Source organism: Atractosteus spatula, chromosome 11 (genome assembly GCF_055471065.1).
Source record: "Atractosteus spatula isolate fAtrSpa1 chromosome 11, fAtrSpa1.hap1, whole genome shotgun sequence".
Classification (NCBI taxonomy): Eukaryota; Metazoa; Chordata; class Actinopteri; order Semionotiformes; family Lepisosteidae; genus Atractosteus; species Atractosteus spatula.
The window spans coordinates 47,707,776-47,851,954 of NC_142716.1; the positions used below are offsets into that span (position 1 = coordinate 47,707,776).

Sequence of the window (144,179 nt, forward strand, 5' to 3'; positions counted from 1 at the left end):
TTTCAGGCTTCATAATATGCCAGTGTATCTCTTCTCTTTCCTCGTGTGCAATGAGATATAGTCAGTATGTGCTTTCTTTAAATGATTATACTATATTAAGAATGATTTAAGAAGCTTAAATTGAGAGTGATATTCAGATTCATTAGCACCAAGTATATTCCCGAACCATTTATTTTATTTAGCTGAAACTGTGACTAGACATGTTGAAATATTTGTGGAATGTCATGATTGAAGTTTTAAGTGAACCCTTGTTATTGTTTAAAAGCTAAATCATTCTTGTCATTAGGTAATATATAACAAGATTTAACAAGATTAAGCAGAGTGAAACATGTCATTTGGCAGGAGAGGCACAAATCCTGAAAGTTTTCCATTATTAACAAAGAAAGCTTTTTTAAATAATAACAAATTTGAATTTACAACATAAAACCATTTAAACCACAATTAATTTGTTTTCAGAAGACTGTTGTTCTCACCGTCACTTTTCTAAAGAAATGTCTTGTACTGAAAGTTGCAGTTGACATTAACACCAAGCTACTGTACACAGTAAGCTTGCATTTCCTGTTTGCGACATGTATGTAAAACAGTAACCTCTAGTACAGCCAGAATAAACTATTCTCAGCTCGTATAAGGACTGTTTCTCTCTGCGTGTCCTTGTATCACAGCCCTCAAACGCATCATCTGGATACTCAAGCCTCGACTGTTTTACTTGGATTTTACCCAGTAAGTATAAATGATCCTGAAGATTAAAGACGCTCTGGAACACTGGACTGGAATGAACCATACAAGACTTTTTTTAAAAATAAAACCATTTAAAAACAACACTTTCCTGGCAGTGATTAAATGAAAGCTTTACAAAAGTGTTATCTTCCTTTGATGTCCTTGTCAAAATTTTCAGGTGTTCAAAAGCTTTATTACTTACCAGTAATGACTTTGTCTTCTGTTAATCCCTTCAAAGAATGACCAGGAATGTATTATCTGACAAGAGAGTGGCAAATACAGCAGAACTTAAAGCACAGCCAAGTTCATTTCACTCTTCACAATAACTGTTATTGCTTCTCCTAGGAAAGCTGCAAGCTCTTTACCATTAGCCTTTTTAACTGCCTCAGGAAGGGCTTCACATTGTGTTGAGAAATTAATGGCTTCCCGCAAAATGGCACTTTCAACTTTTTCAGGCACTGTGCTTACTAGCTTCCCATAAAACAATTCCCTCTTGCTTTGTTTTAATGCAGGCTGGGCTGCAGACGAAGGCCATGATTGGGCAGCTCAGATAAACTTGAAGATGATGGGTGTTTTGTTACTAATGCTTTACTGTAGTGCTGATTTGATTATTTTTTCATGAGGGCTTTGTTCTGCTTTTCTGAGCAGGTTATCTTAAAAGGAGGACATTCTCCAAGCTTTCAAGTGCATGGTGTACATTTTAAATGTGAACGTGTTGCAGTGTTAATCATTAAGAATCATTAAAGAAGGTGAAATCTTCACGAAGGACCCCCCTATGTAAAGGTAATGGTGAAGGGAGATGGATCGCTGCTTCCTCAATACTGTTCAGAAGGAAGGCGTTGCCTTGGTAACACAGAGCTAAATGAGAAGTTTGCAACACAGTACATGAGTATCTCTGGTCTTAACCCTCCTGTTCTACCTATTTACCTCCCTGAACCTGAACCTGGTGAAAAGAGCTTCTATACTATGAATCGGAGAGGCATTGCATCAGCTGCCTGAAACTTGGAACCTATTTAGTAACAAAGTAATTTAATGCACTTCTTGTCCATTAAAGTTTTTTTCCCCCTATATCATGTTGTACATAAGATAAGGTCACTTTATTGGCCATATATAATTTCTTGCATTAGGAATTTGTCTTTTTGCATACCCCAGCTTGCTCTCCCCAAGACACACAGACAGAGAGAGAAGCTTGGGGTCAGAGTGCATGGTCAACCATTTATATGGCACCCCTGGAGCAGCTGGGATTAAGGTCCTTGCTCAGGGGCCCAAAGGAGTAGGAGTCCTCTGCCGGCTTCGTGATTTGAACCTTCCAGCCACAGTCGCTGATCCTTAGCCACGGTGCCACCGCTCCGCCCTGTACACTTTTTGAAGACTTTATTTCTGCATTGTCGTCTGCTGGTTGTGGGAGCTCTGTGGAACAGTAACTAGCCGAAGAACTTCACTGAGACCTCAGCATTAGGGCTGCTCTGTGTTTTAAAGGAGCCACCGGACAAGCTATGCAATGTTACAATTTTGTGCTTGAGATGAAAACATTGAGCAAAATCTTTCTTAGGAGGCCGTCTAATCAAAAGAAGGGTTACATACAATTCTTCTCTGACAGATAAAATTCTTTCCTTGCATGCACTCATTTTCTAGATTGCTATGGACTCTCCAGGGTGGCTGTTGAGGTTTTACTTTACAAATGCGAATCTCATTATGCACAGTCTGTGTGACATTGGAAGGAGAACAGTGCTAGACTTGCTGCACAGAATCACTTCTGCTGGTTTTAGAGCTATACTGTACCTCCCGCTGTGACTCGATTACCATACAAGGTGGGTACGTTGTTAACATTGCGTTCTGTACCAGCCTTAATGTGATTGGCGGGGGTGCCTCTGAAACTCAATGGGCATGAATATTATATGAAAAAACTCCAAGCACATCTAAAACAGTGTAATTCAAGCAAAGCCTTTGCAGTCATGTCCGTGCAAATCTGTGCTCCAAATTGATTCTGAATGAACTGGCTTCAGTTGCTCAATGACTCTCATGGATGCCTGTCATCTCATGCTCAGCTGCAGCTGAGTGTGGATTCAGTTGAAAAGTGGAACATCAGTTAGGAGTGTGAAGTTTATGGCAGATTGACTTTGTAAGCAATTGGATTTCAGGGTAAAAAAAAAACTCTAAAATGGACTGTTCTTTCCACTATCATGTCTTTGGGACAGTAAGATGTCACAGAGATGAGGGAGAACCTTCATGTCTAAAACACTGGATTTTTTTAATCGCAGAAAAGAGCACTTTGTACTTTCTAACAGTATTCGGATGGCTTTCGTCATTGCATATAAGTGAACATGCTGCTATTTACCCTTGTTTCACGGCAGGAAGGTATTTTAAACGTAATTGTACGTCATCATTTGTTATAGCCCGTCGGAGATTGGATTGCTTTAAACATGCCAAGGTGCCCCCCACCGGGTCTGAGTGGAGGCGGGTGCTCTGCATGATGGCGGCGTGGCAGTGCTTCTCAGAGTTACTCAGCTGGAGAACTCGTGAGAGTTCTGGTTCCCCTCCCACCCCGGAGTGTGGGGTTTGTGAGAGGGGGAGATCAGGAGGGAGCTGGGCAGCGCGTTCGCGGTGGGAGTTTATAGTCTGCCTTTGCAGCGCTTTTCACCCCTCCACAAACTGAACAATCAATAATGTAAATCTTAAAAGCCTGCGGCTCTGTGCCGGAGTAATCATTCCCTCCATTATCCGACAGAATTCCTCATTATAAAGCAAGCAGCTTTCATTGGTTCCCGAGAGACAGGGAGTCTCCGCTCGCGTTGGCGAGAGAGTCCTGTTGACTTACTGTGACAGATATAGTAGATGTAGGACACAAACACTGACACAGCCTTGCCAACCAATAAGCAAAAGACAAAAACTCTTTTCACAAGAACAAGAGCTGCCAAGCCTACGCAAAAAATAAATAAATCCAGCTCTCCATCTGGCTAATGAACTGAATTAAACCATAGACTGTACATTAGCTGCTTCTATGTAATTGTGTTGTGAAGCACAGCCAGAGCAAATGTAAAGTGTTCTAGTTATGGAGTCAAAATCGATAGCTCTGGCATCAACAATTTCTCGTAATTAGCCCCTTTGCAATATTGCTATTATCATCTATAGTAGTAACAGAAAACATTAGAATGGTTGCAAACGAGATGGGGCCATATGGTTATTCAGTAGAAAACCAGCCCAAAGATCTCACCCAGCTATACATCAAACAGATTTTTCGTCCTTTGATACATTACAGGCTTTGTTTCCTGTTGCTATTCTTTTAGAATTTATCCTGGACCTACCAGTATTTTGATATCTATTACAAAATCCCTTTCCGGCAGTCATGTATTATTTGGTATATTGTGCCCTGTTCTCGCTGCAGCAAGACTGTTGGTTTGCAGATTAAGGTTTGACAGAGATGAATACCAGAGCAGCTCAGATGGGGATCTGAGCTGAAAATAAGGCTCCTGTGGTTAGAAATGAATGAGTCCGTAGAACTGCACTACAGGAGAATAAGCGATTGAGAATTGAAACCGGGCCCTCCTCTGACTGCCAGCATCCAAGTCATTATAGCAGTTGGAAGTCAGAAAAAAATCGTGATCGTTCTCTCTGTAGAAATATTGACATCACAGTGCCCACAGTCACAAGAACTCAGAAGCAAAGGAACGGAGGTCACTCCTGGGGGAATCATGCCAAAATGTGCCTTATGGGAGATCACAAGGATTTGTAAGGGAAAAAAAAAGATTCATAAAGGTGGCAGAGGACTTTGTGAAGTCCGTTTTAAAGGTTCTAAAGTTTCTGTGCCTGGCAAATCTCTCTCTCTTTTTCTGACCAGGGAGAGATCGTGCGTATTGTAATGAAATTATTTCGTTGATGTCTGCTGCCTTGCATTACAGGTAGTTTGATTAGGACAATTGCTATCCAACACAGTGCAGTTTTCTCACTTCAGAGTATTGCAGCTGTTCTTTAGGATTTTATTATCAATCTGCTCTGTCAGTGTCATTCTGAACCCTTCATCAGAAAGAATTAACGTTCCCTGTGGCTCTGTTGCCGATGGCCTCCACCAAAACCGTTCCTCACTGTAATTTGCATGCCATGTTCTGGAACGCAGAGTGAGAGCTGTTCTTGGATGAACTACGTTTCCTTTAACCCTCTTTCCATTGTATTTGTGAATCTGTGGATGAAAACTTAGATTCCTCCACTGACCTGCGTCTTCAGTCGATGGGCAACCCACCCAGCACAGTTACAGTGAACCTATTTTGCTGCAACCATGTGGATTCAATTGGTGTATTTACACTGGCCTTTCATGTGAAGTCTTTGAATATAAATGGTAAGCACCCTCAGTTGGATTCTAACAAATGTGTTGTGTTATTGCTGTCAAGTATATAAGCTCTGGCTGAGTTATTTATTCCTGCAGCAATGTTCCCACTGTTGTCTGTTGTATCTGGACATCATTTCCCCTGCCTCTGAGGATCACTTTTAGTGCTCTCACAACCTCAGATGCCAGAATGTATATGGCTTCTCATACATCTCAATGAAATTCATATACAGCAAGCCAGGGCCTTAACAAGAATAGCTGCTATGCTCCTTGTTGAAACAGTCTCTCTGCTTTTTAAATCCACTCCCCCCGGCTTCCCCCAGATGAGAAAAATAAGTCATTTGAGGAGGAAGATTGGACTAGGGATTAAATGTGACTGTTTATGTATCCTTGTAAACATTTCTTCTCAATGTCTCCTGTTTTATATCCTTAACAATGATGAGGAAACAATGTTATAGGAATTACAACCTCCACAGTGCTCCTGATCCTAGCATGGTGTACAATAACGCCAATTACAGAAGCCATTTGCTGATTGCATAATCCAAAGCAAAATAAATACGTTTTAAGAATTGGTTTATAAAAATTCTTTTGCACCACACGTCCCAATATAGTTCCATTACGGCATTTCAATAATGGACACTTAATAAATAGTTCCTAGAAAAAGACAGCCATTGCTTGCTTCTCCTCCAGAGATGTCACAGGGCCCCCTCTTTTCCACATGGTCACCTGGGTTCAGTTCATAGCAGTCAAATTTAACCAGACCACAACCATAAATGATACTTTAAAAGGGGCCCTTATTTATTTGCAAGGCAGCAAGAAAGGGAATAGTAGGAGCAAACAAACAAAATCTTTCCCAAACAACAATGGAGCCAGCCCACCGAAAAGCCTCCGCCTTTTATTGATGAAGTTCTCCCCCTATCCTCCCTCCCCTTTAACCTTCCACAATTCTCTTAAAGGCACCCTGCTCCTCCACTAACATTTTACACAATATGTCACATTATACAAAAACATAATACACACAAAATGAACATTATTCCCATACAAACATCATTTTGGACTTTTTTGTTTCATACAAGTATTGTAGGTTTTTGGATGATTGCTTTAAAGTTTTCTTAAATGGAGGTGAAGGCAGCTCCCCTCCAGTCCACAAGAGGGCACTGTGGAAACAGGCAGGCGGCCATCTGGTGACTGTTTCCTAGGCTTTAAATTGTGCCCTTACTCTGAATATGGTTTTGACTCTATTACCAAGCAAGTTCAACCCACCTGAGGAAAGAGATACATGGACAGGCTCTTCCAACACGCCCCTCTGCAGAGCAATTTGACATTTTACAAAAGCTTGGCAGAGACTGGGAGAGAAGCACATCTTTTGCTGACCTCACTGCAAGCCCACAGTCAGTCAGACAATCACAGGAGGTGAGAGGGCATAATCCTGACCTTACCTGATTCGTCTTAGCCAGCTGTGCTCCTCTGCTTTGGTAATCTCCAGGGGTTGGGCTGGTGAGAAGGTTCTCCCAGTTCTTGGTGGCTTGGAAATTTCAGCATTGCTGATCACAGGGCCCAACCAGATGGGTACAGTACCAACAGGTGATGCAAATGCAAAGAGCTAGAACCATTGGGCACTTTGGTAATGGGGAGCGTGAATCCTATTATATAACTAGTAACCAGTGCAGTGAGTGAAGGATAGCAAAGAAATATTGTGACTGCGATGATTTGGTGAGAACGTGTGAATAAGCGTGTCTTGTAAGGTATGCATTTGGCAGTAGAAGAAAATTGCAATGACAGTGACAAAACCTTCTAAGCTTGCTGTCAATAAAAGAAACTCCTAGTATGTCTGTCAGAAAGAACTAATGCATACAGTTTGCCTTATATTGTGAGCTTTTAAGCATTACCAAAAATGCTTGCTCTTACATTTCATCCCATTTCATTTCAGTTTTGTATGTGCTTATTTTTTTTTCCCTCTTGTGCTCTCTAATCGTTGTGCAGCAGTTTCATTCTGCCGTGTCTGTTTGCTCACTATTACATACTTGAGGTGCACCTCCTTAAACAATACACACAAAAGGCCTGGGGACTGGTATTGATATACCCTTTAAATACAGTAAGTTGTTGAAGAGGTGCTTTTAGCATCTCGTGCTACTTTTTTTTTTCAGTCCACCTGTATGGAACATGCATAGTTGTGCCTGATAGTTTTGAATAAGCCTGGCCTATTAAAGGGAACGTTTTTGTAATCTGTGGCCAGTCATCTGCATTCGCTCCAGCTACTCTCCCTGCGGTTATTCTATTAGATCCTATCAAACAAATGACAGTTGCTAATAATGTCGGCAGGCTTCAATTAGTTCAATGCTATGGCCCACTGCCCCGCGCTTCCTAAGAAAGGGCTTTACATTGTCGCAAATGCCAAAGCCATTAAGTAAGAATGTTTAATGGACCTTTTAAAAGTGTGCTGTGATGAACCAGGGGAGTGCAGGAAGATTTCTTCTCTGCAATCCAAAGTGCTACACATAATCCTTCAGGCTCAGGTCTAGGGAGGACACAGTCTCAAAGGAAACTTTGTAGATGTATTTGCATCCTCCTCCAGCAGTGTTGAACTGAAAGTGAGAAGACAGGCATCCATCTTTTTTGCTCACGGTCTCTCTGAATAGAAGCCTATGGAAGGAAAGGGTCAGAATGGCAGGATGGGTATGTCTTCATCAGTGAAAGCAGGAACTAAAAGATGTCACGATCCGGTTCTTTCCGGGCCCTATGCGGACGACACGATCCAGAATTGTGAAGACACAAGGGGAAAAATGGTCATGCAGGAGAAGGGTCTGGAGACGGGGGGCGTGTCCGGGGAGTGCTGGTGATCCGGGGAGGCGTGGCCGAGGCAAACAATCCATGGAAAGTCCAAACGGGGAATCCAACACAAAAGCAAGAGTCCTTAACCAGGCAATCCATCCGGGGGTTAAAACCATGAACCGGGTCGGGACCGGCAAAGGGAGGGGAATCAGGAACTGAAGGTTAAAAACATAACGGAGCCAGACGCAGCAGGACCCGGGCTCTCACGATACGGAAATCAATGAGAAGCCCCGGATGACGTCTGCATCTGGCTTATAAGGTGGAACAGAAGAGGGGCTGGAATAAGGAACAGGTGCGGGGAATGGGACAGAACGAGGAAGGGCTGGAGCGCCCTTAAGAGGAAGAGTAACGATCGTGACAAAAGAAAGAGGAGTTACTGTTTATCATAAAGATAAAATCGTATAAAATTCATCCTAAATTCATCCTATGTAAATAGACATTAAAGGAATAAGTAAAGGTTTATTCCAGGCTGAAAAGAGAAGAAAAACATGTTTCGGCTGTGGAGCCTTCTTTGAATAGACAATGATTTGCTTTTCATGTCACATATTTACAACTAACCTATAATGGTTACTACACTGTACATATAAAAGTGTATGCAACAAATAGTTTAACTAAAAGTAGTCTAACAGTTATAATTTTTTAAGTATTGCCTTCATAACAGGTATCACATTATCATAGAATCTCAAAACACAGTGTGACTGAATATTCAGTCACCAGCAATGTCACTAGTACACATTATACATTGCATATTAATGTAGTTTATATTGGTATTCTTATGCCCTTTTTGTCCCTATTTTCTAGAGAAAAAAGATCTTCATTTGCTGACTATTACATTAAAAATGCTTCTGGAGACTTTCATTTGCAAAATGGGCATCATGATCATTCGTCATTTTAGACACATGCCCTTTAAGTATATATGGACTTACTGCATCAATCAAAAATCAATCCTGCCTTTAATGACATCTGGAAATAATAGTAAAAAGGCATCAGACAAGTACAGTACATAGTTATACAGTTTCAGACATCTTAGATAAATTTGGCAGTTGCAATAAATATAATTTATGAGTGCTAACAATTTACTCAAAGGCATCACTAGTGCTCATTTCTAGTGGTGCCTTTTAGTTCAATTACTGTCTTTGAGTACAACAACTGTCTTTTACAAATACAGCTTAGTCTGATCAATCCCAGTCTGACCTTTAGCAACTTGAATTCACATTGATCAGAGTCTTCAAAAACCTGATCTGATGAAGTCTGGATAATCTGCACATGAGTGACCAATATGAAGCATTGCACTAGTTCATCCATCACATTTACCCCTCAAATCTCATTGACTCATCGTCAGGTGTTCCCCGTCATTAACATCATTTTTTTCCTTTCTACACATCCATCAAGAACATAAAGTTTACTGGACGGCCTGTTGGTAGTTAGAAGCTAATTGATCCAAGACTCTTGTCCAGCCTTTTCTTTAAAGGAACCAGGGTATCGGCTCTAATGACACGGCTGGGTAGCTTGTTTCGGACTCACACGGCCCTTTATGTAAAGAGTTGGCTGTACAAATGTACAATTTGTACACAGGTACAATTTTTGTAGACATAGAATTATATCCATATAAAAATAAAATAAAAAAACATTGTCTCTGTATTTCGCATAACAAAATTTTGTTTGTGGGAGTGCCGCATACAATAAGATTTCAAATCACTAGTGAATGAAAAACCCTGACAGTCTCTAAATAGTTGGCAAAGAGTACTGTATAGACTGTGCACTTAGAGCAGGCTCCAAAAATGTCAGAATTAGTTTTTTCTATAGCAGGAGCCTTGAAATATGTCTGCACAAGAGTTTGTCTTTGATACCGGCTTCAGCGACCTCACACAAGTGTATATACAGTATGCTTTGCCTTAAATCTTCTCTGATTTTCTAGCTCTCTCAAAGCTTTGTGACTTGTTCCTGTAGCATGCACTGCAGCTGCATGATTCCCCTCAATGGAAAGGATGCATTGAAGGCGGACCTTTTCTTCTGTCTGGTTATTTCGCTTAGTGTGTTGCGAGTGGCCTAAGGCACACAGTGGTGTTGGCCTGCTTGGAGATGATTCATTGTTTTAATCAAATCAAACTGTCAGAGGCTGGGGAGAGATTCAGCTCGGAAGGCCCTTACAGACTTGACACATCGCATTGCTGGGACCATTTATCCTTCTTAAAATGTTGTAATAAGATTGCAAGCTATTACCCCACAGTTACTATACAGTTCAGTTTTTCACTTTTACAAGGGAACTGACTGTGATATAAAACAGTGGTCCCCAGGTCCTGAGGATGCAGGAGGGGCAAACTGGTTTTTATTCTGGTCCACTGGCTTAATTGAAGCAATTGAAATGATCTTTGGCCACTACTGTGCTCGATAAACCTGAAGAGCTCTCCAAGGCTCTCCTTGGCCACCGGTGGAGATCTCTGTCATACTGTAGCTGTGTTCTCAAGTTAATAGCAGCTGTAGGTAAGTTTAACAGTTGGAACAAAGCTGACAGATCAGTGTGTGATGTACAGTATGATACACACACACATTGCAGTGTAATATAAAAGAGAGCTATCTCTTGAGTTCATTGGGAAGTTTGAAGAACACACTAGTGGCTATGTGGTAAAATGCTAATGCATAAGCAGATTCCCCCCCCCCCATCACCATCGCCCTGCTCAGATTGTTCTGGTTATCCCTCAGTTTTAATTGCATTGTATTATTGAGAACACCTGCCACCTGGAAAGCAAGTAATTGTGGCTGGGAACTGCGTGGGGAGGAGTACAGATGGGAAGGACTTGGCATGGGAGTCGTTGAACAGTGTACAGTAACTGAGTCGAAAGAACTGTGTATTATACAGATACTGTATCTGTGTAGAACCAAGACCTGCAAGTATAAACCATATTAGGTTGACCTTTGACTCTAGAGAACATGGTTGGTGTTATCCAGATGTGTGCCATTTCCATTGTTGATTTCCTCTCCAAAAATGCCAGCATTAGATTTTTAGGATATCGAGAGCATGTGTACTGTGTGTGAAAAAAATCATGCAGTTCATTTGCTGTGAGTCTGTTATTATTTCTTTTATGAAATATTATTCATAAAATATATATTTTACAAGACTGTAGATTGCTCTTTCATCTACGTTTCCTTACTGGGTCAGTGAAGCTAAAGAATTTGAATAATCACTTCAATTTTTCATTTTTTTCATCACATGATGAAGTCTGCAGAGCCCAACCTGCCCTACCAGAGTTAAAGAAAATAACATTGCAATCCTCTCTTAACAGATGGAGAATTTCAAGCCAGCGACTAATCTGAGGTGGGCTTAATCTTTAACAAAACAAGCACAGTACATGCGTGCTCTGTAGACCAATTGGGTGTACATCCTGTCAAAGTAGAGAACCTCATGTTAACTTCTAGTCTCTTTGGGTTCAAGATCATAGACATTTTTGTGTATCTGTATTAACTTTTACAGAAATCCATGAAACCGTATAAGAAACTTCAGATGTCAATCACACTCCAGCTCTTTCTTCATCAGAAAGTAGAAGATTTAAGTTCCCCGTTCAGTGTTGTGCAGGAACCCCATTTCGTGGTTTTGTAGACTCCTCTTTAAAGAAGAAATTGTGAAAAGGATTGAAGCAGTTCTGATTTCTGGGAGCTGAAGGCCACTGGGTCCAACAGGTTTTTCTGATGATTGATTCTTTTCAGGTGGCCTTGATCAATGCTGTAATTCATGGGCAGCATTGAAGATTTAACAGTCATAACACACACATACTGGAAGAAATACAAAAGATAAAGCAAGAAATTAAATGTGCATGCATACTGTTATACTAATGAGTTTCTTTATGGAGAGATGAAGATATCCATCCATCCATAATCAGACAGCTGCTTGCATGATGACAGCTGTGGCAATGCAGAGCCTAAGCTGCAGAGCTCAACATAGGACTGTCAACACATGGCCGCACTTGCCCTGCGCACCAGGCCATTCGAGGGAGAGAAGAACGTGAAAAAAAAATTATAATGCGCCTTCAAAGTAGCCTTCCAAGAGTGACTGGCAGAGTGATTTCTTGTTCTCTCACACACGTGTCACCATTTTGCTTTTTGTTAAAACTGACAGCCTGAACTTCACATTTAGAAATCGAAACGAATTTCACCAGGCCTGTAATTGTCTTCTCTGAATTGGCTGAAATTTAAATAAAATCAAAGCAGAACGCACTACTCACAAAGAATTGCAGCAGTCTGCTTGTGCCTTCCAGGTTGCCTGTGGCTGAAAAAACCTAATCAGGTACCCACAGAGTTTTACATAATTAAGATTTCTGTTTCGAATTTTGGATCATCGAATGAGCATGTGGAATTTCCACATGGCTTTTTTTCCTCCTCAGCAGGTGAGTGAATGTAGAGTGTTGAACAGTGCCCAGCTCCAGCAGTTTCCCAGTCTGACATCTGTAACCCGACAGCCTGAAGGCACAAAAGCTGCCCTCCTGCGGACAATGCAGATAGGGTCTCTAACCTTGTTCATTTTCTGCTCACCGTCACTCTGCTGCTCTGTGGACGCTTTAAGCCCTTTCATGCACGGCTGGGGGCTAGCTTTTCCCTTGTGAATTGATGATAGGCAGGCAGGGACAGCGTCAATTGAGAGCTGTCTGGTTTCACGTCAGAGAGCGCAAACCACAGTGCAAAGTCCTCATCTGGGCAGTGGGGACTCGCTGTAAGAAGCGGATCCACAGCAAGGGCAAAGAAGCAGTAAAAATAGAAACCCTTGGGTTTCTCTGGAAATGTGTCTCCTTTCTTGAACGTTGACAGGCTCAATAATACTAGGTGCATTATTTCTAGAAACTGAATTACTTTTGCGTGATAAATACAGCCACCACTGCCTGCTGCAGGGAATTAGTTTTTGAGGGCCTCATCATTTCAGTAAAAACTTCAAAAGCCTCTGCATTCCCTTGCTCTATGTCCTCAGCGGTCTGGGTTTGAATGGTGCTGGTGTTCGCTGGGCACACTCAATATAAAACTCTATTTCTGTGCTGCACCAAATCGGCGAAATGAATTCTGTCTCAGGTTCCTCATGCAGCCATCTCTTTATTCCTTATTAAATCCCCCCTCAGCGATTTCAAAGAGTGGATGGTGAGCATTTCTTCAGCACGTGCAAGTGGTCTGTAGAGGTTTGATTCTACCTAATAGACAAATCTTTTCTTGTATCGCCTTAGCAGCGCACATTGATGTAAGATCAACTTAACCAACAATCATCTACAGTGTCCTGCTGAGGCATCTGTTGACTGATCTGCTTCTTGGCTACCTGAGAACATTATGAAAATATCTCAGACTCTTCGTGTGTGATGCAAATGAATGTATCCTGTGAGCAATTGATTACCTAGATTTAATTGATTTTTATGTTAAACTGTTCAAGAGTCGCTTACATGAAGTTGAATATCAAATATACATTGTGCCCACTGTTGTTTGAATAAGTTCGGAATATGACCTTTGGTTTTCCTGCAGGCAAACCATGGGAAAACTGCCCTCTCCACAGTAATTGAATGAGATGGGCGATTTGCTCACAGCTGGCAGTTCGTATCTGGCCCACTGTGTTTTTGATATCTTGATTTCTAGAGTAATTTTATGTATTTATTTCATGTGTGGAAGAGTTAATGACTTAATGCTTATTAAATTTTTCATAGTGATCCACAAGAGCCCTTCTTACTCTACTTTTACAGTTTCTCATTTGACCTCAGCACTTCAGCATTTTAATTTGTTTCATTTTAGTTTTAAATTAATGTATCCGGAGCTGTTTCTTAATTAATATTCCTCCCTGTGGAAAAACCCCCATCCTAATTCATTTTTTTTATTGCACTAAGCTTTACATTGGTGTTAAGGGCTGTATCTTTAGTTTGTCTTGATTGTACTGTAAATTTTATCTGAGCTTTGATGTCAAAATCCATCCAATTTTTATATTTCACAGAAGAATTGCAGTGTTTTGGAATCGCTGGGATTTTTATGGACAATATGATACACAATTTGAATATTTACCAGAGATTTAAGTTTTTAAAACCGGATAGATGTTATTTTTGGATGTCTCATTCATCCTTTTTTTACAATTGAAGATGCCCATGTTATTCTAGAGTCTTATCCCCCTGAGAAAAAAAAAATCAACAGATGTTCTGCTGAACCATGATGTGATCAACCTTTTGATTTCAAATTGTGCTATCTGAATATTTTTTTTACAAAAATGTATGTATACTTTAATATAAATAAAAAGTCTACTCCATCCTATCATAGAAACCTCTAGTCATCTTAAAAATGCAAACACTCTGCTCGTGGCAATATTCTTCATGGTCTTGAACCCAGTACAGATCTCTGACCTTTGTTTTGCTAAGAGGCTTCTTTCACATATTGCCTAGACAAAGCTTACTGGATGTCATCCAGGTGCAGAGGGATGCTAACAAAGCATTGATGCACCAGACCATCATACCACCTCTCTTCAGAAACGCCGCCCTGTGGCATCACATGACCTCTTGAGTCTGCTGCTGCAAAGCAACTCATCTCTGCAGCAGGGGTGTCCACGCCTGGGCCTGCTGGGCCATGGTACAGTACAGCATATGCAGGTTTTCATTCCAGCTCTGCTCCTAACAAGCTAAACCAACTGGTTCCTGGCTTGACTGGACCGATTGTACAGCTTCTCCCATCTTCTCTTCAGGTGCTGTTGTTTTGGAGAGACCTCCAAAGCCTGCAGACACACTTGTCCTTCAGGACCAGGAATGCCTAGGAATACCCTGAGCTGCAGCTTACTTATCATTCTACTGCAATGCTGTGAGTATTTTCTTTTAAAAAAACCTGTCAGTTATCTTTATTTGCAACATGCTGGAATATAATCTTAAAAGGGAAATCTGTCATTAGCAGTCCTAGTACATACAGCAGAGATCCCATTAACCTTTCTTATTCTCTTCTTCGGACCACACAAAGGCTTAATGCACAAACTACAAAAAGCTGAAATTGAATGATAAAACTGCATTATTGCTTTGCACCTCTCACATGCTTTGTTAAAATTAAGCTTGACTTGCCTAAACCACAGCTATGGTGTGCAAATCAATTTGCTTTTCTCTTCAAAAGCCCCCAAACAGCATTGTTTTCAAAACAACTATATCGCACCTGTGCAGGAACCACATCCACAGACTGCTAATTCCACAGCTCCGACTGCCTGGGTAATTTCTTTTTGTGGATTTGTGGAGTCATGTAATCACTTTGCACAAAGGCCGCTATGTAAAACCCACTGTAAAGATTAGAAATTAGCCGTCTTCCTATTTCGTTCTTTTCAAAGGAACCCAAAGTGAGCACTTGGTCCCTAATCAATTGATAAGCTTTGAAAATACGAAAGAGGGAAAATGGAATGAAACTTCAAAAAAACACAATCCCTCAGTGGTCTCGACTCAGAAGAGATATTTTTCATTTTGTACAAGAAGGCAGCACTTTGTGAAGTGATGAATCTTGGTATTCTGCGTAATTAATGTCACAATTAAAAGAGCAGAGGGCCATCTGTCACGACACCTGTGTTTGGAAATCTTGCTCAGTAATTCCAGTAACAACTTCCTCAGAGCAAACAAGGACACAAACGCAAACATTAAAAGCTAGTGAGTAAAGTTCTTTTTTTTAAAAATTGATTAAAAGTTTGAAAATCAGCAGAGAGGCAGGGGAGAATTGAATCTTTATCTAAACACTTCCTAGTCTCAGAAAAGCTCCTTCTTTTGAAACAGGTTTCTTTATTGAGCAGCATGGTGGTGACTGCAAATGAGTTTTCCTTTGAAACAGAGATTGCAGGGTGCAGAATCAAGGTGTGATGTACAATGGAGAATCTGGGGAGTTAATAATATGAGGCTTAAGAAATCACCAGCCACTTCTAACAACAAATGGCTGAAATTAAATTTGGTTATGCATTCACACCCGGAGCACGACTCTGTGTTCTCCATTTTTCCCTGCAGAGAACCATCTAAAAGAATCTGTCCCGGTGACACCTTGATGGTTTGCAAATAACAAAAGTGGCAGATGTACTGTAAATATATCGCACACAATCAGACTTTTATCAGAGGGATGCAGATTCTGCATTTTCTACTCTTGTTGCACAGTATATGGATGTTGTTTTCAAGACATCTGAGCAAGCAGGCTTTGGCAAAGCTGATCTGACTGGTAGGCCTCTTCGTTCTGAGGCCGTATTTTTTCAATTACGCGTTATTCTCCACGCCGCTGCCTCACGAGGCGTGCAGTCAAGGTTTGCCTGGAATCACTCTTCCGATCCAAAATGTAGCGTGAAAGCGGTTGTCACAATACTGCGGTGCATGACCCTGCTTTCTGCTTTGGTGGAAAATGTAGAAATTGTGGAGAAAGCTTGGGAAGATTAGCGTGCTTTTCTGCTTATATGCGAGAGACCGTTTTCTCAAATTCCCCCTTTTTCAACATGCTGCCAGACTTAATCTGAGAAACACAAAAGAAATAAAGATTAAAGCAAAAGAACTGGACAGAATGTTAAATTTTTACTATCATGTGCAGACTGCCATTTATATTGATATTTATAGAGCCGGCAGCTATATCACCCTGGAACTCACCACTGGCAGCCCCCTGAAGCCCAGCAGGTGTGAGCCTGGCCAGTACCTGGATGGGAGACTCCTGGGAAAAACTAAGGCTTCTGCTGGAAGAGGTGTTAGCCTACTGGTCCCACTGGTCTGTGTGGGTCCTAAGCCACAGCACAGTGACGGGGACACTATACTGTAACAAGGCGCTGTCCTTCGCATGAGATGTAAAGCCAAGGTCCTGACTCTCTGTGGTTTTTAAAAATCCCAGGGCGTTTCTTGGAAAGGGTAGGGGTGTAACCCTAGTTTCCTGGCAAACTGTTGTAGTTTTGTAGGGAGGACAGAATCATGCAACGTTTTCACATCAGTTTTGTGAAAATGTACAAGAAATGTTTGTGCTACATTTGCCATTGTAATCTCCACTTCAAAAAGAGCCCAGTGTTGCTGGTTTACAGTCTGCCCTAGATTATCCGTAACTTTAAAAACTACGTATGACATCTTTTACTTTATTCTCGGTTTGTATTAAAGGGCCTTTTCATCAGAAAACTCCCTAACCCCCAGTCTCTCGCAATTACTGGACTCTGTTCTTAAACAAGGACCACGCCGGGAAAGTAAGCCGTTGATGACGGGGTTAATTGTGTACAGGTTTTGTGCGACTCCTTCATGTGACCGAGTGTAGACCCACCCGGGAACCGAGAGAGTTGTGGACGAGGCTCGAGTCCAGGTACAGTAAATCACGGGCGAAAACTCCGTGTGCACGTGCTTGTACGGCCTGCAACATCCACGCAAGATCACCCACCGCGGTGACCACGCAGTCCCCCGTCCTTCTGTCTTTTGTGCTGCACTAACAGCGCGCGAAGAGTGTCAATTCATCATCGTTATTACAGCACGCCGGGAGGGCGGGCGAGAAGTAAAAACGACCACCATAACGGTCACTCCCGGGCTCCAAGGAAAAGGCTGGCGGAGCTACAGTATAAAGCTCACTGAATATTGTTTCCTTTCTTTCAGCGTGCGAACCCGGCGCAAGGTGAAATGGTGATTCAGATGCAAACTCGAGCAATGTTTCGCCGGTGTTTTGTGAAATTCTGTGCTTCATTCATCTGAACACAACGCGACTCGGCATTTCCTGTACCTGTCGCTAAATAGTTGTACTAAGGCCATCTTACTTGTACTGCCGCGAGTAATGTCCTTGCCTGTGCTGCCTTTTACCTGGTGAAGTTGAGTTATCTCCCCTGCTAGCCTTACATCGTAATTAACCTTCTGCCAGTTACCCGCGCTTATCTTTTATTACCGTTCCTGCGCGGTATCCTTTACTCTGATGGTGCGCGATGACTTTGCTTTGTGACCTCTTTTATTCTTCTGCTTGCTGTGCCGATTTTTATTGAACTGTGTGTGTGATGGGCAGGCAGTACAACTACTACCACCCCACTGAAACAAACATCACTCGCGAGGGAACCGCGCTGATGAGTCGTGTGAAGCGGACCGTCTTGCGTGATGGATAGCGAAAGAAAAAAAGAAACCCAGGGCAGTTTGCGAAACGCCAGAAAGTACCGTTCCGGGGAGCTGTGCGCAGAACGCCTGCGAGCGCCCCTGCTGACCACTAGGCGTCGCTCCTGCGAGCCGGGCCAAGAGCGGCGTGACGCGGCTGCGGAGGGAACTGTCCCTGGTGCTGAATGCGATCACACCGCCGCGGCCGCCTGGTCCGCCGGTGCTTCCTCGAGTCGCCTGGTTGACGGTTGCTGTGCTGTATGCGCATCTGTCGAAGTGATCCTCGCGGCGTAATCGATAAGTTACATGTTTTTCTGTCCAGAGTTGCTTCCGGAAATATATCAATATATATATATATCAAAAAAAGTTGCAGTGCAGGATTAATAGGCATTCTGCATTATTGAACGCACCCACTCATTGAATTCCACTGCCACTAGTACGCAACCCTTTTAAAATGGCATGCAGAGTTCAATGCAATAGGTAATCTGAGCATTTTTCACTGCGCCTGATAAAAAGAGACTTCAGCTCTCCTGACACTTGATCAGACAGCGGTACTTAGAAAACAAAGGAACGTGTTGGTATATATTGTACAGTCTACGTAGTTCCCAGTCAGCACAATTTACTGAACAGCAGAGCCGAGCAGGAACGTAACAATGAATTCGGTGTAACAAACACGTCGAGCAGTAGATGGCGCTGCGGAGACGATTCAATACGAGCATCAATGAATTGGAAATACCTCGCAAGGAGCCGAAGCGGATGTATTTCATTGAAGAGACCGAAGCTTTCTGAACCGTGGCGAGACGGGGGTCGGACGCTCTCTGCGCTGCCTGGGCGCAAGACCGAGGGAGCCCGTGCTGCTACCTGACGCGGTCACAAGCTGGGAGAGAGCAGGGATGTCCTATCCCTTGGGAGTAACAAATGGATCCCGTTTCAACGTTCCCGCCTGGCATTCCCTCTTTTTTGCTGGGATAAGCCAGCCCGAGTTAGCGGTAGAGAGGAGCTCTGTCGTAATTACTGTAAAGTGAACTGCGGAGGGTTTCCTGGTGGTTCAAAAGCAGAGCGGCATGCCATCGTCTACCAGCGAGCGATTGTACACTTCAGCGATACCGCTGTGAACCTCAGGAAGCGCTGAGCTCTTCGCAAGGCTGGAAGAGTTGAGAGGGGGGGGGGAGAGGGGGCATTGCCGTCGAAGTCAAACTTGTGGATATAATTTCTCGCCCGGCTCTGGAGGTGCGTTGTAGTAGGATTTTCTTCCATCGCAGCCTGAACCAGCCCACTTCAGCTAGAAGCTCCGTGCGTCTTAGTCTCCCCGGCGAAGGACTGAGATCTGGGTGTACGATGTCCGAGCTCGGCTGCACGCTCGGCTTTTTGGGAAAATGATTGCTGTGAACGCGGACGGTAAAATAATGGTGAGAAGATGCCTGGTGACGTTCAAGCCGTTCAGGTAAGGAAGCCTCACACAGTTCGCCCACCGCTTGATCGCGTTCGTCGTGCTCGGGGAAAGTTAAATGTTAATAGTTGGAATGAAAGCGAAATAGCAAATATCGAGTCTAAATGGCAGTGAATAATTTATCCTGAGCAAAGAGGCAGCCTGGTTCGTCCCTTCGCTTTGACTTTCTTAAGCCCTTGTCATACATCTTTACATATTTAAGAACTGATTCTCGTTAAGGTGGTATTCATCCCTCACCTTCATTGAAAGCGTTAAATATTTCCGATAATTGTTACTATTCAGTGTAATTCGTGGCGCTCTTGGTATAGGACCCGTGCCTGTGGCAGCACTAAATAGCCCGCTGTGTTATTCGCCAGGTAATTCCCCACCATGAACCTGTTTCCAGATGAGAACTGTCCAGACCCGAGGCTCAGGGTGCAGGCTGGAGCCAGCACATTGCCCTATTCTAGGCGTCCAGTGGAACCAGACATTCGGTGAAGTTCGGCGCCTCTCCTCGCTTTTCCGCTTGCGTCTGCTTGTTAACTGATAGCTCGTTCGGAGACACAGTATGAAACACGCTTTTGCGCGAAACTAAGGTATAAAACCGGCTGATGTTAAAAAAAACCCACCATCGAAATTCAAACTCGAATTTGCAAATCACTGTCGTATTAAACAAGAATGTAGGCACCCCGTACTACAGAGTTTGGTGGGTTTTTTTTTTTTAGTTTATTAATTGTTACGAACCTTTGTTTCATAAGCTAACCCCGGTCCAAGTACCCAGCGTCTTCGCCGGTTCAATCTGCCAGTAATACTGATCTCGGGTTTTCATCGAGCATTACACGAAACTAACTTGGTAACGAGAAGACAGGGAGAATGCACGACATTTCACTTGTATCGTGCGCCCCCCAGTCGGTCTAAGGTATTTTAGAGTAATAATTGAATGGATCGTTTGAAATCCGATTACATCACGTTAAGTTCCGTTACTTCTTTATTAAGTGCTGTCTTGTAGGATTCTACGGGGCGTCTTTCAAAAGACACAGTTCAATAGATGTCTCTTTTCTCCGCAATACAGGATGGAATTCGGAACAAAGCGGGTCACAAATGGACGTATTTTTAAAGCAAGGAAAATAGTATGAGTGCTGATATAAGCAAGCAGTATAAGACCTTTGAAAACGCTTTTAAAGAAAGTGGCTAGCCCATCACAGACCACTGAAGCTGTTAACACTACTCCAGACTACGCTAGTTCAAAAATACTACACTTAAATCTGCCCGATCTCGAGAGTCATTTGTATTTAGTATTTGTTTGGGGAGCAGGAAGTGTTCGACGTCTCAAATAGTCAGTGGGACTCTACTGTAAAATCCATTGTGAGAAATGATTTATAATTCAGTTTTTTTAAATGTCTTTATAGAAACGTCCATTAACCAAGACTGTTTGAATCTGTTTAAACTTTTTAATGTACAGTACAACAATAAAGTGACGTGGGTTATTCTTCAGCGTAAACTTATCCTGTAAAACATGTACAGTAGCAAGACACAGCTGGCATGTTTCATTTTCATCTTAAGTGATTTGTGATGCTCAAACCAATTTTAAAAAGCAGGTTACATCCTGGCATTGAAAACTGGTAAATCCCAAATCAAATTAAACTGATGGTGTAGTTCAGAACAGAAATGAAAAATGAGTAGGAATGCACTGTCATACAGTATGTCTGTAATGAATATACAGAAACACATTTAAGCCCACAAACGTAATAACGTGTTACTAACAGCAGGTTATTTGCATTGCAAGAGGACTATTTTGACATTATTTGCTTTCTCAATAACATCAATACATTCCAGGCAAGGAATAATGTTTGGGACTGTTCTGCATAGACTTTCAGATAATGAGCAGTGTGGCACTGCAGCTGAATAGTCACTGTTTCATTCAGGGGAGCCCAGGAAGCCCAGAACATACAGGATATCAAGGAATCATTACAGAACAGAACAGGTTTCTCCCACGTTTACAAATTCCAACCTTCCTGCCTATAAGAGCTAAGATCAGATCACTTTATCGGCCCTAGACAATTTCTTGCATTAGGAAATTGTCTTTTCGCAGACCCCAGCTTGCTCTCCATGAGACACACAGACAGGGAGAGAGAAGCTGGGGGACAGAGCGCAGGGTCGGCCGTTTATACAGCGCCCCTGGAGCAGCTGGGGTTAAGGGCCTTGCTCAGGGGCCCAACGGAGTAGGAGTCCTCTGCCAACCATGGGATATGAACTGGCAACCCTCCAGCCACAGGCGCAGATCCTGAGCCACAGAGCCACCACTCTGCCCTGTGATTCACCCTTTTTGCATTCTGTAGAGGTGCTTTTTTGTCGTGGAGGTCAGGAAATATTAGTTTCTTTTTATATAACAGGGAAAAGACGTGGAGTTCTTAGTTTATTCTCCTCTGCTAACAGCCAAGCACTGATTCTTCTGTTTCACACACTTCTCCTGGTGTATCTGATGCAGCATTCCTTTAATGGGAACAAAAGATTAATTGTGTTCAAAAGGTCAAACACTGAAGCAGCTATGGCGTCCCGAGCAATCTGGATCTAAGCACTTCACCCTAACGCTGCCCTGGAGTGGCATTGCGAGGACTACAACACTGAAGCGTTGACACAACACCGATAATATTCTAATTAATCAGTGAAATGCCTTTTTCCTTTTTCTAAAAAAAAAATCAAGATTTATGCTTGAATCTGATATAAAATCTTCACTTCTGAAAAGTGGAAGGCATTACCTCATAATAAGCCACATGACTTATCCTCCAGAAAAAAAAGATATAAAAGAAGGAAACTAAGGCCATATCTGTCATGTATAATTACATGTATTACTTGGGGAGCTCTGAGATATGCTTGTCAGTCTTAAGTAATTGTTAACTACAAAAATAGAGACTAAGCACAGATGACCTGCTTGAATCAGCTGCTGTGTGTGACTGGAATTGAAATGTGATGTGATAGTTGAGGTAGTGCTAAGTACTTAAGAGTTCTGTTTTTTTCTGCATTACTTATCTTAATAAAGGTCGTATGAATATTTTTAAATTTCACATGAATCCCTCTGTGGTTTTAACCCATGAAAATCTGTTTAGAATCTTTATCACCTTACAGGGAAAAGATAAAAAACAAGAATAAAGTGTGGGAGAGGGCAGCTTACTTTAGTCCAGCTCTATCCCTCCACGTTTGAGCTCAGATGAAGTCCAGGAGCTCCGAACAGCTTGACCCAATCATACGATATCAAAGCTTTCCCCCTCCAACCACTGCAGGACTTGATCCTTTGAGAATCCTCTTCCACAGCTGTAACAATCCTGTCATGTTCACATAATGCTTTTAACAATTATATATTTCACATAAAAATGACATGGGATCTGAGTTTCTTAATACAATGGCAATCTGATGCGGGCAGAAATCTGCAATGTAGAGTAACGCGTTGTCTTTCTAAGCTTTCATTAGTCCAATGAGCTTTGGAGTCTCCAGACTCTGGCTGGAGTGCCAAGGGGCATGATCGTGCCCAGAAGGTTCACCAACATGAGGTAGATCTTTCTAAGAGCAGTGATTAAATAAGTGCTCCTTTTTTATGATGATGGATCGAACTGCCTGGCAACCGGACCGCTCTCCCATGATGCATTGGCGACGGCTAAATGCTCTTCAGTAAGGTTTTGTTCCCATTGTTATTTTGAGACCAGCCTTCATAATTAATAATATACAGCACCTTCATTAAGATTCATGGTTGTTTTGATTTAATTAGACTCCCTTGAAGTGTGTTAACTGTCCCCAGGGAATAAGATGGGATTTTCGTGTAATGTTCAGACCACTGAGGAGTGAGGCAATACCCACACTGCCACTCGCTTCACAGGAGGGTGTCTGAATTATTCAGGGCTCGCCAGCGCAGGTGGAGCTTTCTGCCGGCAGACTCCTGCAGCCGCACAGACATCGGCGAGCATTCTGGGGCCTAGATCAGCAGCTCCCACTCCTGGTCCTGGTGACCCACACACACCTGCTGGTTTGTGTTCCAGCCAAGCCCTCACAGTCCTCACAATCGAACCCTTCGTAGGCTTATTCACAATAAGATCAGATCACTTTATTGGCCCCATACACTTTCTTGTATTAGGAATTTGTCTTTTCGCGTACCCCAGCTTGCTCTCCATGAGACACACAGACAGGAGAGAGAAGCTGGGGGTCAGAGCGCAGGGTCAGCCTTTAATACGGCACCCCTGGAGCAGCTGGGGTGAAGGGCCTTGCTCAGGGGCCCAATGGAGTAGGAGTCCTCTGCCGGCCGCAGGATAGGAACCGGCAGCCTTCCAGCCACAGGCGCAGATCCTGAACCACAGAGCCACCACACTGCCCCGCTGAAGTTGAATTTGAACTCTTTGTTCGCAGCTCTTGCACATGTTGTACTGTAGCTTTAACTGTTCTATTTTGTAAGTGAAATGAAATCCCAAACTTGTGATTAGAAACAAAACGCAAATATTCCAATGAAGCAGCTTCTTACAGTGAAAACCAGCAGGCGTTTGGGGCACCAGGACCAGGATGGGGAACCACTGCATTATAGCGAGAAGCAGGGGGTGGGGTGTGAGTTAATATCCGTTGAAACAGCGTGCATGTGTACCAGTCTCACCTAGTGCATTTTTTTAATGTGCGAAAAAGGAATGAAGGGATTATATGGGCCTGACGGGGGCAACATGCCTTGTGCTGAGATTCCAATTAGCTCTGGACCGTGGAGGACATAGATGGAGACTAGCCTGCTGCCATTAGGATGGAGGGTGCTTGGGTCTGCCAGGGGTCCTGGGCTAAGCCAGAAAATAGAGCCCACCTCAGGGGTGCAGGGGGGGACGGGAGGGTGTTATTCCAATTTGCTGCAGACTTGCTGCTCAAGAACATTAAAATGGCCTTTGCCACCATGCTTTTTTTCAGGAACAAGTACAGGTTTACTCCCTGCTGAAAAAAGAAGAAAGGTAACACAACGTATCGGCCATGGAGCCTTCTTCGGGTGTGAGGTCCCCCGAAGAAGGCTCCACAGCCCAAACATTGTGTTTCCTTCCTTCTCTTTTCACCAGGGAATAAACTTATTGCTTGTTCCTTTGCTGCCTACGCGTGCTGACGCAGCTACTTACTTGAACTACTTCATGCTTACTTTCAGTCACTTTGCCTAATTAGAAAGGAGCAGAAAGAAAGGTCACGCCGGTCTTTCAATATGCTATTTGAGCAGCTGCTGCAGGCACCCGGAGCACTTCCTGGAGAGAGGAGGTTTTCCTCCTCTCTCTCTCTCCCCCTCGCAGCGTGTGGCGCCCAGCACTTCGCCAGTCTGCCGAGCTCGCCCGCTGCTCTCGGGGCAGGCGAGTGGTTTGGGAATCGGGAACGTAGAGCTGGTGCACTTCCAGCTGGGGGACATAAAGGAACTTTAATTTAATAACATTTTCTTGTAAAAAATGGTGGAAACACAAAAGATTAAAGTAGTGTCAAATTATGTGCGGTTAAGCCTCCTTAATTAGTAATTAGTCATAGTATCAGAATCACTGCTCAGGTTAAATTGGCAGTCTTGGTCATTTTTGTGCCTTTAGCCCTGGGCTCATGGGCAAGACCTTGAGCAGCACATTGGCTCGAAGCGATGATTCCATTCACCTTTCTCTTTACTCTACCCAATCTTCCACCTAAGCATATAAACTAGGGAAACTGCCAGAAATAGTTTTTAACCATGATTCAGTTGTTGTTGCACTGTATTTGGAGTATTCAGAGTTCTATTTGAAAAAAGCTTTGCTTCTGGAGGCTGACTCTCCAGACTCACTTTCTTTTTCTGTGTTTTTTTTTGTTTTGTAAATTTCTATTCTAGGATTTTCGTGGCTGGGATTGGATTCTTCAGTCTGTGCTTTTTAATGACATCCCTGGGGGGCCAATTTTCATCCAAGCGATTGGGAGATTCTCCATTCACCATCAGAACAGAAGGTAATTGCATTGCATTCTGTTATCAAATGGGTGTTAGGATGCTCGTCTGTTGATACCTCAGAATGGGATCAGTGGAGGTTGAGAACTGGCACTGAATTTAACATTGAATCTTTGCCACTGGCCTGCAGTCCTGAGGCAGGAATGCCGCCAGGTATATTTGTAATGTGTGTGTGCTTTAATGGGCCCAGGATTTGATTATTGAATAAAGAGCTCCAGAAGGACTTTAGGGATGTTGAACCCAGCAGGTTTTATATTTACTGAACACGCTTTGTTTATACTGTGAAAAATAAAACAGCAAAAAAAAGTTAAGAGTCAAGAACTGAAGTATAAATCTTTATCATGATATGCATTAGCATTCAATGGATGGTGTTTTACAAATGATTTATTAATGAGAGTTTGTGATATTATCCTGTTAGTAACACAGTAATAAGTGATTTTCAGCCTTGGCTACAACCATATAGTGTGGTCACCTATATTCTAATTATGCGTTGTCCTTCATATAGTTTCTTCATATAGCCAGCAGACAAGAGATTGAGTTTTCACTTAAGAACACAAGAAGGTTTGCAGACATTCCATCACTTCTGGATTTTAGTAGCTGTTATACATTTAGTGGCAGATCTAAAGATCTCATCCAGCTGTTAATGAAAAGAAGCCTGGATATTGGCTTCAACAACACGACTGGATTGTCACGGACGCCGGAAAGGCCAGCCGTGGAATGCACAGAAGAGCAGTAGAGGCAAAAATGGCACAAACACAGAGGTGTGCTCTGGGCTCAGGGGTCAGGCGATGTCGGGGATGAGGCCTATGCCGTCAGGACACAGACATGGGGTGACCTGGTGCTAGGTGGGCCTTGCGACATCCGTACCCTAATGCTGAGCCAGGAACACTGGAGACTCAGGGTCTAAGTAGAAAACAGAAACCAGACACACCGGAAGGACATGAATAATCACACTAGGAACTAGGGACAAGAATGAAGTGGAGCGCCCTCTAGGGTTTGGATGTCGACCGAGCAAGAACCACACGTAGAATAAGCTGCATAGCACAGGGGGAGGAAAAACCTCATTTAACTGTCAGGAAACCTCCGGGAGTCCGCTGAAAGTGGTAGAGGGAGCCAGTAGTCTCATGTGGACCGCGACATGGATGATGTTCCAGATTCCCACAAGTTAGTATTCCGCTGTGGATGTGTTGTGAGGGATGAGCTTTTCCCACTTATCCCGCGTAGGCTATGAAAACTGATCTCTGGCAAATATTCGGCTGCATTAGAGCTATTCTGAAATTGGATGCTCTGTACCCTAACTAAGTCCTTCAGTAAATGTTTGTCTTATTGTTGCTCCTTTGTTGTCTCCCAGTCTTTAAATTGGCAGAACAGAAGTAAAGAAAGAAAAGTTCACATGAAATGATTGATTACCTCCTCAGCCACTGAAATCTGGAGAAGCATCTGGACTTACCAGCCACCTCATAGTTCTGAACCATGGAGATGGTGTCTGTAAGCACTGTGCCTGTGTGTGTTTGTGTGATGAATAGGAGGGGGCTGGCTGCTTAATGGAGTGGTACTGGAACACAGGATACCAGATACGGAGACGTCCATCCCATCCCAAATTAATAGTCTCTCTAACCCTCTCCACCTGGTGATTTAGAATTGGAATGTTGTAAGAAATTTAACTTTTCGTACCTTTTTGCCAAGAGTTCTAGACAGCCATGTTTGCTCTCCTTTGCACCCTTTTTATGTTGTTTGATATATACAGTAGATGAGAAATGTACCTTATCTATGGTATAAAATAAGCCCTCAAGGCTGGATATGACGCAGCGAGATGGGAAAGTGTCTAAATGTTCTGTGCAGTGATAATCCGGTTCCCCCGTGACTTTGCTGGACTGAAATGTCCCTGTTTGTCTGGATTACTAAACCACCTGACACAAAACCTGTGTAAACAGAAGAACTTTCAATACTCTTTGGCAATTACTACTGAGGATTTTAATAACTTAAAAGCACAGATGACAGAAACAGGTTATTTAACTGAAATGATTCTTTTACTGGTAAATTATAAATTATACCAATTTCCTGACAGCTGATTAACAGATTAATCTTTAAAAAAGGTTGCATTTGTTGCCAAGAAGGTTGCTATGCTTTTTGATGTGTATTTAAATGTAAATCTAATTTTGCACCATTCATTTTGACATTCTAAAAAAGTTGCCAAAGATTGTTGTAGTTTGTTGCAAAGCCAAGAATTAAAAGGAATGTTTCTTGATTAATCAATTTTGTTTTTGTTGCATTAGAGCACTTTAAAAGTGTATGTAGTAGAACATTTAATTAATAATATATACATAGTTGATAGTTTAATATTGCCTACATTGTTGTTGTTCTTTTACTCAGAAATAAAATAAAAGGAATCTGAACACAAAACAGCAGAACCTAATCTTATGACATTGTTGCTATTAACAAATTCTGTGTAGTTTGCTGGTTAAAAAATCTTCAGTACCTCACTAGGAACAGTTTACAGTATCTGCTACAAGAAAGGACACAGAATCATTTGAGTAAATATAGTGCACTACAGTTTTCTCCCCTTGATGCAGTGTGTGTACTGATATGTTCAGTGCCATTTTTGGTTACTATGCCGGAGTTGCAAAACTTTCATTCCAACGTCTACCAGCTGGTCATCTGCCGAAAAGTTTCTAATAAGGCCAGATTTTCTGCACACAGTCTGTAAGGCCACACAGCAATGCAATTTGCCAACACAACAACATACCCTTGTAACCTTGCGACAGCTGAAGAATCCTGGCATTGAGCTGAATTCATGTGCAAACTGGCTTTGTAGCTGATGCATTAGCAGTTCTGCGGATAACCTACAAACCTTACAGAGCATTACTTGAATTACATTTCCTCTTTTTGTATTAATAAATTGAGGAACCGCCTCAAGTGAAATTGAAATAATTGCTGGTTGCATCACTGGCACCTAGAATAAGTTTTTTTTTTTACCCAAAGATACTTTTCGTGCTCAGCTTGAGATATGAAACCTGAAAGTGCTACAGCGGTAGATGTTTGTGTGAAAACTACATTAATAATAGCTGAAAGGCAGAGGAATTAATTTTCCCAGCAAAAAAAGCAGAGGCTGCCTTTGAACGCTCCTATCTTAAAAGCAACAGTGCTACACAAACAAAGGGCTGCCATTTCAGGGTTTAAAGGCATCATTCAGACAGCTTTCATGTGCTTCTTCATTTCTCTGGGCTGTTATTGTCCTGTTTCAATTCTGTTCTCCCTGCTGTACAGGGCGTTGAAAGAGTGTCGCTGTTCCATTTCCATGGAAGAGGGTTGATGGCCTTACCTGAGGTTTGAATGTTTCTGAAAATTGATTTTTGGAGGTTTAGTTCTGTGAAGTGCTCTTGGACTTTGTGATCTGCTACAAGGCTGTAAAACACAGTTCCTCACATCGGAAAACATCTTATTGTGTTATACAGTACACATGCAATAGAAATTTTGACATGATTTCTACATTTCCCCCATAAATAATGCTACATCTAGTCATGCGTGATGATGGTGTGATATAAATCAAGGTTTAGTATCGTAATACCACTCATACTCTTTGATAATTAGGGTTAGTTGAACCAGACTTATGAGTACATCTAAACCCCAAGAGTGATATGAATGTCTTCATAAAGTATGAGGAATTTAATAGGAAGTTAAAAACCTCCTGAGATGCAATCCGTTCCTTAAAGAAAAGATTTTGGAGTAACTGGAAGTGAACAGAGACAGGAGGAGATAGGGAAGGCACGTTTGCTTCAGAATTATTTGCTCTTGACCAATAGAATTGCGATTTATTAACTAGGATTCATGAGCAATGAGTCCAAGACATTGCACAGACACTGCTGGCGACTTGATCACGTCATCGCTAACTATACAATCGCCAATGCCGAAGAGTGTATCGGCCAACACGCTGCTTAAAGACTCAAATCTGTGTGAAGTCTGAGTAGGGTCTGGAGCTGCCTTGGTCGTGCTGCAGGGTTGATGGAGACGGCATCCCCATCCTCCGGTACTGGAGGGCTGGGAGCCGGGAGGAGGGCAGGGACAGCAAGCCAAGCCATGGCCCAGCTTCTTTGGAGTCTGTGTGTGTTCCTCCTATGTGCAAGTTACTTCCTCCAGCTCTTTATTGGGCGATTACTTATCTCCAAGGTTACTGGGACAAACCAAAATAAGCATGTTGTTTGTGAGACAAAACCTTGCTTTTGTTAAGAAGCTGAATCAGACATTTTTAAGGGGAGGGGGAGGTGGGGACTTGCTCTTTTAATTTTAAAAGCCTGGAGCAAACCCGGGAAGCGGGAGAGAGGACCGCATGGAGGAACGACACGTCTCCCTGCTGACGGGCCTGCAGGTGTCCAGGAAATCGGCCAAGAGGACCCTGTCCAGCGCTCTGCGCGGTTGTACTCCCCTGTCTGGGGAATCCCTGTTAGAGCTGGCTGCTGTCAGGAACTGCACTCAATCCGGTGTTGTCTGGCCTGCGGGACTCAGCCTGCACCTTTACAGACTGAGCCTGTGGAGGTGCCCCAGGCCGGGTGACACTTTTCTGATTGCTGCACCTGGAAAGAGCGCAGGCTTGAAAAATCAAAGCCCCTCCTGGGCGTGAGCGATGTTTCCGAGTGTCTGTTCTGGGCAGGCTGAGTTTTGTTTAGGGAAAAGGCGATTAATACTCTCCAGCCGGTATCCTTAGGGGCTGCGTGTGTCACGCCTACTGTAATTAAAGGGAATCTCAGTGCAATTCGGGGAGGGAGGTGGTGGCAGGTCTCCAGGTTTTTGTGGCTGAGGTATCATTTACTGGGAGCAGCAGCGGTAATGAAGGAAATTGCCTTCAGGTCTATCAGCCTGGCCTTGGCTTCATCTCATGCGAGTTGACAGGAGCAGCTACTTTGAGTTCAGAAAGAGAGAAGGGAGCTGACCTAAGTGTCAGGGCACACAAGCCAGAGTCTGGACTGATTTTGTGAACCCTCTTCTCTCAAACAGAGTGTGGCACTCCAATTACTTTCAAAGTGCTGCCTGATTAATGCCAAGCAGTAGGTATGGTATTGAAATAGAATAACCTCTCCACATCTTCCACTGCCATTTGTCTGCAAAAAGGTTGATATTTTTTTATTTTAAATTCTAAAAAAAAATCTGACATTTTCCCCTTTATTAAATGAAAAAAATGATTTATGCATGGCTTTTTGTGCTACAAACAACTAGAAACTCCCTACAAACAAAACCCATTTAAGATATGGAGAAAAAAAAAACTACAGAACCAGTGACTTTCACTGTCTTGTAGCATGATAACTGAAAGCAAACTCGCCATTTCTTATGTCCTTTACTCTAGGGCCACAGAGTAGGAGCTTATTCCATAATTAGATAGTAGATATTAAAACCTAATATTAATATTGGTACCAGGCTAGCGTGGAGTTAACTTCTCTGCTAAATAGCTAGCTACCCAACCAGCTACTCAACCAGTAAGCACTTTGTATGCTAATAAAAGAATACTGGAAGACAGTGCAGTGAGGCCACAGTGGGAGTAGTATGAGCTCACTTTCGTTGTAACAGCCATGAGCTGTACAGGTAACTGTCATTTACAAAGTATTGCAGAGCATTACAGCAGTCCAGTCTTGATGAAATAAAGGTACAGTATTAACTGGGTACTCCGTGTCAAACAATGAGAGGAATAATCTACTTGTAGCAATGTTTCTAAGATCATAATATGCCACTTTAGTAATTGGTTTAACAGAAGATTGAAAGGCCAAGTTGGAATCACATAAAATGCTCACATGCTTCACTTAATATTTTCATAATTTAAATGGGTTTACACAACCCTAGCAGTAAGATATCAGTTAGTTTAATGCAGGAAAATCCTGAGACATCCAAATTAACTTCAGCACGACAGAAATAAAACAGTTGTTCTGGTTTAACAGAGATGGTTTTCTTTCTGGGCTCATCATATTTTATTACCAGACAATAATCCACAATAAAACGTGTTGAGTCCCGAAGGACACATACTGTACATAATATAACCACTTTGGTTACAGACTATGTCTTACAGAATGTCTTGAGAAAATATTATCTAAACCAGTCCAAAAACATTTCAGACAAAAATAATCATTTTCAAGAAATAAATTAAAATGTTGTGGCTTTCAGCAAAGATTCCTCACCCTGAAACACTGTCTTCTGATTTTCATGCCAGGTGATGTGTTCATCACAGGCTAATTGGTGTCAAATGGAAGTTATTAACTGCAGTTTGGGAGGGATAACAACAATTCAATCTCACACAGCTGCACCTAATCTCCATCATCACCAACCAGCTACTTAAACTGAGCTCAAACACCTCCCTTTGCACTTGTCTCAAGCATCCCCCCTGTTGTTGTTGTTGTTGTTGTTGTTGTTGTTGTTGTTGTTGTTGTTGTTGTTGTTGTTGTTGTTGTTGTTGTTGTTGTTGTTGTTGTACCACTTTACAATTGCTTCTTGTTTCACTCCTTTTAATGGGGTTCAAGCCTCTGCCCATTAACCAAGTGCAGTATTCCCAACATTCACAGAGCGTTCAACCTGTGGATGTTCTAGTTGCTAGTGAACTTCCTATTGGGTGCAGCATCAGAAATTTGCCTTTGTCTTCTAAGAAGTTGGAGGGGGTTGGTAATTGGAGTCAGCTGTGTACTGTCTTCCGTGTTTCACAGCTGCCCTCACTGGGGTGCTTTGCCTGAAATGTAATCTACTGGACCTCTGCAGAAGGACAAAACACTCATAGTGGAGTTGTCTGAGAGTGGCATTCCCACCTGTATCTGTTCACCCAATGATCAACTACTAATGAATGAATTGAGTTAAAAATCAGCACAAGCTAATTCTTGCATCGTGCTCTCTGTGCTGAAGTAGCTGGGAACAGTACCCTTTGTACAGAGTATTTTTGACACTGAGGACTGACTGAAGAAACTGCTGTTTAAGTTCTTTTTAGAAAACCAGGAGATTTTACTGAGAACATTTACTTCCTAAGCTTTTAGGCTAGTTGATTGGGGTCTTAATGATAAAAAGAAAACAAACAGTTTTATCCTGTGTTTTAGTGCCTCTGAAGACCAATGTGCAGCAGATGTGGAAAGGAAATGGTTTTTCTGTGCATTACTGGAGCATGTTAAATGGGCTTCAGAAACAGTGTCCAGAGAATTCTGTAGATTGATTAAACGTCCTGGGAATGTACTGTTACCCTAATAAAGCAAATGTTTTACTGGCTCAGTTAGTTATTGCTTCCCTTATTGGAAAAGGAATTAGTGTGTTCTCGAGAAAGGCCTTTTAAAGATGTACATGGTTTTTAGCAAAGAGCTGTTAAGTGCTCTTCACCACAGTGTTGAATTGGTCATGCATTCTCAACTGTGGATTGAGTTACCCATGCTGAATGTTAAAACACAGTGGACCATTACAGCAATGTTACATTCACAGTATTCATGCATACTGTATGTCCCTCTATTTCCAAAACCTTCAGCCATCATCAGAAAGCCTCACATTCCTAGCAAGAATGTCCCTGAGTGTATCCTGGAACTGTAAAGCATGTCCAAGGCCCTGGGCCCTGATCAGTCCATTGCAGGGTACACACACTCACACATACTGTACAGTACACGCACATGAAAACAGGCACACAACGTCACTTCCCCAGAATGTCTTTCCATGGTGAAAAACAAACTGGAACAGCCAAAAAACCAATGTGATCATAGAGAGAGTGTGAAATCCCCACACAGAAGGCATTTTATTCCACAACTGAACCCAGGGCCAAAGAAATAGGAGCCACTCTTTTTTTCCAATAATGGTGTTATTATTAAGGTATTAATTTAATTAATTTATTGAGGGTGCTAAATAACATTTGTTGGACTGTACTCATTGTAAAATTCTCTTTTACTCTTCTAACTGCATTTGTTCTAAGACAGGGTAATTAAAATTCTCAATTAATATAAGACAAAGGGTGAGTACATATTTCTGCATTTCCATTGACTCCTACAGAGTTTTCCAAAAAACACTCCACATGTGTCTTAGTTTAGGTACTTTACTGGATATTTTAACTCCAGTTTGACTGCTTAACATCTAAGATGTATGATGGCATTTTAAGGTTTAATGAATGTTATTTACTCCACGGAAGAAAAATAGGTGAATAACCTTGTTGGAGATGAGAGGTGTCAGCACTTGAGTGCGATTATGTGAGCCTCATCCAAGAGCCCATTCACATGAGAATGTAATTGGAACAGTAGTATTGTGATTTCCTAGCTGTTTCAAATTGAGAGAAATGTGTTTTGGAGTTTGAGAAAGCAGCTGAAATGGCTGGTAAAGAGATTAAATAATGACAGGATTGTGGTGCTGAAAACGAACGTGTCGTTTTCTGGTATTTCAAGCGAAACGTTGACGTTAGCTGGTTGCCTCTGTTCTCCAAGCTCATATAATGTCAGAAGGAAACCACGGGAGCTCCTCTTTGGATCTTTTTTACAAGCATTAAGCGTGAAAATCAGACTCCTCATATTGCGCGGTTACAAAGGTTTTGATTCTGATCTCATGAAAACATGTGAGCAGCTGTGAGATTGGATATGCAGCTTTTGCTGCTAAGAGAGACTCAAAATTTTTAGAGCGGAGCTCGATTCATCTAAGATTTTTAGGAGTCAGGCTGGGTTTATGTTCATTCTGACGTGGAAAAGAATCTGACTCCTCAAGTTCTCGGCGGTATCCCGAGACAATCCGATTTTCCTACACAGGTTGCAGAAAAGTCTTAGTTCCCGTGCCCCTCAAGAAGCCTCAAGATGACCTTACTTTTATGCAAACGCCCCCCTTAAATTCACTTCACAATTATAGGCAGTGGTTCTCATTACATGAGAGCCAATGTCCTCAGGCTTACCAGACACTGAACCGCTCATCCATGTTGGAATAGGCCGTTGTATGGGAGGTCGAATCGTTCTCCAGCATGCAAATTAAATTGAGCCCCAGGACACCTTCTCATCCCCAGTGCTAATTTTTGACAGCTTTGGAAAGACGAGCTCAGTGATCCTCACTGCTGTTCTTCGACAGCCCGAGCCCTACAGGTTTCATAGTTACAGTAACTCAATAGTAATTTAGACCTGTTAAAGCAGCAGCTGAATCAGGTGGGAAACATGTATCAAGAGATTTCACTGGAATGATATCCAGTCTGGCTAATCCAAGATGTGCTTCAAAACCCGAGAGACCAGTCAGGATTGTGTACTTCCTCTCCACAAGATACAGACATGGATTTGTACTGTGTGATTTTCTGTCAGCAAGAGCTTGTAGTGTGAGTGTTAAAAGATACCTGATGACGAGCAATGGTTTGACAGGATGTGACTTTAAGTGGTGTGCTTGAAAGGAGATTTGCCCCTGCAGAGGACTCGAGAGGTGAGAGGGACTGGGATTAACCTGTGCAAACTCAGAATTGATGATCTTCAGGATAAGCATTCTTCTTGAGATATGTGGGACATGAGCACAGTTATGTGTGTTTCTCCTGTGTGCTTACTATACGTCCTTAAAGAAACTGTAAAATATAGACTCTTCACCATCTGCATAGAGAGCATGCTCAGAAGAGACAGTGAATTATTACTTGCCAAACTCAATTTGTTAATGATCATTCAATATACAGCTGTATTAGTAAATGCATTCAGACAGTATTCGACAGGGTCATCTGTTCTCTATCGAATCTTTGAATTTCAATAAATGAGCAGTTGGCGTGCATGAATGTCGATTAGAACGGTTGATGTCGTTAGCTAGATCATTAGGAAGGACATCGGGATTATTGCATTTCGAGAGGGAGAGAACATTAAAGCCATCAGCCCTACTGTTAACTGCCTGCATCGCTTACATCACTGTCAGAACATCATAACCACATTACTATCAGATACCACCAGGAGGAAGGCAGCCAACCAGAACACATTACATTTCATGTAAGTGCCAGATCTGGCTTTAGATAATTTAGAGCTTTCAAATCAACACCACGCCGGCATGGGGAATAGATTACAAGCAGACAGAGAGGGAGAGTTTTAAAAAGATGCTATACACCTCATGCACGGGGTGATCAGTGAGACTAACACAACTCTGTGATTTGCCTGTAGCGGGCATTTGTTTCTTATTGCATCATACAGCTTTCCAGACTGCGCACGATTTTCCGTTCAAATGGGTTGTCTATTTTTTTTTCTTTTCTGAGCTTTGTGTTTCTCACAGACTCTACTGAACACATGGCAGGACTCAGCTGTGCTGCAGTAAACATTCTAATGGAAGCTGATTGTTTGTGTCAGGCTAAGAATTCAAAGCAAGTCCTGCAAATTGTACCGACTGCAGTGTGTGCGTGCGTGCGTGTGTGTGTGTGCGTGCATTTCAGTGCCTTTTTATTTCCTAGATTCGTAAAGGAGCCTAGATGAGAACATATGGTTGCTGAGTTTAAGAAACGGAATGTGGTTAGATTTGCTAATCCTCCAGTTATTACAGGAAACAATGAAGACTCTGTGATGACTTTTCTGCGTAGCTTCACCAGAATATCTCAGTCTTGGAGCTGGGAGCAAATACTGTACCTGGGAGGAGAAAAAAAACAGTGTGGATGCATACGGTGTATTGAACTGCCGTTCTGTCAGCCACCCGATCTAACAAAGCACACTGAAGTAACTATGGAGGGTCTTGCTCATCTTGATTTTTGAAGATTTCTCAATCTCCCTTTTCTGCAGACAGTATGCCCGTTGCCACATGCATCTTCTGCTGCAGTATGTCTCAGAGCAGTCTTTTCATTTCTTCTCTATTTCTTTATAGAACTGCTGTAGGAAAATAAAGTGCCTGGCCAGTGAAGTGTATTATTGAGCGTACCTCGGGTGCATTGCCAGAGCTTTTAGCACAGGCACTCTCTGACAGATGCTAATTTTTGTACCGAAGGGTGAATTATTGAGGCAGATGCAAAATCATAAAAGAGGTCGCTACATAAAGAAAGGAAAAGGTTTTGACAATAGAACAGGCTGAGTGCGGTGGGAAGGAGGCCGTCTCTACATCCTTCACCGCTCCCTCCACGCCGCGGGATCTAGCCTGCGGTCCTCCAGGCGCCCAGAGGTTGAAGGAGCAAAGTCTAGGGCCCCAGGTGTGCTTCTTTTCTCGCCGTCACTTCCCCCTGCCTCGCCTGCGACTGCTCCTGGAAGAGAATCCCCTCGAACTTATCCCCTGCACAGCGCAAGATGTTAAATCGCAGGTTTCGCAGAGAAAACCCTGTGCAGCGGGCACACGCAGAAAAGGAGCACAGGTAATTAAATCAAAACGCTCTCGCAGTGTCACTTGTGATAATTAGGCTCCGCTGTTCCTGAAGAAGAGCTCCATTTCTTATTGCTGCGGCACAGCCCGTTGGCTGAAGAGAAGAGAGACCGGAAGTCTGTGGTTTCAAGAAGGAAACTCACACATCCTTGTTTGCCCCCTTTGGGTTCTGTTTATCCTCGAATCTGAATTAACAGCCCAATAAATGCACAATGAAGTAAGTTTTAAAAAATAGACTCAGATGCTTGTGTACCGCTTTGAGTTCTGTTTATCTTTGAACTCTGCAAAAATGTATTCACTTTCCTATCCTTGGAGAATCCCTCTGCTGTAGGTCCCTCCTCCAGGAGCTCTTGCCATTCTTTTTAAAACCTCGGTGTATAAATAATGAAACCGTTTTCTTCTAACACTCCTGGCTGAGAGGCCTTGCCTGCTTCTCTTCCCAACGCTGCACACAGGATCACCAGGAGGTGTCAGAGCCCAGCCCTTTGCCTGCCAGGATCTGAGCGCAGAAGGGCTGTGGGCATGCTTGTGTTGAACCGGCGCCAGAGACAGGTCCTGGAGCTTCTGTGATGAAACAGGGCTGCACCTCTCCCTCCCGGCTGTCTGCCCTGCTGCGGCGCCGCATTCCCGCCTCCTCTCGAATTCATGTAACCGCACACGGCGAATTAAACCGCCGGCTCTGATGAAGTCGAGAGGAGGCACAAGGTTGCAGTGAATCAAGTAGGAATCAAGATGCTTATAAAGGGCTGTCAAGCACTCCTCGCACTCTCTCTGCCAGCGCAGGCGTGCTCAGGTGAAGGACGGGAGCTGTGTTCCAGGAGCTGTAATTGCAACGTTTCTGCGGCTCGCTGTGGTAATTAGTTTTAAAAAACTGTAACGGGCAAGTCCCTGCAACATGCTGTCTCGCTACAGCCTTACACAGCTTTACAAAGAAAAAGCGTGGCTCTGCCTTTTCTGTGGGTCTTAAAAGCCTGGAAGACGTGCTTTTACAGTACCTGCGTTCCTTTACTGGAAAGAACAGTAGGGTGACAATTGTTTTGTTGCACAAGATGTTTCCAATATCTGCTGCGTCCCATTCACTTTTAATTTTTCTTTTTTCCCTTAATATTTTCCGACTTCATCACGAACGTTTGGACAACCTAAAACCTGCAGTCCAGTCTTCCAAATGATCCAGTTTCTCAGAGCTTTTGAACGCTGTGGTGCGTTAACTCTGCCACTGGATTTGTTAATCCCAGCTCCACACGGTTGTGTTTTAAGATGACAGTTTCACACAAAGGCTATTAACAGAACCACTCTAAAAACGTGGAAGACTATCTGTTTAGGGAAAAGATTCACAAACCAAGGAGGAAGAAAACTGCAAGGTGGCTCTCTCAGTTTGAAGCTACAGACACTGTGTAAAAAGTGCTGTCGTGCTGTGTCTGTCCCTGGTCCCCATCACGACTGGGATGGCAGGGAGATGAATGTGTTCATCACTGGTGCTTATGAAGAAGAAAAAGTGAGCCTGGACACCAAGAATTCATCACAAACAAAAGGGAGTGAGAGACAGGCAGCAGCAAATGTGTGCCGAGCTGAATTACAGAAATAGTTCATTTTTTCTTCACTGTCGTCTGTTTTGAAAAGAAATTATACACAAAGGACAAATGACAGAAGTTGTCAGTCCTAATAGACTCCATTCTTGAATCTCCCCCTGGGTTTTGTATGGAATAAAGAAACTCAATTAGTTCTCCTACTAATGAATATTCAGAGATGAAAACAAATTAGCCGAGTGCATTAGGAGCTCAATTGCCGATCTGAGATCTTTAAATATGTTACCCTGCCAGGAGTGTGCGGGGGGCGCCGGGCCGGCCGTGCGAGAGTCTCTCCGCTTTGTGCTGCGTGATGGGCCTTCTTTTTAATTAGGCTGAAAAGGCAAAACAGGCAGACAAGCAAACAAAGAGGGATCATAACAGCGCTTTTTCAAAAGTCAAAACAGGAAAGCAAGCCACGCGTGGGTGAAGCCGGGATGAGCGACGCTAGGGCCGCTCCGGAGGGAGGTGACAGACGAATAGCGCAGGTGGAGGAGCTGCCCTTTGCGCGGAATGTTTGAGGTAGATTTTCTCATTTGCGCTAATCCCCGCAATCTCAGTCCTGAGGGCTGGTGCGCCCCTGTCTGTGCTGCGCTCTCCCTTTCCACTCCGTCTCATGTTCAACACGCACCAGCTCGCGTTCTTTGTGATCCTCCGCGCTGTTTTCCTGCCCGCTCGCTATTTTTCATCTTAATTAGGGAAATGCCTTCTGCAGCGCAATTCCTGGCTAATGAGCCGCTTTATGAAAAATCTTCGTGCCGTGCAGAAGGTGGTGAAGGCACATCTCCTCAGAGTTGCTCGATCCGTGGTCCCTCTTTCATCTGAAAATGAACGAACGCGAGCAACCGCTTGATTTTTTAGATTTAAATGGTAATTATCTTCGGCTAAATTTAGCTAATTAGTAGCAATGACAAGTACTATAATATGATCGGCGCGATCAGCAATATGAAATGCCACAAATGCTGGATATTTTTCAGGCTGTGGGGGAATATTACAAAATATAATATGATATTAGTTGATACAATAACTTAGGAAGCTTGGCAGAAAGAAGGCACTGTGGTACTGTATCAACCCAGAGCCCGTTCACAAGTTTCTCACGTTGCAATAGTGTTTTCAATGGAATCTTCACAGTTAAGCTTCCTGAAGGCCAGTTATTATAATAACAACAACACACTGCAGTTCTTCTTCAGCTTAACATTTCCATATTAAGAAATGCATACTGTGTGAAGGCTTTATTTTTAAGTGCTCCGTTTTATTATCTGTAGCGATGAATAAGTGCAAGGAGGGATTATAAAAAAAAACAATAAACAAGTAGCCTTAGTTTATTTCAAGACATTTAAATCATAAAATGTCCCCTCCGTCCTAAGCTTACCTAAGCTTACTTCTGGAAGTCTCAGAGCTCAGCAGCACGGAGAATGAGTTCTGGCACACCGGTTTTCACGCCCAGAACAGCCACAATTTTCTGACAGTCGGCCTTTGCGATTTATGTTCCATCTGACTGGAGCTACAGAAACTAAAGTAAGACTGTCTCTTTGTATCAGTGCTAAAAATCAGGTTGAGTTTTTGTTTCAAAGATGAAACGCTGCAAATCCAGCAGTGGAAGAATACTGTATGATAAGATACCAGTTTTGCAAGCAGTAATATGGACAGTGAAGTCCCCCTCCCCCCCCCAAATGCTTGGTTGTTAGTCCTTCGCATGCTCATGCATTTCCCATTGTTGAACTGCAAATATGTACAATATTTGTTCATAAATCCACAAACCTCTGGCTAGCCACATTGGCGAAACTGGGCTTTTCTCTTTCCCCTTTTCCACTGGTCTAGTGAGACTCGGTGTTCGGGTTTGTTGTGAGTTTTATAGCAGCATCACTCAACAAATCTCATAAACAAATAAGGGGCAGAAACGGTTTCATTGCAGGGCAGTTTATTTCAGCTGCGCCATCAGAGAAACATTTGCATTAGCTTAGAAGCTGAGCTTTCCATGCGGTATTTGACAAATTTCTTTCTAAGATCCATCTTCTTTCCTGGTGGTGTAAACTTGTTGAGTCTAGACAGACTCATGCTGGCATATAAACAGTAACAGATCACTTAGCAATAGAAACAGCATACCAAATTATAGAAAGGGGAAGATGCATTAATTCTTAAAAGCGTTGATAGGTATATACTGTACTAAACAAAGGACCTCAGTCTGTCTTTGTGTTGGAATGTTTTTAAATAGCCACTGCAAACAGGTTTGCAAAAACAGCGTGAAAGCGTCAGTAAAAACAAAAAGAAAAACGCAGTCTCTCCTATTAGAACAAGTGAAGTTTTATTCCATGCTGAACAGAGAAGAAAAGAAACACAACGTTTCAGCTGTGGAGCCTTCTTCGGGTCTCTCCTATTGGGAATGCCCACAGGTTTGCCTTGTACTGAGAAGTACTCTTGAGACGGGAGGATTGGTTCTGATCTGTGATCTTTGCTTACTGAGAGAGAAGGCCCTAGCAGAGCACTGACAGTCCTTCTCGGACTCTTTGCTCCTCCAGCAGCTGTGCTTGAATGTTCTGGAACAGGCGGCCTGACCCAGAGCCTGTGCTGCCCGTCTGACACATGGGCAGGAAGTCCAGGAGGCTTGGGTTGCTCTGTGCCTGTGAAGACCTGAGTTTCAGGAAGGCAGAAGCACATGAAATATAACTTGCTTTTTGCCCTGTAGTTGTACTGTATATTGATCTGAGGATGTCATCCAGCTGTTTCTTAATCCCGGGGCATCAGGTTCTGCAGCAACCTGATTGAGCAGTTTATTTTCCGGTCATCCACCCCCCTTTGTGTAAAGAACCATTTCTTATTTCCTGTGCTAAAGGCACTTCCTCTTCATTTTCAGCACTATCCTCAGGTCCGTGTTTGACTGGCAATCCTGATGTGAACGGCCTGATAAAGAAAGAGAGTTTACTGTCTTTCAGGTGCACATGCTGGCAGGTGAGGCATTGGTTTGACTTCACCACCTGCCTCCCTCTCCAGCTAGCATCAGGTCTCTCTGCACAGAGCCTAGGGAAGATTCTCTCTGGGAATGCCAAGAGTGGGATGCTGGTGTTTTTGCAGGGCTTGTACTGTATGGGGACAAAATGTTTGGTTGTGGTTGTTTGAATTTTTTGGAAATATGGGCTTCCTAAGGAAACGAGAGCCCATTGTGAGAAACTGGATTCAAACTCTGAGCTGCAAAAAAAAAAAAGAAAGAAAGTTTATTGCAGAAAGAAATTGTTTATTGTTTTAATGATTTAATGTGTTCAGGCAGTGGAAGTACAGTAAATGCTTAGAGCATCAGTGATAGTGCTGCAAAGTGATGTGGTTTATCCCCTCCGTTCTTTGTCCTCTGCTCAGTGCTGCTGCCTCTCTGCAACTGTCTGCAGCCCCCCTGATGCCCCCCCGTCCTCCCAGCCTGGTGTCAGTTATGAATTCTGTTGCACTGTGAAATAATGAATTCACTTTATCAGCCGTCTGAAAGCATGGCTGCAGCTTTACAGATGCGCTAATAACTATATTATGGGGGCATGCAGTGCTATTTTTTTTTGTATCTGCCAGAATATACAGTCATCAACAACAGGTTTGACAAAACCTTTGCAGATGGTGTGCAAATTGAATATTTGTGGCACTTGAGATAATTTGTATTTGTTTGGGGAAGGATAGTAAACGAGGCTGTAACAAAATAAATAATAGCTACGTACTGTCCCCTGGCTGCACTGCCTTACAGAGCACTTAACGCACATGGGATGCAAATTTGCGTCTGTTGGTTTATGTGATGCTAGCTCTGAAAGAACGGGCTCACTTAAAGGCACAGGGGTCTCTCGAAACAAATTTGAATCTTAAAACCACTTAATGCTGACAAGGGTGTAATTTCGACTGAATTTCTTTCAGGAACCCAAATTATAATTTTCTGCTTTGCCCAGGACCCTTGTGAATGGAAAAGCTTTATTAAGCATAATCATAAAAAATATGATATGAAAAAAAAATACTGCTGGCAGGCATGTACATTAACTTGCATGAGTTGCTGTTTAATTAAATGATAAATCAGGGATAACAGGAAGCGACTACAGTTTGCAAGTGTTATGCCGATGTGAGCGCTAGTACACGATGTCTCTTTCTAGGGCAGTTCATTTCTGTGCAGTGGCTCAAGGGCTCATTGTGTAATTAGAGGAACACTTTTAGTTACTGTTCTGTATCATTGTTGATATAGTTGATACAGTTATCTATAATGAACTGTCTTTAAATGATAAAATGGAGATCACAAAACTTGGAGAGGATTGTCACAAGCATCCTCTGTGTGTGTGTTCCAGATTTTTCATTAGGTTACAGACTTTCGTCTTGTGATATTGTCATCATAATAATAGGTTGTGATTGTCTTTAAAAATCCACACATATCTGTTTTAGCTTGACAGATTAAGGCGCACAATGCATGAAACACTGGGATTCAGCAGAAACGCGTGTTACAGTCTGTTTATTGTGCCAGGAATAAGACTATTTATCAGTAGGGCTGTAGCAGGTTTGAAATGTCAATTCAATAAACCTTATCTCTTGGCCAGGCTCGTGGCAGGTGCAGAAACCGGGGTTCAGTGTCACGGAAAGTGTATTTCTACACCACTGCCTTGGTCACGCCACGCGCTGATAAATACAGCGATATTGAGCCCATGAAGAAATCGATGCCCATTGCAAACATGGGGCCGATAAATACCTGATGAGCTCCAAAGCTTCCCCGCGGGACTCTTAATGGTAATTCATACCATCTCTGGAAAAACGCTAATTCAGATGAAGAGCTGCTGGAAGCGAAGGCTGCAGAGACCACATCGCGCACCGAGGTTTCAGCGAAGAACGGGAGCTGTTGCACCTGCAGCACGGTTCACTCTGGCCGTGGTGTTTCAGTGCAAGCCTCTCGGCGATGTAAACTTCTTAAAGCTTCTAGGCAGAAAAAGGGAGTAAGGGCCATTTTCTGAAAGCTTCTTTTCTTCCCTGGAAGAAGCACCTTTAGTTGATCCCTGTTAACCTGTTTAGCTTTACTCCATGCTAGATTTAAGGAATGTTTTGGATTTGGAGTATCGGACTCCTTCAGATCAACTTTCCTTCTAAGTTGACCAACTGGAAGTTCTTTCTTTAAACTTACAGGGTGATGACCTGTAGCACCTGTTACCTGTTGGTTTACACAGGGAGTTCTTATTGTCCTGGTATTCAGGGACTGGATGACTGCAGTGCTTATAGGCTCATTTTTCCTTCGACTTCGAACTTGTGTTCGAACGCCACGCAGCTCAACACCTCCATGCTAGGCAAGTGTACCAGGACTAAAGAGCCATTATCTGAGTATCAGCCAAGCTGACCCATGTATTTGACAACTCTTCTTCTTGTGAAACTCTTCTTCACTGCTCTGATCAAACTGAAATTGGAAGATTTCAATTTCAAAACCAGAGCTTTTCAAAACCGGCTCCTAAGATGGTACTAAAATTATTTTTGTGCTCGCAACATGTTTGGCCCTTTATACACATTACTCAAAAACTGTGGAGCCATTTCATTCCAGATTTTAGAGCTATTATTCTGGTAGAGGTTGCAGTAGATGAATATATGTCAAAATGGGGTTCCTGCATGAATTTAGATGGCTGACTTAATCGTTGTTTCTTATTTACTCCCCCCACACACATATTACAAATAATTGATCAAGTATTTCTGAACACATCACGATGCAGTAGTCTTGGGAATGTGCCGTCTTTTTTTTACAAAGTAAATTAATATACTCAATGAATAAATCTACTAGGACAGGAAAGGACATTATTCATATTTCAATAACACAAATGAAAATTAAATGCAAAACTTCCATAAACCTTCATTACTAAAAATACATTTTCTTCCCACACAGCTAGGGCCATTTGTCAAGTGAATGTGTACAGATGGCTCTGGGGGTCTGCTCTAATGATCTAAAGAGCAATGGCTTAGGAATATCAACACTCTCGAAATTTCATATTTATCTCCCTGGAGTTTTTCCCAGGAAGGTATTGATTGTCCTTTAATTTAGCACTGCTAAATTCAGTGAATTTATGATGGATAGATGCTGGTGATTTAAATATGGGTCTTAATGAAATTCAGATACTTTGTTTCCAGTAGTTATAAATTAGATCCTACCAGCAACCCCTCCACCCCCCACCCCCCCCCGGCTCATGTCTCGAGTTAGGCTCGCAATGTGGTCTTTCTTTGCGGAGATCGGCCGGTGAAGCTTTTTGATTCAAGTGAGAAATGAGAGTATGGTAAAAAAAGAGAATGTAGCTGTGTTTCATTGTGTCATAATTTTAAATGCAGCATCATGATATTTTTCTGACAAAAGATAGAAAATAAACAATCCTCTCTGGAGCACATGTTTGGTAGGATGGATAGTACTGCATCCTCACACATCCAGGCTCCTGGGTTTGACTATGGGGGTCTGTCTGTACGGAGTCTGCGTGGTCACCCCATATTACTGAGGATTTGCAGGTGCTCTGATTTCCTCTCGCTTCCCACAAATTTGGAATTGTCTCAGTACCGCCCTGCGCCCTTCGACTCGGAGACGGCCCCAGATTGCCGTGAGATTAGGATAATCGTACATCTTATGACGGATGGATGATGAGGTGGGAACAGGCAAATGCTGTCAATACTTGTGGTTTCATTTCATCGAAATCCGAAATTAAGTTAGCATGTACTTGGAGTGTCTGGCTGGATTTCCCCCTGGCCTTTACCAATCATGGCCTTCTAATAACCCCCATGAAATAGCTCCATCACTCTATTCTCCTCCCCACTGAGAGTTGGTGTGTGGGGAGCGCACTGGGCACTTTGACTTCATTGCGTCATGCAGGTGGGTGTGGTACAGCACATCACAGTGCACTGTGTCTCTCCTTCTGGAGCATGACACAACCTTCTGCAGCTCTGCCATTACATCTTCATCAGCTGTCAAGAGCTTGGGATCTTGCCATTTCCAGTCACTCCCTGCTGCTTCTTAAACATGTCAATGAAGAGGAGACGGGTTCGAGGGAGACGTACAGACGCAGAGTGGGACTGTTTCAGAAGTGTGTGTGTGTTTGTGAAGAGGGTTTATAGGGAGGCGCCAGACAAATTTTCGCAGAAATACAAAACCAAGGTGAGGTGACATTGGAGGAGTGTGGAAAATGATAATTAATGCAAATGAATGGTAATTGATTTCAGAAAACATTGTAGATAATCCATTTGCATTTCCTTACTTCCTCCTGAAGGCAGAGCACAGCAGTAGGCCCCTGGCTTAAGATATTAAAGAGACAGCTCCACTCAGCACTGCTGTCTCACTGCCGGATGTGGCTCAGGATCTCTGGCCATCAGCACCCATCTTGCCTATTCCTTCAGTTACAGAGAGGATCGCTGCAGGGCGGGTATAACCAATATGTTCATGAGAGCATCGTGATGAGCCCAGACAGGGCCCGGCTCATAAATCCCAAGGTATGGAGGTAGAAAACAATGCTGAAGCATTAATGGTGAGGATAGTGCCTTGCATTTTTCCAGAACCTTTGATTTCAAAGGATCCCAAGGTGCTTTACAAGCAGGAGGGGTCTCCCTTCCCCACAGCTCCTGAGTTTGCTTAGCTCGTCGGGGTCCCTTCCAGAGTGCAGGGGCTGCTGGGTTTTGTCATTAGCTCACCGTGACTGAGAGTCCTCAACCTCTTAGGGCTGGTTCAGAGCTGGCCAGGGCTTCTTCCGGTGGCCGTGGCTCGGCGTGTGCATGTTGCCTTGTGGTATTACTGGTGTGGGCTGTGGGTGTCCTCTCTGTGATGCCCTGGCTTGCTGTTAGAGCTGTTAGAGCACAACACAGAGGGCACACAGACCGGAAGCACTATAGGGTTGTACCGAGTCAATTAACAATTTGCAAGTGCAATTATTTCTTATTTACTTGGATCATTCATTGCACCTGCCTTGACATTTCTGACACCGGCCTTCAGCAGTGCCGAGGTGCTCCGTTTAATTTACTCCGTCTCCGCCATGAGGCTATCGACATACGGCGTTATTTGTAGGTGCATCACTCTGTGCCAGAGTCTGACACAAACTCTTCTATCTGCTGAACCACTAGGAAGCAATGCCAGAGGGGGAAAAATATTATCTGTTTTATGAACTTCCCAGTCAGCGGTACAATCAATCATCACGGTCTTCTTGGCTAATCAGCTGCCTTAAGATGCTCTGAGCAAACCTGCATTATTTAACTGTAAACTCAACAGATGAGGCCAGAGGGCTACAGGAACTTTCTGGGTCAAGAGCCAAATCTCGAGGATAGCAGGGGGAGAGTGAGAATCCAGCAGGCTTTGTGGGTCATCCTTAAATCCTCAAAACTGAAAGTCTTGGAACAATTTGGTTTTGGCCACCTAGGCAGGTGAATTGTTCACTTACTGTAAGTAGTTTAGATATCATTTGAAATGGAACATTACAAGTGTGAAACCTGTACAAAATCCATGCTTTCCAGGCTCTCTTTTTCTTATGATTAATAAATCATATAATCATAATAATGATTAAGCCACTGAACTGAACCCATTTAACTGACAAATTTAGCCTTTTTAATTTGCCGGGTGAAAAGATCTTTCTGGGTCGTTCAGCAGTACTGGGTCATGGATGATTAGAAGCACAAAAGAAAGAAAAAACTTTTGGCGTGGTCCCTGTACAGTACTTCAGTCTAAAGCCTGATGCTTTTTTTTATTTTATTCTCTAATGAAGGTTAAAAAAGACCTTGAGAAAGACCTACATCTGGGAATTTGAAAAGACACAAAAGCAATTTCAGGCCAGTGCTTCATAAAGGAAAAGAGCATCAAGACAAGAGACCCAGTGCAATGCAGCTCGCTCAGGCTTGCACTGATAACAGCTGGAAATTGGGTCAGTAACTAACGACAATGGAAAAGGAGCTGCACACAGATTCCTTTAGAAAATGCAAGGTGCCGCACCCACCACGCTGTTCTTCTGCTAATGCGCTATTAACAGTGATGTTTTTAAGGAAATGATGAATTCCTCGATAGCAGCGTGAAGTGACGTGACCTCATTATTTTTCCTTTTCCAGTGCTGGGGGGTCCGGAGTCCCGCGGGGTCCTGAGGAAGATTAGCGACATGTTGGAGGTGGTGATGAAGCGAGTAGACGCTCTGTCGAAGATGGGCAACATCAGCGACTCCAGGAGACTGGATGAGCTGAGCTCCGCTATTAGCAGGTAGAATCAGGTGTCATCCCCAGCCACCTTTCTGTGCCTTGAGTCATCCTTTCAATGGGCACCCTCACAGGTTTCGCTTGCTTTTGGCATGTTTGTGAGGAGCTGATGGATATTGCACTTCTGATTCACATTCCTTGAATATTTGCCATTTGCTGTTTTTGTTGTACGCAGCATTATTCTTTGTAGACACCTCCTCTTTGCTGGAATGCGCAAATCCAGAGACAGGACTGCATGTAAACACTCTGCCAATTTGCCAGTCAAAAACAGCGATTGATTTCCCCCTTAATTAGAACCGAAGCCGACAAAACCCTGAAATGCGCCGATTTGTCTCCCTTCAGTTTGCTTCTCTCTTCCCCCGTAGTGTCTTGACGGCCCCTTTTTAAAATCCCATCAGTGCAGTATTTTAATTTCTTGCCCTCTTCCTCTCGCACTGGCCTGCCTGTCTACTGGGAGAGATCTATCCTGACCCAGAGTGACAGCAGCGGGACGACTCAGAAAAACACACAAAAAAAGAGATGTGTGCAATAGGCAGGTGGGGGCAGAGGTGGGATACATAATTAACTGTTACTGCTTTTTGCTTTTTGTATCAAACACATATGCTAGACTGTCACAGTGTCTGAAGGCTTCTCCATGATTGGTGTTTAGGGATGCAGTTCCTGTCAGCTGTGTTCTTGCCTTCAGATCTCAGGATCTACACCAATGTCTTCCTATGTCTGAGCTGACAGTCATAAATGTAAGCACATTTCCAGTACTGTATAGGTCTGCAGTAATGTCTGACTATGCTCAGTTGAGAAATACTCAACTGTTTCTCAAAATCAGGACGACCAATTGTATATCCTGAATGACTGCTAATACCAGTGCACCAGATATTTGCAGTTAACTCTCCATCGGGGCAGGTGACACCCCTATCTGTACTGAGAATGTATTCTTTTTGCCTACTGTACATGCTGAGACCCATTTCAGCCAGTAAGCCCATTCACGAACTACATAATATAAGATGTTGATTCAGCTGAGAGCACTTTAAGAGACATCTTGATGCAGCTGATGTTTTCAAAATTACAGTCTGCTGGATTTCCTTTGCCTCAGCGTTCTCTGGTGTGTGACAGTGTGATGTTTTTCTTCTTTTACTGCTTTCTTGATGCCTTTCGTGGTTTACCTGGAAACAAGCAACAATGCAAACTAAAGTACTGTAACTTGGCTGTCTGGGTTTACCGAACATGGGCCTGGAGTAGTGACTCTGCTCCGGGCTTTTAATTTGTTTCACTGCTGGAGGGATTTCACCTGGCCGAACTGCAAAACCAAGGCAACACCTTGGATTAGGAGCCACAAATAGGATTTGTAAATGCTTTATAAATGGAATATACCGTTTTTAAAGTATCGATAGAGTGATATACAGTAAATGTGATAATACCCATCCTCTACTGTACATTAACAGGATGTTAGTAACCATACCCAAACCTGACCGCAGCCTATAGCTCAAAGCCTAGGGTGTACAGTACATAATATTTTTTCAAACTGTTAATAACATAAATAACAGGATTTTAAAGTAAAGTATTACCAAATTAAAACAAGGATGCAAGCACATAGGAGGAAATTCAGAGGAAGGCAGTCTGGAAGAAGAAAGGTTCAGTTTTACACAAGGAAGTGTGGCGTTTGGAGTAAAGTACCGAGCTGTGTTACACTGGAATCCCTCAAGAAACACATGCATGAGGCGCTTGGATTAATCACCTCCTCACGACAGAAGGGCTGCTTCTCCTCAGAGTTTTTCTCTGGTGCACACGTTCTTCTCGATCTGCTGTTCGGAGTGTGTCTGTGTCTGCGAAGAAATGCCCCCTCCGAAGTTTGTTCTCCCAGGAGGGGTGCGGTGTATTGCTTCTGCAAGGAGGCAGCCTTCTCCGCCGACAACTGCGGGGCCGAGCCGAGGCCTACCCGCTGTGCGCACTGTGCTCGCGCCGCAGTCTCCATGGTGACAAAGACCCTTCAAACTCGGATATCTGCTTCCCAGCTCCCCCCGCTGCCAGTGGCCTCCTGGTACATCTAATTCTGTCTCTCTCTCGCCACGGACATCGTATCATTTTGTTTACTTCAGACCTTGGGCGGTTCCGCCCTGTTTCATCACAGAGTCAGTCTTACCTTCTCTGTATAATGGGATGTTTGGGGTCAGGTGTTGTTTTTTTTACACCTGACAACAATTAGAAGTCATGTGAGCACACAACACTGAAATAAGCAGATTAAGGGTTGCCTTTGTGTATTCTGCAGACCTCAATTTCTTAACAAAGGGCTTGTTCATTCCCCACAGACATTAAAATGCTGTTTCCAGCTGTATAATAATGTAGTTGTTAGTATTAATATGTGGGAAAACAGAGCATTTGTTGCTAATTTAACATTCATCCAATATTCCAATATGTTCACATCTACATGCAAGATTTTATTTAACTGAAGTCTCTATATTCTTAATATGAGGGTATCATAAACAAATGGAGAGAAAACAACCAGTGACAGACATGAGAAAAGCTTCTCTTTTTTTGCTGTAGCACTGTGATTCTGGTGCCCTACGCTGACTTATACAGGCTGCAAGACAGGTGTTGACTTTTTAAACATCTGAGTGCAGGACCTGATGCTTCAGCCAAGGCGAGCAGAAAACTGCCATCTGTGTGGAGAAGCACCACACAGGCGATTCAGCTTCCTCTGGGTGCTGAGTGTTCCCATTCATCTAGGGCTTATGACAAGCGCGTGTCCGTGTTGGATGATCCACGTGTCTTCCTGCGATCCTAAGGCCTTCCATCGTTTTCAGGAGGTTCTTTGCCTTTGAGTCTTGTTTTCCCCGCTCCTGAACCAGAGGGTCAAGAGGGAAGGAGGAAAGAGGGGTGTGAGCTCTGCTGCAAGCAGCTGTGCTGATTGGCTCTGACACTGTGTGGTCTACAGTGCCGTAGCAAACAAACCCTCTCTGCCAGTGACTCTCATTGCCTCCGACACATGTGCTTGCAAGAAGCAATTGACTGTGATGTCTGAAGTCTGTGTCCGTGATTTGCCCGTAGGCCGTCCTGTTTTAGAAAAGGGTGAGATTGGAGAGCTCTTCAGATTTAGGGAACCTCCTCACTGCCTGCAGAAACGGCACGGGAGAGGTACTGAAGGTGTGCAGCTTAAACAAAACATGATATTCCAGCCTCAGACTCCTGGGCTTTGGAATTTGGCATATTATGCCATATCTAGTGCATGTATGTAAGTCATTACTTCAGGATGCCTTTAACCATATTAGTTCCTCTGGGCTGAATAGAGTGCATTAAGAAGCTTAATTCACAAACGCATTTACCAGCCCTCCACATATATTTTAGAGTGCGTTTCCATGATGGCCTGGAATAGAGCCTAATGAATCTATGCAGCCCTACTGCAAGTGCTCCAGTTGACAGAGCACGTCTGTGGAGTCGTGATGATGTTACCCATGTAAGGAGTGCAGCACTGCTCTGCCCTGGACGGGACGTGACCGTGGCTGCCCGCGGCTCTGAGGGCATACAGCGCAGCGCCACTCCCTGGCTGGTCTCTGCTCTGCAAACCTCTGTGGGTGTCAGGGGCGTGGCGACACTCCTGTAGTATGCTCAGTGCGCGGAGACTCGTCGCCCTCACACAGACCTGTCCCGACCTGTTTCCTTTCTGAAGGAATCTCATTTAACCATGGGTGAGGCTTTGATCTCTCCAAGTTTAAATACTGCGTAAGACAACTCAGCTTTTCACTGCACATCTTAAAGGCCATTCTTTCTTTACACGGTTGTCTTTGGGTTAGCCTGCTGTTGTTCCACAGTAGCTGGCACATTATCACATGCCAAGATGCCAATATTCCTCCCTTAGTCCCTCTTCTTATAAGAATGCTGATATCAGAAGTGTTATAGAAGGTCGGGAATGGTCGGGAATTGTTGGGAACGCATACTCGTGTGAGTGGAGTGACTGCAGGACACTCCAGTGAGCACACATGCTGACAGCTGGCATTTGAGAGAGTCGCTGCACTGGCTTAAAGGGGAAGATCTTTAAATCCCTTTTTAAGCCCTGTGCTGGTGCTGTTTTGTAGGGAGGATGTGCCTGAAGGAACCTGTCATAAATGCCCAAGCTTTGCTGTAAGCCAGAGTGCTTTCCATCAGTGAGCACACTGAAATGTATCTAAGGAGACAAGAACGTCAGAAGATCAATGGTTAAAAGCTTTGTCTTTTATCAGAACACAGCAAGATGATCTCCGTTGCTCAGTCTGGTTGTTCTTGGGTTTGCTGGCAGAACACAAAAGCAGCTCATAATCTGGTCCCTGGCTCTTTAGCAAGTCCCCTTGTAAAATGTTTGGGCAGTCAGAGGATGAATATTTGTATGGCATCTGGAAATCGTTTTATTTACAAGAGTGCACGGCCCTAAAATTCTGGTGCTATTGTCTTGTAAAAACAAAAGCCAGTTCTGTCTTGCAAGCAGACTCCTGTGGGAAACCCCAGGGGAACTTCCAGAAACTAGGAAATCAGATACCAGCACCTCATAAACCTACTGGGGCTGAAGTGAGAGAAGATTAGACAAATTGTCTTAACAAGAAACCTCTTTTGGTTCTTGTTTTTTCTTTTCAGTCCTTTGTTATTTTAATAAGCACATTAAAGAATCCTCACCATCCAAGCATGCTTACCAATATATCTGCGCATTTTGTGCTAATAATTTACCAAAACAATTCCACATCCTGTATAATGATACTTCCTTCATATACTGTACATGGTGCTTTTCATCTAAAGGGAATTCACATACAGCAGGTACTACTATAGTACTCCATCCACCAGTGAAGTGCAGCCCCCACTCAGGAGACACACAGCTGCCATTGTGCTTCAGGACGTGAATCAAGAGGGAGCATTAGGAGCATTAGGAAGGCCAGAGTGTAAAAGTAGTGAAATTAACCCAGGACACAGGGTTTAACCTTACTCATTCAATGCAGTGCTATCGCATCTTTAACGACCAAAAAGTCAGGAGCTCAGTTTAATATCTCTGGACTGGGTAACTGGGTCACTAATTCTGGTCCAGAGGAAAGATTGCTGCTCACTGATCTTTCAGTATCATCTGCTGTGGCAACCTGGTTTTCCTTCGATGTCTCCAATCCCAGTACTGAGCAAACCCTGCCTTGTTTAGCTTCAGAGAGCTGGAAAGATCAGGCTACAAGTAAGCGATACTACGGAAGCCAAGCCATAACACGTGTTACCGAAATGATGCCCAGTGTTTCCTCATGCAGCATAAACTAGCATGCACTACTGGAGACCACAGCCTGCCACCACTGCTGGGTCAGGCTCAATAGACCACGTATCGGGAAATGTTGGGTACATTGCATTAGTACAGACCTCATAGGCTCTGCTTTCATTCTCTGGGCCATTGATTCAGGCTTACAGTTGCTGTGTGCAAGTGTTCTTGGAATGGATGCTCCTTGAACAGCTTGGCACAGTGGCACAGAGTCCTGTGGAGTGGGCCCAATTCACCTGCTGAACCAAATGGCCAAAGCACAGGTATTTGTATATGCTGACAGCAGAAGAATGGCAAAGAAACTGGTACGCCGGGAAGTAAATCTCATTCAAGATCCTGGCACATTCTTCTCCTGATCTTTTCCATTCAGTCTCAAAATACCTGGATGGTTGTATCAGTTCTAATGTGACTTCTGAGATTCCTTCCTTGTTGTTCTTGAATGCACCATTGCAGTGCATATCCAGCTGATGTTGGAATGGGCTTGCAAATCCCACAGGTGTCTGCCTGTTTTGAGGGAAAGTGGCTCTGAAAGTGTTCAGCACTTAGCTTCAGTGAGGGGTCCACTCCAATGGGTGAGAGGGGAACAGATGTTGTCACCTGTAAACAGCCAGTAAGAGATTAACATGCAGGTTTTTCAATGCATACCACTTTTGATTACACCTACTGTGAAGAGCTGTGTGCCTCTCATAAGGAGTGCCTTCACTGATAAATTGTGAAAATGTGCATTTGTTAATCTTGGCGTGCTTCATATTGTTAAAAAATTGAACTTAATAAAGACTGTTTGCGTACATATTTCCCCGCTATTTACAAGCGTACAGAATGGCCTGTGCTACAGGGGACTCAATCAAGCTGATTTTCAGCATCACTTTTGCATGTTTGTTTTGAGAGTTTTGAACATCACCATATGGTCTGTTTTCTAGATCTTTCTTGCTTCCCCTTGTCATACACCTTTCAGCACAATTCTCTCACTGTTAACAAAAACAAAACCTATTCGCTAACAACCTTTTTTTCCTTTCTGTGCACCTCCTAGGGACTTGCTATAATGTGCTGAATAATGTTTTCATCCCAAAGAGTAAATTGTCTCCATGTTATATAGCTTTCCTATTTCACGCTCCAACCAAGTGCCACTTAATGATCATTTCCTGTGCTTGTTAAAACTATTTTACAAATGAGAAAAGTTACACCGGAAAGCTTCTTTTTTTTAAAGAAATGCATTTGATCACAGTACGGTAATATTCACTCAAGGAATAATCTTGTTTTCTTGCTTTTCTGGGGAGTGTGGATTTACAGCATGTTAACGTAATAGAAAAACATGGTAGTTTAGGATGACAATGTATTATCAGTGTAAACTTTGTATATGCCATCCCTTACATAAAGAACTACTGATAACCAGTTCCAGAAACATATTTCTAAGATGTCAGTATAAATACTATATATCAAAGCAGGCTTAAAATTAGAAGGTTTTTATGCACTGAAAAGTTTGATCATGAAACCACTAGAATGATGAAATACTACCGTACATGCGAATTGCTTTGATCCTGCCGCAGAATAAAAGTGCCTTCATGCACATCTGATGGCACCAACATATGGCCAGAACATGCAACAGCTGTCCCAGCAGCACAGCTACTTCTGATTGTGTCCTTGGGGCATTGTGCTGGGGGGCATGCAGCAGTTACTGTACAGGGTGGCTGGGCTGTGGTCTGCTAGTGATGTATTGAACAGTAAAGGTCAGTGTCTCGGAACGGGATCCTGCCCTTGTTCTCAGCTATCTCCCACAGTTCCTCAGTTCTTGACATCATGCTTTGCGCTGCATCTCTGTGCTTCCCCATCATCTCACCATGACGTGCTGCTGCTATGTCACGGCAAATGTTTCCAGGGGAGGGTTTCCGATGCTCAGGAGCCTTGTTCTGCGTTTGCCAGGTTCCAGCCTGCTGGGCTGGTCGAGCGCATCCAGGCCATCGCCCAGAACGTGTCGAACATGGCCGTGAAGGTGGAACAGATCCTGCAGCACAGCCTGACCGCTGGGAGAGGTACAGTCACCTAGCTTGCTCTCAAGCGCGGTTTCGGAGAGGAACAGGATCTGGGGTGTGGGGCAAAGAAGGGTGCATGTGTAAGACTTCTCAGAGCTATGAAGTCGTACCATGCAACATTCAAGCCATCCTTGGCTGCCTTTCAGGATAGAGGGGTCATCGGCTGTTCCTGTGGAGGACGTGTTTCTGGCATGGGGAATCACAAGTCTCACTACACACGCAGGAGAAAACCTTTAGGGGGGTCTAAGAATTGTGCAACAGTTTCCCCAAATTGGAAAATTCTGTTAGACAGGTTCGTGGGAAGATGTTTTGTCTGGCTCTGGCTGACAGACAGGGAAGGCGCATCCTAGTGCATGTGTGGACACTCCCCTGAATATTTGAATATCTCAGCGCTGTGTAAGAAGCTTTAGCTACATTGCTTTGGAACTTTAAATTAATAATTACAGTAGCTCATTGACAGGTTGCACGGCAGATTGCGGGCAGCAAAACCTCTGAGGTAATGGTCTACCAGTCTACAAATAAAACAACTGCAGGACCTTAATTAGGAAAATTGAAGCTGCTGTAAAAGACCTTTAATCTAGCCAGAGTGGCATAATTTATCTATTGTTCTGTACTTTAAATGGGTGCGTTGGACAACCTTGCATTTCTGGAAAGGCAGTTAGCTTATCCAATGGAGCAATTAATGTGATGATTTATGCCCCAGTGAACAGGGATGTATAACTCCACAGATATCGAACGTATCCCAGATCGAAGCAGAAAATCCGTCATTTTGGAGTTTGCAAGCGCAGCATCCCCTCTGTTTTAATGAGGATCCAATCGCAGAACAATAATGAGCCTCATCCCAGGTGGAAGTCCAGGCATCTCAGTGCTGCTGTGAGTGCTGAACTGGGATCTCTCTGGCTCCAGGGCTGTTTCAGTGCGAACCTTTTTTAATCAGGCTGACTTCGCTTGTACCTTCAAGCTACTTTGCTGTTTCTAAAATCAGACCGTATGTAATCAAGCACATATACAGTACTAAATACCGTTAACTGCTCCACGTAACTGAAACCACAGCATGTGTATTTCAACTGTGAATAATAATCTAATCATAAATTACCTTGCTGGGTGCTTTGAATGTGATAGGATGACCCATTCTGACAGCACGTTCTGTTTGCCTTCTAGTTAGAGATGGAATAACTGGCCAGTGTGAGATTCCTAAAGATCCCCGCTTCCCAGACTGCCCCAGTAAAGTGGAGGTGAGTGATAACAATTACTTGCCTAACTATAATGGAATGTGATGTGAACTTTCTTCCTCAATAAATGCTTAAAGGGTTTTGCTTGGACTGGTGGAGGATGTGAGCATCTCAGATAGCCCTGTTCTCCTTTCTTAATTTCTAAATCCTCAATCCCTTCTGGAATTACTGCTGTTAAATCTTCCCCTTGCAGGGCATTAAAACTGCAGTTTGCTAATTTCTCTTTTAACACAACTCATATACTTCTGTTGAATCTGTGTCTGCTTCTACTTACTGCAGATCAGATTTTACATACTGTAGCCGTCTGATGACTTTCACACAACGCAGATTATCTCTCTCCCAGAACAATAACAGGAGCATCTGAAGGCCACTGCTAACATACAGACAAACAAGGTCTAGGAGAAACAGGCCACTGTTTATTTCTTTCTCAGCTTCGGCCAGGTCACTCTCACTGCCATGCCTCAACATGAGTCAGACGGACATGTATACATGCACACCAGCACTACATACACTCTGGTTTGGCTAGCTCTTCTGCCTCTCCCAACTGAGCGGTGTCTGGTTCTCACTAGAGTGCTTAGTAAACTTGAGACCTGATTGCAGCTTCTCTGTCCTGAAGCTAGCCTGTAACTGACAGCCTGTCTTGCTCTCCCCGCAGGGAAGTATGTAGCCTGCTTTTATAGGACCGCCCACAGCTGTGTCTTGTTAGATCACAGACTTCCTTCAGCTGTGTTTGCACAGCAATGCCTGCTTCTCTAATGAGAAGCTCCGTCACTCAGCACTCCCACACCTCTCAGCATTTAAGAACCAATGCTTATTTGGATAATTCTCACCATTTCTCAGTGGTCGTGCTGCTCTCGTGTTTCTTCCTCTTCGGCTTCGCTTAGTGCTGCGAATTGTTCCCTCTTTCAGTGGATGCGTGCTCGTTGGACCTCTGACCCCTGCTACGCCTTCTATGGGGTGGATGGCTCGGACTGCTCGTTCCTCGTCTACCTCAGCGAGGTGGAGTGGTTCTGCCCCCGTCTGGCCTGGAGGAACCACACCAGCCCCCCGACTCACAAACCCCAGGACAAGAGACAGGTGAGCCAGGGCCCCAGTCCGCCTCCCTTCTGCTAACACTTTCCTGTCCTGTCAGCCTGTAAAGAAAGACAACCAATGCCTTTTCAAAATGTTGCTGGACTTTTCCTTTCTTATCTAAATTTGAGATCCCATGAGAAGGATTTTCAGAGATATTACCAGATATTACCCCTGTTTTTGGGGACTACATCTGTCCTCGTCCGTCAACACCATAAATGAGCACAGAAGTGATCAGACATGTCCCTCATCTCCCACTTCCTCTTCCTGGCAGGCGGCCTTCCGCACGGACATCACGGCCCTGCTGGAGCAGGTGGGCACAGGAAAAGAGTCCCTGAGCTTCATGAAAAGGAGAATCCGCAGACTGGCATCGCAGTGGGGCACGGCCGCCCACAGACTGGATCACAAGCTCCGGAGCCCGTGGAGACAGCAGAGAAAGGTGAGGGTGATTAGCTCTTTAAGGTCTGATTAGCAACTGATCAGCCCTTTACGGCCTGAGGTGTTGTTCTTGTGCAAAAAAGTATGAAGTTCTAGTATACTGCAGGAATCCTTCCTTTCATCAGAAAATAGCTCCAAGTTTTCATTTTTGTACAACCATATTTGCAGGAACTTAAAAGTCCCATCAGACATCTCTACTGAATTTTCCTGAGTCGAATCTTCCGAGGTTATTAGGTTGTCAAATACAGTAATTGTTTTACTCAAGGTGTGGATATATTGTTTTTATTAGATACGTGTTAACAGTTTCATACTGTACATTTTTTCACAGATGACGAGTGAAATACATTCAGAGAATAATGATTCAGATGCAAACAATGACTCAGGAGTGAAACTCAAAATAGCAGTTCTTTTTTCATTCAAACAAACAAAACGTTTGTAGAGAGTGTCCCTTGAATGTGGCCAAAACCAATTTTGGACAGTTTACTCCCAGGAGCATTTTAGTGAGTGTAGCAGTACCTACAGTAGCTTTAGACCTGAATAACACCAGTTGGAGTAAGACCCAGATCTACCCTTGGTGGTGTTTAACCAAAGTATTGACTGTGTACAGTACATGCTCAGACCCCTGAAAGCAATGCTCATCATGATTTATACTGTAAGTGTTCTTCAGACGAATTTCGATAGTACCCCACTTAAAAAAAAACTTTGTTGCCAAAGTGCTTGACATTGAGTTAAGAAGGAAATTGCCTCGTTCTAAGTAATGATATGGAAAGAACACGGAACGCAGAAAGAAAATTGGCATTCAAGTTTTCCATTATGCAGGAGATATACTGTAACTTTTAAGTAATTTAAAGACTTGAGGGAGAAGATGAGGATGTGAGGTTGATTAGACTGTTCATGCCACGTTAACACTCTTATTGAGCGCCTCTCCTGGGTCCCTGAATTTTAATATCTGTATACCACTCATTAAAAATATTTCTCACAATTTCCTTTTCACATGGGAAATTTAGACTGCTGCTTTGGTGCGCCATTGTAGTCTAAACTTAACTTGAATCGTAAGTGTGCTCCCCAGCACTCACGTGAGAGTGTGAAATTTCTGAAACAGGTCAATTTGGTTGCGAACAGATGTGAGTGTGGTGGTCATGCAATTGTTATGCCAGTTGCTTGTTTTTTTTTTTTCTGCGCATCTGTTCAATTCTGTGTGTCATGTTTAATTAAAAAAAAACTCAGAGAGCAACAGAGCCTGACTCACATCGGTCTTCACACTTCATGTGTTGAACGATGGGCCAGGGAGATCAGCCAGAGGCTTCGCAACATTTGTGGGCATTTGTGTGCCACCTGGCTGTAACATCTGAATTACTGTAACACAAGATGGGCTCCCCAGTAACAGCTTGTGCAAAGGCATGTGCAAGAACCATATCTTTGTTTTAATAAATTGTGAGAACCGGTTCATTCCCACTCTATTAAATGCTAGACATGAAGAAGATGAGAGATTTATGGGTAGTTAGTAGACTTTTATGACACTGGCAGTTACAGGATGCTGCCTTGAAACCCATTTTTTTTGTACAATTCTGCTTTGTTGCCCATCAATGCAAGTGTTTCTTACAGTGAATTTTTACATGGTTTTGAACAAATGTTAAAACAGCACTGTGTTGTTTGGAAGTGAGCCAAGCATCTGTATCTTCAATTACAATTTATTAATTCTAGTGTAGTCATCCGTCTGCCTTTTTTGCAAAAAAGGGAACCGTGTGTAGTAGATTTTAATCTCTCACTCTCATTATGAGCAACAGCAGCCAGTAGTAGGCTGTGTGTTTTGCTCCTCAGAGCTATCCTTCCTCATTAAAGACACAGCGAGCAGCCAGACAGGGACCTCTGCCCTCACCAGTGTCTGTGACACTGATCTGTCACCACATCCAAGGATGTCAAGCTTTCCTTACTGTTGACAGTTCATTAGCTTTGTCATTTAGCACCAAAACATGCTGAATTATGAATATAAACGGGCACGTCAGCTACAGAGCTCACACCGTGCCCTTTCAGCATTGACTCATAGGCTGTGGCCAATCCAGTGGAGCTATTCTTAATGCCTGGGAGTCATGTTTCAGGTGCTGTAGCGCTATAGTGAACTAACCTATAGCAGATCTCAGTTAATAAAGCACCTCCTTCTAAGTGTCTTTAGTCCTTAGAATGTCTGGGAGGCACGTTTCTACACAGCGGGTTGTGGGAGAATGGAACAAGCTGCCCAGCTGGGTTGCTGAAGCTGATTCTCTAGCCTCATTGAAGAAGTGGCTGGATGAGATAATTGAGTCAATTAAATACTACCAATTTGGTTAGATGGGCCTCTTCTGGTTTGTTATTGTTCATGTGTACAATAAACCTGTCCTTCCTGAGCGCACTGTGACTTGCTTAAAGCCCCTTTCAAAACAAAAGCTCCTTCAGCTACCAATTAGATAAACCCCTTCGTAGTTTTTTTTGTAGTTGCCTAGTAATATACTCATGAATTGGCAGGCAAATGATATCAAAATGTTCTAAACAAAACGAGAAAGGGCCTTAAAGCCGTTTGGTTTCCAACGTCCACAGGCAACTAGAAACGCCTCATTGCTGCAGTGTTATTTTGTTAGTCTGTTGTGCTATTTCTGATGCTTAGTTTTTGGCCCTCTACCCAGGAGGAACATAGTGAAGTAGCGCATACTGTACCACAGCACAGCCCTGCACTGGACGCTGGGCTGCAGTACTGTCATGACCGGACAGGGCTCCCAGAGATGTGGGATTCAGTCCCGGGACACATGGAGAATTGGGTGGGAGGGAGTCTGCAGTCGAAAACAAAGAAATAAAATCCTGTGGCTGCTTTTCACGCCAAGACACCGTTGTTGCGTGACGCTAATTTTTGTTTCTCTAAGGAGAATGTTTAAAGCCTCTGACTTTTCTTTTGATTTCTTCAGCATTACGTGTGCGGGTGCTCATTTCTCGGCAAACAAATGGCATTTAGACGTTCTTTTTTTTTCGGAGTCACATTTTCACATCCGGGGTTTTGGAAAACCAGAATATCTCCACATATTCCCGTTCGTCATTTTCAACTGTACAGCAAGTAATATGTAAAGTATGCAGTACTGTTACTGTTTTCTCAAAGAGTTCAGTGTGTGAACTAAGCAGTTTCTTGTGGCTTGTAGTATGCTGCAGCATACCTTTCTCTGTTTTATTTTGCTTTTACCATAATTTCCCTTCGCTTTACAAACATAAGGATATTTCCGTGTGGGAAAGGCCATTTCAGTTTTTGCAGGCAATTGATGTGAGGATCTCATCCTGCCGTTCTTGAAAGGGGCTGGGGTATCAGCTTCAACAGCTTAATGACCACAGGGAGTCAGGACCTTGGTTTTATGTCTCATCTGAAGGACGGCGCCTTTTTTTTCAGTATAGTGTGCCTGTCACTATACTGGGGCATTAGGACGCACACAGACTGCAGGGTGAGCGCCCCCTACTGGCCCCACTAACACCTCTTCCAGCAGCAACCTTAGCTTTCCCAGGAGTCTCCCATCCAGGTACTGACCAGACTCACACCTGCTGAGCTCCCGTAGGTTGCCATGTGTGACTTGCAGGGCGATATACTGTAGCTGCTGCTAAAATTAAATCAATCTACTGTATAATCTAATCTAAATCTACATTAAATGTTCTGCTTGTTAATTGGGAAAAAGAGCTGCTGTGTCCAAAGAACCGTCTGAGCTCAGGATCCCCAGAGCTCCTGTTCTTCCTAACAATCCAGGCTGAACACTGTCCCCAGTCTCCTGCTACAGTGCAGACAATGAAAATTAAATGCAGTGAGATCAGGGTCCGATAAAAATAGCACTTTGCACTTGTATTTCCACAGTGTGAGCGAGAGCACTTGTGTACAATATAAATGTCTGTTTCCAAGACATATTAATGTGCTGTATATTACAGTAAAATGCAATAATACCATGATCTGCTGGAGATGGTTTTCTTAGCTTTCTTTCCTTGCCTCAGCTGAAGGAGGCAGTGCTTTTCACCCGTTCATCGCAGCTGGCTGTCCTGAAACCGTGTCTCTGGACGATTATGTACAGTCCAGTAGGCAGACTCCTCCTGCTTATCTTTGAACCAGCCACAGGCGCACAGCCTGTCCCTCACCAGCTCTCCCAGGGCCCCACAGCTCCAGGGTCACTGAGGGTTCAGACTAAGTCCACCCTACCTAGCTGGTGACATGACTCAGTCTCGAACCCGCGCCATGGATCTCCTACGCTTGAGTGCCTTACCCACTCACAAGGTCCCGGTTCATCATATTGTACTGTAAACATAACCCCTTTGCTCTGCTGTTTGTCTTTTCGGCTTCCCTTCGTTGTCTGAGGCAAGTGACAGCCTTTCTGGATATTTTGAACATGAGCGCACATATTAGCTGGGGTATAATGGGCTCATTTCCATCCACAGCACAAGCATTTGCATCCTTTCCTTTTTATTTTAAGCAATTCATATTTCAAAACTTCAAAAGGATGAATGAGAATGGAATTATGCAGTACCTAGGCCTGTATGTTAATTCTGTGCTGCCTTGCTACCGGAAAACAAGCTTAGCAAATGTGGTTACAGGCCCTGCAGAATGTCTTTTTTACATATACATGAGACTTAAAAGGCGCTTTGGTCTTGTGTGATGCATGGCTTATATCAAGATATCTCCCATCAAATCAAGGGTCTGTCTCTGAAGATCTTGTCCCATATAAAAAAGGGAAGCAGACCATAATTTCAGGAGAAAATATGAAAGGCTTTTTCCAATGCATAGCTTGCCTTTAACCACCAAAGGCCTGAATCGTGCACTGGCCCCAGATTGTTTTCTCTGTGAGCTCTTACCAGTTTGAAAAGGAGTTTAAATGATGTTTTTTTAATACTTGCTGGCAAAAAGCCATGTGCCTTTGCCTGAGTTATGTCACTAGCTTCCTGTGACCGGGATCGCCCAGGTGGTGGTGTCTTGCTGAGACTAGGGATGGAATGAGTCTGCCAGGACTCTCCTGGTTCTCCTGCAAAGCACCCACGGGCTTGCAGTGATGTCAGTCAGAGACACACCTTGCCTCCAATCGGTGCAAGCTCCTTTGGTAGGTGCTGTGGAACCTGCAGTGTGGCGAAAGATGGATGGCACTCTCCATGCGTCAACACTGACTCTGACACAAAGAAACGATTTCCCGATTAGACTGGGCGGCTATAAAATAATGAAATAAAAAAACTGTTAAAAAGGCTAGATCCTGCAATACAGCTGCCCTTGCAGAGCTCTGACATTGTTAGCACAACACTTTTCCTGCAGATGCATAACTGGGGTATGATCATATTTGTTTTCCTTTGCCTTCCAAAAGATCTAACAAGTACTGTAAGTGCCTAAATCTAACTATAACCCTAGCTCTAATTCTAATCCAAATAGATGCTATGACCTCTTCTTCGGCAAATGTTGTGCACTAGTATGGAACAATCATCGGTACAGTCATAATATCATATGCCATCTCTAAGTCTCGAAGATGCTATACAGGTCACATAATAACACAATCAGATTAAGCATGGCAATATCCTTTCTCCTTTTTTCTCAATGGAGATGGAGGTGTGCCGGTGAACTAAAACCCACCCACCCTCTATGCCGTTTCTTTCTTTACCTTTTTTTAATATCACCTCTGATTAACGGCACACATAATCCTACTGGAAACCAGGTTTATCTGTGATAACGCGGCACGACCTTTGCCCCACAATTAGCAGTGACTCAGTCATCACATCAACGCAGAGCAACAGACCTTAAATGAATTAAATGAGGCCATTTCATGAGTGTGAAGTAAGCTTATCGCATTCAACAATTGCACACACTGTTTGAGTAAACTTGGCAGCAGCTCTTGGAGAAATGGCTCTGGCATATGATACATATGCAAGAGAATATATTTTGCATTTATTATTCAGTTGCACAATGCAAATAGCAATATGTAGTATATTTAAAAGCTGATTTAAATGGCTAAATTTGCCTCATGCTAATGCGAAAAGGGTTTTTTATTGAGCAGTATAAAAGCTATCGTTGTTAGCAGATGCTAAATTTGCTAAACCAAATTGTACAGAAAGGGCTTTATTTTTTTTAAATGCTGGCACTTTAGAATTATAACTGAAACCACATGATCCCTGTTGTTTGAGCCTCATCTGCTGTACTGCATCCCTTAGGCCTGTGGATGAGGCCTTGTCCATGAATACATCAAAGACTTAGTTGGACGATTCTCTTTCATGTCTGCCTGTCACCCAGCAAACAGTTTCTGCTACTGGATGACTTACAGGGAAGATCACAGGGCATAGAGTATCGATATTTTAAAATGCCATTCTTATTTTAAGAAGAGAGGCTTCTAAGGGCAAGATATTTTTCCAGTATAGTGACATTACTGTTATACAACTGGCATTCAAAGTAGCTCCATGTGTGATGTGTGGCTCCTTTTCATAGCGTGACCTGATTAGAGCGGTCTGCCTCTGTAGATGCTTCACTCTGGCGTGCACACAGCAGATCGGAAAACTTCATGCTTTCGCAAGACCCTGAGGCACATGAAAATGAAAGATGGTGGGATCTTCTGATGCTGTGAGTTTCGCTCACAGTGCTGAGTCTCTCTCTCTCTCTCTGTCCCCCAACAGATCCTGGTGCACGTGGGCTTCCTGACAGAGGAGTCCGGGGACGTGTTCAGCCCCAAGGTCCTTAAGGGGGGTCCCCTGGGGGAGATGGTGCAGTGGGCAGACATACTGACGGCGCTCTATGTCCTGGGACACAACCTGAAAATCTCTATCTCTGTCAAGGAGCTGCAGGGGTAAGTCGTTTCCTGGAGCCCCTGCTTGCAATCTGTCATTACCAATTCATTTTTTTTGTAATATACAGTAGCCCTTCAGCTCTCTGCCATTGACTCCCGCACCTGCTCAGGAGAGAGCGAGACACGTAGACACAGATCCCTCGACACCCCCCCCCCCCCCGAACCCGCCTTTCGTCATGTGGCAAAGGGCGCCTGACAGGAGAGGGAGGGCCGGTCAGCAGAGCGGTGCCTCTCTCACTGCTGTCGGTGCAGGCACCCAGCAAGCAGCAGAAAAAAGACGAGAGAGCCATGATTGACTGACTAATGTCAGCCCTACTTCGGCTTCAGCTGTTTTTGTTAACACCCACAATAGCAGACAGAATACCGCTGTGGTACTGGTGCCTAGTCTCACGTTCTGCGCCCACCTGAGTATTGAGATCAAACCGCTTGAGGCAGAAGGTTAAACTGAGCAATGTGGTACAAACCTACAACGGCATCAGGGCAAGAATGAAGGAAGACTGTGAGACAGCAGAGAAAGAGAAGCTACTGTAGATGATTTCCACCTATGGAACTTATTCCCCTACCCACCTTAAAGAATCCAGATTTAGCAGGAATTGGGAAATCTGAATTCCAGTTTGGAAATCAGGTGAACAAGAAATGTACATAAGCTGCAGAAAACTTGTAGCCTGCAGCTATGATGCTGCAATAGCTCCAATATGTTGTAAGGCTTTCTGTTCTGGAGGTAGTTTGTTGGGTTTAATCTCTCCAAGTGTAGCTAGGGGGATGAAAGGCAGTTAAGCTGCCTCTACAACAACTGCAGTAAATACAGAAGATTTTCTGTATTCCCGTGTCCTGAGAATTATCTTTCCCACTACCCGCCCACATAAGACATGAGGATGAGACATTTTCAGGAAACAGCTACAGCTTTAGAAGACCTGTGTGACTGAGGAAGACGGAGGTCAAACCCAGTGGACTTTTCTGTTGTCCGCTGTCTTCGCAGAGTGGAATTCATTAGTAGAGTCTCTTTGGTTCGTTGATTGATATCATTAAGTGTTTGTGTCAGCCCTCGTACACTCCGATTTCATGAAAAGATATTACAAGGGCTTGTGTCAGCCCCGGATTTTGAGTTGGTAGGCCCTGTGTCTGCGAGTAGGTGATGTTGTCTGCTCGTGATGTGTGTCCTTCACAAAGCTCCACACCCTCCAAATGTGACTGGTGCCCCTGTGGCTTCGTGGTGCCCTTGGAGATGGTGTATATTTGGAGAGCCAAATTCGTTCCAATTTCCAATTTTGTTTTGCAAATCTTGTCTTTCATCCATGAATATATTAAACTAATTGGATTCTTTCCGCAGTTGTTTCAAAAACAGTCCAGCCCTTTGTGTTTAGGGACCATCCCCGCTTCAAAATGAATTCAGATTGTACGTTTTCGTTTCCCATTATTTATTCATTTTGGGGGTGATGTTGTTTTGTTTTAGGTTTTTCAGAATTTGTTTTGTTTTTGGCAGATGATGCTGCATCCGTTATGTAACGCAGCCACATTTTTTTCAGGATATTTGATGCCAAAAAATTGGTCATTAACCACCGTTGGATGAATTTTATTTGATTTATTTCAAGCAAATTATGGTTTGTAAAGGTATTTGACTGTAAATAATATAAAATATAATAATATTTGTCCAAATAAATTTTCAACTAATTAAACTGGGTTTCTAGTCTGATATATAATGGCTATTGTTCAATTAGAAAAAAACATCTTAGCTTTCTAACTGCAATTGCGCTGGCATAATAAGGGACCAAAGGCTACAAATTGTTAAGTTTTATTTGATTTCGTCATATCACCAATATTGGGACAAGGACTGGCAAACACAAGTTTCAAACTGAAAAGGCACTAAAATCCCGCTTAGAAACCTGGACAGCGCCCAAACTCCACCCAAAAACTGAAACATTAAAAACGAATCCGAGGCGTTAAGGCGTATCCGCTCCCTGTTTCAAAAGGTTGTAAATAGAAATGAACTTTTCACGAATCTGTTACATTAAGTATCATATGGTTTCTAGCGAGGTTTTAGCTACTACAGTAGGTAGAAAGTGTTTTGATTACTTTGCGAGTGTATATCATGCATTACTTTTTTTTTTACCAGCTGCAGAAGATATTGGGAATAAATCCAACAGCAGCACCAAAAACTTTTTCAGTTTTTTACAATCTCTCGACTCCTGTCGACGCTTAGACTTGACCCCTATTGAGAAGCTGAGGAGTTATGGGGAAATACCAGCGTCTGCGTAGAAGCGTTAACCATTTTCACGTATTAATCTGAATACAAAGTCAGTCAGCATTTAGCACATACTGTACATAAATGAGATTTTTTTTAACCATACGAGCCTGTAAAATTTACAGTGGTCTTACAGTGGAAACACTCCACGTACTGTATAAGGTGCAAGGAGTTCGACCTTTACATGTTTTTACTAGAAATAGTCGAAATGTATTTGACGTTGATGTATTTCTCATAATGCGCCTGAAAGTGAGAGCTGCCGTTTCTGTTATCCTGCTTAGTTTTAATTTTGTTTTAGTACACTGGCGGTCTCAGGAGCTTAGAGGGATCCTCAGTCACGTTTTTTTAAATTTAGTTGCACCAGAGTTGAGAAGATCATCACGGCTGAGCACATTATTCTGCTATGCGTTGATTTTTTTTATATCAGTAAATCACATTTTTAAGGGGCACATTACCACACGGATATACCTTTTTTTTTGCATTCACAGTTCAAGGTTAAATATACCATATCCCTCTTAAGGAAAAGAAACTCATCACTTGAAGTACTAGACCCTGTAATTTTTTGGTGAAGATCCCCATTTCTGTGAAGAGTTGCTGAGTTATTACTGCTTGCAAAAGGTTATGAGGATGAATTGTCGGCATTCACACATAGCTGAGCATGACCGATCGCAGGGAAGGCGAAGATTATTATAGATCCTCGTTTATCGTATTAGACCGGAGGTGATATTCATCGGGCGGCGTGGCTGACTTGGGATAACGGCGAGGGCAACCTCCTACAGTAGGAACCGAGCCGCTCGCTCTCTTTACGTTTCCGTCCGTGTTGAGGTAAAGCCGGGGAAAGGAAGGAATTCATGTGTTTCTCCCTCGCAAATCCCCGCCGTAAAAACTCATTAAAGCTGTTTGTGTTCCTGAGAGAGCTCTGCGGCGTGAAATAAGCAGTCATTAAATACGGAGCCAGGCGCCGGCGAGTACACCCCCTCTGCTAACGCAGACACAGCCACTCGCGGAAGGGTCACTTTGAATATCGATTCAGTTTGGGAGGAAATTGTGTGTGTGAAAGGAGAACGAGCTGGATGTGGGTTCGGAGCTGGTGTGCCGTCACACTCCACTGCGTGTACTTACAACGATGAAAAGATTGAAATGTCTCTGCTTCTGCTTCTGACAAAGTACCCCTTTCCTTTATTACCTGTTGGGTGAAATCGGTAAGGGGTTCCTGAACAGGCAATGGCGTCCTTCTGTCGTTCTTCAACCTTGTTAAAATTCACTGTGGGGACCCTAGCCCACGTCCAGCAGGATAAACCGAGTGAGATTATTAAAGCTGTTTTGTTGCCCTTGTAAACAGTCATTTTCTTACAGCCTTCTTGTACATGTCCACTATTCGCTTGGAATCGTATTGATTTCCTTTTTACAGTAAATGCACCATAGGACAAACAAATGGTGTTTTATTGCTTATCTGCACAGGGTTGGGATTGCACAACGTATCCTTTGTCGATCGATGGGATAGGTTTTGGGGAGGGGGCGATTTATCTCGATGGCGAATTCTCATCTCGCCTTTTAGAAAGGGCAAATAGAGTAAAGCACATCTTCAGCAAGCCCATCTGCTGGAGACTTTGTACAAAAAGGCTTCCCAGTTTAAGGTGAAGATTTTTCATTTTGAAAGTAAAGGTATTGATTTTCGAGTAGGCTAACCGTATAAAACATCATGCTTCTTTGTGGGGAACCAAAAATAGTCAATTTTGTGAGTAAAGACATCAACGTTCTGGGACTTCTGGGACATTGATTATTTTCCTTACTTAACAGAGGAGAACCAAATATTTCTAATGCTTTTTGTGAATCTTAGAGATCAAAAATTGCACTACTGTGAGTTATCTTTTTTTTAGCAGATGCAATGAAGACGCTGGAAACCCCTGCTTCTCCCTCTGTCAAAAGCACAAAAATAGTCAACTGTCTCATTTTTACACACAAACCTACACTTTGTAGGAGCTCTTTTGCCCTTTTGCATACAGACAGCCCTGTATTGTGGGCTCTTGGTGTCACTACCAAAAGGTCTCTTCATTCTTAAATCAAACAACAGCCCCGTCAGAAATAAAAGCCATTTTCTATTTAAACCCCCTAATTATTGTCTTCTTCTCACCTGTTTTGGTGTATTCTCTAACCAGTGGGTTTGAGAAAGTTAGGTCACTCTTCCAGCTTGTTACACCGACAATAGATGTATGATATGGTGTATTTAGATTCATAAAAGATTCTCAAATCGAATCGCCAGTAGGCAGGGTGCTGCATCTTCAGAGTTCCAAATGAACTTTTGGTCACATATTTGTTTTAATTATTTAATATGCTGTATAATTATAATACTTCTAATCAGGCTCCAATGTGTTTTATAGGTAATTGAAACTTAAGTGAAGTGGGTAATAGGTTTACTGTTTCACTAAATAAGAAAAAAATCAGGTTATTTGTTGAACTGACTATTTTGACAGGACCAAATCCTCCAGGATTTAAATACGAGACTTCTGATTGAAAGTTTAATTTCTGTCCATCCTCTGTGACGCTCAGCAGCATGCTTTCCATCGCTGGCAAGAAAGCTCGAGTCCGCTAAGAAACCTCTTTTCATTCGTCGTTGCTCCCCATTTGTGGCTGTTATGCGGCTCAGAGCCTAGGCAGAATTCTTCAGTATCGTGATGTAAGGAGAAGCCTTCTGGTCCAAACAAGCAAGTTATGCTGTAAATAAGAACTTCATTCTTTGTACTTGAAACAAATAACTGTGTTGTACTTATTAGGCAAATTGAAGGGGACTGGCATGCTCTTCCCTGCACAGTATGTGACAGTGGAGTTGCTGGGACACTTGTGATGCACACATTACAGTTGCATACTTGTTGGTAGGACAATACTGTAGCTTTGTAATTGGTCACGGAGGGGCTGATTACCTGGGTGAATCGTGGAAGAGTCTGTCTAGCAGGAGAAAAATGTCTTTTATTAACCACATTGCAAGGTTTGCTGGCGTTTCTTAACAGCACTGTAGAAAAATTGAAATATTCCTTTTGATCTTAAAGTACCCCAAGGTTGTTATTTTTTATTTTATGGACTACAAAGTACAAAGTGGATGGATGGTACCAGCTGAAAATTTAGCTCTAAAAACTGCGGGAGGCTGACTTCAAAATGCAGCTTATTCCTTTGTCATTTTATTGCAAGGTACAGAAAATGGTCATGTTTTTTTTTTAAAGGAACGAGGTCAGTTCAAGTCAAACAGCCTTCTGTGTTGATGATAGTACTGATTTTGGGATCATTGCCTTAAACAGGCTAATATTAATTCTCACCACCATGAGAAATAGTAAAAAAACCTTTTATTCATCAACCTTTGGATCTTGCAACTACCACTGTCTTGTGCTTGAAGTTAATTGGTTATAGATGTCATGATTATTTCAATTTCAGTGTCCTGTGCCCATTAAATAATACTGACACTTTCACCAGTGGTTATTTTGGGTAAGAGCTCGGGGAGGTCGATGGTGACATCATTGCTCTGGGGGGGCTCCAGGGCTGTTTGCAGTAGAGGCCACTTAACCTACCAGGCTTGTGTGATGTCACCCCTGACCCCTCTCAGTAATTGACCAACTGAGTCCAGTCACTTCAGATCAGTACCAGCGGCAGCACAAAGCTTTTGCAACTATAAATATCCCAGCCCCTCCCACTCAGAGAGCTGTAAAGCTCCACGTTTTTAAACAACCTACAAGAAGAGGAGGGAGAAAAGAAGGAAGTCAGTTTAGTTAAAGAATATTGGTGCTGCAGGGAGACTCAGTATTTTAACCCTGGTGGATTCTGAAGCTATGCTCCTATGCTTAGCTATGCTTAGGGTTAAGGAACTCATTTGCCCAGACCTTGCAGTTTTGGAAGCAATATAAATCTGAGAACACAATTCTGACCGCTTGATGGGTCCCAAGGCAGAACTCTCACCAATGCAGGTCTCCTCTTATACAGCCCATGCTGAGAGATGTAGCACATTGTGGATTCAAACCCACAACATCCTGTTAGTGGCTGCCAGAGCACTAAGAGCTACTCCATACTGCCCCCTTATTGAAGATCCAGTAAATTACTTACTCCAGAACTAATAAAAGCCATATTTCAGTTTGACAGTTTTTCTTTTTTTTTTCAAAGAGTTTTTGTGGCCTCTTACTGCATAACCCCTTTCTTCGCTGTTTTTTGTAGTGGGGGGTGGTTTGATGTACAGAATCTCTAACTAAGAAGTTACAGTGATTAAGAGGTTTAGCTCAAATGTTTTTAAAAAACAGGACAATTGTGATTTTTGTATTTCTGTAGACTTCACCTTGAGATATACTGTATGATGGGGTTGGGTGTCATGTTAAAGTCTGACAACCTTAGCATTCACAGGCTGATGGTAATATATTCTATTGCAGACAGAATGAAGAATGCCATAGAGGAAGATGAGATCGGATGACTGGGATGCACATGTGTGACAGAAAAACAAGGGCTAGGTTTCTTTGGGGAGATAGTCCAATGCAGTGCAAAGAATTCATTACCTAAGGATTATGAGGACACATGACGCACTATTTAGCCAGATGGGTAATATTCCATTATTATGAAACAAGGCTCAATTGGAAGGAAATTAGATTTAACATATGTTAGAAATATCAGTTCTACTGAAGGTGAAGAAAAAAAAGCAATGCATTGCATTCTTAATATTTACAATCCTATCTGCCTCTTAGGCAAGTAGCAGAGTAATGCAGGAGACTCATAAATTGCCCTGCAGAACAAATCATGAGCAGAATAAAACCATTTCTCTCAATCGTTCTGTTCTATTCATTGCTAACTGACAGATCGTTATGTAGACAGTCCTGCGGAAGGGAGCCCCCAGGGGTGTAGCTGTTTAAATTTCATTTCCCTGTAAAGGGTTCCAGAAATTATTATTCAGGCATCGAATAAAAACCTTAAAAACACGTTGAGATCATTTCAAATAAGACCATAACAGATCTGCCAGTGAAGACAATTATTATAGATTGTTTTTTCTTTTTAATATTGTTTGTTGCAGGAGGGGAGGTGCTGCAGTCAAAGATTTTACATTAAGTGACAACTGTATTGCATAACTATTCCTAGACTCATTTTCTGTCTTGACACACTCAGCGTATAGTACAGTAATGGCCTTTCAACCTCTTTAAGTGAACTGTGCTTGGAGGAAAGTCTTCTTGGGCTCGGATGAGCACCTCCTTTAACGTGAGGATCATTCCTTTTAGTCTCTTGTGTATACACTATGGTACCAAATCCTGGCTTTTATTTCAGTCGTGTTTAATGTATATAAATAGCACCTTCATGTTCAAATCGGGATTGAAGTGTTTGTAAATGCTGTGCATGATGTATTTTTATGTGGTGCATCAAAAGAAGAGAACTTCATTAAAAGTGGACCTAAATCTTAGGAGACTTATGCTTTATTTAGCTAAAGTTGGCATAGTGAGAAAACCCTTTATTAAGATTTCTTTTTTCTTTTGAAGCACAGCAGAGGCAACTATTTAAAACTCATATGTTCTGCATTTTTTTAAATAGATCTGAAGGCCCTGCAGGATTCTCAGAGGGGACTGGTCATTTGATAACACTGGTTTTTAAGATAGGCTGTTTGGTGGTTACTTAGTCAATGTACTGTATCAAGGAGACGTCAGAAACCAGAAGCCTGTTTACATTCTGTTGAAGTTATATTAACTGTGGGTCTCATCCCTAAAAGGAGTGTCAGTAGCTTTGACTTGAGTTTCAACCAAAGGTCAGAATTTCAGCTCAGGCGTGTTTATTACTCTTTTAGAGATGCCCTGGGGTCAGGAGACACAGGATTGCGTGATGAAGAGGTTTTTGAATCACAGAAATGGCCAGGCTTTCCCAGTGCTGCAAACCAACAGTTATCCTAGTTTGCAAACCGCATGCAGGAGTTTAAAAAAATTCTCTTCTACTTGGGAGGTTAATTGAGAGTGAGAGATAGTGTAACTGACAGAGAATTTGTCAGGTACATCACATCTCGCTTGAAGAAATGGCCTGAAGCAACATCGGGGTTGAGTTCAAGTCAAGCGGCACCGATAGGTGTCATTTTAAATGGGTGATCTCCATGTTGCCCGGGAAAGATGGGTAATTAGCTGCAGCTAGTGAATAGCAAATCAGGATCCGAGGAGAGCAGGAAGCCAGCAATAACGGCTTGCTTGCAAAGTCCCTTTGCTCTGCGGTGGTGAGGAAAGCGACCACAAAGCCACTCCAGGGGCGCAGCCCTTGTGTCACAGAGACCTGCCAGGCCTTGCTCAGAAGAGACAAGGCCTCAGTGAGATCCTTCCCCTCAGAGTGGGAAGCTCTTGATAGTCCACAGAGGTGAAGACCAAACTGCTGAATCCTGGCCCATGAGACCCCTGCCTTGAAGCGACTAAGGGAATGCCCCCGCACTTTATTTCCCCCGAGCAAAGGTTCAGTCCCTGAAGCACGGGCACTCTTCGAAACAGCTGAGAAAGCTGCACTTATCCTTCTGAGATATTTTTTCCTTCCCTCAAATTGAGTTTCCCGATCAAGTTTGGTTAGGCTGATGCTCTCTGCTTTTTCAGGACAATGATCGTCAGTGCTGAGGGGATTGGTTTTCCTGAAACAATGAAATTTTAGCCCTTCCTGTAAACAAGTTGGTATTGCTGTTTCCTGACAGCTTTTTTTTTCCAAAAAAAAAACATTCTGCCTTCATGTGAAAGAACAGAAGCAATTGTTTTGTGGTTTATTTTGTGTTGTCAAGAAAATGAATTTCAGAATCAGGTTAGAATCTCCTGGATAGTTTTTTTTAGTGCAGACAAAGCTTTTCATTTCCAAAAAAGAAACTAGCGCAGATTGCACAATGCCGCCTTCTGGAGCCTAGAGGATGGGAGTCCTTGTGTCAGAAGACGTGCTATCTGGGATTGTACTTTTTGTGTAGCTCTGCCTTGCGTGTAAATCGATTTGAGTTGGAAACAATCTTCAGAATGCTTCACTGAAAGTAGAACAACCTTCTCAACTGACCTTCTGATGATCTGGCATTAAGAGTTGACACGTTTATACTGTATAGGAAAAATACTTGACTTTGACTTTGACTTTTGAGATTTTGTGATTCTGCACTCCTCTCCAGTGCAGGAATATCACCACTGAAACCAGCTTTGGATGACTATGCTTTACTCCTCAAAGACAGTTGATGTCCTTATGAGCGACATATTCATATCCCAGGCTGGTATTGGTTCAAGTTGCATCCCTTTCTAAAGACAAATTTCAGAGCAGGTCTGAGAAATCTGTAAGGCTGAATGTGGGCCTGTGTTCAAATTGGACTGGTGCAATCAGGCGATGAATGAATTGAAGGCAGGAAATGGGACCAGCAGCAGCAGCAGACTATTTATCAAGAGTAGCACAATTTTTTTAACCCCCCTCCCACCTGAAACAAAATGCATAAAGAAACCAATGCAGAATTGGAAGTAGTCTCACAGTATATGCCTACACACACCTGCTGTAGAACTGAAATTTGTTTTTACACACTTCCTATTCTTGTAGAAGCCTACCAGAGCTCTGTAGGAAATTAAAAATGAGGCATGGGCGCAGTATTAAATCACTCCAAAGAAGGTGCACAAAAATACTGTACGTTTTCATTTTCAAAGAGATCGTGTGGTTCTGTAACTTTGATCTCTACGGGGAAAGAGTTTAGTGTCTGAGAAGGAAAGAACGTGCGAGAAATGTTATAATTGTGTCATATGTGCCTTTGTTCTCGATTAAGACAGCTACTGCCTCAGCGTAACCACAGCTTTTCCCCCTCACCTCATCACAAAAACAGAGCCCCTGCTGGGATTCCCGCACAAGCCTCCACAGTGGTGAAAGGTACTGACACTTCAAATACAGAGCACATGCCAGTCCCTGACATTGACATCTGACAGCACTGCAGAGCTTCGCACACACTCACATTAAAAGCTTTACTGCTCAGGATTGTTTGTGACTTTGCTGTCTTCCAGAGCTGATGCCTTGAAGCTGCAGCAACTGCAGTTCTGCCTCTGACTTTTCTGCCTTCATTATGACTCCTGAATGTGGTGCCTTTAAAACAGAGGTACAGTAAATTAGCAAGGAGAAAACAACGTGGTTTCTGCACTGGAATTTTCTGCAGGTCCTGATGGGCTCCCAGTTGGCTTTCAAATTAAATTTAAAAGACTTTCAGAGTTATTAAGCTGTGGGTTCTGATTTATTTTCCCATTTGATTGGCTGTCTTGCACCTCCCGAGAGGAATTTAAGTAGGTACTGTAGTTTCCACAGCTGGTCTCCAGAAAGGTTTTGACTTCACCTTCAAGTGGTTCGTGGCCAGAAGCCATATCACCCTGCAGCTCACGACTGGCAGCCTTGAAGCTCGGCAGATGTGAGCCTGCCCAGTTCCTGGATGGGAGACTCCTGGGAAAGCTAAGGTTGCTGCTGGAAGCGGTGTTAGTGGGGCCAGTAGGGGGTGCTCATCCTGCGGTCTGTGTGGGTCCTAAAGCCGCAGTACAGTGACATGGACACTATACTGTAAAAAGGCGTCATCCTTCGGATGAGGCTTAAAACTGAGGTCCTGACTCCCTGTGGTCATTAAAAATCCCAGGGTGTTTCTCAAAAAGAGTAGTGGCATTACCTTGGTGTCCTGGCCAAATTTTCCATTGGCCTTTACCAATCATATCCTCCTAATAATCCCCATCTCTGAACTGGCTTCATAACTCTGTTCTCCTCCCCACTGAGAGCTGGTGTGTGGCGAGCGTACTGGCGCAGTCTGGCTGCCTCTAGGTGGATGCTGCACATTGGTGGTGGTGGAGGGAAGTTACATTACCTGTAGAGCACTTTGAGTGGAGTGTCCAGAAAAGCGCTATGTAAGTGTAAGGAATTATTATTACTTTTTAAAAATTGGTTTTGCTTTCTGTACTGTGTTAACGTTTCGAACCCTGTCTTTCTTGGTGTTTGTTCATTCTTGCATTCAGATTGAAAGTATATTAACGTCGGATCATGGTGCGTTTGTGTTTACAGACCTCATAAATTCAGTTCTGTGACTATAGGTCAGATCTTATAATATATCAAATAAAACACATGAGGCTATGTGTTAAATACTGATGCTGCGTTGAAGGTACAGTAGCAAGAGATCCTGCCATTGGGTCGCAGTTGTTTTGATTCCCTAATGCCATGAATGTACAGGATTGCAGGCTGAAACACATTGTCCGTAGTGCTGTTACCTTGTTCCTGTTCTCCGTAGTGCTGCATCCCTAGTGCTTTGGAGACAGAGGTATAAAGTGAAATTTGCTGTTGATCTCTGTAGCTCTGCTGGAAGATAATTCACAGAGTGTTCCTTGATTATATACAATGATGTGCTGTCTTACCAAGATTGTGTTTATGTGGAATTTATTTTGCACTTAAAAGCCCTCTCAGATGTATGTATTTTACTCTGTCCCTGATGTTATTAATGATCCCTTTAATTTCAGTTTCCACCAGCCCTGGGTAGCATTAATCACTGGTCTCTAGGCAATTTGCCACATGAGTTACTACAATGTGTTTTTTTGTAAACACCTGTTTGTGCACTGTAGAAAAATAAAATTAGACTCAAGTTTTGTCTGTAAACAGTAGGAAAAGCATACTGGTGTTGAAAATAGGGTCACATTTACTGTCATTTTGAGTCCAGATTTCTATATCTCAATATGAACAAATCGCCCTATTTTAGAGCAGCCAGGCTTGAAATTAAGCTGAGTAGGAGATTGTAGTGTTGATTCTGGTGACGAATAAGTCTCTCACTCTCACATGCAGTGAGCTGCCTTTGTAAATGAATTATGTTAAATACAGACCCATCAATAATAACTATTGTTTATGTTTTTGGTTCAGTTAGTTTTGCTGTAATGGGACTAATGGATGCACTTATAAAGGGGGAAAGGGCTTATGCATAATATTCCTGGCCGAAAGCTTTTATTTTTTGAAAGATCGGGGCATTGGCCCACTGGCCTGGATGTCTGACATCACAACCCAAACCAACACATTGTGGAATCTCACCTGTGGATAAGACATTTCCTCCTTGGGCACAGCACTCCTGGCTCCAGTGCAGATGACATCCACATACAGCGCTGTCATTTAACAAGCTCATCTGCACATTTCTTTGCTGTGCACGTTACAATAAAAACAGCCAGCTGGAATAATCCAGAGTTCTGCTGGGGAGCGCGCACAGTCGAGACAGAGAACGAAACTTACTCTGGTTTAAAGAAAGGTCAAGACGAGCTTTATTAGAACATGTCCTTTTAAAAAAGAAATTGCTCTTCGTCATTATATCGCTCAACTGACCAGAGTCCTTATTCCTCCCTGCTGACTTTGAGAAAACATTTTGCCAAAGGGAACACAAGTGATCGAGATCTCTATGGCTACATACAGAATCTAAATATGCATATACTGTACGGTATGAGGGAGAAGCTGCCTGCTTCCGAAAGCAACCCACAAGCTGAGAATGTGATATCAAACTGTATGGCATTATATAAACTCTTTCTCATCTTGCTGCGTCCCTAAATAATTGTATCTCAGTGCCAGCGTGCTGATGTGACACCGTGCTGTCAGATGTGGAAATGGAGTGTGTTGGCACCCCAGTTTCTCAGCCGGGTGCTCCGTGCTTCTCAACAGGTTTGCTGCAGGGGCCTGAGCTCCCTAAGGTGCTCCTCGTGTAAATGGTGCCACGTGTGCAGACATCCGCATGCTTGTGAAACCCCCTGCCTCCTCGTGTGCCGCACACAGCACTGCCTGAAAATCACTCCAGACAGGGGACGCCAAGGGACTGCGAGGGGGAGAGCTGCTTATCTTTGCAAGCCTGCCTTATGGAGCTGTATCCCTTAGACTCTCTAATAAGAGTTGACCCTGCTATTTTATATATATATTTTTTTTCCTTTTTCCAGATGCAGCATGAGGAAAACAGGAGCTGCATTTTCACAGCTTGCTTTTTCTCCTAGACCGAATCTGGAAATGCGTGCACTTTTGTTTAGAGCCTGTGGAGTTTCAGGGAAATGGATCCATTTCATTATGTGTCCCAGAATTCTTCTGCTACAGGCCGGAGTTAAATACTGTACCAGTATGCCAATGTGTCAAAAATGAATCTTGATGGCTTCTACATTTTGGGCTTTTCCTGGGCTGTTCCTTTAAGCAGAATCAATTCAGTAGGCAAAGCAGAGCCCACCAAGACTTGTGCACAATTAGTTTTTGTCAACCTTCCCGCAGTAAGCAAAAAAAGAAGAAAAAAATAATGTGCATAGATTTATTTATTATTCTTTGCTAGTTGGCCGTGCATCTCGGAGAGCAGTGTAATATCTCATGTGACAGGGGCAACGAAGCATCTGCAGTCGCTGATCTCAGGGGAGCTGCTTCCAGCTGAGGAGCCTTGTTCTGTCTCCAAGGGAACATGCTGCCCCCCCTCCCCCCGATGGGGAGAGCTGTCACCCAGCCTCCGCGCAGCGAGAGCAAGGGCTCAGTCACGGCCCGCAGCCTCCCTGTCTGCTCTGCCTGTCGGCTCGGCTGCTCAGCCTCGCCCCTTGGCCCCGGGCTGCAGCGGCTATCCCAGGCTGACAGGTTGACAGCCGCGGCTGGGCCGGCGACCGCTCGCCAGCTTGACCTCAGACGGGCCCGGAGGAGCTTTTGTCTTCGGAAATGCCGGCAGAGAGAAGACGACAACACACACCCGAAGCATTCTCCTGACCTAGACAGTCCTGAGCTAAAGTTTCAATTTGCGCGTCGCCGAAAGGAGTTTTGTTTTGTACACATTTGCGGTCAGTGTCCCTTTCTCCGGCAACGCCGATGATGACAATCAAGCAGCCGCGCAGACAGAAAGAGAGACGGGCGTCACGCCCTGTTGCGCTGCCGTGCGCTCACCCCAGCTGGGGCCGCCTCGTTCAGCTCCAGTGGGGTGTGTGAGGCGTGTGGGAGCTGTACTAAAATCATCGCTTGACGGCGCCGCTTGTTTGTTTCAAAGCCGAGACCGCCGTTTGCTGCTTCTCGTTGACGCTACGCGGTTTTTAATTTTTAGCCCTGAGCGGGGAAGGTGTTTCTTTTTTTTTTACACATAACGACAGGGTGGCTGGTCCTCGCAGAGATAAAGATGGCAAGAGGAGGGAGGCGAGCGTGTGCAGCAGGCGATCTTGTAGGGGTGTGTGTTTCTGTCGTGCCGGTGCTTGTGGACGAAAATCATTACCCCTTTAGTAAGCGCCTACTGCTCTGCTCTGCTCTGCACGGCCTGGAGCTGCTGGAGTTACAGCGGTGCTGACGGCAGTTCTGCTCTTGCTTTGCTTGACCCTGTCTGGAACATTGCCACACGTGTATTGTTAAAATCTCTCTGGCTATAGAAGCTCTGAACATGGCAATAAAGGGCTGGCAGATTAGCCTCTAGCTGAATCGGAGTCCTGCGAACCTGTCTTGTTCTTTTTTATGTGAAGCCTCTTCTAAGGGTGCCAAAGCACGTACCAAAGACACGATAAACGGCGAAATGAGTGCTCTATTCCAGAATACGCGCGGTATACTGCGGATCTTGAAAATATAGACTTTACAATTTCGATTCTACTCACAGTCAGCAGCTGTGTCTGTGCCTATTCTTCGAGAGCCCTGCATTAAGCTGCCAATGTCAATATTGCTCCAAACCTTTTCATCATTGGTTCAGTTGTCAGTTAAAATGGGATCGTTTCCAACGCCAGGACAATGACAGAGCTAGAGAAATAGCCCTTCCACTTCGTGCAATCACAACAAATTGTGTACAGTATAATTTAGGAGGACAGGTAATTTCGTTAAAAGCTATTTAATGGCAGTGGACACAAGGATGCTTTAAAGAACACACTGAACACTGGGCTCTGTACTCTAATTTCTGAGCTGGCAAGGAGCGCAATTATCTGTTAACTAATGCAATTTTGGTTTTCAAAAGGCTTTTACTGAAACCACAAGGAAACATTTAATGAAAAGCCAGACGAATTCGGCTTACGAACCTCCCCTTGATTTTGCCTTTTACAAGATAGTCATCGTGACACAAAAAGGCCACTAAATTGTATCTCAAATAAGTATTGGTCTGTTTATCTTTATGTGATTCCTGTGAGTTTAATACTGAAGACATTCCATGGATCCTTGAATGGTGACTGTCATCATTTTATTGTGGCATACTCTACTGTACAGGAAATGTTATTACCAGCTCAGGAGACAGAATGACAACAATTGCATGAACACAAACAGCATTCTTTCACATGCCAGTTTTATTGATACTGTGCCGTGCTAAATAAAAATTATCCTCTATTTATCCCTAATATAAATTTTAAATATTCACACTCAATGAAACGACTCGTGTGGTTATGAATTGTTGTCATGTATTATTTTAATTCGAAATATTTAATTATCTACAGCCGGAAGGTGGAACAAACCCAGCTTTCGTATACATGCTAGGAAGTATTTTAACACAAGAGATTGATTTAAAAAGTGGTTGACTCATGTCTGTGATGATCTTATTTATTTTAGCTTTCTGGTCTGAATTAGACAGCACATACTGTATTTATTCCTTTAAAAACTCATCCTGCTCAAAGCTCAGCTTTTGCTTAGTTGTCTTTTTAATACTGTTAAGCAAATGCTACACAAATGTATTTTTTTCTCACTATTAATTCATCTTAGCCTTTTTCATGGCGTGCCTCACATTATTCTTTACGCATGTGTGCTTAAATGTATTTAACATGAATTTCTCAAGAGATGTGCAGATTATGCTATTTAATATAGAATACTTAGCCAAGAGAAAGCTGCTCAGCTACATGCTCATTAAATCCAGTTGTAATTCTGAACTTGCATTTCTGATGGATTCAGTCAGGCGCCTGGAACATAGTGCCTGTTGAGGCCCAGGCTCTTGCAGACTGACACTCCCATGAGAGCTGTGCTGTACCGCAGTGGCTCTCGAACCCGGTCCTTGGGGAGTGCTGTGTCTTCAGGTCTGTGCCCCAGCTGAGTTCTCAATCACGGGCTAACTAATGTCAGCTTTCTGTCTGAGCCAGATTTTTACTTTTGCTTTCGGCTCCTCAAAGTGATTGGATGGGATTGATGATAAGTGTCAGTGGGTGCCAGTTTCAGAACTGCCCTGCCCTGAAATGCAATGAACTGCACCTCTGTAGGCAGGGTGGGGGGAGCTTATTATAGAGGCGGTTTAGCCAGAAACAAAGGCAAAAAAAATGTGAGAGTTTTGCAGTGCCCGATTTCCCATGAGGCACTGCAGGCACAGTGCCTTGAGCCTACGAAATTTTTAGGGTCTACGAAGGAGGGAAACACTAGTGACGAACGAAAAACGAGCTGAAACAACATGTATTACGCCCTCTGCAGCCAGAGGGCGCTCCTACTCTGTCCTGTCCCTAGTTTCCTGTCCTTTTGCTCTCCTTCCGGTGTCTCTCTCTCTCCCTGGGGCTATATATTTCCGGGTCACTTATTCTGCTTGGCTCAGCATTGCCATTCGGATGTCCTGAGACCCGCCTAGCACCAGGTCACCCCACGTCTGCTACCTGTGGGCATAGGTTTCTATACGGCATTTCCTGAACAGCTGAGCCCGGGCTAACCCCCGTCTCGCCACTATGCATAGGGTCTTTCAGGCTCTCCTCCTCTCCACATCCATGACACATGTTTGCTATCGGCTCTAGGTGCTCCAGATCAATAATTATACATTATCTAGTGGCTGTTCTAGAAACTAGTATTGAAGTGATGATTGCTCGACTCGCTCCATCAACCACGTGGTTTATCATTAGAGTAGTTTAAAGGCATCATGTCAATCGATGTAATTCGATTGGCATTGACCCCTCTTTTTGCACATTTCGGAGTGTAAGTGCCTAGGGCCTACAGACACCAAAATCCGGCCTTGGAGTTTTGTATTCAAGTGGCACAGTGGTTAGCATCGCTCAGAGCAACAGGGTCCCGGGTTCAGTGCTGGACCTGGGGTGTTATCTGCAGGGAGTTTGGATGTTCTCCCCATGTTTGCCCCCATGGGTTCTGGGAAAACTGGCCCTGGTGTGAGTGAGTGCATGTTTGTGTGTGTGGACAGGTGTGGACAGAAAATGAATGGGTAATGGTGTTCAGGTTCAAGACCTCAATGAGCACTGTAGAGTTCATTGTGTTAGGATGTTGACATCCTCCACTTAGCTGGAACCAGGAGGACACAGGGCAGGGACGCAGGGGGGCCTCAAGGCTTCAGTTTAACTTCAGTGGTGTAAAAACACGATTCCTGCTGCTCACCAACTTCCGTACAAACACACGGACAAAAATTGCTTTGATGACGACAGCAAGCTATCCAAGACAGCAGATGTCAGCAGGTGTCTTAGGGCTAGTAAATTCGGTAATGAAAAATAACAGCAAGAGTATTAAGGAGTCAAAAAATGTTATGTCAGCAGGATCGTGACTTTCTCACAGTCGATTGAGTTATCTTTATCTCCATCCCTTCTAAAAGTTTTCTGCAGCATGGTTAAATCTGAATGGGTCACAGTGAGATCGTGATAAAACCATGGGAAACTGTAACGTTTGGTACCACAATAAACTATACAAAGTAAAGTAAGTACATGCAAAATACCCTGAAAATGTACCATGGTAAATGTTCAGAATGTTACACCTCTCATCCCACTCATGTGAAAAGCTCACACTAAGGAAAGATTATGGTACCAGGGTTCTTAGTTAGACCCAAGTGGTCCTCTGGGTTTCCACTGAATAACTAAATCCCTTAAAGAACATGAAGGCTGAAATCAGACCCAGATTCCAAGAGCTGCAAGGCAATTCATCGAATCTGAAGTTTTAAATTCTGCATCGATTTCTAGGGGAATTCTGATCTTTGTTTGTAGAAGCTGGAATTGGCAGGTGTTTATTGCGTATTCAAAGAGAGGATCAGCTTTCTTTCTGAGAGGCTCGAGTGCAATAGGTTAAAGCTGTTTGTTTGCTTTTTTATTTTCTGAAAAAGGCAAGTTGCTCTCTTGTAATGATTTTGATCTTTTTTTACCGATAAACCCTGAGACTTTCTCAATGGTAATAGGTTTTTCTGATGTTTTTTTTGTTCTTGCTTTCTTTCAAAGCAGAAAGAAAAGTGAAATTGCCCGGGCTCCATCTCTCTTTCATTCCATTATCTTAGAGTACAGAGAAATTTCGATAGCTGCCGACAGCGGGGAGTCTGGCCCTATGATCGCAAGCTTGCTTGTTAAATCAGAGAAGCTGGCAGGTGTGCTTGTGAACACTCAGAACAGGTTTGAAATGGTAATTTTGCCTACCAGTCGTTTGGGGTGAAATTGTCAGTCTGCGCACCAAGTTGAGAATATCAGAAGGTCTCATCTTTTGCCTGAAGTTCCTCTGGCTTCTTCCTGATCTGATGCATGTAGGTAGCAAACGGAAAACCATATTCTCTGTTCTGGCAGAGCTGATAGATAAATGTGCTGAAGATGGCCACTGACTCATTGCTCTGCTTTATCTGTGTGGTGCAGAGTGCAGGAGAATGTTGCCTGTTTCAGGGTTGTACTTGTATTTTTAAAAAACTCCTATCCCACAATCCACCATTGCTCCTCCTGAAGCTCTGGGTGAGGTAGGTGTTGCAAATGGGGCAGCCAGTAATTGCATTTGATCAGTTTTGTTTCTTTTGACTTCGCTACTCCTTTGTTCATTCGATGGCCTCCCAGAATTCAGCCTGCTGGTTGTGGAACGTCAACCCTTGCAGCAGCGTGGGGGCGAGCGAGTCTCTGCACGCCCTCCTCCAGAATGTGTGGAGTTAGAGCCATGAGCTGCTTCTCCACACCAGGAGTCCGTCCCCCTCTGCCCACGGCACAGCCAGCAGTTGACCAGGAGATGCAGTGAGGAGCCCACAGGTGGCTGGCATGCTCCAGACATCTCCGCCGTATAATAGGCATTCCGGGCACTGATTTAGCCAGCAGTACTCAGCCAGTTGCATCCTGCTGCTTATGCAGTCCTACTTTCAGCAGATGGCTGGACCTTAGGGCTCAGCCTGCAGCTCAACTGAACATTTTTACCAGCGTTTAACCACCAAGGAGCTGCCTCATTTGGGCAGAAACCGATGATGGAGTGAAGTAACATGAGCAAACTAGGGGCAACACAGCAATATCTAGTCTTGCTTCAGGACTCGAGTGGAACAGCACCTGCTAGGATTCCAGTGTCAGCGTATGTCTGCTCTCTGTTGTGCTGACTCTGCCATTCACATCTTGAAAACGTGTCGGGAACCCTTGCTTTTCTAGAGTGCTCGTTTAGGGACAGTAGTTACTTTTAAAAATGGACTAACTTCGTGTGTGGTGGCGGGGTTTTGTTTTACCACCTCTTTGAGTTTCTGCAAAGGAACAAGTAACAGGTTTATTCCCTGCTGAAGAGAAAAAAGAAAACACAACGTTTCGGCCGTGGAGCCTTCTTCCGGTGTCTCCTTTCTTCTCTTTTCAGCAGGGAATAAACCTATTACTTGTTCCGTAGTAGAAGTATTGTTGTTACTGTTGGTGTATTTCATTTACTGTATGTATGGGTACAATTTTAAAAATAAAAAATCACTAAAGAACAAATCAACCCTGTCAAAAGGAAGTGTAACTGTTATGACTACATTTCCTCTGTAAGGTTTTAATTTCTTTTTTCTTTCTGTCTCTGGTATGGTGTAGTTGATCTGTGTAAACTGAATGCAGGGCACATTAACTTCATCTTGTAGACAACAGAAAATCAAATCATGCAAAAGCAATGTAATTTTGATGAAGTGATTCTGGAGCCACGCTATGAAGGCATCCTGTTATTATTGCATGAGCAAGATGTTAGAGAGCGCCTTGGCACGCCAAGGGCGTTCAGACCAGAAGTTCAGTTGGACCCTGTAGAGAAAAGGAAACGCCGAGCGCTAAATCAGTACAAGAAGAGAGCCGAGCATCTTAGTCTTCTCATGTGAAAATTGATTCAACCAGAAAATCTCAGGGGCCCAGTACTTGCCTGTCTCAAAAATAAAAAGAAAAGCGAGTTGTTAAACCCAACTTCATCAAAGAAGGCAAAACCAGAAAGAAAATCCTTTCATTTCCTTAAAGATTACAAGAAAATCGATGCACCTCAACCACTGTATTTCTCAGGCACATTCTGGAACTGCAGTAAGTGCTAGGTCAGCTTTCTGCATGAAAACGTAATATTTGACGTGGTTCTTAATGAAATATTGGACACGCTGACGGTGGAGAAGCAGGAACGGAAGCCAAAGAATTGCTTTCATGATTATATGCCTTATGCATGCTGGTGCTGCAACAAGGAGCTCTTTGTCATTCGATTTCATGTTTTCTAGCGCAGGTCCTCAAGCCAAATTAAATATAGCTAAAAAGCAAAGCTTGCAGATCTCTTTGGGCATAACGTGTCTGCGAGACGTAATTTGGGTTCACGTGAAAATATCAGTGAAGAAAATCCGTGATAATCTGTTAATGGATATTAAACCCATAACTACGTTAGAACACAAAATATTGCATAGTCCCTGATTCTGCAAAGAGATCAAATTGTTGTCTGTGACAGTATCCTTGCAGCCTGCAAAACTGTCCAGCAGTCAATATGGATTAACGTCTTGCCATTTCTGTATACTAGCAGAACCATTAGGAAAGTGAATGATGAGGCAAATCAGTGGGGGAACTAGTAGTGGCTCTGTGAAACCTGGCTGGGGACTGTCTTTCTGCCTTGATGATGCTTAATGGACATCAGGACTCTACCTCTCTAGTCCTGGAGGGAGGACTTTCTCAGTCTCTTTAGATCGTCAACAGCCTAATATCTTCGGAAAAGGGGTAAATTAATCTAGGGGAAGTTAAACTTTCCTTAGATTAATTTAACTTTAATGTGTTAAAGACATATTTAACAGTAAGCCTCTAAAATCCAGATTGTGGTTTTTAAAGGCACACGTCACCTGACATCCTTTTGAATACCTGTTACAGAGCCGACAAAACCTTTCATCTCTTCCTCAATTGTACTATTATAAATTACAATAATGTGCAAAGGAAAGTGATCTCCAGAACTTCTCTAACTCATTCAGGAATGGCTCTTATCTCCCTGTCTCACTGAGCGCAGCTCTAATGAAAGAGTGGGGCTTTCACAGGGAAGTTTTAATTTCACTTTTTGTTATTAATATGGTCTTTTTAATTAAAAAGGAATCGGGAAGCTTCTCTTCTTGTGTTGATTTTGCAGCGCCTGCATAACTGAATAAGGTATTGTAGTTGTTTTACAATAATGAAGTGAAGATTCACGGTAAGAGATAGCAGCATCTATTCACAGTTTGCATCAGCTGTTTCAATTTATGCCTGTTCTGGAAACAAAGATCTGAACAGCGCATTGGAAATCAAATTAAATTGGGGAATTAAAGTCCTCAGCACTTCGGATTCGGCTATGCTTTCACTTCCACCTGGTGTGATGCGTGTGGTGGGATGAGGGGCTATTTACATTTCACAGAACTTTTTTTTAAATTGAGATTGCTTCAACAAGTGCAATTATGAATTAATTACTGTCTGACAGTTTGAAGCAAACCAATTTTCATTTTAAATTATGATTCTACTGCTGCCAAAAATAGATCGAGCGTTAATTATCTGTAAATTAATTGGACATATGGCGACTTTTTCTTTCCTGCAGATTTCTTGGAGTACCACCCGGTAGAGGAAGCTGCCCCCTCACGGGACCTTTGCCCTTCGACCTCATCTACACCGACTACCATGGCATGCAGCAGATGAAGCAGCACATGGGCCTCTCGCTGAAGAAGCACAAGTCAGTAGATGTTCACTCTGATGAGCTCTGGTCATCTGTGACTATCATTCCTCCACTCCAATCCTCAAAGACCACTGCACAACACACTTTATGGGTCTTCTTAAATGATTATCTGCTTTAGAGCCCAGGAAGAAAGTGGTTAGTCATTTTTCTAGGTATATCACTGAGCGCAGCCGATATGAAAATCTGAAGGCCCTTTGGCCCTTGACTGCTGCAGTCTGATTTAAGGTGTAATGTTAGGGGAGTGACATGTCATGAATTAAAGACCTGTTTATTGCCCGTAGTGTTTATGAGAACATTGCTGACCTTCTGCCAGGCCACTCCGCCTTCTGTTTCACTGCAGTTCCATGTCCTCATCTAATTCCAGCAGTAAAACACTTCTGGCCCCATATGAAAACTGTGGTTGGGTTACTGACGAGACCTCCAAGGAGCAGCTCTTTAAAAAAATAAGTCAAAGGCAAAGCTCAGAGTAGCAGACTGCATTCAGTGACCAAATGAGGGTATGATCTGTGTGCTCTGAGACAGAGCATTTATGCTTGAGACAAGCCCGCTGTCCTGTATATTACATGAACTTCTTTAAATGTATTAAGGAAGTAATTATTCTTTTTCATTTAGTTCATGTGTAGACATCTTCTTTTCAGATACCCATAATTAAATTTGCTAACTGTCTTGTTAATTAATACTTTGCCTATTGAGCATAGACTCTCTCCCTGATTCAGAGGCAATACCAGCCTTTGCTGTAATTTACACTGATCAGGAAGACTGAATATTTGATCAAGGTGTTAGTACAGTATACATTTGTCTGATATGTGAATTAATGGGGATATACCATACAGTATACTGTATAGTAAATGTGAAATACGGAAAGTAGAAGCAAAATACAAATAGGTAGGAATAGTAATACTGGTTATGTGGCAAATTCAGTTTAGGGCAGGGTTTATGCTTATTCTGAATATTACTTTCCTTCCCACAGTGTTCCTGGAATTACAAAAATTAAAGCCATAACAAGACACCAACACTGTGCCCAATCCACAGAGACATTTATTTCAACCAGATGATCTTCATTTTTGTCGTTTTATGAGAAGAGAAAATGTTGTGCTTCTTTAGACAGGGAAATGAACAGCTGAATCCGGTGTCGTTTGATTTAAAATCCAACTGGAGGAGTCGCACTGCTCTTTGTGAGAGGGTTGTTTTCCCCTCAGAATGAAACGGGGCAAATTGCATCTCCCGAGTCGGACTTTTGTTTCTTTCATTCTCTGCCTGACCTGCAGCGCGCCTGTCAGCAGACTGCTATTGTGATTCCAACATCCGAACGGCACCGAAGTGAAAAAATTAATGATTATGTTGCCGCACGGCACAAGAGCAGGCCGGTTTTGCTTAATACTAACGCTGGTAAACATGACCCCTTAAATTACTGATGGCATGTATTTTTAAGACCTAATTATGTTCCACGCCAAACAAGCGGGACTCATCTGTTATATTTTGTGCGCAAGTAAAATTTTATGGTCAGTTTATGTGCTTCAGAGCCATTGAATGCTCAGAGAATTATGCAATGGGATGTAGAGCTGAAATTTAACGCGCTCCTTGCAAGACATGCTATTCATTAGCACTTCACTCTCCCTTTGAGCATACAAAGAAAACTTTAAGTAACTCATTTGACAAATAAATATTCCACAAAATACAAAAGAGATGTAAAACGTGTAAACAAGAGCAAATGTTATGCACTTAAATGCCCTATAATGCTCTCAAGAAATGCACTGTGATACAACATTGTGAAATTAGAGCAAAGTATTGAAAAGACCAGAACAGACTGGTCACATAAAGCAGACCACAGTTTTGTTTAAACTGTAACAATGCAAGGTGAATAACCTGCTCTCCTTGGGCCATTCCTTGCAAATGTGTAAAGGTATGTCTTCACAGGGTAGAGCCACACTACTCAGTGCCTGGTCATGGAAACTCATCATGGGACATTTATGTTTTGTATTACAATGCAATCAGTTTAGATATTAGACAAGCAAAATCTTAGGAACAAGTAATAGGTTTATTCCATGCTGAAAAGAGAAGAAAGAAAACACAACGTTTCGGCCGTGAAGCTACCCACCTGAACTACTACAGCAAAATCTTAGTTGACTTTCATTTTCTAAAATGTATGTATTAGATATTAGCTACAGGTATTCAGCAGATGCTGGAACCTTAAACATATTCTTATTTCACATGCTGGAGTCTCTCTCCCAGATTAAGAAGAAGCTTGATATTAAAGGCTTCCCAACAGACTCGAATAGAAGGAGCAGTTTGTGGATTCAGGGTCTCCAATCTTCTAAAGTTCTGATCTTCTCGGACTCAAGACTTCTTCGATTTCGTAACTACATGACCTCTCAATTAGTCCGTTTAACAAATCACCCTCTTAATTCATTGTAATGAAATTTGCTCCAAATCTTTAGAGACCGATGATCTGAGGGTGACCTCTAAAACATAGCTCGGGGACTCTCCAAGATTGGGGTTGGAGAGCTCTGCCCTTTTCAAACTCCACAGCCTGCACTCTTATTAATGCAAACACATACAGTACTGTAATTCCCCCTCTTCCTCTCCCACAGCTGTGCTCTGCTGAGCTGTGTTCTGCCACAGTCAGTTCATGCACCTGTTGTATTTTGCTTTTTTCATTTGCATGCCTCTTCTCCTATATGATAAACTGCTAATGGCCTTCTCTGTCTCCAATAATTACTGCATACCAAGATCCATCCTTTTGTTAGATTCCCTACCATTGCATTGATTGGTTTGGCCGTTAAGGGCACAATAATTTAATTTTGAAAGGGCAGCTCTTTGACTGTCTCTCTCATAGCTGTTCTACTACACAGCTATGCCTCACACAGAGACTATGCAAAGCCTCTCGGGCTCATTAACGTACTGCATTAAAAGGATGGGCTACAAAACTGCATTATCCACGCAGAGCTCTGAGAGCCCAGCGCATCCGCAAGCTGGCCCTGGTGATAAAAAGTGTGTGTATGTTGAACTTTCAAAGTTGTTCAATTACTTGTATTTATGTGTGCTTCCAGCAGGGTTCATTAGTAGTGCTATATTGGTTTATATCCAGTACTTTAATTTCCACATAGAGCACGCAGGGCCATTTAAAGATGCTGAAAAGCGATAGAAGGCGGTTCTAAATCAAAACAAGCTGATAACAGGCCCCGACTTATTGATTTGTGCGTGCTGAATTTACAGCGCAGACACAGAGAGAGAGAGGGGAAGAAAGCACAAGGCTGTCGCCTGTTATCTCCTTACTCGCAGGCTTTCCGAATCTCTCTCCCGTAACCAGCAAAGCGACTGCTCTGGCACCAAGAGACTCCTGGCTATTGCCAAGAATATTGCACAATCTAATTCTTGCCCCCTGCACGTTTGATGCCTTATGTGTCTGTTTAACTGCAGGGCTTTTGAGGAGCACTGGTCCTCTGAGAACTTGAGCATAGCCTATAGGGATCCTACAAGGAAAACAGGACTCCAATTGAATAGCAATTTCAACTTGTCCTGGCTTTGCTCTGATCTTAATAAGATACGCCACTGGTGGCTTCAAGTGCTGTGCATTTAAGAGCTGTTTTACTTACCCCTGAGATGGTGTATCTATTTACAGAAAATCATAAAATACCAAAAATAGGAACACTTAAAGCAACGCATCGCATCCCTATTTTATGTCCATTCCTCTTGCTTACTCCAGGATGCTTTTCAGTCTTCTGTACTGTGTCAGGTTAGATAAGTGCTCCTTTCTTGCATGCTCTTGTGCAGGAGAGATCTCGTGGTTGATCTAGCTACATCCTCCACTGATTCAATCTGTCAACCGTAAATGCAGCAAAGTATGACAAGATATTCATCTCACATTGACTTACAGTCTAGTTCCCCTGTGGGGGGATGAGATAATGACATTAAATACCATTATATTATTGCTTTCAATTTTTTATGGCTGATCTAGTTTCACATTGTGTTTCCTGAAAAAACAGAGGGTTTTAGAAGCTACAACTTTTCCACCTGATGAAAGGGAACACAAATACAGAAGCTATTAGATTTCACAATTCTTTTGAGGGGGGAGCACCTTTTGATTAATTACGTGATGCAGAGGCCTTAAAGTTAAGATGATCTAATTCTGTGGGAATTATGTTTGCCATCATGACAACGGGAGTCTTTACTGAATAAACAAGCGCAGAGCTGAGTTATGGAGCCTGATGTGATGCAGTCAAGATAACTCTCACAGTCACAACAGAACTCAGGATGGGTGACTGCAGAGGCACAGACTCCAAAGCTCCAGTTCTACATCCGTAAACTATAACATAAACCATGAAATCCGCTTTCGTGGTCCCACACTCCCTTCAAAAATGTAAAAGCAAAGCTAAAGGGTTAATATGCACCTGATCATATAATAAATACCTTTTTGTATTAGTCCAGATGCCCAGATATTTTATCTAATTTAGTCATTTTTTGTAAAAATTTTTTATTTTGGAGGGCAAATTTAAACAATTTATAACATTTTTTTAAACATTTTTTATAACATTTATTTTTTTTTTACTTCTTTTCTCTCAAATTTGCTTGACCGCTGCATGGACAGTGTTGTCACACTCCTGTCCTGTTGACACATTCTGTCCTCTCGGGAAGAACAAGTTTGCAGAACATCTCTTTTTATCTATGATTTCTACTCCCTGCCTTTCCAGAGATCTCCGCTGGTCTGGCTGGCTGTATTGCTTACTCTGTAGTATCTAAACTCTCACTACAGTATCTTATCTCACTAGGATCTATTATAACAATAGGTTATACTACTGTATACCATTTTTGTACCTAGCACACAGATGCTGCTAAATAAATTCACATTAATGCATTAAATATAATAAATAAATTGATTGTACTAAGCAGTCCGAAGAGGCCATGCAATACTCCCCCAGAATGCAAATCAAGACGAACAGTATGGAATCAAGGTGGATACAATAATATTCTGTACCCAGATCCTTGGCTGCACCCACAAGGATAACACTCAAATCTGTCTGCCAGATGAAAAACCTGCAGGATGCTTGCTTGCTTCCTGCTTCATTTTTTACCCAGAGGAGGCGAGGCTGGGTGGGGCCTTCGCCAGAGTTCAATGTGTCTAGTGGGGTCCTGTTAACTGAGTTTCGAGAAAGGAGAGGAGGGCGTTGGGAGAGGGAGGGCAGGAGGCGAACTGTGCTGGAAATGGGAGACTTGCCTTCTAATTGTGAAGGTAACTCCCATCTGGCAAGCTGCAGTGTTGCAGGCGGTTTCTTTCTCGGGACCTGCTGGGATCTGCTTGGGTCTGGATAAGCGCTTTTACAAGAAGGCTAAGCAGCAGAAGTGCGTGAAGGCCTCTTCGCTGTCGGCATTCATTCCAAGTGGCAGGAAGTGGTCGACGCCTCGAGCCGGGCGAGACGGTCTGTCCTGCAAAGCGGCGCTGCCTGGCAATGATGGAGGCTCAGTTAATGATGCGGGAGCTGGCCCTGCTCAGAGCGGGGGGAGGGAGATGGCGTGCAGCTGCACAGGGCTCAGCAAGTGCAGGTCCTCCCCACCGGGGGGGCTGCTGCCTCCCTTTTTGCCAGCCAGTCTTGCTGCCATGTGCAGTTAATGGTCTCAGAGGGGCTCTCTTCCTCAAACACGGAGGGGACCACTGGCTCCGCTGGCTCCATCCCGAGCTTGTCTGCTCGCAGAGCTAATGTATCCGGGGTCAGCCATCTGTTGCTGCAGTCCCCTCTTCTTCAAGCTGCTCAGGGCAAATCCCTTACCGCCGGGGCTACTGGAATGGCCAGTCCACTACTACTCCCTACTGTCCACCCTCGCCCAGCCCCATACCTGCAGAGAAATGCCCACCTACAATTACGAGGCCCAGTTACTGTACGTTGCTGGATCTCTCTGTTGCACTGGTACGCATTGAAAGCACATAGCGTGTTTCCCGCGTGGAGTGGGAGTGTTCCTGATCCACTTCACCCACCTTGGCACCCTGGGACAGGCAAGCAGAAGTCCAGAAACAGGGGCAGACTGGCTCTGCGGCCCTCCTCTTACTCAACCTGTATGGACTGAGTTTTCAGCTGGCCCTTTACCTGTTCTCTTTTGTTCCCATTGTGAGCACGTTTGTTGTGAAATGTTTTGTGGCATTGGAGTTGGAGGGCAGTGTTATTGGCAGATTTTTTTTATGATTAATTTTTTCTTTGGGGTTACATTGATTTTGCGACAGGAACAATGGAACATTAAATGCACAAAAAAATTGGCATTCTGGCAGTTTCTCAGAATTGACAGCCTTTCTGTCTGCTGGGGTTATTTTTGTGCTTAAGTCTTAGTAATAGTCTCATTACCGCTGTGGTTGAAGAGCACTGTAGGAGAGGCCACTGCTTGTGGGCTGTAGGCAAAGAATCAGAATGTTTTGTTCATTTCAAGTTGGATGTTATGATTTCATACCAGCTCTCTCTTATTTAGGCAATAAATCAAGTTTGCACATCCTAATTGTTAGTTACAGTACATATTTCCCCTTTGGAGTCCTATGGAAAATTAAACATGTAAATTGCCCTTTTCTGCTCCAATTTTGTATTCACTTTGTGGTTTACTTCCCTGCCTTTAAAGTGGGAATAGTGTTTGAAGTCCCCACATTATCTGATCGATCTTCATTAATATCAGCGATACCTTGACCGGCTAGCCTGTTAAACCGGTGCTCTTTGTTCTGCCTCAGGTGCCACATTCGAGTGATAGACACTTTTGGCACGGAGCCAGCCTATAACCATGAGGAATACGCCACCCTCCATGGGTACAGGACCAACTGGGGCTACTGGAATCTCAACTCCAAGCAGTACATGACCATGTTCCGTGAGTACGCTTTGGATCAGCTCTCCTTGCTGGCATAAGCCTCCCCCACCTGACACTCCAACAAGAATTAATTTTCCGCCAGCTAACATGTCTTATGCAGGAAGCAAGTGGAAAGTGGGCTGTCTCCAGGCCTGTCGTGGAGCACATCTCTGCTGCAGCCCTGCAGGGATCACTCTCTCCCTCGTTTTCTCCCTGTGGGACTTACAGCAGCATCAGAGAGATAATTCAGGATAATTGATACTGGTCCTGTTATGGCATTTAAAAATGTTTTTCGTGGCCTACAATAGGATTGCAGAGAAATGTGTTTTTCCCCAGCAGTAAGGACAGGCACACCTTGAAGATGCATGTCTGTCCTTCACTGCATCAGCTGAGTCCATGCTGGGAATGTGTTGGTTTGTGCAGTAAGTCTATTGTTTTAACAGTAACAGAGAGGACAAAAAAACAAGGAAAGGAAAAAAAACTGCGAATGGTCATCAGCATGTCGAGCTGGCCTTGAGCTGGAAGAGAGGGGGGTTGACCTTCCAGCCCCCAAATCCCGGAGCTGCAATATGAGATCTGCCAGGGCCCTTATGGTGATGAGCGCAGAAAGGGAAACTCAGGGGTTTTCCTCTCCGTGACCAGGGCCCCTGAGAGACAGAGCTTGTGGAAAGTGAGAGCATGCGGGGCGCTACTCGCACTAAGAGGCCCTCAGCCTGCGGAGAATGCCTGTCTTGGAGGCTCAGAGAGAGGAGAACAATCATGCCGAACACAAATGGCAGCTTTATACCAGCACCCTGGGGCTGGCTGGACAGGCCAAACTTCTAAGCTGTTAAAAAAATATTTAATTTGGCAAGAATCTGCACGCTTAGCTTTTTAGTGGTGTTGGAGTAGCGTGGTATTGTTGGTGGTGTCTAGTCTTCAGTTTTCCTCTCTTACGTTGGAGTTAAAGCCCACCAGCATCTCTCATCAAAATGAGCATTCGCTTCCATTTGCTGCTGCTGTTCATCGCCGGCACCAGGTTCTCTCCCGACCTGAGCGAGCTGACAGCTTTGTCATTATTTCTGACTCCGTTCCGACAGCCCACACCCCAGACAACTCCTTCATGGGATTCGTATCAGAGGAGCTTAACGAGACGGAGAAAGCCGACATTCAGAGGAACAAGGTCAACAACATGGCAGTCGTGTATGGCAAAGAGCCCAGCATGTGGAAGGTAAGCAGGGACCGGGGAGAGCTCTTAAACACCTGCGCTAATGGGAATCCGCCGTGGCATCACGCGCTCTCCGTTCCGCTGATGTCAGACAGGACGGGCAGAACGTTGAGCAGCTCTCCAGTTCATTGTAGTTCAAGCAGGCAGCTGCGTCAGCATGCATAGGCTGCAAAGGAACAAGTAATAGGTTTATTCCGTGCTGAAACGAGAAGAAAGGAAACACAACGTTTCGGCCGTGGGGCCGTCTTCGGGTGCGAGACGGTTCATTGTTCTAACTGCCAGAGTGTCGTCAGCATTTATATCTGACGTTACAGTCATGAAGTGCACAGTTTTTCTGTCCTCCCTGGAGTTAAATCTGTACTCCATTGGTTTTTTTTTAACTCATTGCATTCTGGTTTCCGATTTCCTGGCTCTCAGAGCAGTGTGGGGCGCCCAGAAAAGAGAAATGTGCTCTGTCAGTGCTGTCATATCCTACCGCCAGGTATCCTTCACCATTTCAATAGTTCACCGATGTCTGCTGTTTTGTGTTGTGCTTTTCAAACTTAAGGGGTCAAAGAAACAGTCATATCATCGTTTTCACGTATTCTCTTTTTCTTCTTCCTTTGCCGTTCCTCTGTCTCTGATGGATCGCCTTCAGCTTCAGGTAAGCAGACTCTGAAGCTTTTCAGCATAAATTTCTTAGTCTCCTTTGAATCCCCACCTGCACTGGTAATGTCTTGCTTGAGGTATAGTCTGACATTGGGGTTTGCTCATAGCAATTAGTTTGTGTTGTTGCTGCTGGTGATGTTATTTTAAACATAATTCTGTAAAGGTTCAATTGATCAATTTCCTGAAGTATGCAATGCTATAAAGCTCGTGTTATCAAGCTAATGGACTCTCAAACTTGCTATACAGTTTAATTCAGTGCACAACACATTTTGAAGTATACAGTAAATGGGTATTTGGTTCCAGCATTTAAAAAACAAGGCAAAAACAGGAATGTTTAACTTTATCACAAACTCTGAAAACATGACGGAAATTCACAATTCGCATTTCAGGTTAATGGACACGCTTCCATTTGATGTTATTTTATGCAAAGGAAAAGCTTTGGATAGCTTTTTTGATAGTTTCCTGATTGTCAACCTCAGACCTGTAATTGAAGTATTTCTCATCTCCCAAAGCTGATTTTTGCATTCATAATGAAGCTACAAGTGCATCTTTAAAAATCTGCCTCAGCAGTTTAACACCTATCATGAGACAAAAGGCAATTTGGCACCTGTGACAGGCAGAAGGCAGAGCACTGGTGAATTCAATTATAATTGATGCAACAGATTTCATTCGCACTGTGGGGCACCTGCTCTTGTTTCCCCCAGTTCTGGCATTTACTGCTGTTTCGCTTCATTTCCTGAGCAGTCTCACGTACACGCTGGTGACTGACAGAAAAGACTGTGCCAGCATTTAACACATCACTTGACTGACTGTAAGAAGCCCGAGCAGACGGTCTTCAAGGATCCCGAGTGCTCACATGGCCCTTGAAACTAAGAGCAAAGAGGGCAGCACACGTCAAACATCCCCCGATGCCAACAGAGTCAGAGGAAATCACTCCGAGCTCTTAGGTGCGTTAGGCGCAGGTGTCCCATAGAATTGTTTAGGAAAGTGATGTGTTTATAGTTTTATTGAGGAGCATAGCTTAAAAAGCTACTGTGTAATGTATCAGTGGGTAAAGGAGGAAATTAAAAACATAACCCTAAGGTCCTAATCGCCTGCTCTTTTCAGACTCAAAAAACACATGCTTGCACTCAGCATCGAAGTCTGAGCCTTTAATAACTTAGACCTGATTTCCGCTCATGTGTTTATAGACTGCTGAAAGAGGCTGATGCACGTTTAATTTATTGGTGGAAATGAGAAGGGAGGTCTGCATATTAGACTTTCAATTTAAACCTCTGATCTGGAGCCAAGCTGTTCTACTCCTGGAGGTGAAGTTTACACTTGCCCGGGCTCTGTCAGTAAACCTTTCTTTTCCTTTAATTCCCTCTGTCTTGCGCACTTAGTGGAGAAGATAATCTCCTAATTGGCTCTGCAAATCCTCACAGCAGAATCTATCGATCCTGCAGCCCCCAATTACATCCACAGGCCACACAATGGAGCGAGAATAAGCTCCTTAACAGCTAAGAGGAAGTCAATAGTTAGAGTGAAGCCATCCCCAGCCACAACACAGTGAAAATCCCAACTAGAGACTGTTATACCTAATCACAAAGGTCTTTCTAGAACAGACCCGTCTTTTTCCCTTTTATCCCGTTTAAGAATTCCTGGCCACATGACCAACCCCGCGCTCACTCATACCTTACCATGTACATGGAAAGAGACTCAGGGTCCCTCTGTTCTGAGGAATCTAAACACAAAACAGTTCTATTCAATAAATGGGATTCTGGGCAGCATGGGAGTAAAGGGGTTATTACCTTTTAGAGCTGGGGGGGGGGGTCAGTCCCTTTTTAAGTCATCAGAGGCCCATGGAGGAATGGGGTGCAAGGGCCACCTTTTTTCTTGACCATCTGACACTGGAGGTGGAGGTGATGTGGTCAGCATCACACTCCGGCCAGCCTATTACCCCTGGTACTCATTTGGAAAGCAGGCTGAGTGGACCAGGGAGCTGTCTGGAAGGAATTAGAGCAAGCCCCCTACATGGGATTGAACCCGGGACCTTGCAGTCAGGGGGTAGACGCCCTTGCCATCTGAGCTACCACGGCTACCCTGGAGCTGGGGCCCTGGGTTCAATGACGGACATGGGCTGCTATCTGCGTGGAGTTTGTATGTTCCCCGTGTGTTTGCGTGGGTTTCCTCCCACAGTCCAAAGACGTAATGGTACTGTAAGTTAATTGGCTGCTGGGAAGATTGGCCCTGTTGTGAGTGTGTATGTGCCCGTGCGTGTGCCCTGTCTCAGTCCAGGGTGCACCCCAGCGGCTGATTCTGACCAAGTGGAATGGCTTCAACAATCAAGCTAGCCAAAGAGATCAGTACTGGTACTGTACATTACTGTCTCCAGAAACGCAAACTGGATCGAGTCTGAGCTGCTGTAAAGTCTGTATTCTTGTGCCCCAGGGGAAGGAAAAGTTCCTGCAGATCCTGCACCGCTACATGGAGATCCACGGCACTGTGTACTATGAGGCACAGCGCCCCCCGGAGGTGCCCGCCTTCGTCAAGAACCATGGGCTGCTGCCTCAGCAGGAGCTCCAGCAGCTCTTGCGCAAAGCTAAGGTAGCACAGCAGGAGGCAGAGCCATCTTTTCACTTCCATTTCCAGACCGCTTAACTAAAGGCTCTCTGGTTTGTTTATCTGTGTGTTTAAATATCGATTGCGGAGGGCAGGGGCAGGTTCTCCTAGCCTTGCCTTTCAGTGCAAGCCCAGTCTGCTGATTGAAAAGCAGCCATGTGACAGCCATTTCTTTTCCCCTGCCTCTAGCTCTTCATTGGATTTGGGTTCCCTTACGAAGGTCCCGCCCCTTTAGAGGCCATAGCCAATGGGTGCATCTTCCTGCAGCCCAGGTTCCGCCCACCCCATAGCTCCCTCAACCATGAGTTCTTCAGAGGCAAGCCCACGTCCAGAGAGGTACATGTGCACTCTTTTATCGTGTGTCTCACTGCTTGAAAGCAGCAGTGTTGCATGGTGCATATGCATGTCACGGCACTGGAGCGTTATGTCAATCTTCAGGGGGGGGGGGAAATAACTTACAGTTAGAAAAAACGTTCTGTGCCGTTCTGCAGATCGCTGGAGTGTAGTCAGTCTGGCAGCAGGGTAAAGAAGGGTAAGGAAGAGGCTAGTTCATCTTTTTCTCAGCAACAGGTACAAAAATCACTGTGAAATCCAAATGTTTCGTATTGGTCGCCATGGGTGGTTAATTTTAGTTCTACGTGGGATTTGGAATCGTGCAGTGCCTATATTTTCCACCATGCACAGGCTGAATGAGTGCTCTCAGGCGCTCAACAATACATAGAAGCCATCTGCCTCAGTGAGTGGTAGCAGAGGTGTGAAATGCTCTCCTAGCATTTTGATTCAGCTGTTGCACTGAATCAAGTCCCTTGCACAGAGCTTCCCAGTCCTGGGCTTGGTGACCCCATTGTCTGCTGGCGTTTGAGCCAACCGAGTTATTTTTGAATATTTCACAAACCCCAGATTTAACTCATAATTTACTAATTTGTCATTTTTGATGGCTTTCAACTCTGAAACTATGAGGTAATTTATACTGTATTTAGTTACTGTATAATGATTGGAAATGTGATTTATTTAGGAACAGAGAACTACAAGGCTCTAATCAACCAAATTATTGTTTCAATTAAGGGCTCAATAAAGCAAACAAGAGTCCAGCTCGGATTAAAAAAAACAGCAGAGGCCAGGGTACTGAGTGTTGGACTGGATGGGCATGTGCCAGCCGGGTTTGTAGTTAACTTTGAAACCTGAATCCAGGGCTGTTACAGGACTTTGAACCTTCCAGTAGGTAAACTCCTGGCTGGTGTGGTGGCACTGTGGCTAAGGATCTGTGCCTCTGGCTGGAAGGTTGCTGGTTCAAATCCCGCAGCTGGCAGAGCAATCCTAGTCCATTGGGCCCCTGAGGCCCCTTAACCCCAACTGCTCTAAGGGTGTTGTATAAATGGCTGACCCTGTGCTCTGACCCCAAGCTTCTCTCCCTGTCTGTGTGTCTCATGGAGAGTAAGCTGGGGTATGCGAAAAGACAAATTCCTAATGCAAGAAATTGTATATGGCTGATACAGTGATCTTATCTTAATGAACAGATCCTTAATTGCTTAATTAACCCAGGTGCTGCTATGCACCTTGATAATTAAGGGTTGGCTGGCAAAAAGAATGGAATGGAATGAATGGAATCCAGATGCCAGTGTTGACCACTGCTGCCCTAGTATCTTTACAACAGCCTTGAGGGTACAGTTGCAGAAAGGGCGCCTGAGTCCTGTCTGAAAGAGAACGCAGTGATATCACATTGGTAACCCCTCCATTTTATCTCCACTCAGGTCTCCTCCCAGCATCCCTATGCGGAACAGTACATCGGGAAGCCCCACGTCATCACAGTGGATTTCAACAACTCCCAGGAGTTTGACTCGGCCATCCGGGAGATCATGAGGACAAAGGTGACAGCCGGCCACCAGTCCTATGTCTAGCTGTGCACACTGCCTCTGTTCTAACACTGCGAATGCTGAATAGGGAGCTTTTCGTACAGGCTTTTCAGTGCGATTAGTTTAAACGCTGTGAGTCTGCCAATGAACAGTGACTCAAGAGCCAAGGAAGGGTTAAGAGAACGTGCTTCTCGTTCAGCATGACCATCTACTGGATCTTGCTGTCGGAGTCACAGACTTATGTCAAAGCAGTGAAATTTGCCTTGACTGTTCCCTGTTTTTTCATTTTACAGCAGCAACTTAGTAATTAGGCAGCACTCCAATTAGGGGAAAGTAACCGCACTCATTCAGATGTGCACTAATTGCTGGATGTGAACACCATTACTGCGGTTAAGGGAAGAAGGAATGTTTTAATTAACCTGGCTTCAATCTGTTCATTCTGGAATGAACATTAATGATCGATTGATCTGGGGCAGCAGTGCTGCTCCTCTGCCACCTGCCAGGTGTTGCTAATGGACATCGATCTGGTGCCTTTGATTTCTGCTGGCGGTCAGAGAGAGCTCCCCGCGTTGCTTCTGAAACAGAACTGGAGAGCCAGAGGTGAGGCCAGCAGAAACAAGCGGGGAGCGAGGTTGCTGTCGAGAATTTCCTGAAACAGGGAATGGCCAGAGCCCTTCGACAGCCCTCCAACTTGTGTGTTCTTTTTTTCCTTTATGGAATTCCTAAAATTGTGGGAATAATTAATTACATGTATCTAGTGTATCTCGCTCCGAATCCGAATCTGCTCTCTGTGCTGCTGCCCATTTGATTCAGTGCTCCACGTTCACAGTGCCAGACCACGCTCAGTTCTCTCAAGAAATGGCTGGATGAGACCCTTGGATCATTTGGCTGCCAGCAGCTGTACAAGTCAGATGGTCCCAAAAGGCCTCCTTTCTTTTGAAACCTTTATTACTGTATGTTCTTGTGCTTGTGCTCAAGCCCTGTGCTTTTGCTGCTCTGCTCCACTGAAAACAGAGTCAGTTCTTGGGTTTTGGTCTCACACAACTCGTACCCAACTCAGTCCCCTGGGTCGAGCTGCCTCATCTTGCTCTCGTACTGAACTTCAGAATCCCTCATTCCTGGTTCTACTCCTTTTCAATGTTCTTGTCCTCTGTTGACGGTTCTGTCCAGCTACAGACCCGCTGCAGCCAGATCAGCAGCTGAGTTGCCGCAGTTGTCCCAGCTGGTTTTCTGGTGGCTGTTTTGAGATGTTCTGATGCTGCAAACTGGTTGTGGTGAAATTAGAAAGACAAGTGTGGTTTCTGTTCTGAGCGAGAGTTTTGGCACAGCCAGATAGGATTATTCCACTGAACCTTGAGAGGGAAGGGCAGTCCGCTCTGAATTCTGCACTCACGCCCCCAGATGGAAGTTAATGTCAAAGACCTCCTGGAATGGATGTACCCTTTAATACCTCGAATTATTTTAGAAAAATATCCACAGTACAGGCCTGGTTAGGGTCTTGAAATAAAGAGAACCCCTTGGACATCCTGTCTGAGCCTTCAGATTTTTTTAAATGTCCTACTTAGTACACAGACTCAAAAGAAATATCCAGAACAAAAACAAGATAAAAAAACACAGTTGCAATTAATTGTCTTTCTTCAAAAGTGATTTTTTTTCAAGCTGTGGCACACCTAGAATGTACATTTTTAGAATGTATTTTTTTCAAGGTAAGGGAAAGAGTTATGTATTTTAGTGAATTTTGGATTTTGCGCTTGCATTTTGTTGGAGTACCGATAAAAAACATTTCGATATACTTTAGAGCTTCAATCCTTTGAGGGACTGCATTCATGTCCTGCTGTATGAAATTACACTATATACTGTAAGTTGCATATAATAATACATATGTTGATTGTATGCCCAAATTATTTTGAAGTGGTCTACTTTAAAAATACTTTATTTGGTCTTTATGAAGCAGACAGGCACTAAGAAATGTAAACATTTAAATTCCATAGGATATGCAGGTCTGCATATGCATATATTTAAAAAAATCTCATCATAGAAAACAGGAAATAAAAAGGATGCTTACATTTGCAAATATGTTTTTCTTCTAAAATCCCTCTAAAAGCTGTAGGAAGCTGTAGGATCAATGCTGTTTGTAATAAATTTTGCATAGCATTGATCCTGGACTGATTTAAAGAGAAGAACAAATGTGAAAATAAACCTTGAAATTGGAAATGGGATTCTTTCTGTAAATGGGAAGGAGACCACATGCCATGCTGAGAATGCAGATGTTTCTGGAAATAATTTTCAGCACTTTCAGACCCACAGTATACAATGCACTTAGTTGCAGATTTAATTGTCTGCAAAGCAGCAAAAGATTAAACCAACCATATTTTTCAATTAACAAATTTGCCATGTTGTGATTAAGGCGGCGGAACTGCAATCAGGGCATAACAATAAAGAGGAACAGAACATCCAGAACTAAGTATGAATGAAATACTGTAGCTGTTGTTTATACACATGCTTTCGGTAAAGAATGATGTCACCCCTAACTCTCTCCAGAACCCACTTGAGAGCTGAGTCATTCTTTATTGATAAGGGTTATGCTGAACCATTTTGTTTCATCAATATTATTGGAAACTGGGTTAGTTAGATGGACTAGTCCTGGGGCACCCCACACCTGCAGCTGAGCTCTTGGCTGCACCAACAAATCTCTTGTTTGGAACCTTTTCCAAATTTCTGTTATTTCACTGAAAGCTTGGAGATCTCAAATTACTTAAAAAACATATCATAGTTAAAACGCAGCTCCTACATGTCCATTTAAAGAGTTCGAACTCAACCTAAGGGTTCAATTATTTAATGAAGTGCTCAGCTGGGATAAAAACCAGCAGGTGTGGGGGTCCCCAGGAGCCCACAGGACCTGGGAACCCCTGACCCCTGCAGCCATTTTTTAATTTTTTCATTTGCTTGGTTTGTGCTTTGTGACTAGGTGTGAAATTGAATGGTTTGGTTCGTGAGTTCAGGCCTGAATTGTAGCTGGGAAAAGCCAGACAGGAGAGCCATGAGCTGCTTGTAAAGTCCCATTTTTAGAAGCAAATTTATACAGTTTGCAGTTTCGGTTCAGCTGCAAAAAAATGCAAAGCAGCCTGGTGCTCCTCTTCTGCGCTTCCTGGCTCGGCGGTCCTCCTCACTCAGCGCTGTGCGGTTCTTCCCCCAGGTGAAGCCCTACCTGCCCTTCGAGTACACCTGTGAGGGCATGCTGGAGCGCGTGCATGCCTACATCCAGCACCAGGTGGGGAAGCCAGTGTCGGAGGAGAGCTGCGTGGACATTCACTCCATTGCTTTCACTGTTCCAGGCTCTACACAGATGAGCTCCCACATGCTGTGAAAGTGCAGCGCAAAACATCTTTGGCACTTTTACATTGAAAGGAATATGCCATTTGGATTACAAAAACATTATTCACATCATGGGGGGATCCCCCCATTTTCTGTTAGCGATGAGTTATCTGTTAGCGATCTTTGCAGGGACATATTTGCTCATACTCGAAATGCATGCTCACACACATGTGTAGGCTTATAAGATAAGATCACTTTATTGGCCATATACAATTTCTTGCATTAGGAATTTGTCTTTTTTCACATACTCCAGCTTGCTCTCCATGAGACACAGATGGGGAGAGAAGCCTGGGGTCAGAGCACAGGGTCAGCCATTTAGACAGCGGCCCTGGAGCAGCTGGGGTTAAGGGCCTTGTTCAGGGGCCCAGTGGAGTAAGATTCCACTGCCAGCTGTGGGATTTGAACAGGCAACCTTCCAGCCACAGGCACAAATCCTTAGCCACAGTGCCACCGCTCTGCCCCTAAAAGCCCCTTATGCCTCCTTAAAACCCCTTATGGGCTGCAGCTTTGCTTCCTGATTGCTGCTATAGAGCAGCTCTGGATCCCATTCACTGGAGGCTGTTGTCAAACCAGGTCATTTTCCAGGGGTCTGCTACGAGAGTGTGTGTAGTTGGATCCTGATGGGTCCTGCATACCTCTGCGCAGGTGTGCACCTTATGTTCACCTTTATGTCTACTTTGTGAATACGTGGGTTCCAGCAATGAGATGGTTAGATTGAGACCATGTAGTAGGTGGTTCCAAAATATGGGAGAAGGTACTGTAGGATTTAGGAAGAAAAAATATATTGGCGGACATTTATATAAAAAAAACGCTCACAGCCGCAATCCCCCCCAAGACTCACTGATGCTTTTAATATCCTGTTGTGATTGGCGGTCCTTCTGATAGAGAAACTGGTATTGCACAGAGAGCCAAAAGCGGTCTGCGTGACAGACGTGCCCAGCCTTCCAATGTCAAAGCCCTGGCCTGGGAGCAGTTGCTTAAGATTGCTCCGATCTCCATTTCTCTCGCACTGCTTAAAAGATTACCAGAGTTCAGTTTATAAATGGAGTCTTATCTCACCTCCCCGCCTCGCCCGTGAATGGCTTGGTAGATGTGATTTGAGGCACGTTATCGGAGTGTGGCGGAAAAAAACGATTTCCGCTTAAGACTGTTTAATAAACAGGGCTGCGGGCCGCAGCGGAGATGTCAGAATGTGTTATTATGCTGCAGTATTAAAGGCCCCTTTGGGGCTCAGTTTAATCACCAGTCTTCCCATGTGTTTAACCCTCTATGGCACTTTGTATAAACACCCAAAAAACTCATGGCTGGATAGTGCACCGGGATTGAGAAAACAACATCATACAGGAAAAATATTTTTTGTTTGTAGTGTTATACAAACGTCTTAGAATCTGTGTTTAAAAACACATGAGGGTATATAGGGTATTAGGTAAGTACAGTTTTATCCTGTTGTATTTTCGTGAGCTATCATGTTAGAATTATTATTGTGGTATTATATACAGTACCTGAAAATGTCATGTTTCTGTGTGCTTGTTTCACCTAGGATTTCTGTGCTCCCACGGTTCCATTTACTCCATCAAATTTCTCGAAGTCCTTGCCGGGGGTCAGACGCAGTCCCTTCCTCCTCCTGCCTGACGCGGCAGGGCTGGCCTGGGACCCCAACGTCACAGCGCCGCCCTCCTGGCCGCCCCTGAGTGCCCTGCGGCTGCTCGTGTCGGAGGAGGGGCAGTCCTGCACGGACAAGTGTCAGCGCCGCGGCCTGATCTGCGAGCCAGCCTTCTTCGGGTTCATCAACAACAAGGAGGCGCTGAGCCGGTGAGAGATTCCCCTCCCACCGCAGGCTGTCAGCTGTCACCCCGGCGCTCGGGCTCTCCATTACTTCATTGGCCTAATTATTTGATCAGACAGGTTTAATCTCTCAGGTTTAATCTCTCACGCCTGAAAAAGCAGTACAGTCGCTCAGCTTTTGAGCCAAGCGAGGGTCAAAACCAAGTGAGGTTTAAAAGACCTTGAAAAAATTAAATGCTCGAAGTCAAGCCGAATATCAAATATCAGTTCCATTAAGTGACAGTGCTTACCTAAGGTTGGAATAACTAGGAGTAGGTACTGTGGTCCCAGGGAACCTGCACAGCAAAGGAGTTAAGATCTTACTCTCAAGTTGTATTGTCAACAGTCAACAGAGAAAATTGGAAGAAGACCCATGACGTGTTTTATAGGACCCATCACTAAGAAGAGAATAAGAATATGCTTGAGTGTGCATTAGAATAGCCTTTCCCGTGTTGTGCACTGCGACAGCTCTGAGAGATAACGGCCGCTCTCCCCTCTTTCTTCCCCTCCCAGGCTGGAGGTGCAGTGCGAGGGAGTCGAGTCGGAGATGAACCACATCTTCCCGGCGTTCTCCGTGAGCCGACGGGAATGCGGCCTGCAGAAGGAGCCGCTGCTGTTCAGCTGCGCGGGGCTCAACAGCAAATACCGCCGCCTCTGCCCCTGCAGGGACTTCCGCAAGGGACAGGTGGCGCTCTGCAGGGACTGCTTATGATGCCCTCCTTCACCCCTCCCCCTCCCCCAGCACAGCTGAAACGTCCCGTCCCCACCTGGAGGGACACAGGGTGGGTGGCCCTGCGCTAATCAGTGGAGCTGGCGCAGTTTCATTTTTATTTCTAAAAGGGCGCAGCAGTATGAATGGGTATACGGCACCATTTCAGTTCAGACTAAGGGAGATTCTGATAGTCCTGCACCACGCTGACCCTTCTGTAAACACTCTCTGCCAAAAAATGGGATATCTCTCTGGACGGAGTTTGGTGGAGCTGCCAGACTAATCCAGGACCTTAAAGCTGCGTCACCTGCAGACACTTTGGAGGAAACTGTACCTTTTCGCCTTGGATTAAAGGCAGCTTTTCCCAAAACGTTGCACCCGGGGTTTCAAATCCTTCTAATTGTTTGGAGAAAGGAAAGTCCAGCCTGTTCTTCACTCAGGAAAGAGCATTTTCAGAGGCAGAGCTGTCTGGAAAGGAGCCCTTCCTGTAGACTGGTAGACGCACTAAGATGTCGTGTCGAAGCTTCGGATTCAGATGGACTGGGATCAAACAATCTGATGATGATTTCAGACTCGTGGCCTTTTTTTCCATCTGTACTTTTTTTTCTGAGCATTTCCGTTAGGAATGTTGCATTCATTTTTAACCTCAAGTGATCATTTTCTCCCACGATCTATGCTTATTTTCAGATTAGGCTTTTTCTGTTAGCTGTCTACAGAAACCCACTTGACATGGCTGTCCAGAGGCTTGGCTGGAGGAACAGTCTGATTACAGAGTCACGACACGAGTCTTCACGATGAATTGCCACTGCTTCAGTCAAAAATATCTCTGCCCCAGAAGCAAAATGGGCTGTGGTTTGTGGTCAAGAATTTAGGACTGTTCAGGAATCCTGCCTGCATCATCTAACCCAAAGCATACAAAATTCACTGACAGTCGGCCCACCCCATTCTCTCCTCCTGTGGGATCTGTGAAGGACTGTTTACCTGGGGACAACTGGTATTTGTAATGTGACGGCAGTGAGATATTCCAGTACCAGACTTGAGGGAGAACAAAGGTTATTTTGAAAAAGGAGACATTGCAAATGGCTCAGAGTGGAACAGAATGGATTTTTAAAGGGTCTGGGTTTGTAAAGAAAAAAAAATTGAAAATCTAAAGAGAGTCTTTTATTTACTTTTTTTGTGCTTCCAGTCAGTGCAATAAAGTATAAAGTTTTTTTTTATGTGTTTAATGTATTCTTTCTTTCCTCGCAAAGGCAGAACGGATTGTGTGCTTGTCGTTAAAATCGCTAAAGTCACTCTCCCCTTCCCTGGCCTTCTCTGTCCCTGATCCCTGATTTGAGACCTGTGCTCATCCCCAGAATTAATGAAATGGAAGATTAGCAGCGACTTTCATTTGTTTGGAAAACGAACACCTGGACAGCAAAGGGCAGAAAGACCGAGGATGCACCTTAGATACTGAGCAGTTATGGGGAACGAGTGTTATTAACTATCTGAAAAAAATAAGTAGCTGAAGTTAATTAATAAGATTATGATAACACTTTGTTTGCGAAAATGGCACATTTACATAAGTTGCTCTTTTATATGTGCCACAATCCTAAAGTAGTTTTCACATATTTTGCTTTATTAATTAAAGTGCTTGACAAGGGCAAAAACAATTGTGATAAAAAAAAACCCCGAGCTGGCACAGATGTCCCAGAGTTCCAAGTCCTGCTGCCTTATCTAGCACGAGCAGATGTAACGCTTATTCACAGTCTGTTGATGAGCCGCGGCTGGCGGCGTGCAAAACTCGTGTTCGAAGAGGGAGGCACGGTTATGCTAAAGGTTGCATGATGAAAATAAGGGCCAGTTTTAATTAAAGTAGATTGATTGTAGATTTACCACAGGATTAGCGTGTAAAACCAGCTTTGGAGCAGCAGAGAGTTACAGACTTGTGAAAAAGAAGCATTGCTCGTCTCGTACGGTCTGTATCCGCTTCAGCAAAGATGGCCCAGCAATTCAGAGGCTAAAGGTGAAGAGAACAGACAGCTGCCTGAAATACTGCAACTGTATGGAACGTCTCTGGCTTGCGTGGCTTTGATCACTGACGTCCCTGATGCAACCTGATTCTGTCAGTGGACCTCAGTGATCTTTCAGTCAGCGATTCCAGTCACCGGGAGAAAAGGTGATCTTCCCAGCCCGAAGGGTGGTCTCTAAAGGATGCGTCTTCTGGAGCTGATAGTTCGTAGCGATTGCAAACCACAGCTTTGTTTGTGCTTTTTACAGTTTTTTTAATGTGTCCAGAAATGTCCCTAACCCTAATTCTTCCAAGCCTGTTTCGCTTAGATAAATCAATGTGCACTGCTACATTATTTATGTCCTTCTTTTATCTTTTTTTCTGTTTCCGTGAGAATGCGGTCTGGGCGTTGTGTTTCTGTATCTGTTTCCTAAGGAACTAGGCCTTTCAGTTCTAACACCCCAGGCCTTTTCATTCCAGCTCATGGCAAGAACCGAACCGCTGCACAAGTGAATCAGACTTAATCAGACTTTCAAGGCTCAACTTGCAATGCAGTCATTTGCATTAGACCTTTTTTCACATCATCGCATTATTTTCAATAATTGCTTTATCCAATTCAGGGTCACCATGACCTGAAGCCTATCTGAAGAAGCATTGGGCGCAAGGCAGGATACATCCTGAACACACGCACACGTGTTTCCAGAACTTCTTGTAATTTACTAATTAGGTCCCTTTTACTTTTTTGGGTGCGAGCTCGTCAACAACGTCACTGCAATGATGCCTTTTCTCACAACAAACTCTCAGTAAGTCAAAAGAGTTGCAGCTGTGGTTAGCTCAGCCCCCAGCAACACTCAGAGAGAAATCCACCTTCTCTCATGGGGAATACCCTGGGTCTGACAGGTCTTCTGGGTAATAGGACTCAACCTTTTGAGTCAAAAAACAAGCAGGCGCCATAATCGTTTGCTACTTTATGCACCATGTGAGAAGCATGCTTGGAGTTGGTGGTTTAAACCCAGATGTTCTAAGCAGACTGTGTTCTGTGCTGGAGAAGGACTATTACAGTCTGTGCTCTGTGCTGGGGCTGGACTGTTACAGTCTGTGCTCTGTGCTAGAGATGGACTGTCACAGTCTGTGTATGTGCTGGAGATGGACTGTCACAGTCTGTGCTCTGTGATGGAGCTGGACTATTACAGTCTGTGCTCTGTGCTGGGGATGGACTGTTACAGTCTGTGTTCTGTGCTGGAGATGGACTATTACAGTCTGTGTTCTGTGCTGGAGATGGACTGTCACAGACTGTGTTCTGTGCTGGAGATGGACTATTACAGTCTTTCTGTGATGGAGATAGACTGTTACAGTTTGTCTTCTGTGTTGGAGATGGACTGTTACAGTCTGAGCCCTTTGTTGGAGCTCTGAGAGGTGGCCATAGAGCAGAGTCAAATGGAAGCAAATGGATGTGTAGATCTCTCTATGACTAGGTAGCACTGGCTCAGCCCAGGAAGAAAACTCATGTTGTTGCCAGATTCTGTGAATGAAAGAAGGCCTCCACCTGCCCCTAATCTATTCATGGGCTCCAGCATCCTGCTTGCCAAGTCTGCTGCTCAAGCCCCTGTTCTGTGAGTCTGTGTACAGTAGGCTTTTCGTTGCTCTTGATGTTGCTTTAATTAATAATGTTCCTCAGGTCCCCTGACTGCTCCTGTCTGTGAGTCTACACTCCCAGCGGGGGGATGTTTGAAATATGATTCATGCTATTGACTTTTTTTCATTCATCAGTTGTGGGGTCTCCTAAGTAGAGTCTCAGAAGACAGCTAATCCCATCTCAATCGCTCAGCAAAATGGTTTTAAGATATTTTCTTACCAGCCTTTCCCAAGAATCTTTCTTATATTAATGAGGAACAATTTATTTATTTTGCCTTCATTTTTCCAGAAGGGAGTTTCTTTTCCCTTCTGTCTTTAGGCCCATTTTCACGATTAAAAACATCTAAATTACGACCCGCACCAATTTTTTATATTTGTTTTCATAACAAATTGCTTGCTTTGCATCTGAATGAAGAAAACTCTACTGACCTGCGACTTTTTTACATTTCACATTTTTACATTTCTTCTGTCATCAGGGGCCTCCTGTTACAATGTTACACATTGGCAGGTGACATGCTTGCCTGTCCATACGATCAGGGTCTAAAATCCTCATGTCCGTTTCTAATTAGTTGCTCGCTCATCTGCTGGCAGCACTTACAGTATGATGTCATCGATCTGAAGAAGTGCATTTTCATTGGCTCACGGGAGGCCTGCGTGGTGCCATCTGGTTTTGGGTAAATCCTCACACCAGCCCTTTCTCCAGCTGTCTGGAGTCACCGTGATGAATGTCTTGGAGGCAGGTAGTGGCGAGAGATGGGAACAAGGAAAAGAGGCTAATTACTCATCCCTTATTGACTTATTGCCCTTGGCGGGATGATCATTCTCCAGATTTCTGCATGTCGGTCTGTCACATAATCTGCGTCCCAGGAGACCGTATCTGGGTGCGAAGGCTTGCCAAAATGATCATTTCAATAGTAGGAAACTTTTTTTGGTTTCTTGAGAAACTGACTTATTTTCTTTACTGTGCCTTCTTTATTAATACACACAGGGTTAACATTACAGTTATGCGAGACCGGTGCTGCAGAGATTGATCCCTAAAGATAATTTTGCAAACCCTGGAAAAAAAATCTTAATTTTTTTTAAAATTACTTTACGAAAAAAAAATAAAGACACAGTAAGTGTCTTCCTCTTTGTGCGATTGAGAGCCAGAGATTATGGAAGCAATGTCACCTAAATGCAGAGGACACTGCACTATAATCTCGATGGACAGACAAGGCAAGAAAGTAGAAGCCTCTCTTTCTTCAGGTGGATAATGAAAATAATTTTAAGGGATGGAAACTGAGGCACAGGGGAAACTTGAAAGCTTTCACTGTGCTGAAGACTGCATGGGCTGTGACATCCTATTTGTGAAATCCCCATGTCAGCTCTTTTCACAGAGTTGCACCCTGTCCGTTCATGAGTGCTGTTTGATGGTATGTAGTTACAGTGGAGCCACCAAACCTCTCATCCCATTATCTCTGGGTCTTGCCTTCTCCATTCATCAGATCAAATCAAATCGAATTTCACCAGGTAGGACCTGCCATGAGTGTATTCTCGTTCTGAGCAGTTGTGTTGGGATTAAAGGTGTACAGCATGTGAGTGGAAGGGATGGCTTTATTTCGATATACAGCTGGTTTATACAGTAGCTCTCTTTACTGTCTTTGTGGGGTAAGTCAAGGCCAGTTTAGACACTACAGTACATAGTGCAGGAAGAAACTTATTCTGTCAGTATTACAGCATTGAATTCAGTGCTTTCTGTCATTCAGTCCAGCATGTGAGCACTGCCAGCACCACTAGCCTGTTGTTTTACACACCTCCTGGAAGCAACTGCACAACAAAAATCTATAGGGCTTTGACGAGCGGCAGGAGTAGGAAGGCTGAAGTCTGGCCTTGCGAAAAATGTGGGCTTTAGTTGGCTGGGACAATAGAGCTGCACCAATGCAGTTGTAAAACCAGGCTGAAATGTCATTGATTGATTGGTTGGTTGGTTGATTGACTGACTGAATAAAGAACAGGCTGAAATGTCATTGATTTGTGATTGATTGGTTGATTGACTAACTGACTGACTTATTTTCTGTAGCCACTTATCAAAATCAAGTGTCAATTCTTGGAAAGTCTAGCAGGGTTTCCAGGCTCCAGCCTGCCAGCACCTGCTCTCCCTGGGCCCAGGGTTGCTCTCTTCTTCATCAACTCTGACTCTTGTGCTGACTTGCACAGCAGGTGACAGAGACCCACAGCTCTGCTGGAACAGTCTCTCTTTGAAAGACACAGAATCAATCAAAATGACAACAATACAGTCTTGAACAATGAAGTTCCAACTTCAAAGTTATATCTTTCCAGGGGAAGGATTCCAGCAGATTCTTTTTTCCAATGGTAGTTTTAATGAACGTTTTCTTTCAACGGGGACTGATTTACTGTGATAGTCTTTGAAAGGGAGTGAAGTTCATCGCTTGCAGGTTTTGAGCACAATTGCATGGTACTGCATACAGTATATATATATACATTAGCATTGCTCCTCGAGAATAAAAAAATATCTTTGATTTGATTGGCAGCCTGTACTCTTATGTCCAGGAAAGTGTTTTAACCTAGCTCGGCACAGAAGAGAACGTTCCTCGTAATTTTCATTGGATGAAAAGAAAAATGGGTAATTGCTCCCATGACCAGGAGTAACCTTCTCTGCTAAGTGTTGGCTTGGCAGTTTCCTTTATACCTGTTCTCAGCCATCTCTCTGACCCTTAATGCTTCATTTCACTGGTTTATTTTAAACTCAACGCTGTGACAAAACTCAAAGGGCATCCATTTCATTTAAATACAGCTTAATCCTTGGCCATTTATGGGAAGTATCGCTTTATACCCTGAATAGTGGGTCTGAGACCGAACTGTTAATTCATGTTCTAAATGCAGAGTCAGCGAAAACACTGAAGGGCTGTCTTGATAGAGTTTCTGGACCGTATCGCTGATAGTCTTTCAGACACCAGCAAGATACTAAGCTCATCAGAAAGTCTAACATGAGGTTCTCAAGGGTGCCATTGGAGTCTTTATTAGTGACTACATCTTTTTTTTTTGCCAAAGGCACTTTCATATTACTTGGAGTAGATGAAGGGAATTTATGAAGGTAATAGACGCACTACTGACTTTTTTCATGCTTCTGAATTGCTGATTTTGGAATGCACTTTGAGGCTCCTGGCCTGTGATTTTTTTTAATCACAGAGGACAGGAAAGGTGTCTGATAGAGGTGAGAATAAAAAAAAGAATTACCATACCTATAATGCAGAACTAATGAATGTTCCCAATGACATTGCCTGGAACACCTGCCAGAGCAGCACACTGGAAAGCATTCCCATTTGTGTGAGGGCTCAGCAGAGGACTGAATTTAATTCTTGTATTTTAATGCCCTGGTACTATAGTGGTGCACAGCAGAAGCTATGGATTATTAAAAACAAGGTTGTAGCCATTTTTGTTAAATCCTCTGGGACTTTGAGCAGCAGCGCATTAATAAGCTGCCCTTATTTGAACAAGTTGCCTATTTTCTGGAAGTTATTATTCAGAGTCTGGGCCAGGTTTAACAAGCTGAGACACACATTGTAAGCGATCAATAAAGAGTCATTAGGTTTAGTCAAGCTTCAGGAACTCCTGCACTGTAAAGCCTGTCACTCTTTGTCTAAAGGAAACTTATTAAGGAGGCAGAAAACTGATTTCCGTCATACTCCGGCTTTAATTTTGCAAAACGTAAGTTTAAATTAGCATGCCAGTGAAGAAAAAGTCCCTACCACATGCCTGATTACAGATACCTGTTGCTCCAAATCCTCCAGGCACCCCCTGACTCTATTTCACTGTCGTGAGAGAAGTTCGCCTTAATAGCAGCAGACTGAAAAAATACTGTTTTGGTACCTTGTTTAACGTTTCGCTGTTTTAAATGTTTGCTGTTTGCATATTTTTGAGAGAAAACCATGCATAACAATTTATTGCAATTGTAATTAGATTTTTTGTGATTAAGTGTTATATGCTCGGCCACTATGTGTATTGGCAAGAGAAAACACTATTGCTAAGTTGGCTTACACATACCTTTCATTGTACTTACATCTCAAAGACAACACAGCATTGGGGCAACTTTTCCTGACTAGATACCTGGACATCAATTACTTTGAACAATCATATGTACAGCCTCGTAGTAGACACTGACAGCACTGTGCCTGCTTCAGATCAGAGAACAGAGAGAAAGGACATCCCCTGAGCCCTCCAGGAAAACATCAAAGAACAGACTGACCAAAAAATGAGCACAGGTATCATCTTTTCTTTTGGCCCATCAGTCTTCTTGTTCTTCAACCTGTCCAAAACAGCTCCCATAATCATTTTTATTACCCGTTTTGCTACTTGGTGCAAGAATTAGAGAGATTGTTCTGAAATGATTAAGAACCCATATTAGATTAGATCAGGAAAGCTTTATAACAAAGGCAATCATAAAACAATGGCTCATATATTCCTAGCAGATAAAACTCAAGATGGAAATTGTAAAGCATTAAATTAGATTAAATTTGCACGCAGCGAGGCTTAATGTGACTGTTAAAGTGGTCTTGGTTTATTAAACATGAACATTGTTCTATTCTAGTTCCTTATTCCTGTCATTTTGGCATTACTGCAATCTGTACAGCTGTGTACACCATCCATCGTGTGGCTGTTGATAGCACTGGTTTAATAAGAACAGAATATTTCACTCTCTGAGAAGTAAATGTTTTCGGTGTTGGACAATGCCAAGCCATCACTCATTAAATAATGAAGCAAGTATAATCTAGGTCAATAGTTTCTCAACCATACATGCAGCATCCAATAAGTGGAACAATCTTCCCAGTCATGTTGTTGAAGCTGCTAATTTGGCTTCATCCAATAAATGCTAGTATGATTCCCAACCTACCAACTGGGCTCAAATGGGCCAAATGATCTCCCGTCATTTACGACCTTCAATATGTTCTTAATAGGTGGGTTCAGTAGATTGTGTTGGTTTTGGTGTGTCTTTTGACAAGTGCTTCTCGACATGTTCCAAGGTTATTGTGGATTTTCCGGTTGAAGGAGTGAGTCATTGAGGGCAATGCACTTGTCCAGATTGCTGGTGGAGCGCTAGATTTCCCGCATCGCTGGCTGGGTCGCATTCCAGCTGTGACTGGGACTTCGCCGGGGCAGTGTTGGAGGATTTCACAAACCCTGCTGGGCTGGGGGCAGCCTTGACTGGACTATACAGTGGCACCCATGAGCTTGCAGCGTTAGCAGCCGGAACTGCATCTCTTCTCCAGTCAGGCCTGGCTCTGCTGTGGGTGCTGGGAGGATGCCCCTCAGGGGAATGACTAATGATCAGGGTGAGCAATGTTCTTCAACCTTCCTGTGTTGATTCCAGAGTCACAGAGTCAAACTGTTGTTTCCAAAGGGCAGGGCAATGAAAACGAAAAATAACTGGCAGTCTGATTTTTTTTCTTGGGAAAGACTTTTTTTTCAGGGGTTCGCTTCTCACTCAGTTGGTTTCAAGCCAATCAAGTCCTGCTGGTCTAGTTCCCTATTCATTGCAATGAAGGGCTCGTCTCTCAGTGCAGTCATAGCTTTGGATTTAGAAAGAAATAAATGAACTGAGAATGAACCAGAGCTTCAGAACAGAGGCTAGTGATGATCCTTGAGCCAGATTTCCCCTTTTTACTGGCTAAGAAATATTCTGTACCAGACAACTGCATGAAACCCAGCTGCGGACTTCTGAAAGAACAGACAAAATAATCCTTGGCAGTCTAAATTTATCATTTACTGTGGCTTTGTTGGTAGAACTCCAGTTCCATCAGACACCTACACTACTACCACTTTGATCTCATCTCTGAGGTGGAACACTTGTTTTAAAGACACAGCAATCACTGCTTGAAAAATAAAAGCCTGGCGCGGGTTCCACGACAACAAGCTTTGAAGAAGAAGAAAGACTGTTTTTTTAGTTGCAGAGAGTTCATATAACCTCTGAAAGCATGCTCAGAAATCCCCAGTCCAGGGTTTGCTGTAGGTCAGATACCTAATGGAGAAAATTGCACCGAAAGGGAGGGTGGCAGTGAAAATTATTCAGTACAGCAAAGAGCTGACAAAATGTGCTTGCAGTTTCCAAGGCTGATGAACATCATCATGTTCTCATTTCTTTCTGAAATAAGAATGCATGCAGGAGATACAGAGGACTACTTAGACAACAATATGCATTAAGATGTTTTTCCAATTGACGGGGCGGAATTAAAGTTCATACTTCATCTGATGGTGAGGATGAGGAGGATTGAAGCCCCTGTTAGGTAAGCTCATGGGCCGTTGGAGGCTGGGGGGCTGGGTATTGATTGCTCAGAAGGAAAGTCTGATCTCTCGTATTTGTACTGGGGTGGACAGGTGGCTGGTAAGAGTTTGAGTTTGTCTTTCTCCTGGACTTCTGTGATCAATCCAGTCAAACACTGCTCTGAAGGTCATAGCTAGATGGACCGATGGAAAGATCTGAGCTGAAACCTTCCTTAGGTCGAAGAGCTACAATACTGTATGTTTTCTGGAAACTTTGAATGTCATTAATATGGAATCAGCTACGATAGTAGATTCATGATTGTGAAGCTTGTTATTGAATGAACTATAAACAAGAACGAAATGTCTCTAAAAATGTCTAAAACAGCTTTAACCTGTCATACAAATCTCAGTGCTGGGGTTTTATTGATGTCACAAAACTCAATAACTGTGCTGCACCTTTAAGAACACTCCCATGTTAGAGATTGTTCTCTGAGTCCGACATTGTGCTTTATTTCATTTGCAGTTAGCCCGAAGGGTCCTCAAGCTGATGAGCAGTGCAGAGCCTAGCGTTCCCATTATCATTCCCAGCCTGTCCAATATCATAATGGTGAGACAGAAAGTGATTTGTTCTGTAAATGCTTAAATAACTCTGAGCCATGCTTATCCCCTAAAATCAATATGTAGCTCAGGATTCCAGTCAATCCACCCGGGGTAGGATTTACCATTGTCCTTGCTGTTTCAGCCGGGGAGAGATAATTGTATAGACTTTGATTCAGTTCCTAATGCACTACTGACGCATCATAGGACTGTTAAGGAGAAACTTCGAGAAGATGCCTTTCAGCAGCACCCTCTGTCTTGAGTAGCAGTTTTTGGTGAGGAACTGATATCGTAGCATTGTTCCTTATAAAGCCAGAATCTCTCTGCTTGGAAGAGAAAAACAGGATTAGGCCCGAAATCTGATAGTTAGGGTCTGAGTGTCTGTGCCGCTTCCTGTAAAACAAAGATGCAGACATTTTGCCCTCATGCACCACACTCTGCTCCTTCCAGAGAGGAGAAAGCTCCTCTCACACTCAGCCCTGGGGTGACCAAGGCAGTGTTACCCCCATCTGTTCCCTTGAGACCAGCCTCCTTCAGCCACTGAGGGGTCGCTGTCCGTCAGTGAGCCGGGAGCCGAGATGTGCCGCAGGCGTTTTTTGTCAACTTTTCCGAGTGTTGGTGCTGTAGTGGCTCATTAACGATCCAGTAGGTCACAGTGGCAGAATAAACTCTCTCAGCTTGGCCCTTCACCCTGGCCTTCGCGTGGCTGCAGTCTGGGCTCTGACAGCAAGGCAGAGCTAAGATAATTGCACACATTCATCTTCAGTGTCCAAGTACTAATTAACCTGAGTCTAATGGAATCCAGTACTTTTAGGATACCTAAGATTCAACAATTACTAGAATTCTCAAAAATAATGACAAATTAAACCCAATTCATATCTTAATTGACTACTCTGAGGAAGTGTCTCCCCTTGTTTCCGTCTCACAGATCCTGAACAGCAAATTGCATTTACATTCCAGTCTAATCCCAATATTTGTGTTTTCCTTCTCAGCCTAGAGCTGTTTGTTTTAGCATTGTTTTTTTCCATGAGGATCTCAGCCTGCCAGATGGCTGTTTGTGTACATTTACAAGACACATGTGCGCTTCAATCAATGTCGACATGAAATATTAATGATATATATGCAGTATAGTATGACCACCAGCAAATGATGGAGACAGCAGGGAAATATTCCGTTTAAAATAATTAGTTGGGTTTAAAATGCACTACATATTAAGGACAAGTCCTTGTCAGCACTTCCGCTGGCTGGTCTCTGTTTGTTCTTGTGGGTCTTGCTTTGCTTTAGTTGAACTGTCCCACCTTGTTATGTCTCACAGCTGGAGGACTGGAACCTCAGAAACTGAGAACAGAAAAACTCGACCCTCTGAATGAAAGAATCACAAATCCTCAAAAGCTGGTAGGGTACCCCCTAGCAATTATAAGAGCTCACCTATAAAAGAAGCATCGCAACTGAGACGCTGTCTCAGAAATACAACAGGAAAAACAGACTAAAGTCATTGATTCTTTAAGCATGAGTCAATATGTGCATCTAGTAGTTTTAACCCCTAGTGAGCCAGCAGAGTAATCAGAAGTAATCAGCATGATCAGAAACACGTTTTTCACGTCTCAAAGACAAGGAAACTAATATTTCCTGGGACTTAAAGACCTGCAGCTTGATGGGATGTCAGGGCATCAGAAAATCCATCAATTCGTCAGCCACAATGCAACAGGAGAATCCTTGCTTTACTTCAAGGAGATTGATAAATATAACAAGATTTCATCAGGTTCTGCAAACTAGTTAAATGTTCTGATTCTTCAAAATTAACCAATTCAGGATGCTGATTCCTTAAACGCCTAATCACTATTCATTTAGAATATTTACTTGCCTAGTAGCTATAAAATGTTACAGTAGTATGTCAAGGAAGAGTTTTCAATTATATTCACATGGCTGGGCCTCTGCATAGTGAGTCCAGATACCTGGAGGCAAAGTAGATGCAGTCAGGGCACAAAAAGCTCTGGGATATACAGTGATCCATCATCACATTGCTGTGGAAATTAGATAAACATAAATTAAAGTGCTAACAGTTCTTCAGAAAAACACTTTCTGCTTGAACCACCATATGATTGCTGTTAAGGGATAAAATCAAGTGCTTGGATGCCTTCTTATATCATATAGTAAGAATAAGACCACCTCATTAGATCTGATATCTGAGGAGACTGATTGTGGTGGTGACTTTTACATAGTGGAACCAATGAGACTGAAAATGTTAGAGTGATTAAGTCTGTTGTGTAAGTATTAACCAGAGTATTTTTTTTATATTGATGTTTAACTACAGTACTTCTTGCCATTTCATATGTATTCAAGCACATAATTAGCACCCAATAAACATTTCATTTTTGTTCATTTTGAGGAGCATGTGATGTCGAATTTCATCCATCTCCAATGCATGTGCACAGTCAAAGGTAACCTAATTGCATGTTTAATTATGTGATTAATTAAACCTCTCGGTTTCTACATTGATTTTGCCCTTTGCTCCTACAAATGTAATTCTGTTTTTTTTTCTTTTTGGTAATTTATTACCAGTTAATTTGCTGTGTTGTGTGATATGCAGAGGAGAATACTGAGAGAGTTGCCCTGGAAGGAAAGGAAGTATAAATTTTATACAGTTGTCAGTGCACCTACCTTCTTAAAACAAAGAAACTAAATTGGATTCTTAAGTTACTCTCCCGGTGTCCTGTGTTGAGACACTGTTCACTGCCTTTAGGTTTCCTCCCTCAGTTGCAAGCCCTGATGCCAGGAGGTACACAGCCGAGTGAGCCCATGCTGTCTGGACCTTCCCAGCTGGTCTGCAGTCCGAGTGCCCTTGTACTGCCCTCCAGCTTTGAATCAGAGGCACTTCTGACTGTGGCTGCCTTGCTGGCTGGAGGACAGTATTATTACCAACACGAGGGTCAGCAGACTAGGAGACCAGGCAGCAGCTCCAGCCAGCATGCACACTCGCTGCAGCGCCACCACACACCTGCTTGATGCCTGGCTACTGCCCGATCACACATTCCCGCAAACACCGACGCATTCTCACGACGACAGACAACCAGACGAACATCCGCCGACGTACTAACTAATCATCCAATTGCACCTTTCACTCTTCACCGACCTTCTGCTTCCCAGACTACTCGAGGGCTTACTACCATCACCACAAAGCCCAGTATTGGTTTCACCAGCGGAGCTCCCGTCTCTCGCATTTCGAGAAACTCTTGATTGTCGTTCGACTTCTGATCCTCCGGGTTCCTGACCTGCGACTGCACTAAGACTGCAATTCTTGATCCCTCTATTTGGCTAAGTACATCTGGCTCTTTTCTCCATCTCTCTTTTCTCTCTCTCACTCACTGTGTGAGATTAATCCATTTTTTTCATAGGGTCCACTAAATTACATTTTTGGCTACAGTGCCGTACACAGGCACAAACTCCAGCCGTCCAAAGGAAACAGGTTGCAGCAGTCCAGTTAAGGCTTAATGAGATGGCTTTTACCCTTCGTTACAATCGTTAAGCTCCCGAGCGTGTAAAGAGATCTGGAAAACCTTCTGGACCGACCGGGACCTTTGCTTAAATTGAATTCTCCCACGGGGCAGGCAGCACAAGAAGACTCCCTCGTGCAGAGGAGCGTGGCTGGGCAGTGACGGATTGGGTGCAGGGGCCCGTGTAACAACCCCCAGTAGGTCCCAGCACTCTTCACTCCTGCCACTGGAGCTCCACAAGGCGGAGCGGGTGTCTGGCCCACTGCAACGCTGAGTGATTGGAAATGGGCACGTGGACCAAGCCTGCAAACCTGTATTCAGCAAAGCATGCCAGGGAGGTGGAGGGCCCAAAAGAGTGCGCTGGAGGTTAATAAAGCATTCAGACTGGAAACGCGCTGAAACACGACGGCTTAAATAAATCTGACGTCTCAATTTGGCAGTTATAGATGTGGTATGACACAAGAAGTTTACAGTGGCAAAAGCAGAGTACAGGACATTAAAGCAGAGTAAAATTACCTGTGGAAAAGGCATGCGGAAGCATTGACAGTGATGCTAAAACATGGACACCCAGGAAAGAAGAGTGAATGGACGGTAAAACCACGATAAAACTACAGATTGCCATCGAAATGCACACTGCTAACCCTTCGTCCACTAAGGACAGCACCATCCAAGCACTGGACGCTTTGTGAATGCTTGGATCGCTTGGCGAGAAAAGTTTAGCCCACTCGGTTAGTGGGCAGCCTCCTGTCCGCAGAACAAGGAGGCCAGTGAACCAAGTGTCACGAAGCGTCTTTCAAGACCCTGTGCAGACAGCACAATCCGACAGGGAGTGAGAAAACACGAGGAGAAAAGACTAGGACAGGGGCTGGAAGAATAACAAGGGGCATGTCCAAGGTGCGCTGGTGCTCGGGGGGGGTGTGTCCGGGGGACACAAGTCCAAGGGAGTCTGTAAGAATATCCTGGGAAAGCCAAAGTCCAAAACTGGTTGATCCATCCTGACACAGATGAACGAAGTCAAAAGCCGGAGCGGGATAAGGCGAAGGGTCAGGGGAAATAAAAGAGGGTAACGGGGCCAGGCGCTCCCAGTCCCGGACCCAGATGATCAGGATGCCGTTGTGAAGCGGATGCCATCTAGTCGCTCCTGGACTCGCTGGTAGGCGGGCTTCCGGGCTTCCATCTTCCAAAGCTGAGCCCTGATTGGCAGGAACGTCTGGCTTTTATAGGACAGGGGCAGGAAGTGGAGGCAGGTGCAGGAGATAAAGAATAAACAGGGAAAGGCTGGAGGGTCCTTAAGAGGAGGGGTTTACGATCATGAACCAGGAGGCAGGTGCAAGGTGGGCAGGGAGCTCAGGCGGGGTGCTTGAGCCAAGTGCCATGTGAGCTCAGGTCGTATAGCTAGTTTGGTGATGATGGTGATTACAGTAGGTGCGTCTGCGAGAGATTGACCTGTTATCCCTCCTGAACTTCCATTTAGTGTACAAGAAAGTTTCAAAAGTGTAAGGAGACCCCTTTGTCGTTGCGAATCTGACTGCACACTGCGTCAGGTGCTTGTCTGTCTCCAGCTCTCCCATGCTGCCTCCATCTGACCCATTTGTTTTAAGTAAACACCGTGCACGTCAAGCAGTTTTGCAGTTAGCAATGTTGCTACATACTGTAACACCCTGCAAGTAACATTTGCCTCAACTCGTCTTTGATCAATTTTTGCTTTGTAACCAACGTTTTTGTGAAAGAAAAAAATCAGATGGCGTCTCAGGATTCAGTCGCAGTTGGCAACAATAAAACCATAATTGCTTGAGACCATCCGGTAAGCCCCATGTAGCCTAATGAGATCATCTCAGCATTCCTATCATGCTTGTCTTAAAGCCCTGTGGAGACCAGCATAAGGATGTTGAGCACACTGCCGTAGAGGCCTGAGCTGGCTTTTCAGTACAATACTGTAGATTGGGATCATTTGCCCTACTATTTCAGGAAACACAAACAACTGTGAAGAAACAATAATTGTAATGCAAACTTGAAATTTAAAAGGATTTAATTTTAGCCTTATCTATTTGAGAAAGCAAAATCGCTTGGGCTCATACGGATTTTTTCAATAGCATGCAGTACTGTTTCTGCAAGCTTTTAATAGCAGTGCACTGTAGAGATAAGAGAGGCTTTCTTGCCATGATGGGCTACAGTCAGGAAACTGTGAGCTCTGTGCACATGAGGAAACCGTCCCAGACAGCACCCTTTGGAATGAAAAATGCAATATAAATGCATTCAACCAATTAGCTAATTAATGAACTGCATTAACGACAGAACAGTGCATGACTGTCTACCCTTCTGTAGAAATGCCAGCAACAGAGAAAGACAGCAGTGGGCTCAGGACTTCGCTGTGTGAAGGCCGTGAGGAATCCGCAGGTCCAGTGAATACACATCACTTGCACTGCTTATTGCTGGAGAAGCTGCTGCTTAAATCCATCATTGTCTCAGCATTTTGAGTTTTCTCTGTTCTTTGGTTCTTTGATTGAGTGTTATTTAGAAAGCTGTGGGAGCTGACCTATTGTGAAGGCATCTTCTAAGATTTACAATTCCAGACATGCAGCCACCTTCCCTTTTCTCACTGTACAATGACTATTGATTGTCTGGACTCTAATTGGCCTATTTAAGACTTCAAAATGAGCTCCACTTAACCATTCTAGGCTTAATTCGTTTTTTTTTCTTCAAAGCTTTTCTAAGCTGTGCTCGCTGTCACTTAATCTGTGCAATGAATGGCATTCGTGCTGTCGAGGTTTTGTTTTCTGTACACACTAGAAGATTCACAGACTCTAAAATCAATACCCTGTTTGCAACTCAAGGTCATACATGAATGTGAAATTTTGACACAACCTGCAGAAGCACCTAAGAAGTAACGTTGGATCTGGATTTTGTTAATGGTTTGACGAAAGGTCTGGACCTTTTTTTAAATATAATTTTTCAAACACACCTTGCTTAAATTTTAATGCTGTTACACAAAACTAGGATAAACCTGTCCACTGAAAGAATATTCAAGTCAAAAATAACCATTTTAAAAAACGAATCTTGTCGCTCTGGCAGGTATCAAATCAACCATGTTTTCAGTCCACTGGTGGGCGCTGTAGTGCATGCTGTTGAGGTAGATGGAACAGCAGTTAAATAGCATCTCTGGTATCAGGTGAAAGAGTGAACTTAAAACAGATGCTCATGTATTTTGGGAAGTGAAGGGTTAGCTGTCACCAGCTGCTGTGGAGAGGTAAACTGATTCTGAGTCTCCCGAGAATGAGCTCGTCTTTTGCTAGTAGAGTTTGAAGCCTCTACATTAAAAGCCTCTACATTAAAATGCTAAAGTCCATATTGTCTGGGGTATCACTTGAAGAAGTGGAGGTGGCTGGATCTGAGCTGTGCCAGATGTAGAAATCAGAATATTGCACATGCTGGCTTACAGTGTGTGCAGCCCAGAGATATATACTAGATACATGTATTTGATTTTGTCTGGTTTTGATAATAACAAATCCCATACAGCACAACTTTGCTCCTGAGAGAATGTCAGCGACTGTGTAAAACATTAAGTTTCGGAAAACTATTCAAAATATTTGACTTTTGACGAAAAAGCAAAATCGTGAGGCACTTCATCTTTACACAATGGGTTGTGGGAGTCTGGAACAAGCTACCCGACCATGTTATTGATGCCCATACCGAGAGCCTGTTTCAAGGAACAGCTGAATGAGACCCCGGGATCAGTTATCGACTGGCTTCTGAATGGGCTGCTTGGCCTCTTCTCGTTTGTAACCGTGCTTATGTCACGTCTGTTCTGTCATGGATCTCACTAATCAGACACGAGTCCAGACTATTTCTCACAAACGCCGACACACAGCCTAATTACCCAACCATGTCCCTCATCCTGCACCACGCCTCTCGGCAACCCACTCCTTAACGGTTCCTCACCTGCACTCCCAGCTGAGTATTGAGTTAAACCTCACCAAGCTCCCTTCTCAAAACTACAATGCCTAGAAACCCATCGTCTCGTGTATCTGCCTACTTGACCCACGCTTGCTCTTGACCACGATTGTTGGCTATGCGACTTGGCTAAGTAAACCCAGCTTCTGCTCTGCTCAATCTTTTGTTTTCTCTCCTCAATCTTTGGCTAGTACTGCATAGGGTCCTGTCTTTTTTTGTTGTGGCCAGCTATTTCTAACATGATCAGCACAAAGAAAATGCTGTTTTGTTCTCAATGGAGGTTGTGTTAACAGTGATTCTCAGATTATGTTGACCATAAAAGAAGAAGGTTGTCCACTATGGAACACTATAGAACAGGGGTGGCGGAGACCCATTTAGCCAATGTCCGCCTGGAATTTCCACCCCTTAAACATTTTGTTATATCTCTGCAGCAGAACATAGCTGGAGCCTGGTTCAGGTCTTAAATTGAAGCTAACCCCCTTGGGTTTGAGTGTGAACAGTCAAATTTCTTATATTTCTTAATGTATCCACTCAGCAGACAAACATATGAAAAAAAAACCAAAAAAACAGCTGGCGAACATGTTTTTTTGGTCTTCAGAGGTCAGATTTTTCAACTATATGCATGTCAAGGGCCTGGGAATGATTTGAAAACCTTGTTCTAGGTGACTACTAGCTTGGATAAAAATCTGGGACAAATTGATCAATTAGAAAAAATTTTACATCATGTTTTGTGAAGACTGGACCTGGAATGAAATTAATAAATTAATTAAAAAATCATACAAATATTGAAAATAAGAATAATAACCATTGCAATTGCTATAAAAAACCTTTAGACACTGCTAGAGAGCCTTTATCTGCTGTTATGCAATGAAAAAAAACCTCAGAGTTGCCTTCTGGTGTGGGAAAAAAAGGAGCACTGATAAGAAACTGATAAAAAACTGATTGATTACCCATTCTGAGTCAATGATTGACAGCTAAAAGGCAGGCTGAATGCAGCCTGAAGCTTCTAGAGGAAGTCTTACCCCGTAAGGGCTCTGAATGGCTGAAAATACAATGAATGACAGCGGTTTTTACCAATCAGATCGCCTTATTTCTAGCGGTCGTTCTTCAAACATTTACTACGTAATCAATAACAGTCTGTAGCCTCCAGGTCTGGAGATAAGCTAGTCTAGACTTCTCAATTCAACTTTATTTGTCATTATACTTTATGCAGGTGCATAGTATAGTGAAAAGACTTTCTCATTAGTCACTCAGGCGCAGTATATAAATAGAACAGAAGATAAGACAATAGACAGTAACATAATAACAATAACAGTGTAATAACATAGCAGATAATCAAAACTGTGCAAATATGCAAACAGAGAAAGAATACAACAGAGGACAAAAACAGTGCAAAAGTAACTAATACAGTTTTAAGTACAATTTTGGGTTACATTAAGTTGTCCTGTATGTAGTGGTGTTGGAGTACAGTGATTGTTGTAACTGACAGTTCTTTCCGGACCCTATGCAGACGACACAATCCAGAATTGTGAGGAAACACTGGAGAAAAAGTCATGCAGGAATATGGGAATGAAAACAGGGGGGCGTGTCCAAAGTGCGCTGGTGCACGGGGGAGGTGTGGCCGAGGCAAACTATCCAGAAGAAATCCAAAGGGAGAATCCAAAAACGAAAGCAAAGGTCCATGGCCGTGTAATCCATCCAAAAATCAGGGATTAAAATCAGGTGCCGGGTCAGGACCGGCGGGGGGAACAGGAAGAGACGCAGGAAGCTAAAAACATAACGGAGCCCGGTGCAACCAGGACCCAGGCTCGCACGATGCGGAGATCAGATGCAGAGCCTCGAGTGAAGTGAGCACCTGGCTTTTAAAAGGCAAACTGAAACAGGGTGGAAACAAGGAACAGGTGCGGGGAATGAGGCTAACGAGGAAGGGCTGGAGTGCCCTTGAGAGGAGGGGTTTGCGATCGTGACATTTGTGGGTACAGGAAGAAGTTATATTCTATGGACATACATCATGCTTCAGAACAAGGTAAAAACATGGGATATATATATTTTTTTTGCTGGTTTTTGCTTTTACGGTCTTGTTTTGCTGGCTTATTGATTACCTAATTGATGCATTTTGGAAGTTTGGAAGTGCATCATCAGATAAAAAGTGATTTTGTGATCGATCGTCTTGGGTTTTTTTTAAAGCTCCTGTTGTCCTTTTTCGATTGATACCATGGTTTTGTGGTTTTGTTGGTAAAAAATGATTAAAATTACGAGGGAATCAAAGGTAGATATTGATTTACACTGTGGACGTTTACGACCACACTAAGGATAGCACACGTGTGACTACATGAAGGTTTTTCTATAATTTCTAAAAACGGTTTTGTGAAGCCCTAGTTAAATGCTTTTCGATTGATTAAAGGTTTTGTGGTTTTGGTGATGTAAAATAATGAAGTGAGACGGAACTTTTGCGGCAAGTTTTTCTTAGAACCTGGCGTATACGCCAACGTCCAGCATTAAGAGGTATCATGAGGTCCTTTCCTCTGGCAAAGTGCGTCAGGTGTCTTTGTCCGCTGCACACTGCTGATAATCACATTGAGACCAAGGGAGAAAAGGGAGAGGTGATGAATTGCATTTTCAGTAGCAAAATCACTATCTGGACGTAGCACCAACCATGGCTTTCCAGAAACCCCCTTTGTCCTGACAAGCTGCGAAAGAAAGAGAGTTACTCCATCTTGGAGATGATGGCTCCCAGAAGGCCAGATGAGGTCCACACCTACAGTACAGGAGTGCTGATGAGCCCCCTCCCCTGTGTGAGAATAAAACACGCTTCTAGTATACTAAGACAAATGCAAATGCGCTTGTGGAATGAATTCACAAGATTAGATTTTCCTGCGGGGAAATGAGATTAGAAGGAGTGTTTTATTAATGGCTGCTCTGCGTCTTTCCCAGTTTGTTTGGGCATTATTCATTAACCCGCTGAAAGGAGTCAGAGCGAGAGGGATGAGTCTGGACAGAGTACCACCGTGATCTTTGGTCTTCTGTCTTCAGCAGGTAATTAAGAGCTATCCATTTTAAATCAGATGAGCATGCTTCTGAAGAACAAGGGATCTTCTCTCTACAATTCTACAGCACCATGAGTTACAGTAACATTGTCTTGCCTTTGTGGTCGTTTCTGCAGTTTATGCCCTGGCAAAGTCTCCTTGCTGGTTTATTTCCATGTGTGCCACTGAATGCCGTCTCAATGAGTGTGTGTTCACTGGTACCTATCAGTGAGACACTGTGGTTGGCAAACAGGTGATTGTAAAAATGTGACTGGTGAAAGTTTGACTGGTGAAAAGGAGACACTCTGCACCAGATCTCACATCTCAGTTGAGGGACCAGTACGGATTTTTTTCCCCAGGAAAAAAGTTTCTGCGCATAGTCATTTGTTGTGTTTGCTTTCATACTACCCTAGTTGCCATTCTTTAGAAATGTGGGACTTTTCTGTATACTGTATGTGCTGTTTGCTGAATATTTCTTATAAAATACACAGCGTAGATAAAGCTTTCATTTACTTAATTATGGATAGCTAAACATCCATAATGTTAACAAACAAGTCTGCGTTCTCACGTGTGAAGGTATTATATTTTGGGGGTATTCCAGTAACTAATTGCCTGACAGGTCATTTGTAAGAATTCTTAATAAGCACAGTATGCAAAGACTTGTCTAAATTGCTGTATTTTGTTTATTCTTCTTATTTACTCATTAAAATGCACATTTATATACATCTGCCCCCAGGTAAGGGTGGCTGTTTAGGGTTAAACAATCAAAGATGGAGGAAAGGGAGATTCAGTTTCTAAACACAGAATATTGCCACCTATTTTTTTATGACTTGCATGTGCACGTGGAGAGTCGGTGACATCGATGCAAATGCTGGGACATGCAGAGGGGACTGTGAGAGGCTCAGGAGGCTGATCGGTATGACCGGCCTCCTGAGATCAGTGTGTGAGGTTTTGCAGAGCATGCAGTGCTGATCCAATGACCTGATTCATTCTGAAGTGCCGGCTGCTGTCGTATAAGTTTGCTCTCTGATTTCCCCTCTGACAAAGGCTAAAATACCCCCCTGTAACACAAGCAAGTAGGTGGTGAGACTGAGTTCTGCAGATCGACAGCAAAGATGTGCAGGAGACTGAGATGCTAAGCTTCGGGTCAGGTGATTAATCCCGGCAGGCGGGGAGGCAGGGAGTTCTGGTGTAATGGGCCCTTGGGCTCCTCTCCACACTGACACTGACACCTCCTCTCCACACTGACACCTGTTTCTTACTGTCTAATTAAACACTGCAGACGTGACGTGTGTCGGCTTGGATATGTGCTGCCAAAACTGTAGCCTACATGAAACTGATAGTAACTGTAGCCGGCTGTGTTCAGAGAGCACTGCTTTGTTAGAGATGTGTGTGTTCAGGAGGCAAGCAAAGGGGAATGAGGCAGAAATGGAGGCTTCTTCTCCAGATCTTAAATCCCCCTGACATGCCTACCGTGTGCTTTAATACACCAGAGGAGAGATTTTAACATTGGGGCTGGTGGACAGAAAGGGGTGGTTTTGCTGAAAATAAAAAAAGAATTTCAAGGGGAGTTGGATTTGGGCAGGGAAATCTTCAGTTTCTAGATGTCTGTCCTTTTTTTAATATGGAATTGACAGAGACTTTTTTTCATGTATAGGACTGGATTTGAGTAAAGCCTCACAAAAAGCTTTTTAAAAGTGCGAAAAAAACAAAACTTTCAAACTCCCAAAAAGAAATATGCTGCTGTCTAGAATCAAACCCAGGACCCGCAAGCTGTGTTGCAGGAGCATGAACACCAGTGCTGATAGCCAGGCTCTGAAATGGCTATGGCTGACGAGACTGCAGAGGAGGACAGCAGCACAGTATTACTGCTCCAGTGGAAAAGCTGAGGCGCTGGTGTTGGACAGGGAGGGGATGAAAAGGGGAGAAACAGGAGGCAAAGGTTCCTGGGGGCTGGGTAAGCATGACCAGCTGTGGTGAAGGGCTCAGGAGGTCAGGACTTGTTAGAAGAAGGTTCATACAGGCAGAGCGATGGCACTGTGGCTCAGGATCTGCGCCTGTGGCTGGAAGGTTGTCGGTTCAAATCCCATGGACAGCAGAGGACTCCTACTGCGTTGGACCCCTGCACAAGGCCCTTAACCCCAGCTGCTCCAGGGGTGCTGTATAAATGGCTGACCCTGTGCTCTGACCCCAAGCTTCTCTCTCCCTGTCTGTGTGTCTCATGGAGAGCAAGCTGGGGTCTGTGAAAAGACAAATTCCTAATGCAAGAAATAGTATATGGCCAATAAAGTGATCTTATCTTACTGTATATCCCAGGTGCAGCACTCTTGAAATACACTGGAATAAGATTCAATAAGATACCCCTTCTGATAAAAGCATCATCCAAGCAAATAAATAGCAGTTGGCCGAGCTTTCCTTGGCCTTCGGTGGGAGCCGGCGGTGTGTGATGATATGGCTCTGACAGGGGGGCGTGTCAGGTCTGAGCACATGTGTGTCCTTTCTGTCTCTCTGCAGGTCATAGTGGTGCAGATGAGTGGATAGGCACCTGAAAATCTATACTGGGGGTGGGAATCCAGAAAATGATCATTGATTGATATCCCTTTTAAAAAGGGGAGGAGGGAACAACAACTCTGTAACCATCTACTGTTTCTCTTCCTTGTGGAGCCAGAGTCTTCGTGTTTTCTTCTGCTCTCTGGTGCTGCAAAGGGACCATAGCCACAGCTGTGCGCCTAATTTAGGGGAAGAATTGCTTATTCGGCACATGAATTAATATAGACGTCCCATTATAATTCACATTTCCAGCTCTGGAAATATTTGTCAAAGCCCTCTGGAGTGAGCACAATGACTTGTGACAGAAATCACGCCTTTCAGATGAGATATTAGTCAAGCCTATCCAGTTTCTGTGTCCCCGCCCTGTGTGCCTTATTTAATTTCAACATCTCGCCCAATTGTTTTGAAGACAGCGCCATAAACTAGGAAGATCTTCTGGGGGGGTATAGAAATGGAGCATTAAAATTTCAAAAGCATAGTCCTGAAAGCGCTCGCAGGTTCTTGATGAATCAATCCGAATGTTTAAAGAGAGTTTTAACATAATTATTAATACAGAGTTCAAAATTTGCACGGCAGCATGTGCAAGCAAGATGGTATTTACACTAAAAACTGCTTATTATAAAAATCTGACTCCTGACGGCACAGGCACTTGCATGGCAGAGCTCCACATTATTGGTAGTTATCCTCATCTTCGGTGCATTTGGATTATCCTAAATTCCTATTATGCTTTATAAAGCCATCCCAGAAAAGCAGAATGGCCAGGAGAGGCCTGTGCACAACAGAGGACGTGCTGTTCCTGGAACTCTGCTGTCTCAGTAATGTTCAGAGCGAGGGTGAGGGGGCAGTCTGCTCCAGGGGCTGCAGCAGGGTTGTGAGATCTCTCTCGGTCATGTACAGGTATGCACAACTAATAAAGCATCTCAGAGATATAATGACTGTTCCCCATTAAAGACACTCGCCTCGGTGACCCCTGTGCCATAGATTATTGAATGTGTGTTTGCATGTGTGTGTGGGGCAGTGGTCCACATTTTCCTGCTTTCACGGGTGTTTTTCAGGGCTCCTGTAAATACTGAAAGTTGATTTAAAAGGGGGGGGACAGCAGCTCTTCGCAGAGACCGCAGGGCAAATTAAACTCATTAACTTTGAACAACACATCAAGGAAATGGAGACGAATGGTTGGCTGTTGAAGGAAAGTAGGAGCCAGGACTGAAATAGCTCTCCTTTGGGAGCTGCAACACTGCCACACCACCCCCATTAATTATGAGCTTTGTTAGGTAGATTCTGCAGGTGTCCTGAAAATTGTGTGCATGTTGCATGCAAAAAACTTTGCTTTTGCGATCCCAATTAGAGCTTTGTACTCGGACCATGAGCAACTCGTCAACAGTGAACAATGCATTGACAGACAAGAACTTGCATTTATCTTTCAGTACAGTAGACCTTGGGTTCCTACCAGGATACTGACACTGCTGTAATCCTTGGTGTGTTTCTGGTCTAGAGACTTTGTGAATGAACTTCTCAGCGCCCTGTGCATTGCAGCTGTGTAACTATGACCCTGCAGAATTTCTGAAGCCCATCTCCTTGTGTCCGTGCAAGTCTGCTGCTCATATTTGATTTCTCCCTTGTCCCTGCATTGTTGGTCTGGATTAATTCCACAAACTGCAGCTGCGGATATATTATTGTACCCATCTAAGTTCACAGGTAACTGTACCTACAGTAGCTACTAATGTAATCAAACCTGCAAGCTCACCTCAAACACATTTGCACGTGGCAGTTGCTTATCCCAGCTGAAACAAATCAAACAGTGACTGACGGATTGATTTCGCCTTGCCCCGTGCCCTGTTCAGAAGGCCATTTGGAGAACTGCTCTGGCTTTTTGGGGGACTACAGTCTGCTCTTCCAGATAGTGAAATTCACTTCATACAGACTTTCTGGCTCTTTGTCAATGTACAGCACCTCTTTTCTTGTACTTTTTCATTTAAACCTTTTGTTTGACGGACACCATAGAATAGAATAAAACTCATCTCCCCAAGTCCGTCTGACAGCATTTATGAAGCACAAAAGAAGCTTAATGAACTGAGAAATGGCTGGAAGTCTCCACAGAAAATAAAAGCCGACAGGTGCCCAGCTCTCCCTGCGGCCTGCGCCTTTCAGTCCGGTAAAAGAGATTGACGATTTTTTTCTGTGTGGCACGCGGGGGGGGGGGGGGAGGGGGTGCGTTTGTGCGAAGCCATTTATTGTGATGATCAATACCAGCTCAGCAGTGATAAGATCTCGCTCAATAAGCTGTACAGTCAGACTGAGTGAGGAAAGGCAGGCAAGCATTCAAGGCAGGCATGTTGACTTTACAGGAGGAAAGAAATACCCTCAACAGTTCTGTTTATTGGATTTTAGCATTGGTTAATTTGTAAACGCATGATCCAAACTGTAGTGTGATCTCTGAAGGCAAGGTAGTGTTTTCCACCTGAAGAAGGCAATAGAATTCTATTTGCAGTGGTGTTGTCAGAGAGGAATTTCTCCTTGGACTGCAGCAGAGTTATGCACAACTAATAAAGCATCTCAGAGATATAATGACTGTTCTCCATTAAAGACACTCGCCTCAGTGACCCCTGTGCAATAGATTAATGTGTGTGTGTTTGCATGTGTGTGTGGAGCAGTGGTCCAAACCCTTCTGCATTTTTAACTTCAAGACCCTTCACAATCTTTCATCTTTGCTTTTCAGATCCTGATTGGGACAGTAAGTGTGAGTTTGTGCACGTGTGGAGCCGAATGCCTCTTTGCTACAACTCATTTCTCTAGCTTTCAACATTCAGCCTTAGAGTGGACAGCCAGGAATCAAAAACAAAATATATCTTCAGTGCCTGGTGTCAGATAGCGATGTTTGCTTTCTTTGGAAAAATATGTCCCTCCAGTATTGCGCTACCCTTGAGATACCAATATGATACAATTCATGTCTTCCTAAAAAAGGTTCAGCTCCTTCTTGTCATATTTCTTTTGCAGCACACTTGGAATAGAACAGAAGCAGCTGAATTGCCTCTGTTCAGCATCGATTAAGCTTTGGGAAACTAAATGCAGAGCGAGAACTTTTACTCCCACTGATAAATCAGCTCAGAGTTAAAATCGGATTTTGGCACAGCTGTCACTCAAAGTCAGCCAGGTTCAGACCAGGCCTTTCCCTGGAGAGCTCCATCTGAAAAGGAGCTAATCTGTGTTGTACTGAAGCAAAATTCTATAACAGTTGCTGTAGGGCCAACTTGCATTTATTACCTTCCAAAAATAATCCCAGGACTAATTAAACCCAGTGCCAATTCAAGTATAATTTTCCTTTGTTTCACTCAAATCACAGTTCGCCCTGTGCCCTGGCCTTTCAGATGATCTTTTCGGTTTATATTTGCTGTTTGTAAGCAGTTTTTGGTGTGGTACCTGTACATGTGCTTTACACCAGGAGACACATCTACAGTATTTTACTACAGTATTTTTTTAGTCCTACATACGGCAAAGATGACAGCGCAGCTCTCAACGTTACCTTGGTAACGGGAAGTTTAGGACACGTATGAATCAACAGATTCTCTTTGTGTTTCGTAGTTGTTGTTTTCTTTTGGTTATGTAGGTTTTTTTTTTTCCCTAATTCTTACCTGGACTACAACCTCTTTTTCTCTTTAACGAGCCTTGCCCCTTCTGGAACACAAGATTTGTGACTACACAATCTTATCTGCACATATTACAATGTTTTGATAGATTTCAGCCAGGCAGCAAATGGTAGTATTAGGAAGAAGGTGGCAGTTCAAAGCTCAACAAACAAGAGAGAGCCTGATAACTGACTCGCAGCAGATTCCAAGCTCCTGCCCCTGATTCTCATCATCAACTGCTGTGCCTGGCAGCTCTATTCAACACAATTTTAATGAGACAATTTAGTCTGAGCCGGTCATCCAAGCCCAGCAACAGAATCTCGTTATGCTGTCTCTTGCCAAAAAATAATAATTAAATAACAGCCAGAGCTTAGGTTTTTTGTTCAGCTTTGTTCTTGATGTGTGAGGCAGTTCAATAATCCTAAGTTAAGACGTCTGTCATAAAGAGGTATTGGATTTGCATTATGATATTCACTTTAGCCCCCATCTCGTACTGCAAATGTTCAGAGGAATAAATAAATTCTTGGTCTTCCATTCCATACCTTAACATATATTTAATGACTTCATGAAATGAGTTAGTCCAAACTTTAGACGCTGACTTCTACAACAGTGTAAAATCGAGTTTTGCACCTGTAGTTTTGAGTATAAGTCAAATAATAATAAGTCCTTACATATAGGAGGTATATTATTACATAGTGTTTATCTGGACACTCCACTCAAAGTGCTTTGTACTGTAGGTAATGGGGGCTCCCCTTCACTACCACCAGTGTGTATCCCCACATGGATGGTGCAATGGCAGCCATAATGCACCAGTCCGCTCCCCACACACCAGCTCTCAGTGGGGAGAACAGAGTGATGGAGCCAGTTCAGAGATGGGGATTATTAGGAGGCCATGACTGGTAAAGGCCAGGGGGAAATTTGGCCAGGACACCACAGTTGTTACCCCTACTCATTTCGAGAAACACTCTGGGATTTTCAATGACAATAGAGAGTCAGGACCTCAGTTTTATGTCTCATCCAAAAGTTTGCACTTTTTTTCACAGTATAGTGTCCCCATCTCTGAGGGATTAAGAGCCACACAGACCAACCAGAGGGTGAGCGCCCCCTACTGGCCTCACTAACACCTCTTCCAGCAGCAACTTTAGCTTTCCCAGGAGGTCTCCCCTCCAGGTACTGGCCAGGCTCACACCTGCTGAGCTACAGTGGGTTGCAGGATGATGTACTGTAGCTGCTGGATGATAATGCTTAAAATTTATTTGATGAGGAACAACAATACCCCATGAGAAAAAATGCATTTATGAATGTTGATTAAAAAGTTTTGATTTATCCCGCTTGGGTGAATTGGCCCTACTTGGCTGAGGAACGAGGAAGCTGGGACCCCCAGCAGGGTGAGGAGGTAGCCCTGGGGCAGCTAAGAGGGGGGAGAGTGGGGGAGAAGGGATGCAGAAAGATGAATGGATGAAAGATAGGCGCTTACTAAGGTATTTATAGCTTTTCAGGGGCTGATGTCAAGGAGGATTAAGAGGTAGAGTGGGAGAGGTGAAGGAGACATCAGTCACTGTCATTCCTCCCGAATGCTTGTTAAAAACTCCATCTTGCGAGTTGACTGCGTGTTTTTCCAGGAACTGGATGCTGAATGCCCTTGGATGAGAAGAATACAGTTGCTCTCCCTGCTTCTCCACAGCATGAATGCTCCCCAGTCCTGCAGGAGCTCTCCTGTGCTCCGCAGTGTGCTCAGCACAAGCAGCATGTCTGTCGGGGCAGTAAATGTGAAACCGTGTATGCACGTCTGAAGCAGAACAAGGGAAAAGCTGGTACAGGCTGGAGTATTAAAGTCAAAGTATGAACCCCAGCTTTCTCTCTCTTCTCCAACCGTGATACCAAAAGATTCGCAAAACCTTCCTGGATTGTCTGCCAGTCCAATGAGTCAGTGATTCTCTGATACTGGGATGGGCTAGTATTAGCATTACACCGTTTGACAAAGCTTGGATTGTTTCCTAAAAACTCAAAACCCTTGTTTTAAGGCATTCAGTTTTGATCGGGGCTGGTATAGAGTTTTATGTTCTGAGGCTCATTGGCCACAATATCAGAGTCCATTTCTTATGTGATACGTATATCAAGTTATTTTTGCCATCTTCCTGGTGTGTTTGCAGGAGCTGGTCATCCGTGAGACAACTGGATCCTTGCAGACGCAGAGAAGCCCCTTGTGTTTCATATCTTCATGAAGCTGATCTCCCAGTGTTCACAATGATGGAGTAGCTCCAGAATCTAGGAAGCAAGGAGAAAATTAGCTATTTGTTTGAAAGCAGGCTTGTTGTCCAGACTAAAAGCAGAAATGAAGTGGGAAGCATCAGAGGGGTTTAACCACAACTGGATGTAAGGTATTTCTGATAAATGCAAGTGTATCATCTGTCATTATTGCTAAAAGCTTATCTGCTGACACTCCACATCATGGTCTGTGCTTGAACTCATGAAACAATTCCATATCTCCTGTTTTTCTTTTTTTCTGAATCATTTCTTGTTTATCCTTTTGCTCTTAGAGCACACACGAGCTCCTCCCTTCCAATTCGGAGACTATTGATTGGCCCATGTGGCTGGCACCATTCTGCAGGGAAGGGTGAAAACTATGACCTGTCAGAGCCACTTCCTCTTCACCTGCACGTGTGGGGTGAGCTGAGCAGTGCCCACAGCGCAGCTGTGTGAGTTTGGAGGGGGGCAGTGCAGTTCTCTCTGACAGCACGGCGAGTGAGAAACTCCTGGCACCACACAATGGAAGTTGGCAATTCAGCTCAGGCAGCACTCTTAAGGATATAAGACAATTTACAAACGAAATGAGGCCGTTCAGCACATATAGTTTTCATAGTTTCCTGTAGTTAATTGATCTGAGGATTAATTAAGCTGTTCCTTGAAAGAATCCAGGGTATCAGCTTTAAAAACATGGCTGGGTTCCAGACTTTATACTTATGTGTAAACACCTTGGAGTAAAGAAGTGCCACCTGTTTTCTGATTTAAAAGCACATCCCATTAGTTTCCACTTGCGTCTTTCACTATTGATTCTGGTGAAGTCTATTGGCAGCGCGGGACATTCCTTTGAACCCAGAGTGTAATTCGTTACCGTTCCCTGGGCTGATTTTTGAGTGACAATGTTTGTTTTGAAACGTTGACAGTTTCACAACACCACTTGAGGAATCTCACTTGCAGTCAGGTTATAACGCATCCCAGGCTCAAACTGGAGATGTCTGGACAACAGGACTCAAGTTGTATTCTGAGTAACATTGGTTCACCCCACTGGCAGTCCCTAAAGATTCAATTTTATAACAAAACAAAAAAGTATATAAAAAAATAATTTTATAAAGATATAGCAGGGAACTGTCCTTTTGCTCCTGCATCAGTTTGTCCCTGAAAATTAACAAAGGTCTGATCAGCCCCAAGTCTGATCTCTGGCTGTTTTCATCTGCTGCGATTACAGTTCATTTCTGAGCTATCCAGTTTATCGTTAGAAATGGCGGAGCATCCCTACAGAGCTCAGTGCAATGAGACCCAGTGAGCACTACATGAAAACATTTCAATTTCATCATATGACCTCAACCCATGTAAAAGAAACAAGAGAAACATGATGCGTCAACTTGTAACCATTTATTAATGTAAAGTAAACATCATATTAACAACCCGTTCTACATGGTGGAAATCACTTTTGTGAACAGGCTGCCTTTTAATTACGAATGGCAAATGGTAGAGGACATCAACAGCCCTAAATAAAGAAGCTGTTTAAAAATGGACAACGGCATCTGACAGGGGTTATCACAAAGAATCATGCACAGAGCTTTGTCCCATGTCTCTTTGTCATAAAGCCTATCTGTATACAACGCCTAAGTTCAATCATTCTGGATTGCAAACAGAGAGTGAAAGAAGTATGAACGCACCCTGGATGAGAATTTAAAAATACATATGTGTTAATATTTCAAGCCACTACATGCTTGGCTCCCATCATTCTTTGTCTAACGCCCTCCAAAAACGAAGCGAACAGTTCGAAGCAGCAGAGCCTGCACGGACCCAGATGCAGTCTTCGCAGTTGACTTCTGCTTCTCTCGCACTGTTGGCACAGGGCTTTCTGTCAGCAGCCATCACCAATTATCTGTGTGTTTTAGGGAAAAAAACCTTCTGTAATCTGAAGGTACAGTCCTGCTGTTTCCCTGCAGCTCTGATTCAGTGTCAGACACGAAGACAAACCCTGAATGTGGGAAAGGAAAGGATTGGGAGTCCCTTTTGTCAGCTCCAATTCTGTAAACCCTTCATTTGTCGTCCTCTTTGGAAAGGAAGAAGGCTCCGTGCTTTTTGCAAATGAAGTGCAAGGGTCTGAGAGAATAACACATCTCATGTTTCAACCTCTGCTTCTTTCACTGCATGGAAAAACTATTTTAGTACTCCGCTTTTTAATATTTGTGTGCATATATTTCTTACTTTGAGAGAAAGGATATCATAACATCTTATTTTAATTATTCATGAGAGAAGATTAATATTGTATTAAACTCACATTGCTTCGCTCCCCGAAGTGTGATTTTGATTAGCAATCATCTGTGATCGCCTTTCTCACTCTAAGAACAAACCTGCTCCTGAAATACTTTAATCGCTTTTTCAAAACTCTTAAGATACGCAAATATTTATAATTCATTACATGTGCAAACAGTAAATATAAAGTGATTAAGATATGAAAGATTTAAAGCAGCTCTTCACAGTAAAAGAGGCCTCTGGGAATTGCTTCTCTGTACAGAGATCTCCGGGTGTAGACACAAATTGCTTCATCTACAGATAAGATGCTTCTAAAATAGAGGCAAAGTTAGATATCTTAGATGAAGTAATACAATGCAATACGGTTTTCTTCTTCTTCTCATTATCTGGCAATGTTTTTGAAAAATATATGAGTTCTCTTTTTCTTTTGAAATGCGAATGTGTCAGAGGGGTGGTGAGACAGCAGTCCATATCACGATAACATTTATCCTTTTTTTCTCAGGGTAAGTTGGGTAAATGATTTAGATAATTAAGCAATTAAGGACTCAGAGCAATAAAAAAGGCCAGATGATGCTATGGCCACTGTAGACCACTGTAGAGGAGGCCTGTTTAATTGGCTTGGCCTGGGTTTACCTCCGGCTGTTAGCCTCGGACATTTCTTGGAATTGCACATTACCAAGCCTCTGTTTCCTTGGCTACTACTTTTGAAACAGCGGAAATATGATGAGTGTCAGGGTAGCTTAAGAGAGGGCTGCAGTAACAGCTGACCTTCCACAAAATCCATCCATCCATCAATTTGCTTATCAATTCATTCGGTACAGGGTTGCAGAGGAGCTGGAGCCTATCCAGACAAGCAAGGATACACCCTGGACTGGACCACAGACCATTGCGAAGGCACACACAGACACAGACATGCACACCAGGGTCCATGGTCCCAGAAGCCACTTCACCTAACAGCACGGCTTTGGATTGTGGGAAGAAACCCACGCAAACAAGGGGAGAACATACTGTATAAACTGCAGTGCAGACAGCACCCCAGAATGGGGACCCGGGGCCCCAGTGCTGTGAGGCAGCAATGCTAACCACTGCACCACTGTGCCACCCAACATGTGAGATAGTGTCTGTGAATGGGCTCAGTGGGTGTTCTAAGCACATTATTGCCGAGCTGGTGAAGGGCTGCAGATTTCACTTTCTCATGACACTGTAAGAGCGACTGGGCTTCTGCTTGATGTTGAAAGGGCGTGCGTGGAGCTGCATGGGGTGGGGTGGCTGTCTGGGGCTGTTTGTGCACCGAGAGTGCAGGACATGGGTGAGAGCTGCAATGGAGCGAGGAAGAGATTCACAACTTCCACAATTTACACTCCAGATTCTGCTAGGCAGGCATGCAGAGGATGATAAATACATTGCAGCCAGATGCCCTGTATGAGGTCAAGATACATTTGTCTTCGTCTTGTAATACTGATCCCGGAGGACAAAAGACTAAATTGTTTATTGTGGAGTGTTGATATTTCAGATGGGAGTAAATTGCTTAATATAGCCCATCAAGTGGGATAAATAGTTCAGCACTGCTTCCTTTCTTGTTTTTGTTTGCTTTAACAACTAGAAAACAGTCTATATGATGACTCGACCGTTGCCTCACGCCCACAGGAGTGCCCTTTTAGATTTAATTGGAAAGTAAATGAACTTCCCTTTAATCAGGAAATGCTTCTCTTGTAGTATTGTAGTAATGCAGCACACTCTTTTTCTACACTATGATCAAGACATGAATGAGATTATATTGCACATAAACCATTGAACATTATACCACAGAGCTCAACGATTCAGTTAAGCATAAATGAATATGGTCTGAGAAGTCTCAAAAGACCACATTATTCGTTGTAATTTACACATACATCATGATTGTACTATTATGAAGATTAATTAAACTTCACATAGATGCACTACTGTACCTGCGGACTGGTTTATTTTTCTCTGTAGCCTGGTGACACAATATAGTTTATATATATTTTAATTTCTTGGGTAATGTAATATGTGCATCAGAGCTAGGCTCATTCATTTATTAAATAATGTAAAAAATGCAAACATACATATATGATGTAATGTAAATGTCAGCAATCTTTTTTTAATAATGATTTAATATACTGTATATAATTTCTTTCCCCAATTCTATCCCAGCCCATATTAATTATTTTACCGCATTATTCCTTTGAGAATCAGGCCTATCTGCTCTTTTGCTTGACCTATATTATCCCATCAAGGTCGTGAGCAGACATGATTGAGAGCAGAGCTCAGAATATTATTTTCTCTTTGCCCTCTTTTCCTCGCTGCTGCGGAGGGGCCACTCCATCCAGTGATTAACAGGATCGTTCTTCTCCAGCTATCAGGGCAGAACAGAGGGAGGGTACTCACACACTCTGTGCCAAGCAGATAATGAGTTAGCCCAGGGGTTGAGCAGCGGCCCCAGACTCTGCTTTTGTGATTTGTTGGCCCAAGCTGGGCAGCTTGAAGTGCTCGGGGTTCTGCAGGCGTTGTTTCCACTTGAAGGAATCCGGACAGAAAGCTTTTTGCGTGGGATCTGATATCGTGACTATCCAGCACGCTTGCAGGACACGTTTGGCATCCAGTGCGGCAGGTGGTGTTGTCTCCCACACATACTGATCCTGGCAGGAAGCACTTTGGAAAGAGAAGGTGGGCTTCAGCTTTTTCCCAGGATCAGGGAATGAAAGTTTTGCAGAGTTTTATTTTTTTCCCCTAATCCTTTTTCGTAAGGTTAGTACATCAGGTCTGATGGAAACAATGAGATGTGGGGGCAGTACACACTGCAGATTCTCTGGGACTAACAACAGTCACGTAACCTAGGACAAGATATCTGTTTTTTTGCAAACAGGCTTGCAGAGGTCAGGATGTGAACTAAGCATTAACAGTTGTCCCTACACACTCATTTAACACAAGGTTTTGATTCTGCAACCTGCCCAAAGGACAGCACTTTTCACACTTTTCGCACTGCACAAGTCAGTGGCAGAGCTGGGGTTTGAACTAGGAACCTCCTGATCATGAGGTCTGTACTTTATCCACCAGTTTAACTAACAGTAATATTCCATCCATAAAGAATTTGCTATTAATTTTATTATTGCTAGAATAATGGGGGAATGAAATATTCATGCATTAAGGTGAGATATACAGTAGATAGATAGGTACTTTATTAATCCAGTGAGGGAAATTGCAGTGCAATAGCAGCCAGGCATAATTAACACAGCACAGTACAACGTAATAATACAGAATATACAAAAATAAAACAGAATGTACAGCGCATAAAGAAGATGTATTGCACAGTCCACAAGCATATTGCACAAATGTAGATATACATACACAATTATAGACGGATTTCAAATCCACTTCCACATATTGCACAGCAGTTGTACACAGAACACCAGTTGTTAACAGAGGATTCAGGTTTAGTCCCAAGACAGGTCGATATTGCCCCTGCCCAGACACTCAGTGGATGAGTTATGTCTTATGGCAGAAGGCAAGAATGACCTCCTGTAGCGTTCCCTATTACACTGCGGTTGGATCAGCCTATTGCTGAACGTGCCCTTCATTCTCACAAGCATGTCATAGAGGGGGTGGGAGACGTTGTCCATGATGGTCATTAACTGGACACCATTCTCCTCTCAGCCACTTCCTCCAGGGGGTCCAGGTCAGACCCAAGGACAGACCTTGCTTTTTTGATGAGCTTGTTCAGCCTGTTAGCATCCCCTGCTCCAATCCCAGAGCCCCGGCACTCCACCACGTAGACAATGGCACTCACCACAACCAACTGATAGAACACATGGAGCATCTTACTACACACGTAGAAGGACCTGAGCCTCTTCAAGAAGTAAAGTCAGCACTGGCCCTTCTTGTAGATGGCCTCATTGTTGTTAGTCCATTCCAGTCGATTGTCTAAGTGAACGCCCAGGTACTATCTCTACGTCACTCCCATGGATACAGAGATGTAGGATACAGTTTCACTGCACTGTGTAATATTACATAATGTACAGTAATCATCCCTTATAAAATGTATTTTGGGAACTCGGGAGCCGTTCTCTGGCAAAATATGAATGACCTTTCAAAATATTTTTTTCACTAGTAATTACCCTGAATCTTTCAGGGTCTAATAAATCTTTATGAGTTAGCCTTTAGGAAGTGAGCCTGATCTCAGCCTTTTCTTTGCAAATAAGGTGTTTATTAATGAGATCAGTCTGTCAGAGCTGAATTATGGACCTTATCACCACGTGATTTTGTTAGGATTAGAGCCAGGCCTGCCTGCAACTTTGGACGGGTTGTCACTCTTATGCTCCAGAGTTCGAGCAATGCATTTTCACACCCCTCTGTCTAGGGATATAGTAGCCATCAGTTTCTGGCAAAAGCAGCTACTGCAAATTCATTGTGTGTGTTGGGGGGAGGGGGAGGTCTCCCTATTTGTATGCCGATGTTACGCGCATGTTTCTTTAAGCACGTTAATGCAGCATGATTTTTATTTGCAGATTACTTTGTGGCTAAGCAAGGGCTCCAAGCAGGGAGCTATGAAATATTTATGCACATGGCGTACAACAGAAAGTGTCAGGGCTTTGGAAGTTTAGGGAAAGCCGCTCATTAGTCTGAGAAACTCACATTTAAGGCGGCGTTATTGTGCCAGTCCTAATGACTGAGGGAGGTGCACAGAACAAAGCCATGAGTGTTTCACTGCTGGAGCATGAGAACCCTTTCTGCACAAGCCCCTGCACTGCACTCAGAACCCCAGCATGAGGGTGTGTAAACATGTGAAATTCTTATTAGGGTGAGAATGAAGAAAATCTCCCAATTCGTTCAACAGTCAATAAAACGATTCAACAGAAATTCATAATCACTAGCACTTTCTGCTTTCTGCTGTATTTTGTGGGGTGTATTAATTTTTAATTGGCTGACAATGGCTTGTACCCTTCGTGCTGTGAAATGTCTTTTTTTCTCCATTTCTCTATCTCTCTCACTTACTGTGCCTACAAAACCTTGGATTTATATGGCACAGTGCACAGAAAATAAAGAATGCTCTGCCACATCAAACAAATGTAATCTTCCTCTTTGATCAGGCCTAATTATCCTCATTTGAGCTTGGGTAGGAAGCTCTGGCGAGGTGCCTACAGCTGTCATAGATTCGTCAGTGACTCTAATTACATGCTCAGGCTCTGCATCGTGTGTCATTAACCTGGACTGTTGTTGCTCCTTCATTCTCATATCCCTGGTCATGACTGGGATCAGTGACCCCTGCCTGTTAGAAACTCCTCTTCTCCACGATCGTCTGGCAGGAACAGAGAGACACATCCTCTGAGACCGTTGACAGCTTGCCCCGAGCTGCTTGTTCTTTCAGGTCAAGACCTTCGTCACTTTTCTATGTATATGTGAGGATGGGGGTTTGCCTTAGAGTGCCCAGCTGCTGTGTGGAAAAAACAGTGTTTAATCACCCAGCCACAGCATCATGAGAATTAGTTCAATTGCATAAACTTCTTTTTCCCTCTAAGTCATCAAATTTTTTGGGGGACATAAGGTTAAAGCTAACTTTAGGCTTATCTTTATTGGTATGGTTAGGGTTAATGTTACTTATAGCTATGGTTAGAGTTAATAATTGTATTTGGTGAGTAAGCCAGATCGTATTTGAGTTAATAGCCTTTGCGTTTTTTTTAAGTGGGGATGGAAGGGGAGAAATTAAATGCGTTTTTAGCATCGAAAATCAATGTCTCTGTTTGCTAATGATGCAGTTTTATCTTCATTGCTTCCTTGTCAACAAACTGATTAATTTGTCAGCAGTCATTTGGAGACATTGTAGTCAAATGGATGCAGGTCTGCTGTTGATGTAATTTGTTTGCTGTGGAGAGTGTGATTTCGGGGCTGGGAAAGGAGACAGCGATCACACTGCCACTGGTGTGCTGAGTGTAGTATAGTGAGTAGACATCGCGAGACAACAGAACGGGAGAGTAGAAGGCGGGAATATATGGTGTGATCTGTGTAGTTAATAAAACAGTTAAAATAATATAAGAACGTCTCTTTATTAAGATACACAACACTGAAGTCACTCACTTCATTGCCTGTTTGTAGATAACAGCCAAGTGGAGATCATAATGAAAGTTCGGGGGGGAGGGCAACAACCAAGGTCAATCAGCCTCAGCTCTAATGAATTTGTAATCAATCCTGATGTCATTTCCTTACCTAAACATGTAAAATACTGTATCTGATCCCCTTCTCTCCCTCACTTACCCTCCATCCCTCCTCCACCTCTGCAGCTGCCCCTTGGCCACTCCTCAATCTGCAGGGGGGTCCCAGTGGGCCAGAGGGTGGCCAGCATGTTTTATGACTAAAACACTTGAAACACTAGAACCCTTCAGTTTGCTTCATTCGTGGGTGTTGTTATTCCTGGTGAAATGGCTAGAAGCTCCCAGCAGCCCAAGCAGGATGGCAGCTTGTATTGTGAAAGTGCCACGGCCACACGAGGCGAACCCTCTTGGATTTCAGCGCTAGTCGGCTGAAGTCCAGGTCGCTCGTCCCAGGGGGAGTGAACCAACATCCGAAATGTTCTTGCTTTGCGATCTGCAGAGGCTGTACGAAAGGCTCCTCTCAAGGTCTTCTCGTCATCCTGACACGATTTCCATTTTTAAGAGCTTTATTTTCTTTTCACAAATAAATACAGAGAATCACAGAATAGAAAGCTTTACATTAATATATACTTAAAACAGTATATATGAACACATCTTTATATGTTTAGACAAGGTAACAGTTACAGTACATAACCATAACTTATCTTGTTCAGGTGCATTTTTCCAAGTCAATTTTCATCACTTCAAAAACAGGACAAATCCCATTGTGTACCTTTACATGACAATCTATATCACAGATTCTTGAGGTGCAGTCCACTGCAATCAACCCTGCAGGCAGCCATCTTGACAGGTGGAATTACAAACTCTTTGCCTGGACGCTCATGAGTTACCGTCCAGACGGGTGGGACACGTGGGGTGTGAAACTGATCTGAAACAGAGGGGCAGACAGAAAATGAATTAACATATAATGATAGTTGTCCAGGTCACCATGCAATTACTACACAGTGGCATTGCTATGTACATGCCTGTTGCGGTGAACACAGGGGGAGCTGCGCAGGTGGAGATGGGTGCAGACAGACGAATACCAGGAGGAGGGAGGGGCTGACTTTTCAGGAAGTGACATCACGGACGATTGCAAGTGAGAGGCGAAGGAGAGCTTGGCTGCTGTCACCCCTCCAGACCCTTCCCTGAAAGAAGACCATTTGATGGCGGGGAATTGTACACAAAAAAACTATCTTTGTTGCCTTGTCTCTGGTATCTCATAGCGTGCCTTTCGTGTCTCAAAAGG

General features: G+C 43.6%; 1 protein-coding gene across 1 annotated transcript; it reads left to right on the forward strand.

Moving 5' to 3' along the window:
• Positions 1-18,644: 18,644 nt before the first annotated feature.
• On the forward strand, positions 18,645-106,364 carry mgat5b (alpha-1,6-mannosylglycoprotein 6-beta-N-acetylglucosaminyltransferase B). Its single transcript, XM_088927073.1, has 18 exons — positions 18,645-19,354; positions 25,185-25,297; positions 47,168-47,312; positions 54,480-54,589; positions 55,751-55,824; positions 56,731-56,898; positions 57,167-57,331; positions 63,967-64,136; positions 85,981-86,112; positions 92,819-92,952; positions 94,011-94,141; positions 94,776-94,781; positions 97,217-97,372; positions 97,577-97,723; positions 99,139-99,255; positions 102,437-102,511; positions 104,156-104,427; positions 104,953-106,364. Exons 1-18 carry the CDS (start codon positions 19,287-19,289, stop codon positions 105,149-105,151), a joined length of 2,382 nt encoding a protein of 793 aa, XP_088783199.1. The 5' UTR covers positions 18,645-19,286; the 3' UTR covers positions 105,152-106,364.
• Positions 106,365-144,179: the final 37,815 nt, after the last annotated feature.

Excerpts from the sequence above, each read along its gene's own strand:
- mgat5b (XM_088927073.1), top strand. The coding sequence starts at position 19,287 with ATGATTGCTGTGAACGCGGACGGTAAAATAATGGTGAGAAGATGCCTG. Across the intron at positions 19,355-25,184 it reads GTGACGTTCAAGCCGTTCAG|GATTTTCGTGGCTGGGATTG; the intron begins GTAAGGAAGCCT and ends TTTCTATTCTAG. Across the intron at positions 92,953-94,010 it reads GCAGTACATGACCATGTTCC|CCCACACCCCAGACAACTCC; the intron begins GTGAGTACGCTT and ends CCGTTCCGACAG.